The sequence below is a fragment of the Gadus morhua genome, chromosome 4, assembly GCF_902167405.1.
Source record: "Gadus morhua chromosome 4, gadMor3.0, whole genome shotgun sequence".
Lineage (NCBI taxonomy): Eukaryota > Metazoa > Chordata > Actinopteri > Gadiformes > Gadidae > Gadus > Gadus morhua.
The window spans coordinates 2,724,118-2,826,617 of record NC_044051.1 but is presented as its reverse complement, the minus strand read 5'-3'; the positions used below and the strand labels follow the sequence as shown (position 1 = coordinate 2,826,617).

The window sequence follows — 102,500 nt, the reverse complement described above, 5'->3', positions numbered from 1 at the left end:
ATAATTTTTTTCATTGACTTCTTTCGTCATTTTTTCATGCCCTTTAATCTGTATCCAATAGCTTTTACGTTTGTTTCTAACCAATCCATCAACCTCATTAAATAGCATACAAAGGAATGCACAAATCTGGGAAATCTAAAACGTTTCTTTGCAGCCCAATTTAAGATGAATTGCTCAATGTTAACAAAGGAAAAGGGAAATGAGCCAAAAGGGTGTTTTGTGCACATTTAAAAAAGGGAAGATATAAATTCACTCCCTCCCAAAGCACCAACCAGAGACATTGTAGCTGTTTTGTGTATGCTTCTGGGATCTAGGAGATATGGCCATGAAAAGGTAAAAGTACTTTTTTAACTATGATGAAATTTGGTGGTGCAAATATTAATCCAAAGTTAATTTGTTAAGTATTCTGCTACAATAATGATTAACAGTTCACCGACTTCTTTTTATGTCTACAGTGTGCGAGTAGCATTGCTATTATGGACAACAGCTCTCTTGTCTTGGAGGACCCTCTGCCTGGCCGAGCTGATGGAGGACCAAGGGCATGCATCGTGTGTCACTTCCAGTCGACGAGATAAGAACCTCTCCGGTCAGAATCTTACCAATGTTCCTTTGGATCTGAATAATGAGACGCAGTCCCTTGACATTTCTCACAACCCCCTTGTGAAACTGCAGGCAGCCCCCTTCCAAAGACTCTCACAACTCTGCTTCCTTAAGGCTACCAGCTGTGGTCTGAGGGTAATAAATCCTGGCTTATTCGTTCATACCCCGAAACTGAAATTCCTGAACATATCTAACAATTTGTTAGATTTTATCCCTGATCTATCACTGCCACTGCTTAAGATCCTGGACTTGGCCGGCAACCAATATGGCAGCTATCAATTACCGGCCACTTTTGAGACGTTGGCAAATCTGTCCGCCCTTTATTTGGGAAGTGAAAATGCTTTACAAGTGGACTTCAATGATTTTGATTCCCTCTCGGATAGCTCGTTGAAACATCTCATCCTTGGAGGAGGTTTTGAGTGGCAACGGTACGATCGTGGTTCTCTTGCAAAGATGAAATCCCTCCAGAAGATAACCCTCAAAGTGCCTTTTTGTGAGAACTTTGATTTACTTGAAAACCTGCTCGAAGATGTGAATGAAACGCAAACAACCGATTTAGAGTTGGTCAACGTACTTCCTGACCTCTGCAATGTGACCGGGGACCCTTTTAGGAGCCTGAGAGCGATGCCACTCATAAAGGATTTCACCATTGTAAACACTTGGATTAACAGCAGTTTCTTTGTGCTATTTTTGAAGAATGTTCTACTTTCCAATGTTCGAACACTTACATTTGTAAACGTAACCTACAATGAAGATACAGCTGAAGGATTTAGGTTCCCCACTCTGAATCACACCATCGTCCTACGGTCCCTTATATTTGATGGAGTAAATCATTACCAATACAGATACCCCTCTATTGAAATTAGTGTGGACATGTTTTCCAAGATGGACTATTTAAAGTTCTCAGGCACAGGAATGAACATTGTACCTTGCAAGGTTATGTCCTCCCTGCCGTCCCTGGAAACCCTGGACCTCTCAAACAACCTACTGTCTGACACAGGGTTCTGGTGGTCTGGGTGCTCCTATACCTCAGTGTTTCCCAAACTACGGAACCTCTCTTTGAGCAAGAACCGCTTTGTTGACCTTTCCTTCATCGCTCAGCACACCCACCAGATGAAGTACCTGGAATCTTTTGACTTGAGTTTCAACTCCATTTTTTTGGATAAACCGTGCTTCTGGCCCATCCACATCACATCACTGAGCCTGAGCAACAACAACCTGGGCAACAAAGTATTTTCCTTCCTGTCCCAGTATTTACAGCGAATTGACCTGTCAAAGACAGGCATCACCGCCCTAACACAAGAAGACCTTTTGCAATTTCCCATGTTGAAACACCTTTTCCTGAGCTTCAACAGCATTAAGGTCATCCCTACGGATCTATCCCACACCTTGGTCAGTCTGTACATAGATCAGAATTCCATTACATCCATCTCCCGGGAGTCTCTGGCGGGTCTTCCAAGTCTCAGGACTCTGAAAGCTGGAGACAACCCCTTTGTCTGCTCCTGTGACTCCTATTGGTTCATGACTGCTCTGAACAAATCCTTGCTGCCCGACTGGCCCTTGGATTATACCTGCAGCACTCCCCCATCTGTGGCTGACCTGCCGATGTCCGAGTACAGAACCAGCAGGATGTCCTGTGAGGCCTGGCTTCAGGCTGTCGTGGCGTTGCCCGTGACGATGCTCATCGTGCTGGCCCTTTGCTCTGCGTTCTACGCCTGTGACGGAGTGTGGTACACCAAGATGCTGTGGATGTGGATCCGCGTGAAGAGGAGAGGCCAGAAGCAGGCCAACCTGCTGAACAACACAACGTTTCGGTACCACTCGTTCATCTCCTACAGCCACCAAGACTCCGCCTGGGTGGAGAGCAAGCTGGTGCCGTCCCTGGAAGGGGCCGGAATCTCCCTGTGCATCCACGAGCGAGACTTTGTGCCCGGCCAGTGGATCGTGGATAACATCATCAACTGTGTGGAGGAGAGCTACAAGACACTGTTTGTGCTGTCCAACCACTTTGTGCAGAGTGAATGGTGTAACTACGAACTCTTCTTTGCCCAGCATAGAGCTATTGACGCCCAGCAAGACTCCCTGGTCTTCATCCTGTTGGAGCCTATTCCGACCAACTCTCTGCCCAAGAAGTTTTTGAAACTGAGGAAATTGCTGATGCAGCAGACGTACCTGGAGTGGCCCAAGGATGAGCGAAAGCAGCAGGTGTTCTGGGTCAACCTCAGGTCTATGCTACAGGTGGCGGACCACCGGATCCTGAAGGATATGGCCCTAGAGTTAACCCAAAGCGCTTCTCTGATCCCAGACGATTTGGTTCCTTTGTTAAAATGATGACTGCAGTCCAAAATGAAAATTGTGTGTGGCCCATTCAAAGATAAATGTTTTTCATTTTAACTATTATTGCCTGAATGAAACTCGACAAAACTGATCAATTAAAGTATTTTTTCCGTACATATTTCTGGTAAAACTTACTTTCTTTTTAGTTTAAGTACTGCATTACTTTTGATTTCTGTTTATTGTATTTATCGATATTTTTCTTTCCTATGTTTGTTACTAAAGTAAATGTCTCCACTCAGTGTCAATATAGAGAAATGCACGCCATTGCATCGCGTGGTGCAATAGGATATTTTTTAAAAATATACAGACGACGTAGCCTACATATGAAATTTACGAAAACATCTATCTATGTAAATGTGTTTATAAAGACGCAGCCTTTGCGATTTCCGAAGCTGTTAATTCTCATTTCGCATTTCAATAAAGAACTATTAAATCAGTGTCTTCGGCTCTCTACTGCCTGCATAGTTTACACAACACCAAAAAAGGACGTGTTGTCAAACGTTGTCAACGCTCCTTGCTTTAAACTTGACAAGTGTGTCAACTGTGTTATAGTGTAGGAGGATGAACCGAGATGGTGGGACACAGAACGCTTCGGGTGGGTACCGAATAACGTTGTTTGATTTTTTTAGCTTGCTTGTCAGTGTCAACCATTACCAGTCCGCCCGCACCAGCGGGGTACTATAACTCTTATCAACCCTCCGGGAGACACACACAGCACTTTCCCTTCTGCCCGACGCTTCACAACAAAACAACACAGCAACACACACCACAGCACTGCTGGGCCCCGTTTTCCGATAACGATGGATCCAAGCTCGAACCATCGTTCTCACAAAGGATCTTACGAACCTTCGTAAATTTCTTTGGAGCGTTTCGCGAAACTCCTCTTAACATGAACAAACGTGCACTGCTCTAACGACATTCGTAGCCTTGTAAATGTCCACTGACACCGTGCTGAGATGGGCTCTGTAGGAGGTGAAGACGCAGGAATGTCACAGGAAAATAGGGTTAAAAAGGGTTAAAATATCTCCCCATCAAGGCCAACACCAGAGTATCCCACGAAAAGAATAGACAGCAATAATATGAATGCTACAAGTATTAAAACACAATTGATCCCACTAGAGCCCATGTTGTGAGTGAGGGGGTAAAATCCCCCGTTATTCACGGTGCAGGCTTTCTTGGTTCACTGGAAAAGGCAGGGCTGCGCACAGACTCTACACCTCTTTAGAATAATTTGCATACTCCCGAACGATTCTTTTTTTTTTTATGAATGAAGACGCACGCAATGATGAGTTCACGTCTGAGCGTAGGCTACAAACGCGATTATCTATGGTCAGGGATGTTCGTAACTGTCTAGACACGGTCCAATAAATAGTGAACTTCTCACAGCCTCACCGAAGCGCCTACAGTGCTTAATGGAAATTATCGCAACAAAAAACGCGTGCAGAAATTCTCCGACACCTGCTGGTCTCAGAATGATTCATGTACAGTATGTCTTCTGTCATTGATCAATATGTGGACATTTTAACCACGATGGTTGAATTAAAAACAGATGGAAACAGCAAGTGCAGCACGAAAGCGACCTCCCACACAAGAGCAATGGAATCATTTGATTTTATTATATGCCTTGTGACGTGGCGTTTACCGGCGGTAACCACTGTTTTTGGGGTACTGCGGAATTGCTCCAGCTGGACATTCCGTGGTATTGGATGTGTTTTAATAAAACACATCCAATACCACGGAATGTCCAGCTGGCGACTCCACTGAGGCTAAAGTAACAACAATGTTGTTAGCACCCTACGAGTGCCCCTGGAGCTCTCTTTAGCGACGAACTTTTTCACGACGTTCGTTACCAACGATGCTTTCGGGAAACGGTGTGAAACCTGTACGATGCTCGTACGACGAACTTCACGAACCACTAAAGGCAAGCCCACACCGGACCGAAAATCGGCGTCCGTGAGAAAATCGGCGTCGATGACATGAGTCTATTTGGTGTGGTCGCTCAAATCGGCCACGTCTGCGTTCATTTCAGCCGATGTGTAATCGGCCGAATCGGGCAGTTGGTCCGGTAAAGGCAACCACACACCGGACCAACTGCCCGATTCGCGTCGGTAAATGAAGTCGGGCTATTTCATCTGGCCGAATCGAACACCGACATGGGCGGTACACACCTACGGGTCAGTGGACAGTTACAAGCCTATGAACGTTGTGCAGTGCACGCGCGTTCATGTTAAGAGGAGTTTCGGGGAACGCTCCAAAGAAATTTACGACGGTTCGCAAGATCCATTGTGAGAATGATCGAATGACCCGCCAGACATAATATCTTGCAGTTTATTCAGAAGTTATATGATTATTATTAGATTTCTTTGATTTTTTTTTTTACATTTTGAATATCGAATATTGATGTAAGTTACCCTAAATGTAATGGGCCCGATACAAACAACTTTATTTTGTTTTTTATTTAAATGTATCAAATCCTGCTACTACTCCCGCGAGGTTAGAGACCCACTCGTCACGGTCACGCGTAAGCTGCGAGGGGCTGAGCGGGAGTTATTGGAAACTATGCAATATTAAATTAAACTGAACACCCCTCTATGGCCTATACAACAACCATTGCGATCAGACATTACTATTTTTGTGTGATACTGCGAGTAGAGAAAGGTAGGAGCTGTTGGCAAAAATAGGCCTACACAAAAGATTTAAGACGCCAAGCTCGGAGACTTGGATGTTTAACAGAAGCATAGTCTCTGATGAGGCTACTTCGCCTACAGCTCCCGCCGTGGTGTGTGTGTGTGTGTGTGTGTGTGTGGTTGTGTGTTTTGTTTCAAGAGCGGATGCTGCTTTTTTAGGTGCACAACTGCCCTCCCTCCAGCATAGACAGGAAAGGAGGAGCGGCTTTACGCGTGGCCTTGGCATACAATGAGACCCTTTCTACGGACACTTTTACCTGCAGACTCCGCTGCAAAACCAGGTTGAAAACTGCCTCATAACATGATCAGGCATGACATTTACGTGATTTGGGCATACCCTTGTTTATATGTACATCTTTATAGAGTAATCTAGTGTGTGGCATATGACTAAGCCAACTGACGGGCCTGCGTCGCAGTTCCAGATGCATTTTCATTAATCAATTCCTTGAACTAGCCTTTGATAACCTTCTGGCCCGCCAAATATTGGCTGGAATTTGTTTGGCCCGGGGCCAAACTTACTTGCCGACCCCGACCTACACTATGCATAGTTGACACACTGTCAAGTTTAAAACAAGGAGCGTTGACAAAGTTTGACAACACGTCCTCTTTTGTTGTTGTATAAACTATGCGGGTGGTTTGTAGACAGGCACGATGTGACGACGCTGAAGTTGGCATCCAATTCGCAGCACCGATTCAGCAGCTGGTCCACTTTAAATCGGTCCTGATTGAAAACCACTACACCTAGACTCTTCAAATCTGGACTAAATTATCACAGTGAGGCTATACATTATAATAAACATAGTTACAGATTTGTGAAACCTTTTTTCTATTTGTGAAAATGCAATACAGGCTAATTGTAATGCTTTTTAGGGGTCCAGACTGCATTAGAACGGGTCCTGATTGAAAACCACTACACATAGACTCTTCAAATCTGGACTAAATTATCACAGTGAGGCTACACATTATGTAAAACATAGTTTCAGATTTGTGAAACCTTTACCCTATTTGTGAAAATGCAATAAAGGCACATTTTAATGCTTTTTAGGGGTCCAGACCGCATTAGAACAGATCCTGATTAAAAACCACTACACCTAGACTCTTCAAATCTGGACTAAATTATCACAGTGAGGCTATACATTATGTAAAACATAGTTTCAGATTTGTGAAACCTTTAAAGGCCCACTATGCAACTTCGGGAATATCTTCGCTGTTTTCTTGGTTTTGGCACGCACATTTCTCTACACAGCGCCCCCTACAGCTTCGTAGTAGATATTTCACAACACTGTCGTAACAACTCGTTGACGTCCCTTCCCCATGCACTTCTACGCGAGCCATGTGCATTTGTTTTCAAAGAAGCCGGCGAATGCGTGGAGCCATGTCCGAAGTAGATGTTCATAAAGTGTAGGCAAGGTTATACATTTTTAAAAGGGTGTATTTGCATTGCAATAAACATAAATCCATCCTATTTTATAGTTCACCGGGAGAACTTATACCCTAGGTTATAATTGTTTTATCTTAGGTTGAACAGAACAATCAGTGTAAGAGGTTTGGCCAACATAATAATCGAAATAAACAAGAACCTGGATTCGGGGATTCAGTCTGTATCTGGGGGACAGACGAACAGCAAAACACCCATGGAAACAAAGGTGTTTATATGGTTGCAAGCAAGCTAGAAACATATAGGGCTCACAACAAAACGGTCGAGAAAACAATTTTTACAGGGCTCACAACTAAATGGTTGAGCAAACACATTTGTACAGAGACTATCAGAATCAAGAATACCACGAAGACAAAGTTCACCCAAGGGTACTTTCAATTTCAAAAGCAACACGGCCAAGTCGGCGTCTGATTTGCAGTCTTCTTTTTCTTTCAGTTCACGCTATTCCTGAAAAGCTTGCCCAACGTTTACTCGTGTCTGGCCTCTCTGTCGGTCAGTCTCCCTTTTCTCTTCTTCTGTTCCTCCGACATTGGGTTTCTCTGTCTCTTTTTAGTCGGCTGATCTATGATGAATATAACAATCCCTTAGTTACTTGTGTTTATATCGAGCCGGTTCCGTGTTTGGGGGTCTGTGCCGTAAAGCAATTCGTTACTGTAGTGACCCTTGCACAGAAGCATACGGCCGACATCTTTCTTTATTCTGGGTGGAAATAGTAACATAGTTACGCCATTAAATGCGTTTATGGAAACATTTTTAGCGAGAAAGGTGCATTTTACTTTCATAATGTTCGCTCGGTGAATGTGAAGGATGTTCGGTTTGATAGTTATGACGAAGAGTGAACGCTCCGTTCACTTGCATGGACAGAGTCACTGGTTGCTAAGCAACCTCAACGTCTTGGCGGACTATATATCTGCTGATCAACACTACGAATGCTGGAAACACACCAGACACACCATGTGAAGTTATTTAACCCGATTATCGTTATTTATGAGTCCTTAGCCCAAGTGAAGGAGTTCAAGTACCTCGGGGTCTTGTTCGCGAGTGAGGGTACTATGGAGCGTGAGATTGGCCGGAGAATCAGAGCAGCGGGGGCGGTATTGCGTTCGCTTTACCGCACCGTTGTTACGAAAAGAGAGCTGAGCCGGAAGGCAAAGCTCTCGATCTACCGGTCGATCTTCGATCCTATCCTCACCTATGGTCATGAGGGTTGGGTGATGACCGAAAGGACGAGATCGCGGGTAAAAGCGGCCGAGATGAGTTTTCTCAGAAGGGTGGCTGGCGTCGCGGGATAGGGTGAGAAGCTCAGTCATCCGTGAGGAACTCGGATTAGAGCCGCTGCTCCTTTACTTAGAAAGGAGTCAGCTGAGGTGGTTCGGGCATCTGGCAAGGATGCCCACTGGGCGCCTCCCTTTGGAGGTGTTTCAGGCACGTCCATTGGGGAGGAGACCTCGGGGAAGACCCAGGACTAGGTGGAGAGATTATATCTCAACACTGGCCTGGGAACGCCCCGGGATCCCCCCGTCAGAGCTGGTCAATGTGGCCCGGGAAAGGGAAGTCTGGAGCCCCCTGCTTGAGCTGCTCCCCCCGCGACCCGACCCCGGATAAACGGATGACGATGAGATGAGATGAGATCGTTATTTATATCCGAGATTATTTAATCTAACCCGATCTAAACTCTATCATGCACCCAAACACGGCGGCGTTTGGGTTTCCTACCTCGGACTCTAGCGCAGCCACAGGCGCGTTGAACCATTTTTGTGACACACAATGATCAAGCGTCAGGTTAGGCGCGTTACTCGCGTTATCCAACGCGAGTAACGCGGTTGGTGTGGCCGTACCATTAGTCGATTGATCCATGATGAATGCAACAATTGCCTCGCAACTGGCTGTTTATATCTAGCCGGTGCCATGTTTGGGTGTGTGTCTGTGCCGTAAAGCATTTTCGAAACTACAATCTGACTACATTTTCGAGGATACTTCCGCTGCGTCACATCCGGATTGTGTCGGTCCGAACAGATCAAGTTGCATATGCGCTTTTTCACTGGAGAGGCGACATGGGTAAATGACACACCCACCAATCGACCCAGAAATGGATGCAGAACCATCAGCATAACTCTCAACCTGCATACTTAATGTAATTTTGGCTAAAAAAGTTGCATAGTGGGCCTTTAACCTATTTGTGAAAATGCAATGCGGTCTGGACCCCTAAAAAGCATTCAAATAAGCCTGTATTGCATTTTCACAAATAGGGTAAAGGTTTCACAAAACTGAAACTATGTTTTACATAATGTATAGCCTCACTGTGATAATGTAGTCCAAATTTGAAGAGTCTAGGTGTAGTGGTTTTCAATCAGGACCGATTTGAAGATTCTAAGTGGTTTTCAAGCCGAATCGGATGCTGCGAATCGGATGCCAACTTCAGCGTCGTCACGATGTGGGTATTGTAGTCCAAACTGTCAGGGGTGTTTGATTTAAAAGTTCTTTATTGAAATACGAAATGAGAATTAACAGCTTTGGATATCACAAGGGCCTTGTCTTTATACATTTACATAGATAAATGTTCTCATGAATATGAAATATCATATGTAGGCTACATCATCTGTATATTTTTTAACAATGTCCTATTGAGAAACGCCATGCAATGGCGTGCGTTTCTCTATATGGACACTGGGTGGAGACATTTACTTTGATAAAAAACAGAAGGAAAAATATTAATCGATTACAATCAACAGAAATCAAAAGTAATGCAGTACTTAAACGAAAACTAAAGAAAGTTTTACCAGAAATATATCCAGAAAAAATACTGCAATTGATCAGTTTTGTCGAGTTTCATTTAGGCAATGATAGTTCAAATTAAATTCTTCTATTTTATTTTACAGACAATAATTGTGTGTGTCCCTTTGAATGGGCCACACACATTTTCCATTTTAGACTGCAGTCATCATTTTAACAAAGGATCCAAATCGTCTGGGATCAGAGAAGCGCTTTGGGTTAACTCTAGGGCCATATCCTTCAGGATCCGGTGGTCCGCCACCTGTAGCATAGTCCTGAGGTTGACCCAGAACACCTGCTGCTTTCGCTCATCCTTGGGCCACTCCAGGTACGTCTGCTGCATCAGCAATCTCCTCAGTTTCAAGAACTTCTTGGGCAGAGAGTTGGTCGGAATAGGCTCCAACAGGATGAAGACCAGGGAGTCTTGCTGGGCGTCCAGAGCTCTATGCTGGGCAAAGAAGAGTTCGTAGTTACACCATTCACTCTGCACAAAGTGGTTGGACAGCACAAACAGCGTCTTGTAGCTCGCCTCCACGCAGTTGATGATGTTGTCCACGATCCACTGGCCGGGCACAAAGTCTCGCTCGTGGATGCACAGGGAGAGTCCGGCCCCTTCCAGGGACGGCACCAGCTTGCTCTCCACCCAGGCGGAGTCTTGGTGGCTGTAGGAGATGAACGAGTGGTACCGAAACGTCGTGTTGTTCAGCAGGTTGGCCTGCTTCTGGCCTCTCCTCTTCACGCGGATCCACACCCACAGCATCTTGGTGTACCACACTCCGTCACAGGCGTAGAACGCAGAGCAAAGGGCCAGCACGATGAGCATCGTCACGGGCAACGCCACGGCAGCCTGAAGCCAGGCCTCACAGGACATCCTGCTGGTTCTGTACTCGGACATCGGCAGGTCAGCCACAGATGGGGGAGTGCTGCAGGTATAATCCATGGGCCAGTCGGGCAGCAAGGATTTGTTCAGAGCAGTCATGAACCAATAGGAGTCACAGGAGCAGACAAAGGGGTTGTCTCCAGCTTTGAGAGTCCTGAGACTTGGAAGACCCGCCAGAGACTCTCGGGAGACGGATGTAATATAATTCTGGTCTATGTATAGACTGACCAAGGTGGGGGATAGATCCGTAGGGATGACCTTAATGCTGTTGGAGCTCAGGAAAAGGTGTGTCAACATGGGAAATTGCAAAAGGTCTTCTTTTGTTAGGGCGGTGATGACTGTCTTTGACAGGTCAATTCGCTGTAAATACTGGGACAGGAAGGAAAATACTTTGTTGCCCAGGTTGTTGTTGCTCAGGCTCAGTGATGTGATGTGGATGGGCCAAAAGCACGGTTTATCCAAAAAAATGGAGTTGAAACTCAAGTCAAGAGATTCCAGGTACTTCATCTGGTGGGTCTGCTGAGCGATGAAGGAAAGGTCAACAAAGCGGTTTTTGCTCAGAGACAGGTGCCTTAGTTTGGGGAACACCGAAGTATGGGAGCATATAGACGGCCAGAAACCTGTTTCAGTCAGTACGTTGTTTGAAAGGTCCAGCGTTGCCAGGGACGGAAAGGAGGAGATAAGGTTGCATGGTACAGTGTTTATTTTTGAGCCTGATACCTTCAAATAGTCCATCTTGGAAAACATGTCCACACTAATTTCTATAATGGGGTATTTGTATTGGTAATGTTTAATGCTATCTAATATAAACGAACTTAAGACCATTGTGTGATTCAGAGTGGGGAACTTAAATCCATCAGGCGTATCTTCGCTGTAGGTTATGTTTGCAAATGTAATCATTCTAACATTCGAAAGAAAAACATTCTTTAAAAACATTACCATGAAACTGCTGTTAATCCAAGTGTTTACAATGGTTACATTTTTTACCAGTGGCATGGTTCTCAGGGTCCTGAAAGGGTCCCCGGTCACATTGCAGAGGTCAGGAAGTACGTTGACCAACTCTAAATCGGTTGTTTGCGTTTCGTTCACATCTTCCAGCAGGTTTTCAAATAAATCAAGGTTCTCACAAAAAGGCACTTTGAGGGTTATCTTCTGGAGGGATTTCATCTTTGCGAGAGAACCTCGATCGTACCGTTGCCACTCAACACCTCCTCCAATGATGAGATAATGCAATGAGCTATCCGAGAGGGAATCAAAATCATCTAAGTCCACTTGTAAAGCATTTACACTTCCCAAGTAAAGGACAGACAGATTTGCCAACGTCGCAAATGTGGCCGGTAATTGATAGCTGTCATATTGGTTGCCGGCCAAGTCCAGGATCTTCAGCAGTGGCAGCGATAGATCAGGGATGTTTTCTAACAAATTGTTAGATATGTTCAGGAATTCCAGTTTTGGGGTATGAACGAATACGCCAGGATTTATCAGCCTCAGACCACAGCTGGTAGCCTTCAGGAAGCAGAGTTGTGAGAGTCTTTGGAAGGGAGCTACTTGCAGTTCCACTAGGGGGTTGTAAGAAATGTCCAAGAACTGCGTCTCATTATTCAGATCCAAAGGAACATTGGTAAGATTTTGACCGGAGAGGTTCTGAACTCGTCGTCTGGAAGTGACGCACGATGCATACCCTTGGTCCTCCATCAGCTCAGCCAGGCAGAAGGTCCTCCAAGACAAGAGAGCTGTTGTCCATAATAGCAATAATACTTGCACACTGTAAATTATAAAAAGAAGTCGGTGAACAGTTAATAATTATTGTATCAGAATACTTAACAAATGAACTTTGTATTAATATTTGCACCCCCAAATAGCATTGGAAACCCGTGTAAATAATTTCCTCATTTCCTCCATCATTTCCTCAGCTTACCTTTTTATGGCCATATCTCATAGATCAGAAAACCATACAAGAAACAGCTACAAAGTCTTTCGTTGGTGCTATGGGAAGGAACGGATTCATATCTACCGTTTTATAACGAGGTGTGACAATTAATTGCCATCAGCTTATTTCCTTTTTTCTTTTGTGAACATTGATCAATTCCTCTTTAGCTGAAAATTAATTTCTGCTTTCCTTTGTATTTGGATTTAGTATGCATGTGTTGAAGCCTATTTAGAAATGTTTTATCTGATAGACCTTAATGCATCAGCTGGTTTGCTTAAGACGTTTAAATCGTTGAAAGTCAAACTACAGTTGAGTGGCAGTCTGTTATTTCTTTCCAGGAGAATCCCAGGACCTGTCCTCCTTTACTTTTGAGCATTTCATGTTACCCACGCAATGTGGGTATTGTAGACCAAACCGTCAGGCCCGAAGACACTGTCTGATTTAATAGTTCTTTATTGAAATGCAAAATGATAATTAACAGCTTCAGATATCGCAAAGGCTTTCTTTATACACACATTTACATAGATACATGTTTTAATAAACTTCATATGTAGGCTACATCGTCGGTAAATGTTTTAACAATATCCTATTGAACCACACAATGCAATGGCGTGCATTTCTCTATTTGGACCCTGGCTCGAGACGTTTACATTAATAACAAACATACAAATGAAAAATATTAATCGAATACAATCAAAAGCAATCAAAAGTAAATCAGTACTTAACTAAACAGGAAGTAACGTTTACCAGAAATATATACTGTAAAAAATAGTGTAATTAATCAGTTTTGTCGAGTTTCATTTAGGCAATCTGGCAATCAATAAATAAAATATTTATCTTTGAAAGGGACACAGAAAATTTTCATTTTAGACTGCAGTCATCATTTTAACAAAGGAACCAAATGGTCTGGGATCAGAGAAGTGCTTTGGGTTAACTCTAGGGCCATATCCTTCAGGATCCGGTGGTCCGCCACCTGTAGCATAGACCTGAGGTTGACCCAGAACACCTGCTGCTTTCGCTCATCCATGGGCCACTCCAGGTACGTCTGCTGCATCAGCAATCTCCTCAGTTTCAAAAACTTCTTGGGCAGAGAGTTGGTCGGAATAGGCTCCAACAGGATGAAGACCAGGGAGTCTTGCTGGGCGTCAATAGCTCTATGCTGGGCAAAGAAGAGTTCGTAGTTACACCATTCACTCTGCACAAAGTGGTTGGACAGCACAAACAGTGTCTTGTAGCTCGCCTCCACGCAGTTGACTGCAATTCAAGACTAAATTATGCGTAACATTGAATAATAACCTAAAAACACACTATAAATCTTTGGTGTGTGTGTATATACATATATAATCTATTGTATTGGCTCATGTGTATATAGGGCATGTTTAATTCAGAATGTAACAGCTTCATTATGAATACATTTGAACTGGGTAAATCATAGGGTGTGTGTTTGGGTGTGTTTGTGTTTGTTGTGGTAACGGACCTCCCGAAACAGGACACAACTTTGCTGGGCGAAAGCCAAAAAGGCATGTTTAATCCAAAATCAAACAAACTCTCATACTTTAAATAATATAACAACGAAAAAACCTGGGAGGAATCGACGGTCCTGCCCCCCGTGGGCGGAGTCCCGTCCCCCACGAGGACCGGTCTCCCCGTACAGGAGCTCCAGGGCTGGGAGAGCCCCGAACGAGTGGAGAGGCAGGCTATTGCAGCCCTTCTTCTCCACCTGTTCCTCAGGTGCTCTGCATGTCCTTAATTGGCCAAAGAGAGAGAGAGAGAGAGAGAGAGAGAGAGAGAGAGAGAGAGAGAGAGAGAGAGAGAGAGAGAGAGAGAGAGAGAGAGAGAGAGAGAGAGAGAGAGAGAGAGAGAGAGAGAGAGAGAGAGAGAGAGAGAGAGAGAGAGATTTTTATGCGGTATGTGAGCTTGTTTATTAATCTCTTTATGGTTGTTTTTTTTCTGGTTGTGTTTTTTTTGTGTGTGTGTGTTTGTCTGGATTCCAACGTTGTCAGCTTTTTCAGACAAACACTACAGCCCACTTCCCCCAATTTCATTGCGGAACAGTCATAGATTTGGAATAACCATGACCACTTGCATGATGAAATGGTTTCAATTGGGAACGCTGTAAAAAATTGTGTGGCTCATTTATCACAGTCTCGTGATTCCATGTCACAATAACGGGCATGCTCCAATCCGGATGTGTTTCACATACGGCTACCCGCCGTGAGGGAACTGAACGGTTGCTACGCGATGGAGTGTCATCTGATTGGTCCTTGAAGCTGGACAATAAGAGGAACTGTAGTTGGTCTGCCCGGAATGAAGCAGGACTGTTTCTCACTATGAGATACATAGAAGACTGTTAAGGGCCCCCAAGCCAATAGGGGTCCCAACTTTAATAATAAACAAATATGTATGTTAATCAGAATCAGAATCAGAAAACTTTATTGATCCCCGGGGGGAAATTGTTACGTTCCAGGTGCTAGGTGCAAATAGAAATTACAAGCATCATTATTCTTTGCGTATATTGTTTAGGAATTTTGGTTCTGGGATTAATCTCAAAATGTGGCAAATCTGCATAAAGTCCCCCCTGGAAAAATGGAGACTAATCTAATAAAATGTAGCCTTTTTGCTCTTATGTGCTCCTAATACATGATATGCATATTAGGCAGCCATGCAGACAAAGAGGAACATAATTACCCCTTTAAAGGTGTACAGTGGAAGGTGTACAAACAAGGAAAAATACAAGGAACCTTTTGGCAGGGAGTCAACGCTCCAATAGGCACCATTACTTGATTTGAAAAGGGACAACTTCCTCAATGATTTTACTTTATGAAGGGTAGATTTGATATTGGTCTGTAGTTGTTAATAATAGAGGCATCTAGGCTCCGCTTTTTTAAAAGGGGTTTAATAACTGCAGTTTTCAAAGTTTTTGGGAAATTGCCTGACTGCAGAGAGTTGTTAACTATCTGCAATATGTCTACTGCTAGGCAGTCGAAAACATTCTTAAAGAGGTTGGTAGGTAAAGTATCAAGGCATCAGGTGGATGGCTTTAGTTGTGTCACAGTTTCCACAAGAGTTTGAGAGTCTATAGCATTAAAGCATGCCATCCTTGCCACATTACTTTTGCCTGAACAGGATGGTAGTCCAACATTTTTGTGGAGATATTGTTGGCGTGTCTGATGCCTTCAATTTTATCAGTATAAAAAGCTGCAAACTCATTGCATTTCTGCGTAGAATGGAGATCAGGTGGAATTTGTGTTGGGGGTTTGGTCAGTCTGTCAAGAGTTGCAAATAGGGTTTTTGCATTATTAGTGTTGGGTTTATTGATATTGGAGAAAAATGTTTCTCTAGCACTTTTTAAGTCTAAATTGTAGGCACGGAGGAGGCTCTCTTTATAGATATCATGGTGAATATAAAGGTTTTTTTTACGCCAGATGCGTTCAACCCTCCTGCATTATTTTTTCTGTACTGTTACAGAAGCAGCTTTTCTGCAGGGTGCCTTTTGCTTTCCAGAAATCGTTTTAACCTTATAAGGTGCAATGACATCTATGACTTCCAAATTTTCAAATTAAAGTTTTCTACAAGATCATCAGCAGAACATGGGTTGAGAGGTGGTAGCAAGGAGAGGGCCTTTTTAAAAAGTACATTAGAATCTTCATTGAAATACCTTTTTTTGACAGTATTTGATTTTGTCTGTATGTCGGGAATAAAAGATATGTTAAAGAAAACACGAAAGTGGTCTGACAAGGAAGGATCAGTCAAAGAGAGATCAGAAACATTGTGGCCCTTTGTGATAACCAGGTCTAGAGTGTGCCCCTTACAATGAGTAGCCTCTTTCACATGTTGAGACGGTTCAAATGTGTCAAAAATGGTAAAAAGTTTTTTTGCACACTTTTCATTCAAATCATCAGTATGAAAATTGAAGTCACCAGTTATAACTAGACAGTCAAATTCTGTTGAGATGCTAGACAACAATTACGTGAAGTCATCGAAAAAATTTGCAGAGTATGTGGGTGGCCAGTAAATAATTAATAGGAGATCTCTGGGGGAGCATTTCAATACAGCACTAAGGTATTCGAATGTTGGAAAATCACCAAATCACATCTGTTTCCCCTGAAATACATTTTTAAATACGAAACAATAATAAATAAAGAAGACAAAGATTGTTGCTGAATTTGCCAAAATTTGGCTTGAACCATTGCCATCCACACTGATGGTCACACTCTGAGGAGGTTCCATCGAGTCCTACAACACAGGTCAATAATTATTAGCTTTGAATATAGCTGTTTCATTTCTTAAGATACTCGACAAAGAAGCACTGTGAGCAATGATAAATGAATCAGAATCAGGAGTTCTATAGACGCAGACACTTAAAAGCGTTATTATTATTATTATTCACTTTTTTATTGATATGTCTTATTTGTTTATTTGGACTAATCTAGACTCATCTGATCCAATCTTATGTAATCTGATGAGTCAAATAAATATATATTTGAATCTTATCTTATTCTATCTTATCCAATTTAATGTAATCTAGTCTAAATTCCAGGGAATTCTAAGGAAGTTCTAGCACAAACAATCTCATGTCTAAGGAAAGGTCTTTTAACATTTGAAAGAAATAGATTAAGTTTATTCATGATGTAAATACATGAAGTTCAAATGAGAAATACATTATAATATTCGACATTATACAATACATTTACTGTATATTGATATTGCTTTACTATGTATAATGTTGTTGAATCACTGAGTCATCATCTTTCGCAATTTTTTCATGTCCTTTAATCCTTAACCAATAGCTTTTGCGATTGTTTCTTATCCATCAACCTCATTAAATAGCATTAAAAGGAATGCACAAATCTGGGAATTTCTAAAAAGTTTCTTTGCAGCCCAACTTAAGATGAATTGCTCAATGTTAACAAAGGAAAAGGGAAATGAGCCAAAAGGTTGTTTTTGGCACATTTAAAAAAGGGAAGATATAAATTCACTCCCTCCCAAAGCACCAACCTGAGACATTGGAGCTGTTTTGTGTATGCTTCTGGGATCTAGGAGATATGGCCATAAAAAGGTAAAAGTACTTTTTTAACCATGATGAAATATGGTGGTGCAAATATTAATCCAAAGTTAATTTGTTAAGTATTCTGCTACAATGATGATTGACAGTTCACTCATTTCTTTTTTATATTTACAGTGTGCAAGTAGCACTGCTATTATGGACAACAGCTCTCTTGTCTTGGAGGACCTTCTGCCTGGCCGAGCTGATGGAGGACCAAGGGTATGCACTATGCGTCACTTCCAAGCGACAAGTTCAGAACCTCTCCGGTCAGAATCGTACCAATGTTCCTTTGGATCTGAATAATGAGACGCAGTACCTGGACATTTCTCACAACCCCCTGGTGAAACTGCAAGCAGCCCCCTTCCAAAGACTCTCACAACTCTGCTTCCTGAAGGCTACCAGCTGTGGTCTGAGGCTGATATATCCTGGTTTATTCGTTCATACCCCAAAACTGAAATTCCTGAACATATCTAACAATTTGTTAGATTACATCCCTGATCTGTCACTGCCACTGCTTAAGATCCTGGACTTGGCCGGCAACCAATATGGCAGCTATCAATTACCGGCCACTTTTGAGGGTTTGGCAAATCTGTCTGCCCTTTACTTGGGAAGTGAAAATGCTTTACAAGTGGACTTCAATGATTTAGATTCCCTCTCGGATAGCTCATTGCAGCATCTCATCCTTGGAGGAGGTGTTGAGTGGCAACGGTATGATCGTGGTTCTCTTGCGAAGATGAAATCCCTCCAGAAGATAACCCTCAAAGTGCCTTTTTGTGAGAACCTTGATTTATTTGAAAACCTGCTGGAAGATGTGAACGAAACGCAAACAACCGATTTGGAGTTGGTCAACGTATTTCCTGACCTCTGCAATGTGACCGGGGACCCTTTCAGGAACCTGAGAACCATGCCACTCGTAAAAAATTTGACCATTTTAAACACTTGGATTAACAGCAGTTTCATGATGATATTTTTAAAGAATGTTTTTCTTTCCAATGTTGTGACGATTACATTTGCAAACATAACCTACAACGAAGATACACCTGAAGGATTTAAGTTCCCTACTCTGAATCACACAATGGTCATAAGTTCGATTATATTTGATAGCGTTAACCATTACCAATACAGATACCCCACGTTCGAAATGAGTGTGGACATATATTCCAAGTTGGAGTTTGTGAAGTTCTCAGGCACAGGAATGAACATTGTACCTTGCAACGTTATGTCCTCCTTGCCGTCCCTGGAAACCCTGGACCTCTCAAACAACCTACTCTCTGACACAGGGTTCTGGTGGCCTGGGTGCTCCTATACCTCGGTGTTCCCCAAACTAAGGCATCTCTCTTTGAGCAAAAACCGCTTTGTTGACCTTTCCTTCATCTCTCAGCAGACCCACCAGATGAAGTACCTGGAATCTCTTGACTTGAGTTTCAACTCCATTTTTTTGGATAAGCCGTGCTTTTGGCCCATCCACATCACATCACTGAGCCTGAGCAACAACAACCTGGGCAACAAAGTATTTTCCTTCCTGTCCCAGTATTTACAGCAAATTGACCTGTCAAAGACAGGCATCACAGCCCTAACACAAGAAGACCTTTTGCAATTTCCCATGTTGACACATCTTTTCCTGAGCTCCAACAGCATTAAGGTCATCCCTACGGATCTATCCCCCACCTTGGTCAGTCTGTACATAGATCAGAATTCTATTACATCCGTCTCCCGGGAGTCTCTGGCGGGTCTTCCAAGTCTCAGGACTCTCAAAGCTGGAGACAACCCATTTGTCTGCTCCTGTGACTCCTATTGGTTCATGACTGCTCTGAACAAATCCTTGCTGCCCGACTGGCCCATGGATTATACCTGCAGCACTCCCCCATCTGTGGCTGACCTGCCGATGTCCGAGTACAGAACCAGCAGGATGTCCTGTGAGGCCTGGCTTCAGGCTGCCGTGGCGTTGCCCGTGACGATGCTCATCGTGCTGGCCCTTTGCTCTGCGTTCTACGCCTGTGACGGAGTGTGGTACACCAAGATGCTGTGGATGTGGATCCGCGTGAAGAGGAGAGGCCAGAAGCAGGCCAACCTGCTGAACAACACGACGTTTCGGTACCACTCGTTCATCTCCTACAGCCACCAAGACTCCGCCTGGGTGGAGAGCAAGCTGGTGCCGTCCCTGGAAGAGGCCGGACTCTCCCTGTGCATCCACGAGCGAGACTTTGTGCCCGGCCAGTGGATCGTGGATAACATCATCAACTGCGTTGAGGCGAGCTACAAGACACTGTTTGTGCTGTCCAACCACTTTGTGCAGAGTGAATGGTGTAACTACGAACTCTTCTTTGCCCAGCATAGAGCTATTGACGCCCAGCAAGACTCCCTGGTCTTCATCCTGTTGGAGCCTATTCCGACCAACTCTCTGCCCAAGAAGTTCTTGAAACTGAGGAGATTGCTGATGCAGCAGACGTACCTGGAGTGGCCCATGGATGAGCGAAAGCAGCAGGTGTTCTGGGTCAACCTCAGGTCTATGCTACAGGTGGCGGACCACCGGATCCTGAAGGATATGGCCCTAGAGTTAGCCCAAAGCGCTTCTCTGATCCCACACGATTTGGTTCCTTTGTTAAAATGATGACTGCAGTCTAAAATGAAAAATGTGTGTGTTGCATTCAAAGATAAATATTTTTTTCATTTTAACTTTGATTGCCTAAATGAAAGTCAACAAAACTGATCAATTAAAGTGTTTTTTCTGTATATATTTCTGGTAAAACGTACTTTCGTTTAGTTTAAGTACTGCTTTACTTTTTGATTTCTTTGATTGTATTCTCAACCCAGTGTCCAGATAGAGAAATGCACGCCATCGCATTGCGTGGTCAAAAGGATATTGTTAAAAAATATAAAGATGATGTAGCCTACATATGAAGTTTATCAAAACATGTATCTATGTAAATGTGTGTATAAAGACACGGCTTTTGTGATATCCGAAGCTGTTAATTCTCATTTCACATTTCAATAAAGAACTATTGAATCAAACAGTGTCTTCGGCCCTGACCGTTTGGACTACACTACCCACATCGCGTGGGTAACAGCAAAGTCTCAGAGCTTGGTGTCTTAAATCTTTTGTGGACTTTTGTCAACAGCACCTGCCTTTCTCTACGTGCTGTATCACAGAAAGAAAATTAATGTCGGGTCGCCATGGTTGTTGTATAGGCCATAGAGGGGGGTTTGGTTTAATTTAATATTGCATAGTTTCCAATAACACCCCCGCTCAGCCCCTAGTGGCTTACGCGTGACTTTGACGAGTTTGTCTCTAACCTCGTAGGAGTAGTAGCAGGATTTGATACATTTCAATAAAATAAAATACATAAAGTTGATTGTATCCGGCCCTTTACATTCAAGCTAACATATATTAAGTTTCGATATTCAAAATGTAAAAAATTATATGTTAAAAAAAAGAAATCATATACATTCAGAATAATCTGGCGGGCCAGATATTATGTCTGGCGGGCCAGTCATGGTCCGCGGGCCGCCAGTTGCCGACCCCTGGGCCCCGTTTCCCGATAACGATGGATCCACGCTCGTACGATTATTCTCACGATGGATCTTGCGAAACATCGTCAATTTCTTTGGAGCGTTCCCCGAAACTCCTCTTAACATGAACGAGCGTGCACTGCACAACGTTCGTAGGATTGTAACTGTCCACTGGCACGTTGCTGAAATGGGCTCTGTAGGAGGAGGAGGAAAAATAGCTTGTTTAACAACTAGCCTACATTTATCTTAATGTGCCGACTTTATCCGATTCCGCATAAGGTTTAATTGATTGGTGCGCACTCTCTAGTCTAGAATATTTGTAGACATTAAAAATGCAACGTTCCCTTCATTCATTATCATTCGAACGCAGAGGCTGGGCATTGACACACGGCTATTGCTGACCCGATTATTAGATTTCTAGCTTGGTCTAGAGATCCTGCCCATATTGTCTGGCAGGATGATGTATAGGCCTTTTTACACTGCCAAGCTGGTTCAGTCGCAGCTTGGCATGCCCGGCGAGTTCATCTTCTTATCTCAAGTTTCCAGTGTCAAGCGGAGGAGTTAAAGTCCACCGTTCGTCATGGCGCAGACTTTCTTGGTTCACTGGAGAAGGCGGGGCTGCGCACGGAGTCTAGACCTCTGCAGAATAATTTGAATACTCCCGAATGTTTTTTTTTTTTATGAATGAAGACACCCGCATGCAATAATGAGTTCACGTCTGCAATGTTGGGAAAGTTCACTTTCTACGTGCACTAGTTCAATATTCAGTTCACAAATTTTAAAGTGAACTAGTTCAGTTAAACGTTCATAATTGAAAATATTGACCTAAGTTCACAGTTCCAAAAAATGAACTAGTTCATAGTTCTTTTTTTCAATATGTTGCTGTGAGCTATTATTTTTTTCCGGTACTTTGAACATTGAGCCCCCTTTGTGGTTTGTCTAGAATGAAATAGAGTGGTTGAATCAAGTATCGTAGCGAAATACAGTTTCAATCTTGTTTTATTGCACATTTTGTGAATCCCATTGATTTCTGTTGGAAGACTCATTGCTCGTTGACCGGAAACGGAAAGGGGGGGTGTTTACGTTTAGTTGTAGTCTTTTCGCTCGGTTCTAGCCCTACTGTTGAGATGGAGAACCAAGTGAAAAGACTACAACCAAACGTAAACAGCCCCCCTTTCCGTGTCCGGCCAACAAGCAATGATTCTAGGAGGTATTCTAGTCTGCTGGGCTATGAGCTAGAGAGCTAACGTTATGGATTGTACATATATTTATATTTCGAAATTCGTCTCAGCCTTTATCCAACAGATACTCTAGGGTCTATAGCATATAACAGCATTGTCTGATTACAGTTTAATTCATTTTTCACAATTTAACAGCTCTCGTTTTGAAGAATAATAACTGCACCATTCTTTTCAATAGGAATCGCGACGCTCTATAAATTCAACATAAAGTGTGCATATTTATAATTTGAAATTCGTCCCAGCCTTTATGCCACAGATACTATAGGGTCTATAGCATATAACCACGTTTTCTGATGGCTGACAACACCGTTACTGCAAATTAACCACACGGAGATAACCATGGCAACCGGTCAAAGAACACAGCATTCTGCGGGCGCATCCGCTGTGTTGATAAACAAATAACCCCCATATTGAACGAAGTTTAACCGAGTGAGCGTGGCATTCACAGACACCAGAATGAAAGAGTTCACAGTAACGTTCATCAGGCAGTAATACAGTACGTTCAGTTCACGTTCGCCCAAAATATGAACGAGTTCATGAACTATCGTTCAATGAACGCGTTCAGGCACAACACTGCACGTCTAGGTGTAGACTACAAACGCGATTAACTACGGTCAGGGATGCTCGTTACTGTCTAGACATGGTCCAATAAATAGTAACCTTCATCACAGCCTCACCGAAGCGCCTACATTTCTTAATGCAAACAATAGCAAAAAAATAAACGCCTGCAGAAATTCTCAGACAATTCTCTCATTCTCTTCTGTCATTGATCAGTATGAGGACATTTAACCACGATGGTTGAGTTTAAATCAGAGGGAGACAGCAAGCGCAGCTCGAAAGTGACCTCCCACACAAGAGCAATGGAATCATTTGATTTTATTATGCCTTGTGATGTGGCGTTTGATCGGTACATTTTGGCTGCGCATGTATTTTTGGAATTTTTAATTGCTGCAATAAATTATGTTGTTGTTGACTTCTCACATGTCTCTGTCTTTGCTGTTTAAATCCAACAGTAGTCTATGATTAATATATAGGCGGTAACCACTGTTTTTGGGGTATTGCGAAATTGCGCCAGCTGGACATTCAGTGGTATTGGATGTGTTTGAAAGGAGGCATGTTATGGTGTTTTCCCAACAAGTAAACAGGCCTATATGAGTTCCAGAAAACATATTTTTGTAGCTGTTTGCTTGAAATAGCTTTTAGGGAAAAGAATCTCGCCTACTGCTATTCCCCTATTTCAATCCCTTCAGAATGCGCTGTTTCTGGTGTCTGTAGCTTTAATGCAAATTAGCTGCTGCCCATTGACCAATGAGCTGTCAGAGTGAACCACAGCATGGAGGAGAAGTGATTGTTGCCATTTGCGGACTCCTGGAGCTCAATATAATATAATATAATATAATATAATATAATAATAATGATAATAATAATATTAATAATATTAGATAATATATAGGTATTTGTATAATATTATATCTAATATCACGGCCAGAAGCTGTGTGCACCTCGGATGATATTATGAATCATAAAGACTGCGTCTGACGTCTCTAGTGCTTCCACAACAAGGCACGGCTGTCACGATTCACTGCTGCTTTGGATATTACATTGGTGTTGTATATTCAATCCTACATATGTCAACAACAAACAACAAAAAAGCCCGAAACCTCTAATTAACTGCAATTCAAGAATAAATCATACGTAACATTGAATAATAATAAACTAAAAACACCATAAATCTCTATATAGTGTGTGTGTGTGTGTATATATATATATATAATCTATTGTATTGGCTCATATGTGGCATTTTTTTTTGATTTCCAGCCTACATTCAGAATGTAACAGCCTTATGATGAATACATTTGAACTGGGTAAATCATAGGGTGTGTGTTTGGGTGTGTTTGTGTGTGTGTGTGTGTGTGTGTGTGTGTGTGTGTGTGTGTGTGTGTGTGTGTGTGTGTGTGTGTGTGTGTGTGTGTGTGTGTGTGTGAGCATGTTTATACATCTCTTTGTGGTTGTTTTTTTTGTGTTTGTGTTTTTTGTGTGTGTTTGATTGTGTGTTTGTTTGTCTGAATTCCATCTTTACACACTAAACACTACAGCCCACTTCCCCCAATTTCATTGCGGAACAGTCACAGATTTGGAATTACCATGACCACTTTTCATCACTTTCACTATGATGAAATGTTTTCAATTGTTTCAATGGGGAACGCGGTTAAAAAGTTTGTGGCTCATTTATCACAGTGTCTCGTGATTCCATGTCACAATAATGGGCATGCTCCAATCCTGATGCGTTTCACATAGCAACTGAACGGTTGCTAGGCGATGGAGTGTCATCTGATTGGTCCTTGAGGCTGGGCAATAAGAGGAACCAAAGTTGGTCTGCCCGGAATGAAGCAGGACTGTTTCTCACTATGAGATACATAGAAGACTGTTAAGGGCCCCCAAGCCAACAGGGGTCCCAACTTTAATAATAAACAAATATGTATGTTAATCAGAATCAGAATCAGAATTAGAAAACTTTATTGATCCCCGGGGGGAAAATGATTTGTTCCAGGTGCTTTGTGCAAAGAGAAATTACAAGCATCATTATTCTTTGCGTATATTGTTTAGGAATTGTCCCCCCTGGATCTATACCATTTGGAATCAGAGGTGTTTTTTTAACCTCTTTTTAGTTCTCATAATTGCTGCAGAAGTCCTAAACTTTCACAATTGTCGCTCACAGATTCACTTCCTGTTAAATCTCTAATCATCAGGTGAGACTAATCTAATAAAATAAAGCCTTTCTGCTTTTATGTGTTCCCAATACATGATATGCATATTAGGCAGCCATGCAGACAAAGGGGAACATATTACCCCTTTAAAGGTGTACAGTGGAAGTTGTACAAACAAGGAAGAAAGCAAGGAACCATTTTGGCAGGGAGTCAACGCTCCAATAGGCACCATTACTTTATTTGAATGACAAGCGAGAGACAGACATCTGATGTTTGCGTCATAGTGTTTCTAGCCAAATGCTAATTTAAGACCCATGTCCCTAGTGGGGCTTTTGGTTAAAAATAATAATACAGATGAACGTAATTAAAAAGTAAGAAAATGGAAATTAAATAAAATGGAAAATCAAAGAAGACAATGTATGCAAGCATGATTGTTGTTGAATTTGACAAAATTTAGCCTGAACCATTGCCATCCACACTGAAGGTCACACTGTGAGGAGGTTCCATCGAGTCCTACAACACAGGTCAATAATTATTAGCTTTGAATGTAGCCGATTCATTTCTTAAGATACTCGACAAAGAAGCACTGTGAGCAATGATAAATGAATCTATAGCCGCAGACACTTAAAAGTGTTATTATTATTTCACTTTTTTATTGATGCGTCTTATTTGTTTATTTGGACTCATCTAGACTCATCTTATCCAATCTTATGTCATCTGATGATTCAAATAAAAATGTATTTGAATCTTATCTTACTCTATCTTATCCAATTTAATGTTATCTATTCTAAATTCTCGTGAATTCTAAGGAAGTTCTAGCATACTCTCCAAAAAATCTCATGTCTAAGGAAAGGTCTGTTAACATTTGACAGAAATAGATTAAAGGTCCCATGGCATGCTACGTTATGGATGCTTTAATATAGATATTAGCGGGGCCCTAACACAGTAATTGAAGACGTTCCCGAAATTCAGCCGTGGTGTAGAATAACAGCCACTACGAGCCAGTCGCACATTGAGCTTTCCCCAAACGAGCCGTTTCGGTGTCTGTAGCTTTAATGCAAATGAGGAGGAGAGAGGTAGGTCAAGGAGGATGGTGGGGGTGTGGCCCTGAGCAGCTTGCTGCCACAGTACAATGCGCCCTGTTTACAGTGGATGTATCGCATACCGAGGCGCACACAGCCTTTGGCCCTGTTCTGTAAATATTCTAGAACACGCAGGAGTCCTGGAGCTCTATATCTAAATATTATCATATTATAAATAGATATCTATATCATATCCTACATACTATCACGGCCAAAAGCTGTAACGGCCTCCAGACGATATTATGAATCTCAAACGACTGCGTCGGGTTCTGCGACGTCTCCGGTTCTTCCACGTCAACATCAATCTGAAGTAGACTGACCCACGACATGGAGGAGAAAGGGATTGTTGCCCGAGATTGTTGACTGCGATTGTCTCCCGCCGAAGCCTAGCTGCCGAGGGACCACCGCCTCGGCAGCAGGCAGCGCTTAGGCACCACCTCGGCGCTGCCCGCTGCCTGCTGCAGGAGGCGGTGGGCAGCGGGAAGCGGGGATCAAGAGGGAGACAATCACGGACAACAATCCCTTTCTCCTCCATGTCGTGGTTCATGTACCTCAGGGAGTCAAAGCCAAAGTTCCTTTCCCCCAATTCCTTCTCAACCATGGCTGAGATAACCCGAACTACAGTCTTGTTGTGGAAATACCAGAGACGTCAAAGAACCGACGTGGTATGCGCCATGACACCAACAGCAGAACGGTTATCCAAATAACAAAGTGTGCAACATTTGCCTTACAGTGTGTGTAATCACAAACACACACACACACACATGTGGCGCTCGCACGGTCGTAGCTCATTGTCTCATTGGCGGGCCAAATTCTCAGGGCAGGCCAGGCAGAGAAAGGGGAGGAGATTGTCTCCTTATGACGACATATGGGGCCACATTCCAAATCAGCAAGCCTGAGCTTCCATTTTTTCTAAGGCGGGCAGGATACCTTGTGCTCGTTTTACACCAAATGCAAGTTTTAGCCACTGGGGGACCATAGGCAGGCTAGGGGAACTCATATTAATGTTAGAAAACCTCATAAAGCGAGATTTTCATGCCATGGGACCTTGGGGACATATATTCCAAGTTGGAGTTTTTGAAGTTCTCAGGCACAGGAATGAACATTGTACCTTGCAACGTTATGTCCTCCTTGCCGTCCCTGGAAACCCTGGACCTCTCAAACAACCTACTCTCTGACACAGGGTTCTGGTGGCCTGGGTGCTCCTATACCTCGGTGTTCCCAAACCTAAGGCACCTGTCTTTGAGCGAAAATCGCTTTGTTGACCTTTCCTTCATCGCTCAGCAGACCCACCAGATGAAGTACCTGGAATCTCGTGACTTGAGTTTCAACTCCATTGTTTTGGATAAGCCGTGCTTTTGGCCCATCCACATCACATCACTGAGCCTGAGCAACAACAACCTAGGCAACAAAGTATTTTCCTTCCTGTCCCAGTACTTACAGCGAATTGACCTGTCAAAGACAAGCATCACCGCCCTAACAAAAGAAGAACTCTTGCGATTTCCAATGTTGACCCACCTTTTCTTGAGCTCAAACAGCATTAAGGTCATCCCTACAGATCTATCCCCACCTTGGTCAGTCTGTACATAGACCAGAATTCCATTACATCCGTCTCCCGGGAGTCTCTGGCGGGTCTTCCAAGTCTCAGGACTCTCAAAGCTGGAAACAACACATATGTCCGCTCCTGTGACTCCTATTGGTTCATGACTACTCTGAACAAATCCTTGCTGCCCGACTGGCCCTTGGATTATACCTGCAGCACTCCCCCATCTGTGGCTGACCTGCCGATGTCCGAGTACAGAACCAGCAGGATGTCCTGTGAGGCCTGGCTTCAGGCTGCCGTGGCGTTGCCCGTGACGATGCTCATCGTGCTGGCCCTTTGCTCTGCGTTCTACGCCTGTGACGGAGTGTGGTACACCAAGATGCTGTGGGTGTGGATCCGCGTGAAGAGGAGAGGCCAGAAGCAGGCCAACCTGCTGAACAACACAACGTTTCGGTACCACTCGTTCATCTCCTACAGCCACCAAGACTCCGCCTGGGTGGAGAGCAAGCTGGTGCCGTCCCTGGAAGGGGCTGGACTCTCCCTGTGCATCCACGAGCGAGACTTTGTGCCCAGCCAGTGGATCATGGACAACATCATCAACTGCGTGGAGGCGAGCTACAAGACGCTGTTTGTGCTGTCCAACCAATTTGTGCAGAGTGAATGGTGTAACTACGAACTCTTCTTTGCCCAGCATAGAGCTCTGGACGCCCAGCAAGACTCCCTGGTCTTCATCCTGTTGGAGCCTATTCCGACCAACTCTCTGCCCAAGAAGTTCTTGAAACGGAGGAGATTGCTGATGCAGCAGACGTACCTGGAGTGGCCCAAGGATGAGCGAAAGCAGCAGGTGTTCTGGGTCAACCTCAGGTCTATGCTACAGGTGGCGGACCACCGGATCCTGAAGGATATGGCCCTAGAGTTAACCCAAAGCGCTTCTCTGATCCCACACGATTTGGTTCCTTTGTTAAAATGATGACTGCAGTCCAAAATGAAAATTGTGTGTGGCCCATTCAAAGATAAATGTTTTTCATTTTAACTATGATTGCCTGAATGAAACTCGACAAAACTGATCAATTAAAGTGTTTTTTCTGCATATATTTCTGGTAAAACGTACTTTCGTTTAGTTTAAGTACTGCTTTACTTTTGATTTCTGTTGATTGTATTCGATTCATATTTTTCTTTTGTATGTTTGTTATTAAAGTAAATGTCTCACATTTACTTTGTTATCAAAGTAAATGTGCATTTACGCGATGGCGTAAATGCACGCCATCGCATTGCGTGGTCAAAAAGATATTGTTAAAAAATATACAGACGATGTAGCCTACATATGAAATTTATCAAAACATGTATCTATGTAAATGTGTGTATAAAGACACAGCCTTTGTTATATCCGAAGCTGTTAATTCTCATTTTACATTTAAATAAAGAACTATTAAATTAAACAGTGTCTTCGTCCCTGACAGTTTGGACTACAATACCCACATCGCGTGGGTAACGCCGATGGCTCAGAAGGAAAGGAGGACAGGTCCTGGGATTCTCCTTGAAAGAACTTACAGACAAACAATTAACTGTAGTTTGCCTTTCAATTATTTAATCATCTTAAGCAAGCAAGCTGATGCATTAAGGTCTATCAGATAAAACATTTTTAAATAGGCTTCAACGCATTCATACTAAAATCCATCACTTACTAAAGAGAAGACAAATCGGTATTACGAGAACAAACGGTTCGTATCAGCCATGTAACATGATATTTCTAAATACGTCTGATGTGCGCATTTCTCATGAAGCCACTATATTGGCTGACTAATTAACAACACTAGCCTAAACACGCCACTCTTCATACTTCCATTGCCCCAGGAGACACTTCTTGTATTCCAGATCTGTCTCCATGAAAATAACACTTTTTTCCGTTCTCTTTGCTCAGAGGCGACACAGAATCAACAAACTGGCTTGACCGAAATGGATTGGGTTGCAGTAATGATGTAAATACATGATGTTCAAATGATAAACATATAAGTTAAACTGAAATGATGCATATATTTACTGTATATTTATCTTGCTTTATTTTTTATAATTTCGGAGAATCACTGCTACTACATTATTTTCTTTGACTTTTTTGTTTTTTTTGATGTTCCCTTTAAACCTTATCCAATCTTTTTTGTATTTTATTCTAACCAAGCCTTCACCCTCAATAAATACAAAGCAATGCAGAAATGTACATGCTGCTGAAGAGGAATTGCTCAATGTTAACAAAAGAATAAGGAAATAAGCTGATAGCAATAAACTGTCATAGCTTGTTATAAAACGGTAGATGTGAATCCGTTCCTTCCCATAGCACCAACGAAAGACTTTGCAACTGTTTCTTGTATGGCTTTGGGATCTATGAGATATGGCCAGAAAAAGGTAAACGGTTTAATATTTGTTTTTCACTGTGATAAAAACGGCTATTTGGGGGTGCTAATATTAATACAAAGGTAATGTGTTAAATATTCCGATACAATAATGATTAACAGTTCACTGACTTTTTTTTAATGTTTGCAGTGTGCAAGTAGCACTGCTATTATGGACGACGACCGTCTTGTCTTGGGGGACCTTCTGCCTGGCCGAGCTAATAGACAACCAAGGGTATGCATCATGCGTCACTTCCAGACGACGAGTTCAGAACCTCTCCGGTCAGAATCTTACCAATGTTCCTTTGGATCTGAATAATGACATGCAGTACCTGGATCTTTCTCACAACCCCCTGGTGAAACTGCAGGCAGCTCCCTTCCAAAGACTCTCACAACTCTGCTTCCTGAAGGCTACCAGCTGTGGTCTGAGGCTGATATATCCTGGCTTATTCGTTCATACCCCGAAACTGAAATTCCTGAACATATCTCACAATTTGTTAGATTATATCCCTGATCTATCGCTGCCACTGCTAAAGATCCTTGACTTGGCCGGCAACCAATATGACAGCTATCAATTACCGGGCACATTTGAGGCGTTGGCAAATCTGTCTGCCCTTTACTTGGGAAGTGTAAATGCTTTACAAGTGGACTTCAATGATTTTGATTCCCTCTCGGATAGCTCATTGCATCATCTCATCCTTGGAGGAGGTGTTGAGTGGCAACGGTACGATCGTGGTTCTCTCGCAAAGATGAAATCCCTCCAGAGGATAACCCTCAAAGTGCCTTTTTGTGAGAACCTTGATTTATTTGAAAACCTGCTCGAAGATGTGAATGAAACGCAAACAACCGATTTAGAGTTGGTCAAGGTACTTCCTGACCTCTGCAATGTGACCGGGGACCCTTTTAGGAGCCTGAGAACCATGCCACTCATAAAAGATTTCACCATTGTAAACACTTGGATTAACAGCAGTTTCTTTGTGTTATTTTTGAAGAATGTTCTACTTTCCAATGTTCGAACACTTTCATTTTTAAACATAACCTACAATGAAGATACACCTGAAGGATTTAGGTTCCCCACTCTGAATCACACAATGGTCATAAGTTCGGTTATATTTGATGGAGTTAATCATTACCAATACAGATACCCCTCTATTGAAATTAGCGTGGACATATATTCCAGGATGGACTACTTGAAGTTCTCAGGAACAGGAATGAACATTGTACCTTGCAACATTATGTCCTCCTTGCCGTCCCTGGAAACCCTGGACCTCTCAAACAACCTACTCTCTGACAGAGGGTTCTGGTGGTCTGGGTGCTCCTATACCTCGGTGTTCCCCAAACTAAGGCACCTCTCTTTTAGCAATAACCGCTTTGTTGACCTTTCCTTCATCTCTCAGCAGACCCACCAGATGAAGTACCTGGAATCTCTAGACTTGAGTTACAACTCCATTGTTTTGGATAAGCCGTGCTTTTGGCCCATCCACATCACATCACTGAGCCTGAGCAACAACAACCTGGGCAACAAAGTATTTTCCTTCCTTTCCCAGTATTTACAGCGAATTGTCCTGTCAAAGACAGGCATCACCGCCCTAACACAAGAAGACCTTTTGCAATTTCCCATGTTGACCCACCTTTTCCTGAGCTCCAACAGCATTAAGGTCATCCCTGCGGATCTATCCCCCACCTTGGTCAGTCTGTACATAGATCAGAATTCTATTACATCCGTCTCCCGGGAGTCTCTGGCGGGTCTTCCAAGTCTCAGGACTCTCAAAGCTGGAGACAACCCCTTTGTCTGCTCCTGTGACTCCTATTGGTTCATGACTGCTCTGAACAAATCCTTGCTGCCCGACTGGCCCTTGGATTATACCTGCAGCACTCCCCCATCTGTGGCTGACCTGCCGATGTCCGAGTACAGAACCAGCAGGATGTCCTGTGAGGCCTGGCTTCAGGCTGCCGTGGCGTTGCCCGTGACGATGCTCATCGTGCTGGCCCTTTGCTCTGCTTTCTACGCCTGTGACGGAGTGTGGTACACCAAGATGCTGTGGGTGTGGATCCACGTGAAGAGGAGAGGCAAGAAGCAGGCCAACCTGCTGAACAACACAACGTTTCGGTACCACTCGTTCATCTCCTACAGCCACCAAGACTCCGCCTGGGTGGAGAGCAAGCTGGTGCCATCCCTGGAAGGGGCCGGACTCTCCCTGTGCATCCACGAGCGAGACTTTGTGCCCGGCCAGTGGATCGTGGACAACATCATCAACTGCGTGGAGGCGAGCTACAAAACGCTGTTTGTGCTGTCCAACCACTTTGTGCAGAGTGAATGGTGTAACTACGAACTCTTCTTTGCCCAGCATAGAGCTATTGACGCCCAGCAAGACTCCCTGGTCTTCATCCTGTTGGAGCCTATTCCGACCAACTCTCTGCCCAAGAAGTTCTTGAAACTTAGGAAATTGCTGATGCAGCAGACGTACCTGGAGTGGCCCAAGGATGAGCGAAAGCAGCAGGTGTTCTGGGTCAACCTCAGGACTATGCTACAGGGGGCGGACCACCGGATCCTGAAGGACATTGCCCTAGAGTTAACCCAAAGCGCTTCTCTGATCCCAGACGATTTGGTTCCTTTGTTAAAATGATGACTGCAGTCCAAAATGAAAATTGTGTGTGGCCCATTCAAAGATAAATGTTTTTCATTTTAACTATGATTGCCTGAATGAAACTCGACAAAACTGATCAATTAAAGTATTTTTTCCGTACATATTTCTGGTAAAACTTACTTTCTTTTTAGTTTAAGTACTGCATTACTTTTGATTTCTGTTGATTGTATTCATCAATATTTTTCTTTCCTATGTTTGTTACTAAAGTAAATGTCTCCACTCAGTGTCAATATAGAGAAATGCACGCCATTGCATCGCGCGGTGCAATAGGATATATTTAAAAAATATACAGACGACGTAGCCTACATATGAAATTTACGAAAACATCTATCTATGTAAATGTGTTTATAAAGACGCAGCCTTTGCGATTTCTGAAGCTGTTAATTCTCATTTCGCATTTCAATAAAGAACTATTAAATCAGTGTCTTCGGCTCTCTACTGCCTGCATAGTTTACACAACACCAAAAAAGGACGTGTTGTCAAACGTTGTCAACGCTCCTTGCTTTAAACTTGACAAGTGTTTCAACTGTGTTATAGTGTAGGAGGATGAACCGAGATGGTGGGACACAGAACGGTGGGTACCAAATAACGTTGTTTGATTTTTTTTGCTTTCTTGTCAGTGTCAACCATTACCAGTCCGCCCGCACCAGCGGGGTACTATAACTCTTATCAACCCTCCGGGAGACACACACAGCACTTTCCCTTCTGCCCGACGCTTCACAACAAAACAACACAGCAACACACACCACAGCACAGCTGGGCCCCGTTTCCCGATAATGAAAAACAACACATTATCGTGATTGGCCTTACAAGCCGTTTCGAAAATCTGCCTAATATGACATCACTAGTGGGTGTGTCCACCTAGATCTGTGCTGGATAGATGAGCAATGTTTACTTCAGTCCACTGGGTAGGCTGGTAGATAGATCTATCCAGCAAAGATCTAGGTGGACACACCCACTAGTGATGTCATATTAGGCAGATTTTCGAAACGGCTTGCAAGGCTAATCACACTCACACCTGGTGGTATAATAAGTCCCCTTTAATATTTGTAGCATTCATATTATTGTAGTCAATTTTTTTCGTAGGATACACTGCTGTTGGCCTTGATGGGGAGATATTTTAACCCTTTTTAACCCCATTTTCCTGTGACATTCCTGTGTCTCCCCCTCCTACAGAGTCCATTTCGGCACCGTGTCAGTGGACAGTTACAATCCTATGAACGTTGTGCAGTGCACGCGCGTTCATGTTAAGAGGAGTTTCGGGGAACGCTCCAAAGAAATGTACGATGGTTCGCAAGATCAGGGCCATCGTAAAGGGATGAAAGGTGAAGACGATTCTAGGGGCCCACAGCCCAGGGGGGGCCCACAAAAAACCCCCATGGCAAAAAAAATAAAATAAAATAAAAATTCATTCACCAGCCCATAGCGTTAGGAGTCGCACACAGACTCGTCTCCCCCCCCCCCCGTCAACAATTCAGCACAGGGGGGCCCATCAGTACCTCTTGTATAGGGGCCCAGCAGGATTTGGTGCAGCGGCCCTGCGCAAGTTCCATCGTGAGAATGATCGTACAAGCGTGGATCCATCGTTATCGGGAAAAGAGGCCCAGGGGTCGGCAATTGGCGGCCCGCGGACCATGACTGGCCCGCCTGACATCATATCTTGCCCGCCAGATTATTCAGAAGTTATATGATTATTATTAGATTTCTTTGATTTTTTTTTTTACATTTTGAATATCGAATATTGATGTAAGTTAGCCTAAATGTAAAGGGCCCGATACAACCAACTTTATTTTGTTTTTTATTTAAATGTATCAAATCCAGCTACTACTCCCGCGAGGTTAGAGACGCACTCGTCACGGTCACGCGTAAGCTGCGAGGGGCTGAGCGGGAGTTATTGGAAACTATGCAATATTAAATTAAACTGAACACCCCTCTATGGCCTATACAACAACCATTGCAATCAGACATTACTATTTTTGTGTGATACTGCGAGTAGAGAAAGGTAGGAGCTGTTGGCAAAAGTAGGCCTACACAAAAGATTTAAGACGCCAAGCTCGGAGACTTTGATGTTTAACACGAGCAGAGTCTCTGATGAGGCTACTTTGCCTACAGCTGTTCTAACGATGAGTAGGCTGGGAACGGAGGTTTGTGTGAGTCAGTCAGCACCCGCCATAGACAGGAAAGGAGGAGCGGCTTTACGCGTGGCCTTGGCATACAATGAGACCCTTTCTACGGACACTTTTACATTTACTGCATAGTTGACACACTGTCAAGTTTAAAACAAGGAGCGTTGACAACGTTTGACAACACGTCCTCTTTTGTTGTTGTATAAACTATGCAGGTGTTTTATAGAGAGGCACGATGTGGGTATTGTAGTCCAAACTGTCAGGGGTGTTTGATTTAAAAGTTCTTTATTGAAATACGAAATGAGAATTAACAGCTTTGGATATCACAAGGGCCTCTTCTTTATACACACATTTACATAGATACATGTTCTCATGAATATGAAATATCATATCTATGTAGGCTACATCATCTGTAGATTTTTTAACAATGTCCTATTGAAAAACGCCATGCAATTGTGTGCGTTTCTCTATATGGACACTGGGTGGAGACATTTACTTTCATAAAAAACATAGAAGGAAAAATATTATCGATTACAATCAACAGAAATCAAAAGTAATGCAGTACTTAAACGAAAACTAAAGAAAGTTTTACCAGAAATATATACAGAAAAAATATTGCAATTGATCAGTTTTGTCGAGTTTCATTTAGGCAATCATAGTTTAAAAAAAAGATTTTTTGTGTGTCCCTTTGAAAGGGACACACACATTTTTCATTTGGGACTGCAGTCATCATTTTAACAAAGGAACCAAATCGTCTGGGATCATAGAAGCGCTTTGGGCTAACTCTAGGGCCATATCCTTCAGGATCCGGTGGTCCGCCACCTGTAGCATAGTCCTGAGGTTGACCCAGAACACCTGCTGCTTTCGCTCATCCATGGGCCACTCCAGGTACGTCTGCTGCATCAGCAATCTCCTCAGTTTCAAGAACTTCTTGGGCAGAGAGTTGGTCGGAATAGGCTCCAACAGGATGAAGACCAGGGAGTCTTGCTGGGCGTCCAGAGCTCTATGCTGGGCAAAGAAGAGTTCGTAGTTACACCATTCACTCTGAACAAAGTGGTTGGACAGCACAAACAGCGTCTTGTAGCTCGCCTCAACGCAGTTGATGATGTTGTCCAAGATCCACTGGCCGGGCACAAAGTCTCGCTCGTGGATACACAGGGAGAGTCCGGCCCCTTCCAGGGACGGCACCAGCCTGCTCTCCACCCAGGCGGAGTCTTGGTGGCTGTAGGAGATGAACGAGTGGTACCGAAACGTCGTGTTGTTCAGCAGGTTGGCCTGCTTCTGGCCTCTCCTCTTCACGCGGATCCACACCCACAGCATCTTGGTGTACCACACTCCGTCACAGGCGTAGAACGCAGAGCAAAGGGCCAGCACGATGAGCATCGTCACGGGCAACGCCACGGCAGCCTGAAGCCAGGCCTCACAGGACATCCTGCTGGTTCTGTACTCGGACATCGGCAGGTCGGCCACAGATGGGGGAGTGCTGCAGGTATAATCCAAGGGCCAGTCGGGCAGCAAGGATTTGTTCAGAGTAGTCATGAACCAATAGGAGTCACAGGAGCAGACAAAGGGGTTGTCTCCAGCTTTGAGAGTCCTGAGACTTGGAAGACCCGCCAGAGACTCCCGGGAGATGGATGTAATATAATTCTGATCTATGTACAGACTGACCAAGGTGGGGGATAGATCCGTAGGGATGACCTTAATGCTGTTGGAGCTCAGGAAAAGGTGTGTCAACATGGGAAATTGATAAAGGTCTTCTTGTGTTAGGGCGGTGATGCCTGTCTTTGACAGGTCAATTCGCTGTAAATACTGGGACAGGAAGGAAAATACTTTGTTCCCCAGGTTGTTGTTGCTCAGGCTCAGTGATGTGATGTGGATGGGCCAAAAGCACGGCTTATCCAAAAAAATGGAGTTGAAACTCAAGTCTAGAGATTCCAGGTACTTCATCTGGTGGGTGTGCTGAGCGATGAAGGAAAGGTCAGCAAAGTGGTTTTTGCTCAAAGAGAGGTGCCTTAGTTTGGGGAACACCGAGGTATAGGAGCACCCAGGCCACCAAAACCCTGTGTCAGAGAGTAGGTTGTTTGAGAGGTCCAGGGTTTCCAGAGACGGCAAGGAGGACATAATGTTGCAAGGTACAATGTTCATTCCTGTGCCTGAGAACTTTAAATAGTCCATCTTGGAAAACATGTCAGCACTAATTTCAATAGAGGGGTATCTGTATTGGTAATGATTTACTCCATCAAATATAAGGTACCGTAGGACGATGGTGTGATTCAGAGGAGGGAACCTAAATCCTTCAGGTGTATCTTCATTGTAGGTTATGTTTAAAAATGTAAGCGTTCGAACATTGGAAAGTAGAACATTCTTCAAAAATAACACAAAGAAACTGCTGTTAATCCAAGTGTTTACAATGGTTACATTTTTTACCAGTGGCATGGTTCTCAGGGTCCAGAAAGGGTCCCCGGTCACATTGCAGAGGTCAGGAAGTACGTTGACCAACTCTAAATCGGTTGTTTGCGTTTTGTTCACATCTTCCAGCAGGTTTTCAAATAAATCAAGGTTCTCACAAAAAGGCACTTTTAGGGTTATCTTCTGGAGGGATTTCATCTTTGCGAGAGAACCACGATCGTACCGTTGCCACTCAACACCTCCTCCAAGGATGAGATAATGCAATGAGCTATCCGAGAGGGAATCAAAATCATTGAAGTCCACTTGTAAAGCATTTACACTTCCCAAGTAAAGGACAGACAGATTTGCCAACGTCTCAAATGTGGCCGGTAATTGATAGCTGTCATATTGGTTGCCGCCCAAGTCAAGGATCTTCAGCAGTGGCAGTGACAGATCAGGGATGTAATTCAACAAATTGTGAGATATGTTCAGGAACTCCAGTTTTGGGGTATGAACGAATACGCCAGGATTTATTACCCTCAGACCACAGCTGGTAGCCTTCAGGAAGCAGAGTTGTGAGAGTCTTTGGAAGGGAGCTGCTTGCAGTTTCACCAGGGGGTTGTAAGAAATGTCCAAGTACTGTGTCTCATTATTCAGATCCAAAGGAACATTGGTAAGATTCTGACCGGAGAGGTTCTGAACTCGTCGTCTGGAAGTGACGCACGATGCATACCCTTGGTCCTCTATCAGCTCGGCCAGGCAGAAGGTCCTCCAAGACAAGAGAACTGTTGTCCCTAATAGCAATAATACTTGCACACTGTAAATTATAAAAAGAAGTCGGTGAACTGTTAATAATTATTGCATCAGAATACTTAAAGGTTGTATAGGTGATTTGCTTTTTTGGCCATTTTTGCAAAATTACTTGAAATCCTTATCATAACCCGCTTACAGCCACTGAGTTAGAAGTACTGACATGAAAATTAAACAAGTCAATCATCTGTGGAACGGGCAGGGCTCGAAAGACTCCAGCCAATCATTTCCATTGCCACCGAGTTGCATTGGACAGTAAGTACGTCAATTAAACGGTCGTACTGCACTCCCCCTCCCCCGCGCCCCGCGCGCGACCCCTTCGTGCAGTACTCGTGACCCAGAGCTCGTGACCCAGAGCAAGCTCCTGTTTGTTGTTATCCTGCGGTAGCTACTGGAACTAGTTAATCCACATTTGGACCTAGCAGTAGAAGACAATTTCCATGGCAGACAAGACGCCACCATCCCCACCACCACCACCACCACCAGCAAAGAGAAGGAAAACACTTTTTCAGAGAGTAATTGATAATAAAAACGCTGAAAGAGAAAAACTGAAATCAAGAATAATCCTAGGCGCTGCTTTCGAACGTTGGCGGCAACTGAAGGACGAGAAGGGTCTAAAAATCGATGCTTGTGTGGCGGTTGACCTAGTTTCAAAGTTTATACCGTTTATACTCGGTAATACCGGTGTGGAGACGAGTGTATTACTCGGTGTGAAAATGTCCACACCGCGGCAACCCTAGTGAAAACCAGGACTTCCAATACAATTATATGAAACAAACATACATTTTCTAAAAAATAGTAATGATTTATGTGACCGTTTAATGTTTATAACATCTGGTCCAACCATTGCAGCGAGAACGTATTCTCAGCAGGGGGTGCTGGGGAAAAAAAAACTCAGCCTGCACTAGACTCGCAACTCGTTACATTGATAAAAAAAGATGTATAGCAGCGCAGCTCAATTACACCAGTGCATGCGCGGACAGTTGAAAATCGATCGTTCACATCCAGCTGCTCACAGAACAAGTTTAGCGCACCACCGCTACCCTCACACTTTTTCATGTAACCTTTTTTCAGCACTAGGTCATATGAGCATTAAATAAATGCTGCGTCTCAAAATGCCTTGGACAGCAGCGAGGATGACTCGCTTTGCCACGGGCCGAAACAGTTCGGAGCGACCACAGCCAGAGCGAACACAGCGGGGCAGAGGAGTGTCAGGAATAGTCTTTGGTGTACACATCAGTACGGCCTATTTGCACTACTGTTTAGTGGCAATGCAGTGTTTTACTCGATGCCTTTTTATTTTCGTATATTATTTCAATGAATACAATTTATTTATTCATAAAAAACGGATCTGGTCTTCAAATCTTTTTTCCAAATATAGGTCGTCTTACAATGGGGTTTGTGTTTATATTCGGACCAATAGGTACAGCGGGCGCTCACATGACGTTAAGCATTTCCTGGTGCATAATGTGACGCTTCAGAACCTAAAATCCCGTTTCTCCCCGTTGACACGACAACACATAACCGGCGTTTTCAGAAATCTCCACTTTGGCCGGAGTTTTTAGAAATGATCGTTTTCTGTGATAAGACAGGTCCTCGGACAGGGGGTGTTGCAGCACCCCCAGCACTCCTACTTCCCGCGGTACTGGGTGCAACTTACAGCTGAATGTAGTGCCATGTTGTTAAACGAAAACCTACGCTAGCCTGGCTCGCTCTCGCGCATCTCTGTTCGCGCTCGTGCATGATTGCGCGTCCAGGTACTTGGAATGGGTGGAGTCAGAGTCAGCGTTGAAGGAGAGGGGGTAGGACCATTTGAGTTGTGTATTTTCAAAATCTGCTGGCGTTTCGCAAATCACCTACCCAACCTTTAACAAATGAACTTTATATTAATTTTTGCACCCCCAAATAGGATTGGAAACCCGTGTAAATAATTTCCTCATTTCCTCCTTCATTTCCTCAGCTTACCTTTTTATGGCCATATCTCATAGATCAGAAAACCATACAAGAAACAGCTACAAAGTCTTTCGTTGGGGCTATGGGAAGGAACGGATTCATATCTACCGTTTTATAACGAGGTGTGACAATTAATTGCCATCAGCTTATTTCCTTTTTTCTTTTGTGAACATTGAGCAATTCCTCTTTAGCTGAAAATTAATTTCTGCTTTCCTTTGTATTTGGATTTAGTATGTATGTGTTGAAGCCTATTTAAAAATGTTTTATTTGATAGACCTTAATACATCAGCTGGTTTGCTTAAGACGTTTAAATCGTTGAAAGTCAAACTACAGTTAAGTAGTAGTCTGTTATTTCTTTCCAGGAGAATCCCAGGACCTGTCCTCCTTTACTTTTGAGCATTTCATGTTACCCACGCAATGTGGGTATTGTAGACCAAACCGTCAGGCCCGAAGACACTGTCTGATTTAATAGTTCTTTATTGAAATGCCAAATGATAATTAACAGTTTCAGATATCGCAAAGGCCGTGTCTTTATACACACATTTACATAGATACATGTTTTAATAAACTTCATATGTAGGCTACATCGTCGGTAAATGTTTTAACAATATCCTATTGAACCACACAATGCAATGGCGTGCATTTCTCTATTTGGACCCTGGCTCGAGACGTTTACTTTGATAACAAACATACAAATGAAAAATATCAATCTAATACAATCAAAAGCAATCAAAAGTAAATCAGTACTTTAACTAAAAAGGAAGTAACGTTTACCAGAAATATATACCGTAAAAAATACTGTAATTAATCAGTCGTTTGATGGGTGAATAAACTGAACGATGGATGAATAATCTGATGAATGGATGGGGGAATATAATGGATGGATAAACTAAGGAATATTATGGAGGGATGGCTAAACTTAGCAATTCATCTGCTTGATGAAATTCATCAAGCAGATGAATTGCTTGAGTCGAGTTTCATTTAGGCAATCATAGTTAATTTTTTTTTTTTGTGTCCCTTTGAAAGGGACACACATATTTTTCATTTGGGACTGCAGTCATCATTTTAACAAAGGAACCAAATGGTCTGGGATCAGAGAAGCGCTTTGGGTTAACTCTAGGGCCATATCCTTCAGGATCCGGTGGTCCGCCACCTGTAGCATAGACCTGAGGTTGACCCAGAACACCTGCTGCTTTCGCTCATCCTTGGGCCACTCCAGGTACGTCTGCTGAATCAGCAATCTCCTCAGTTTCAAAAACTTCTTGGGCAGAGAGTTAGTCGGAATAGGCTCCAACAGGATGAAGACCAGGGAGTCTTGCTGGGCGTCAATAGCTCTATGCTGGGCAAAGAAGAGTTCGTAGTTACACCATTCACTCTGCACAAAGTGGTTGGACAGCACAAACAGCGCCTGTGTAGCGCCTCTCGCCTCCACACAGTTGACTGCAATTCAAGACTAAATTATGCGTAACATTGAATAATAAACTAAAAACACACTATAAATCTTTGGTGTGTGTGTATATACATATATAATCGATTGTATTGGCTCATGTGTATAAAGGGCATGTTTCATTCAGAATGTAACAGCTTCATTATGAATACATTTGAACTGGGTAAATCATAGGGTGTGTGTTTGGGTGTGTTTGTGTGTTGTGGTAACCCGGCACGGTGAGCGGACCACCACCTCCTGAAACAGGACACAACTTTGCCGGGCAAAAGCCAAAAAGGCATGTTTAATCCAAAATCAAACAAAGTCTCATACTTTAAATAATATAACAACGGAAAAACCTGGGGGGAATCGACGGTCCTATCCCCCGTGGGTGGAATCCCGTCACCCACGTGGACCGGTCTCTCCGTACAGGAGCTCCAGGGCTGGGAGAGCCCCAAAGGAGTGGAGAAGCAGGCTGTTGAAGCCCTGCTTCTCCACCTGTTCCTCAGGTGCTCTGCATGTCCTTAATTGGCCCGGGCCGGGTTGCGCGCGCGTGTGTGTGTGTGTGTGTGTGTGTGTGTGTGTGTGTGTGTGTGTGTGTGTGTGTGTGTGTGTGTGTGTGTGTGTGTGTGTGTGTGTGTGTGTGTGTGTGTGTGTGTGTGTGTGTGTGTGTGTGTGTGTGTGTGTGTGTGTGTGTGTGTGTGTGTGTGTGTGTGTGTGTGTGTGTGTGTGTGTGTTTCTGAGAGAGAGAGAGAGAGAGAGAGAGAGAGAGAAATTGTTACATGCGGTATGTGAGCTTGTTTATAAATCTCTTTATGGCTGTTTTTTTTTTGTGGTTGTGTTTTTTGTGTGTGTGTGTGTGTGTGTGTGTTTGTCTGGATTCCAACTTTGTCAGCTTTTTCAGACAAACACTACAGCCCACTTCCCTCCACATCATTGCGGAACAGTCATAGATTTGGAATAACCATGACCACTTGTATGATGAAATGGTTTCAATTGTTTCAATTGGGAACGCGGTAAAAAATTGTGTGGCTCATTTATCACAGTGTCTCGTGATTCCATGTCACAATAATGGGCATGCTCCAATCCTGATGCGTATCCTGAAGCTGGACAATAAGAGGAACTGTAGTTGGTCTGCCCGGAATGAAGCAGGACTGTTTCTCACTATGAGATACATAGAAGACTGTTAAGGGCCCCCAAGCCAATGGGGGTCCCAACTTAAATAATAAACAAATATGTATGTTAATCAGAATCGGAATCAGAAAACTTTATTGATCCCCGGGGGGAAATGATTTGTTCCAGGTGCTTTGTGCAAAGAGAAATTACAAGCATCATTATTCTTTGCGTATATTGTTTAGGAATTGTCCCCCCTCGATCTATACCATTTGGAATCAGAGGTGTTTTTTTAGACTCTTTTCAGTTCTCATAATAGCTGCAGAAGTCCTAAACTTTCACAATTGTCGCTCACAGATTCACTTCCTGTTAAATCTCTAATCATCAGGTGAGACTAATCTAATAAAATGTAGCCTTTCTGCTCTTATGTGTTCCTAATACATGATATGCATATTAGGCAGCCATGCAGACAAAGGGGAACATATTACCCCTTTAAAGGTGTACAGTGGAAGTTGTACAAACAGGAAGAAAGCAAGGAACCATTTTGGCAGGGAGTCAACGCTCCAATAGGCACCATTACTTTATTTGAATTACAAGCGAGAGACAGACATCTGATGTTTGCGTCATAGTGTTTCTAGCCAAATGCTAATTTAAGACCCATGTCCCTAGTGGGGCTTTTGGTTAAAAATAATAATACAGATGAACGTAATTAAAAAGTAAGAAAATGGAAATGAAATAAAATTGACAAAATTTAGCCTGAACCATTGCCATCCACACTAATGGTCACACTGTGAGGAGGTTCCATCGAGTCCTACAACACAGGTCAATAATTATTAGCTTTGAATGTAGCCGATTAATTTCTTATGATACTTGACAAAGAAGCACTGTGAGCAATGATAAATGAATCTATAGCCGCAGACACTTAAAAGCGTTATTATTATTTCACTTTTTTATTGATGTGTCTTATTTGTTTATTTGGACTCATCTAGACTCATCTTATCCAATCTTATGTCATCTGATGAATCAAATAAAATTGTATTTGAATCTTATCTTACTCTATCTTATCCAATTTAATGTTATCTATTCTAAATTCTAGTGAATTCTAAGGAAGTTCTAGCATACTCTCCAAAAAATCTCAGGTCTAAGGAAATGTCTGTTAACATTTGACAGAAATCGATTAAAGGTCCCATGGCATGCTACTTTATGGATGCTTTAATATAGATATTAGTGGGGCCCTAACACAGTAATTGAAGACGTTCCCGAAATTCAGCCGTGGTGTAGAATAACAGCCACTACGAGCCAGTCGCACATTGAGCTTTCCCCAAACGAGCCGTTTCGGTGTCTGTAGCTATAATGCAAATGAGGAGGAGAGAGGTAGGTCAAGGAAGATGGTGGGGGTGTGGCCCTGAGCAGCTTGCGGACACAGTACAATGCGCCCTGTTTACAGTGGATGTATCGCATACCGAGGAGCACACAGCCTTTGGCCCTGTTCTGTAAATATTCTAGAACACGCAGGAGTCCTGGAGCTCTATATCTAAATATTATCATATTATAAATAGATATCTATATCATATCATACATACTATCACGGCCAAAAGCTGTAACGACCTCCAGACGATATTATGAATCTCAAACGACTGCGTCGGGTTCTGCGACGTCTCCGGTTCTTCCACGTCAACATCAATCTGATGTAGACTGACCCACGACATGGAGGAGAAAGGGATTGTTGCCCGAGATTGTTGACTGTGATTGTCTCCCGCCGAAGCCTAGCTGCCGAGGGACCACCGCCTCGACAGCAGGCAGCGCTTAGGCACCACCTCGGCGCTGCCCGCTGCCTGCTGCAGGAGGCGGTGGTCCCTCGGCAGTGGGCAGCGGGAAGCAGGGATCAAGAGGGAGACAATCGTGGACAAAAATCCCTTTCTCCTCCATGTCGTGGTTCGTGTACCTCAGGGAGTCAAAGCCAAAGTTCCTTTCCCCCAATTCCTTCTCAACCATGGCTGAGATAACCCGAACTACAGTCTTGTTGTGGAAATACAAGAGACGTCATAGAACCGACGTGTTATGCGCCATGACACCAACAGCAGAAGGGTTATCCAAATAACAAAGTGTGCAACATTTGCCTTACAGTGTGTGTAATCACAAACACACACACACACACACACACACACACACACACACACACACACACACATGTGGCGCTCGCACGGTCGTAGCTCATTGTCTCATTGGCGGGCCAAATTCTCAGGGCGGGCCAGGCAGAGAAAGGGGAGGAGATTGTCTCCTTATGACGACATATGGGGCCACATTCCAAATCAGCAAGCCTGAGCTTCCATTTTTTCTAAGGCGGGCAGGATACCTTGTGCTCGTTTTACACCAAACGCAAGTTTTAGCCACTGGGGGACCATTGGCAAGCTAGGGGAACTCATATTAATGTTAGAAAACCTCATAAAGCGAGATTTTCATGCCATGGGACCTTTACGTTTATTCATGATGTAAATACAGAAAGTTCAAATGAGAAACATCTAATAATAATTGACATTATACAATAAATTTACTGTACATTGATATTGCTTTATTTTGTATACTGTTGTTGAATCACTGCTAATACATTATTTTCTTTGACTTCTTTTGTCACTTTTTCATGTCCTTTAATCCTTATCCAACAGCTGTTGCGTTTGTTTCTAACCAATCCTTCACCCTCATTAAATAGCATACAAAGGAATGCAGAAATCGGTGAAATTCTAAAACGTTTGTTGGCAGCCCATCTTGAGATGAATTGCTCAATGTTAACAAAGGAAGTGGGAAATGAGCCAAAAATGTGTTTTTCAGCATATTTAAAAAAGGGAAGATATAAATTCATTCCTTCCCAAAGCACCAGCGAAGATGTTGTAGCTGTTTTGTGTATGGTTCTGGAATCTAGGAGATATGGCCATAAAAAGGTAAAAGTACTTTTTTAAATATGATGAAATTTGGTGGTGCACAGTTAAGGTATTCTGCTACAATAATGATTAATTACTAGAAAAAGATTTAATGATAAAGTTTGCAGACTTTTTTTTTTTATGTTTACAGTGTGCAAGTAGCACTGCTATTCTGGACAACAGCTCTCTTGTCTTGGAGGACCTTCTGCCTGGCCGAGCTGATAGAGGACCAAGGGTATGCATCGTGCGTCACTTCAAGACGACAAGTTCAGAACCTCTCTGGTCAGAATCTTACCAATGTTCCTTTGGATCTGAATAATGACATGCAGTACCTGGACCTTTCTCACAACCCACTGGTGGAACTGCAGGCAGCCCCGTTCCAAAGACTCTCACAACTCTGCTTCCTGAAGGCTACAAGCTGTGGTCTGAGGGTAATAAATCCTGGCGTATTCGTTCATACCCCGAAACTGAAATTCCTGAACATATCTAACAATTTGTTAGATTATATCCCTGATCTATCGCTGCCACTGCTGAAGATCCTGGACTTGGCCGGCAACCAATATGACAGCTATCAATTACCGGCCACTTTTGAGACGCTGACAAATCTGTCCGCCCTTTATTTGGGAAGTGAAAATACTTTACAAGTGGACTTCAATGATTTTGATTCCCTCTCGGATAGCTCATTGCATCATCTCATCCTTGGAGGAGGTGTTGAGTGGCAACGGTACGATCGTGGTTCTCTCACAAAGATGAAATCCCTCCAGAGGATAACCCTCAAAGTTCCTTTTTGTGAGAACCTTGATTTATTTGAAAACCTGCTCGAAGATGTGAACGAAACGCAAACAACTCATTTAGAGTTGGTCAATGTACTTCCTGACCTCTGCAATGTGACCGGGGACCCTTTCAGGAACCTGAGAACCATGCCACTAGTAACGCATTTAACCATTGTAAACACTTGGATTAATAGCAGTTTCATGATGATATTTTTAAAGAATGTTTTTCTTTCCAATGTTCGAACGATTATATTTACAAACATAACCTACAGCGAAGATACACCTGAAGGATTTAAGTTCCCCACTCTGAATCACACAATGGTCCTACGTTCCCTTACATTTGATGGATTAAAACATCACCAATACAAATACCCCTCTATAGAAATTAGTGTGGACATGTTTTCCAAGATGGACTATTTGAAGTTCTCAGGCACAGGAATGAACACTGTACCTTGCAACCTTATATCCACCTTGCCGTCCCTGGAAACACTGGACCTCTCAAACAATGTTCTGTCTGACACAGGGTTCTGGCCGTCTATATGCTCCTATACCTCGGTGTTCCCAAACCTAAGGCACCTGTCTTTGAGCGAAAATCGCTTTGTTGACCTTTCCTTCATCGCTCAGCAGACCCACCAGATGAAGTACCTGGAATCTCTTGACTTGAGTTTCAACTCCATTGTTTTGGATAAGCCGTGCTTTTGGCCCATCCACATCACATCGCTGAGCCTGAGCAACAACAACCTGGGGAATAAAGTATTTTCCTTCCTGTCCCAGTATTTACAGCAAATTGACCTGTCAAAGACAGGCATCACCACCCTAACAAAAGAAGACCTTTTGCAATTTCCAATGTTGACCCACCTTTTCCTGAGCTCCAACAGCATTAAGGTCATCCCTACGGATCTATCCCCCACCTTGGTCAGTCTGTACATAGACCAGAATTATATTACATCCATCTCTCGGGAGTCTCTGGTGGGTCTTCCAAGTCTCAGGACTCTGAAAGCTGGAGACAACCCCTTTGTCTGCTCCTGTGACTCCTATTGGTTCATAAATACTATGAACAAATCCTTGCTGCCCGACTGGCCCTTGGATTATACCTGCAGCACTCCGCCATCTGTGGCTGACCTGCCGATGTCCGAGTACAGAACCAGCAGGATGTCCTGTGAGGCCTGGCTTCAGGCTGCCGTGGCATTGCCTGTGACAATCCTCATTGTGCTGGCCCTTTGCTCTGCGTTCTACGCCTGTGACGGAGTGTGGTACACCAAGATGCTGTGGGTGTGGATCCGCGTGAAGAGGAGAGGCCAGAAGCAGGCCAACCTGCTGAACAACACTACGTTTCGGTACCACTCGTTCATCTCCTACAGCCACCAAGACTCCGCCTGGGTGGAGAGCAAACTGGTGCCGTCCCTGGAAGGGGCCGGACTCTCCCTGTGCATCCACGAGCGAGACTTTGTGCCCGGCCAGTGGATCGTGGACAACATCATCAACTGCGTGGAGGCGAGCTACAAGACGCTGTTTGTGCTGTCCAACCACTTTGTGCAGAGTGAATGGTGTAACTACGAACTCTTCTTTGCCCAGCATAGAGCTATTGACGCCCAGCAAGACTCCCTGGTCTTCATCCTGTTGGAGCCTATTCCGACCAACTCTCTGCCCAAGAAGTTCTTGAAACTGAGGAGATTGCTGATGCAGCAGACGTACCTGGAGTGGCCCAAGGATGAGCGAAAGCAGCAGGTGTTCTGGGTCAACCTCAGGTCTATGCTACAGGTGGCGGACCACCGGATCCTGAAGGATATGGCCCTAGAGTTAACCCAAAGCGCTTCTCTGATCCCAGACGATTTGGTTCCTTTGTTAAAATGATGACTGCAGTCTAAAATGAAAAATGTGTGTCCCATTCAAAGATAAATATTTTTTTCATTTTAACTTTGATTGCCTAACTGGAACTCGACAAAACTGATGAATTAAAGTGTTTTTTATGTATATATTTCTGGTAAAACGTACCTTCGTTTAGTTTAAGTACTGCTTTACTTTTGATTTCTTTGATTGTATTCGATTCATATTTTTCTTCTGTACATTTGTTTTTAAAGTAAATGTCTCAACCCAGTGTCCAGATAGAGAAATGCACGCCTTCGCATTGCGTGGTCAAAAGGATATTGTTAAAAAATATACAGACGATGTAGCCTACATATGAAATTTATCAAAACATGTGTCTATGTAAATGTTTGTATAAAGACACAGCTTTTGTTATATCCGAAGCTGTTAATTCTCATTTCACATTTGAATAAAGAACTATTAAATTAAACAGTGTCTTCGGCCTTGACAGTTTGGACTACAATACCCAAATCGCGTGGGTAACGCCAAAGGCTCAGAAGGAAAGGAGGACAGGTCCTGGGATTCTCCTTGAAAGAAATTACAGACAAACACATAACTGTAGTTTGCCTTTCAATTATTTATTCATCTTAAGCAAGCAAGCTGATGCATTAAGATCTATCAGATGAAACATTTTTAAATAGGCTTCAACGCATTCATACTAAAATCCATCATTTACTAAGGAGAAGACAAATCGGTATTACGAGAACAAACGGTTCGTATCAGCCATGTAACATGATATTCCAAAATACGTCTGATGTGCGCATTTCTCATGAAGCCACTATATCGGCTGACTATTTAACAACACTAGCCTAAACACGCCACTCTTCATACTTCCATTGCCCCAGGAGACACTTCCTGTATTCCAGATCTGTCTCCATGAAAATAACACACTTTTTTTCGTTCTCTTTGCTCAGAGGCGACACAGAATCAACAAACTAGGCTTGACCGAAATGGATTGGCTTGCAGTAATGATGTAAATACATGATGTTCAAATGATAAACATATAAGTTTAACTGAAATGATGCATATATTTACCGTATATTTATCTTGCTTTATTTTTTATAATTTCATAGAATCACTGCTACTACATTATTTTCTTTGACTTCTTAGTTTTTTTTATGTTCCCTTTAAACCTTATCCAATCTTTTTTTTGTTTCATTCTAACCAAGCCTTCACCTTCAATAAATACAAAGAAATGCAGAAATTAATATGCTTCTGAAGAGGAATTGCTCAATGTTAACAAAAGAAAAAGGAAATAAGCTGATAGCAATAAACTGTCATATCTCGTTATAAAACGGTAGATGTGAATCCGTTCCTTCCCATAGCACCAACGAAAGACTTTGCAACTGTTTCTTGTATGGCTTTGGGATCTATGAGATATGGCCAGAAAAAGGTAAACGGTTTAATATTTGTTTTACACTATGATGAAATGATTTACATGGATTAAAACGGCTATTTGGGGGTGCTAATATTAATGCAAAGGTAATGTGTTAAATATTCTGATACAATAATGATTAACAGTTCACTGACTTTTTTTTATTGTTTGCAGTGTGCAAGTAGCACTGCTGTTATGGACGACGACCGTCTGGTCTTGGGGGACCTTCGGCCTGGCCAAGCTGATAGACAACCAAGGGTATGCATCGTGCGTCACTTCCAGACGACGAGTTCAGAACCTCTCCGGTCAGAATCTTACCAATGTTCCTTTGGATCTGAATAATGACATGCAGTACCTGGACCTTTCTCACAACCCCCTGGTGAAACTGCAGGCAGCTCCCTTCCAAAGACTCTCACAACTCTGCTTCCTGAAGGCTACCAGCTGTGGTCTGAGGCTGATATATCCTGGCTTATTCGTTCATACCCCGAAACTGAAATTCCTGAACATATCTCACAATTTGTTAGATTATATCCCTGATCTATCGCTGCCACTGCTGAAGATCCTTGACTTGGCCGGCAACCAATATGACAGCTATCAATTACCGGCCACATTTGAGATGTTAGCAAATCTGTCTGCCCTTTACTTGGGAAGTGTAAATGCTTTACAAGTGGACTTCAATGATTTTGATTCCCTCTCGGATAGCTCATTGCATCATCTCATCCTTGGAGGAGGTGTTGAGTGGCAACGGTACGATCGTGGTTCTCTCGCGAAGATGAAATCCCTCCAGAAGATAACCCTCAAAGTCCCTTTTTGTGAGAACCTTGATTTGTTTGAAAACCTGCTCGAAGATGTGAATGAAACGCAAACAACTGATTTAGAGTTGGTCAACGTACTTCCTGACCTCTGCAATGTGACAGGGGACCCTTTTAGGAGCCTGAGAACCATGCCACTCATAAATGATTTCACCATTGTAAACACTTGGATTAACAGCAGTTTCTTTGTGTTATTTTTGAAGAATGTTCTACTTTCCAATGTTCGAACGCTTACATTTTTAAACATAACCTACAATGAAGATACACCTGAAGGATTTAGGTTCCCTCCTCTGAATCACACCATCGTCCTACGGTACCTTATATTTTATGGAGTAAATCATTACCAATACAGGTACCCCTCTATTGAAATTAGTGTTGACATGTTTTCCAAGATGGACTATTTAAAGTTCTCAGGCACAGGAATGAACATTGTACCTTGCAACATTATGTCCTCCTTGCCGTCCCTGGAAACCCTGGACCTTTCAAACAACCTACTCTCTGACACAGGGTTCTGGTGGCCTGGGTGCTCCTATACCTCTGTGTTCCCCAAACTAAAGCACCTCTCTTTGAGCAAAAACCACTTTGTTGACCTTTCCTTCATCGCTCAGCAGACCCACCAGATGAAGTACCTGGAATCTCTAGACTTGAGTTACAACTCCATTGTTTTGGATAAACCGTGCTTTTGGCCCGTCCACATCACATCACTGAGCCTGAGCAACAACAACCTGGGGAACAAAGTATTTTCCTTCCTGTCCCAGTATTTACAGCGAATTGTCCTGTCAAAGACAGGAATCACCTCCCTAACACAAGAAGACCTTTTGCAATTTCCCATGTTGACCCACCTTTTCCTGAGCTCCAACAGCATTAAGGTCATCCCTACGGATCTATCCCCCACCTTGGTCAGTCTGTACATAGATCAGAATTATATTACATCCGTCTCCCGGGAGTCTCTGGCGGGTCTTCCAAGTCTCAGGACTCTCAAAGCTGGAGACAACCCCTTTGTCTGCTCCTGTGACTCCTATTGGTTCATGACTACTCTGAACAAATCCTTGCTGCCCGACTGGCCCTTGGATTATACCTGCAGCACTCCCCCATCTGTGGCTGACCTGCCGATGTCCGAGTACAGAACCAGCAGGATGTCCTGTGAGGCCTGGCTTCAGGCTGCCGTGGCGTTGCCCGTGACGATGCTCATCGTGCTGGCCCTTTGCTCTGCGTTCTACGCCTGTGACGGAGTGTGGTACACCAAGATGCTGTGGGTGTGGATCCGCGTGAAGAGGAGAGGCCAGAAGCAGGCCAACCTGCTGAACAACACTACGTTTCGGTACCACTCGTTCATCTCCTACAGCCACCAAGACTCCGCCTGGGTGGAGAGCAAGCTGGTCCCGTCCCTGGAAGGGGCCGGACTCTCCCTGTGCATCCACGAGCGAGACTTTGTGCCCGGCCAGTGGATCGTGGACAACATCATCAACTGTGTGGAGGCGAGCTACAAGACGCTGTTTGTGCTGTCCAACCACTTTGTGCAGAGTGAATGGTGTAACTACGAACTCTTCTTTGCCCAGCATAGAGCTATTGACGCCCAGCAAGACTCCCTGGTCTTCATCCTGTTGGAGCCTATTCCGACCAACTCTCTGCCCAAGAAGTTCTTGAAACTGAGGAGATTGCTGATGCAGCAGACGTACCTGGAGTGGCCCATGGATGAGCGAAAGCAGCAGGTGTTCTGGGTCAACCTCAGGTCTATGCTACAGGTGGCGGACCACCGGATCCTGAAGGATATGGCCCTAGAGTTAACCCAAAGCGCTTCTCTGATCCCAGACAATTTGGATCCTTTGTTAAAATGATGACTGCAGTCCAAAATGAAAAATATGTGTGTCCCATTCAAAGATAAATATTTTTTTCATTTTAACTTTGATTGCCTAACTGGAACTCGACAAAACTGATGAATTAAAGTATTTTTTCTGTATATATTTCTGGTAAAACGTACTTTTGTTTAGTTTAAGTACTGCTTTACTTTTGATTTCTTTGATTGTATTCGATTCATATTTTTCTTCTGTGCATTTGTTTTTAAAGTAAATGTCTCAACCCAGTGTCCAGATAGAGAAATGCACGCCTTCGCATTGCGTGGTCAATAGGATATTGTTAAAAAATATACAGACGATGTAGCCTACATATGAAATTTATCAAAACATGTGTCTATGTAAATGTGTGTATAAAGACACAGCCTTTGTTATATCCGAAGCTGTTAATTCTCATTTTACATTTAAATAAAGAACTACTAAATTAAACAGTGTCTTCAGCCCTGACAGTTTGGACTACAATACCTAAATCGCGTTGGTAACGCCAAAGGCTCAGAAGGAAAGGAGGACAGGTCCTGGGATTCTCCTTGAAAGAAATTACAGACAAACACATAACTGTGGTTTGCCTTTCAATTATTTAATCATCTTAAGCAAGCAAGCTGATGCATTAAGGTCTATCAGATAAAACATTTTTAAATAGGCTTCAACGCATTCATACTAAAATCCATCACTTACTAAAGAGAAGACAAATCGGTATTACGAGAACAAATGGTTCGTATCAGCCATGTAACATGATATTTCAAAATACGTCTGATGTGCGCATTTCTCATGAAGCCGCTACATTGGCTGACTATTTAACAACACTAGCCTAATCACGCCACTCTTCATACTTCCATTGCCCCAGGAGACACTTCCTGTATTCCAGATCTGTCTCCATGAAAATAACACACTTTTTTTCGTTCTCTTTGCTCAGAGGCGACACAGAATCAACAAACTAGGCTTGACCGAAATGGATTGGGTTGCAGTAATGATGTAAATACATGATGTTCAAATGATAAACATATAAGTTTAACTGAAATGATGCATATATTTACCGTATATTTATCTTGCTTTATTTTTTATAATTCCATAGAATCACTGCTACTACATTATTTTCTTTGACTTCTTTGTTTTTTTTTTATGTTCCCTTTAAACCTTATCCAATCTTTTTTGTGTTTAATTCTAACCAATCCATCAGCCTCAATAAATACAAAGAAATGCAGAAATGAATATGCTGCTGAAGAGGAATTGCTCAATGTGAACAAAAGAAAAAGGAAATAAGCTGATGGCAATTAACTGTCACACCTCTTATAAAACGGTAGATATCGATCCGTTTCCCTCCCATAGCACCAACAAAAGGTTTTGTAGCTGTTTCTTGAATGGCTTTGGGATCTATAAGATATGGCCAGCAAAAGGTAAACGGTTTAATATTTGTTTTTCACTATGATGAAATGATTTACATGGATTAAAACGGCTATTTGGGGGTGCTAATATTAATACAAAGGTAATTTGTTAAGTATTCTGATACAATAATGATTAACAGTTCACTGACTTTTTTAATGTTTGCAGTGTGCAAGTGGTATTGCTATTATGGACGACAACCGTCTTGTCTTGGGGGACCTTCGGCCTGGCCGAGCTGATAGAGGACCAAGGGTATGCATCGTGCGTCACTTCCAGACGACGAGTTCAGAACCTCTCCGGTCAGAATCTTACCAATGTTCCTTTGGATCTGAATAATGACATGCAGTACCTGGACCTTTCTCACAACCCCCTGGTGAAACTGCAAGCCGCCCCCTTCCAAAGACTCTCACAACTCTGCTTCCTGAAGGCTACCAGCTGTGGTCTGAGGCTGATATATCCTGGCTTATTTTTTCATACCCAAAAACTGAAATTCCTCAACATATCTCACAATTTGTTAGATTACATCCCTGATCTGTCACTGCCACTGCTGAAGATCCTTGACTTGGCTGGCAACCAATATGACAGCTATCAATTACCGGGCACATTTCAGATGTTGGCAAATCTGTCTGCCCTTTACTTGGGAAGTGTAAATGCTTTACAAGTGGACTTCAATGATTTTGATTCCCTCTCGGATAGCTCATTGCATCATCTCATCCTTGGAGGAGGGGTTGAGTGGCAACGGTACGATCAAGGTTCTCTCGCGAAAATGAAATCCCTCAAGAAGATAACCCTCAAAGTGCCTTTTTGTGAGAACCTTGATTTATTTGAAAACCTGCTGGAAGATGTGAACAAAACGCAAACAACCAATTTAGAGTTGGTCAAAATATTTCCAGACCTCTGCAATGTGACCGGGGACCCTTTCAGGAACCTGAGAACCATGCCAATCGTAAAAAATGTAACCATTTTAAACACTTGGATTAACAGCAGTTTCATGATGATATTTATGAAGAATGTTTTTCTTTCCAATGTTGTAACGATTACATTTGAAAACATAACCTACAACGAAGATACACCTGAAGGATTAAAGTTCCCAACTCTGAATCACACAATGGTCATAAGTTCGGTTATATTTGATAGGGTTAAACATTACCAATACAAATACCCCACTTTCGAAATGAGTGTGGACATATATTCCAAGTTGGAGTTTGTGAAGTTCTCAGGCACAGGAATGAACATTGTACCTTGCAACACAATGGCCTCCTTGCCGTCCCTGGAAACCCTGGACCTCTCAAACAACCTACTGTCTGACTTAGGGTTTTGGTGGCCTGGGTGCTCCTATACCTCGGTGTTCCCCAAACTAAGGCACCTCTCTTTGAGCAAAAACCGCTTTGTTGACCTTTCCTTCATCGCTCAGCAGACCCACCAGATGAAGTACCTGGAATCTCTAGACTTGAGTTTCAACTCCATTGTTCTGGATAAGCCGTGCTTTTGGCCCATCCACATCACATCGCTGAGCCTGAGCAACAACAACCTGGGGAATAAAGTATTTTCCTTCCTGTCCCAGTACTTACAGCGAATTGACCTGTCAAAGACAGGCATCATCGCCCTAACACGAGAAGACCTTTTGCAATTTCCCATGTTGACCCACCTTTTCCTGAGCTCCAACAGCATTAAGGTCATCCCTACGATTCTATCTCCCACCTTGGTCAGTCTGTACATAGACCAGAATTCCATTACATCCATCTCCCGGGAGTCTCTTGCGGGTCTTCCAAGTCTCAGGACTCTCAAAGCTGGAAACAACACATATGTCTGCTCCTGTGACTCCTATTGGTTCATAAATACTATGAACAAATCCTTTCTGCCCGACTGGCCCTTGGATTATACCTGCAATACTCCCCCATCCGTGGCTGACCTGCCGATGTCCGAGTACAGAACCAGCAGGATGTCCTGTGAGGCCTGGCTTCAGGCTGCCGTGGCATTACCTGTGACGATGCTCATCGGGCTGGCCTTTTGCTCTGCGTTCTACGCCTGTGATGGAGTGTGGTACACCAAGATGCTGTGGATGTGGATCCACGTGAAGAGGAGAGGCCAGAAGCAGGCCAACCTGCTGAACAACACGACGTTTCGGTACCACTCGTTCATCTCCTACAGCCACCAAGACTCCGCCTGGGTGGAGAGCAAGCTGGTGCCGTCCCTGGAAGGGGCCGGACTCTCCCTGTGCATCCACGAGCGAGACTTTGTGCCCGGCCAGTGGATCGTGGACAACATCATTAACTGCGTGGAGGCGAGCTACAAGACGCTGTTTGTGCTGTCCAACCACTTTGTGCAGAGTGAATGGTGTAACTACGAACTCTTCTTTGCCCAGCATAGAGCTATTGACTCCCAGCAAGACTCCCTGGTCTTCATCCTGTTGGAGCCTATTCCGACCAACTCTCTGCCCAAGAAGTTCTTGAAACTGAGGAGATTGCTGATGCAGCAGACGTACCTGGAGTGGCCCATGGATGAGCGAAAGCAGCAGGTGTTCTGGGTCAACCTCAGGTCTATGCTACAGGTGGCGGACCACCGGATCCTGAAGGATATGGACCTAGAGTTAACGCAAAGCGCTTCTCTGATCCCAGACGATTTGGTTCCTTTGTTAAAATGATGACGGCAGTCTAAAATGAAAAATGTGTGTCCCATTCAAAGATAAATATTTTTTTCATTTTAACTTTGATTGCCTAACTGGAACTCGACAAAACTGATGAATTAAAGTGTTTTTTATGTATATATTTCTGGTAAAACGTACCTTCGTTTAGTTTAAGTACTGCTTTACTTTTGATTTCTTTGATTGTATTCGATTCATATTTTTCTTCTGTACATTTGTTTTTAAAGTAAATGTCTCAACCCAGTGTCCAGATAGAGAAATGCACGCCTTCGCATTGCGTGGTCAAAAGGATATTGTTAAAAAATATACAGACGATGTAGCCTACATATGAAATTTATCAAAACATGTGTCTATGTAAATGTTTGTATAAAGACACAGCTTTTGTTATATCCGAAGCTGTTAATTCTCATTTCACATTTGAATAAAGAACTATTAAATTAAACAGTGTCTTCGGCCTTGACAGTTTGGACTACAATACCCAAATCGCGTGGGTAACGCCAAAGGCTCAGAAGGAAAGGAGGACAGGTCCTGGGATTCTCCTTGAAAGAAATTACAGACAAACACATAACTGTAGTTTGCCTTTCAATTATTTATTCATCTTAAGCAAGCAAGCTGATGCATTAAGATCTATCAGATAAAACATTTTTAAATAGGCTTCAACGCATTCATACTAAAATCCATCATTTACTAAGGAGAAGACAAATCGGTATTACGAGAACAAACGGTTCGTATCAGCCATGTAACATGATATTCCAAAATACGTCTGATGTGCGCATTTCTCATGAAGCCACTATATCGGCTGACTATTTAACAACACTAGCCTAAACACGCCACTCTTCATACTTCCATTGCCCCAGGAGACACTTCCTGTATTCCAGATCTGTCTCCATGAAAATAACACACTTTTTTTCGTTCTCTTTGCTCAGAGGCGACACAGAATCAACAAACTAGGCTTGACCGAAATGGATTGGCTTGCAGTAATGATGTAAATACATGATGTTCAAATGATAAACATATAAGTTTAACTGAAATGATGCATATATTTACCGTATTTTTATCTTGCTTTATTTTTTATAATTTCATAGAATCACTGCTACTACATTATTTTCTTTGACTTCTTAGTTTTTTTTATGTTCCCTTTAAACCTTATCCAATCTTTTTTTTGTTTCATTCTAACCAAGCCTTCACCTTCAATAAATACAAAGAAATGCAGAAATTAATATGCTTCTGAAGAGGAATTGCTCAATGTTAACAAAAGAAAAAGGAAATAAGCAGTGGCGATTCTGGGGGGTGGCCTGGGGTGGCCAGGGCCACCCCTGAAAGCTCATTGGCCACCCCTGTGGCCACCCCAGATCTGATAGGTAGTTGGTCAAGTTCGTCAACACAAGAAATAAGAGAAATGCTGTCAATCAATGATGTCCGCTGATCAACTGATTTAGGGTCAGTTTTACATTTTTAACTAACACGGTAATGGTCGTGCTGAGGCTGTGAGAGCTGATTTCTGCTCGGCGGACATTTAGCTATGCAGGTCAGGTGACCCATGAGATGAGCGCGCTGCACATGCTGCTGGTCCGTGAAACAGGAGGACGACGACGGTCACAGTGACAACGTGAACAATATAAAAACGATAAAGACGCTGAAATCTGTCGTTGAGAGGTATGGTAATTTAATGTTTAGTTATATCGTAGTTCCCTCTGAATGTGTAGGAAAACTTTATCCAGCACTAAGTAGCAGCTAAAAGACGAACTACACTGCACTAGCTAGCTTAGCAGCCTGCAAACCAAGTTAAGCATGTAACGTTAGTGTTTTGGATACCGCCATGAAATATATAAAGATGTTTTCTGGACTGAAGACTGATGGTGTTTTTTGCAGATGTGTGTGTTCAATAGAGCTAATGTTATATTTCTTGCCAACCAGTGTGTGAAACATAGTGACAGTCTAGATTTAAGTAGCTATAACACAAGAACAAGCTGTGACTTGTTTGTTGCATTCAAATGCCACAAATGCTTGAGATGCAATATGTGTTAATTGTGTTATTAAAAGTGAGTTGTAAGAGTGGTAGTTATGTAAAAATAAACCTTTGTAGATCCTATAAATAGACATAATTAGGCACATTGTTCACACCTCCTTTCTTTTTGACATTTTAATGGAGTCAAAGGTGCTATTTAAGGGGTTACAAGTTATATTTGGTCTGGTGGCATTGCATTGGACTTAAGTCTTGTCTTGTGGTCTTATGGCCTATGTGAAAGCATTTTGTAGCAGGAGAATGGGCAAAAGCAAGAACTAGCTACCTCTATTGCACTTTGTTACTATTATTAGAATCCTCTATTGTTCATGAGAGTTTGAAGGTTTACATAACATTACTTTATAGTATATACTTTGGAGTTAAGATTTGTTTGGTTTATGTTACAATTGTTTATGTATATTTATCAAGTTAATTTGTGATTCTTAGGCTTAACTGTTTGATTTAAATAAACGTCATAATTTATGCTGAATCAAAGCCAACATTTATACCTTCATCAGGGCCCTGGACATGAATACTGTCTGGGTTGAAAACCCACTTTTTGCACATTTTCATACATCACAAGGCATCCTAGAATAACATTATTCAGTCATCAGGCCATCATCTGTGTCACCTGTATTGTTACCTATGTTTGCTTTACTAATTTAGGTGCCATCTTGTGGTTAAATAAAAACACACCAAAGCAAAGAACAAACCAAAAAAATCTAATTCCAGTATCTCCAACAAATTATATCTAAGCTAAATAATAACATAAACTAAGCATTTAAAGAACAACAAATATTTCTGTTTTTTTCCTTACAAGCTTAATTTATCCTTTGCTTACAGATACACTTTTTAATAAGGTCTATCTTAAAGCATTTTGGTTTGTTCTGTTGCCTGGATTTCTGTGTTTTATGTAACCACAAGATGGCGCCACAATTAGTAAAGCAAACACAGGTAACACAGATGATGAGCTGATTAATGTTATTATATAGGATGAGTTAAGAGCAGTTGAATTTTGCTACTCTAATTTAACTTGTGAAGAGATGAGGACTTTAATCCACTATAAGGAAATGGCTCTTAGAAAATGTGTACCTTATTCTGAACATAATTACTGATTAAAAATAGACATATTAAAATAACCAGATATACTTGAGGACTGTGATAGGTGGTAATGGAATTTAAAAAATGACTTTAAAAAGAAAAAGTCATTTTACCAGCATAGACACCTTTATTTGACAGTTATGAGACAGGAAATCATGGGAGAGAGAGGGGATGTGACATGGTGCAAAAGGACCGGGATTCGAACCGCAGTTGGCTGCGTACGTGTATGTATTAAACTTCGCTATGCCATGGCCACCCCACACTAGCTTTGTGTCCCATCTTGGCCACCCCAGTAAAAATGTCCTGGATACGCCACTGGAAATAAGCTGATAGCAATAAACTGTCATATCTCGTTATAAAACGGTAGATGTGAATCCGTTCCTTCCCATAGCACCAACGAAAGACTTTGCAACTGTTTCTTGTATGGCTTTGGGATCTATGAGATATGGCCAGAAAAAGGTAAACGGTTTAATATTTGTTTTACACTATGATGAAATGATTTACATGGATTAAAACGGCTATTTGGGGGTGCTAATATTAATGCAAAGGTAATGTGTTAAATATTCTGATACAATAATGATTAACAGTTCACTGACTTTTTTTTATTGTTTGCAGTGTGCAAGTAGCACTGCTGTTATGGACGACGACCGTCTGGTCTTGGGGGACCTTCGGCCTGGCCAAGCTGATAGACAACCAAGGGTATGCATCGTGCGTCACTTCCAGACGACGAGTTCAGAACCTCTCCGGTCAGAATCTTACCAATGTTCCTTTGGATCTGAATAATGACATGCAGTACCTGGACCTTTCTCACAACCCCCTGGTGAAACTGCAGGCAGCTCCCTTCCAAAGACTCTCACAACTCTGCTTCCTGAAGGCTACCAGCTGTGGTCTGAGGCTGATATATCCTGGCTTATTCGTTCATACCCCGAAACTGAAATTCCTGAACATATCTCACAATTTGTTAGATTACATCCCTGATCTGTCACTGCCACTGCTGAAGATCCTTGACTTGGCTGGCAACCAATATGACAGCTATCAATTACCGGGCACATTTGAGATGTTAGCAAATCTGTCTGCCCTTTACTTGGGAAGTGTAAATGCTTTACAAGTGGACTTCAATGATTTTGATTCCCTCTCGGATAGCTCATTGCATCATCTCATCCTTGGAGGAGGGGTTGAGTGGCAACGGTACGATCAAGGTTCTCTCGCGAAAATGAAATCCCTCAAGAAGATAACCCTCAAAGTGCCTTTTTGTGAGAACCTTGATTTATTTGAAAACCTGCTGGAAGATGTGAACAAAACGCAAACAACCAATTTAGAGTTCAAAATATTTCCAGACCTCTGCAATGTGACCGGGGACCCTTTCAGGAACCTGAGAACCATGCCAATCGTAAAAAATGTAACCATTTTAAACACTTGGATTAACAGCAGTTTCATGATGATATTTATGAAGAATGTTTTTCTTTCCAATGTTGTAACGATTACATTTGAAAACATAACCTACAACGAAGATACACCTGAAGGATTAAAGTTCCCAACTCTGAATCACACAATGGTCATAAGTTCGGTTATATTTGATAGGGTTAAACATTACCAATACAAATACCCCACTTTCGAAATGAGTGTGGACATATATTCCAAGTTGGAGTTTGTGAAGTTCTCAGGCACAGGAATGAACATTGTACCTTGCAACACAATGGCCTCCTTGCCGTCCCTGAAAACCCTGGACCTCTCAAACAACCTACTGTCTGACTTAGGGTTTTGGTGGCCTGGGTGCTCCTATACCTCGGTGTTCCCCAAACTAAGGCACCTCTCTTTGAGCAAAAACCGCTTTGTTGACCTTTCCTTCATCGCTCAGCAGACCCACCAGATGAAGTACCTGGAATCTCTAGACTTGAGTTTCAACTCCATTGTTCTGGATAAGCCGTGCTTTTGGCCCATCCACATCACATCGCTGAGCCTGAGCAACAACAACCTGGGGAATAAAGTATTTTCCTTCCTGTCCCAGTACTTACAGCGAATTGACCTGGCAAAGACAGGCATCACCGCCCTAACACGAGAAGACCTTTTGCAATTTCCCATGTTGACCCACCTTTTCCTGAGCTCCAACAGCATTAAGGTCATCCCTACGATTCTATCTCCCACCTTGGTCAGTCTGTACATAGACCAGAATTCCATTACATCCATCTCCCGGGAGTCTCTTGCGGGTCTTCCAAGTCTCAGGACTCTCAAAGCTGGAAACAACACATATGTCTGCTCCTGTGACTCCTATTGGTTCATAAATACTATGAACAAATCCTTGCTGCCCGACTGGCCCTTGGATTATACCTGCAATACTCCCCCATCCGTGGCTGACCTGCCGATGTCCGAGTACAGAACCAGCAGGATGTCCTGTGAGGCCTGGCTTCAGGCTGCCGTGGCATTACCTGTGACGATGCTCATCGGGCTGGCCTTTTGCTCTGCGTTCTACGCCTGTGATGGAGTGTGGTACACCAAGATGCTGTGGATGTGGATCCGCGTGAAGAGGAGAGGCCAGAAGCAGGCCAACCTGCTGAACAACACGACGTTTCGGTACCACTCGTTCATCTCCTACAGCCACCAAGACTCCGCCTGGGTGGAGAGCAAGCTGGTGCCGTCCCTGGAAGGGGCCGGACTCTCCCTGTGCATCCACGAGCGAGACTTTGTGCCCGGCCAGTGGATCGTGGACAACATCATTAACTGCGTGGAGGCGAGCTACAAGACGCTGTTTGTGCTGTCCAACCACTTTGTGCAGAGTGAATGGTGTAACTACGAACTCTTCTTTGCCCAGCATAGAGCTATTGACGCCCAGCAAGACTCCCTGGTCTTCATCCTGTTGGAGCCTATTCCGACCAACTCTCTGCCCAAGAAGTTCTTGAAACTGAGGAGATTGCTGATGCAGCAGACGTACCTGGAGTGGCCCATGGATGAGCGAAAGCAGCAGGTGTTCTGGGTCAACCTCAGGTCTATGCTACAGGTGGCGGACCACCGGATCCTGAAGGATATGGACCTAGAGTTAACGCAAAGCGCTTCTCTGATCCCAGACGATTTGGTTCCTTTGTTAAAATGATGACTATGATTGCCTAAATGAAACTCAACCAAACTGATAATTTTTTGTATTTACAGTGTGTAAATAGCACTGCTATTATGGACGACAACCGTCTTGTTCAGTACTGTTGATTACTTTTGATTTCTGTTGATTGTATTCGATTAATATTTTTCGTTTGTATGTTAAAGTAAATGTCTCCACCCAACGTATGAATAGAGAAATTCACGCCATTGCATCGCGTGGTTCATTAGGATATTGTTTAAAAAATATACAGACGATGTATCCTACATATGAAATTTATAAAACTTTGTATCTATGTAAATGTGTATATGAAGACACGGCTTTTGCGATTGCCTAAGCTGTTAATTCTCCTTTTGCATTTCAATAAAGAACTATTAAATCAAACGGTGTCTTCGGCCCTGACAGTTTGGACTACAATACCCACATCGCGTGGGTAACGCGAAAGGCTCAAAAGTAAAGGAGGACAGGTCTTGGAAAGAAATTACAGACTAACACTTAACTGTATTGACTTTCAACAATTTAAACGTCTTAAGCAAACCAGCTGATGTATTGTGGTCTGTCAGATAAAAAAAATTTCAATAGGCTTCAACATACATACTAAATCCATCACTTACTAAAGAGAAGACAAATCTGGAGAACAAATGGTCACATCAGCCAAGTAACATGACATTTCAAAATCCGTCTGATGTGCATGTTTCTCATGAAGCAACTATATTTGCTGACTATTTAATAACACCAGCCAATCTTCATACTTCCATTACCCCAGGAGACAGACCCCCTGTATTCCAGATCTATCCCCAGGGAAATAACACACTTTTTTCTTTTTCTTTGCTATGGTACAGAGGCGACGCAGAATAATCAACATACTAGGTTTGACAGAAATGGATTTGGTTGCATTCATGATGTACATGACGATGTTCAACTGAGAAACATATAAGTTTAACTGAAATGATGCATACATTTACTGCAGGCCTATATTTGTCTAGCCTTATTTTGTGTAATGTCAATGAATCCGCCAATATATTATTTTCTTTGACTTCTTTCGTTATTTTTATATTCCCTTTCAACCTTTTCCAATATCTTTTGTGTTTGATTCTAACCAAGCCTTCACCCTCAATAAATACAAAGGAATGCAGACATGGGTTTACAGCTGAAGAGGAACTGCTCAATGTTAACAAAAGAAAAAGGAAATAAGCTGATGGCAATTAACTGTCACACCTCGTTATAAAACGGTAGGCTTATGCATATATATATATAAATATATATATCTCCGTTCCTTCCCATTGCACCAACGAAAGACTTTGAAGCGGTTTCGCGTATGGTTTTGTGATCTATGAGATATGGCCATAAAAAAAGTAAACGGTTTAATATTTATTTTGCACGATGATGAAATGATTTACACGGGTTGCCACTGCTAGATGGGGGTGCAAACATAAATACAAAGTTCATTTGTTAAGTATTCTGATACAATAATGATTAACAGTTCACTGATTTTTTTTTATGTTTACAGTGTGCAAGTAGCACTGATATTATGGACAACAGCTCTCTTGTCTTATGGCACCTTCTACCTGGCCGAGCTGATAGAGGACCAAGGGTTAGCACTATGCGTCACTTCCAGACGAAGAGCTCAGAACCTCTCCGGTCAGAATCTTACCAATGTTCCTTTGGATCTGAATAATGAGACATAGTACCTGGACATTTCTCACAACCCCCTTGTGAAACTGCAGGCAACTGCAGGCGTCTGATCCAAGAAGATTTGGTTCCTTTGTTAAAATGATGACTGCTGTCCAAAATGAAAAATGTGTGTGTCCCTTTCAAATATTGATATTTTTTTGACTTGCAGTAATTATTTTGCATGCATATATTTCTGTTTGTTGAAAACGTAGTCTTTTATTTAAGTTCTGCATTTGTTTTGATTTCTGTTTAACGTATTTTGATTTTCTTTCCCTATGTTTTTTATCAAAGTATATTTCTCCACCTAGTGTTCATATTGAGATATGCGTGCCATTGCATTGCTTGGTTCAATAGGATATTTTAAATATATATATACAGACGATGTACAAATTAAAGCATCCATCGATGTAAATGCGTGTGGAAATAAAGTGCCTTTGTGAAATATGAAGCTGTTCTCATTTCATATTTAAATAAAGAACATTTAAATCCAACCGTGTCCTCGGCCCTGACAGTTTGGACTACAATACCCACCTCGCGTCAGACGCACTTGCGCCGACTCGGTTGCTTCAGTAGTTGCCTCCACTCCACCTTTCAATGTAAGATGGTGGTTTCTGTTATAACTAGGTAGCTAGCATCATTATTTGAAAGAATGGGCAAAGTGTTATCACTAAACAAATTATATTGAATTAAATCCATCACAAGAGGTATCCGGCCTATCAAATTGTACATAGAAAAGGCGACATAACCCCCACCCCGCCCATTCGGTGCGATCATCCCGGAGAGGAATTCCCAGCAAGAAACAAGACAGGGTGAGTATCCCACTAAACTACCGTAGTAAATCATATAATCTGCTTAACGATCCGGCCCCGGTGCGAGAGCCAAGTGTGACACGAAGGTGCATCCACCCAAAACCCATCGAGTTGTTGTCCGCCTCGGCGGGCTCCGGTTTCTTTAAAGACGAAAACCAGAAGCGATCTCCCCCAGTTTGTGTCGCTCCTCGGGGAGCTGGAGAGCGGCGGGCTCGGCCCGGGCAGCGCAGGCCGCAGCGGGATCAAACCCGCTGTCACCCCCCTGTATGGACCCCCACTCCATAACAACACCGTGTGTGTTTAAAGACGAAGGCCACGTCATCGTACGGTGACTTGGGTCGTATTGTGGCGACGCAGTGGGTGTTTTATTTCACTGGCCAGGACCGACTAGCCCGCTGTTTAGCGTTAGCCGACAGAGCCTCAGAGTCCTCCCCGCTACTTAGCTTCGGGAGCTAGCGAGGTTATTAAAGCATCCTCCGTCACCAGCTAGTTAGCTTAGCTGGGGCTTGTATGAGGTGGTAAACCCTGGCTAGTTAGCCTACTTGTGGTCAGCAAGTGGGCTAGTGCCGGGGCTAGCTAGTTAGCTAAGTTGTCCCCCCCCCCCCCCAGGTTGCAGGGGCTAGCCGCCGTAGCTCTGTCTACTAATAGGCGGTAGAAGCTAGTTAGCTAGCTAGTTAGCCTAGCGGCTAGTTGCAGGTTGAGAAGGCTAGCTATTTAGGTGATGTTGCTGACTACTTCCACCTCGTCAGCTAAGGCGTCATATGCCGGCTCCTGGGCAGCATAATGTCTGACAATGTGCAATCCGAAAAGTTGCTGTTCATTACACATTTTTTGATTCCAGCTTAATAAGTACAATCGCTTCCTTCAAGTTTTAATGACGTACAATTCAGATTTATATCAGAGCCACTTGTTTCATACCTTTTTAATTCGTGACCAGCTCATCATTCATACAGTTTGATTATTGATTGTAAACATTAAGACGGGCCTTTCAAAGGATTGGGATGTCACCATTCCCTTTAGTGTTCGCATCCGTGTCTTGTGATGACTTGACAAGTGCGTTGCAAAAAATAAATAAATATATTCTTCCTCATCCTCACTTTGCATTTTAATAGCGACGCATTGTCGATACCGTCTTTCGACTTTTTTGGGAGGACATTCAAAATGATACCCTTAAGATGACATTTTATCTCTTGATCATGTCTTAACAAAGTCAAACGGAGATTTCCAGATTATTTCAGCAGAGTGGGTGGGATGAAACACATGCCTGATTATTTTTCTTCTGGTGTCAATAGTCCCACTTCGAACAAGGGACATTTCAGGCCTTAGTCTGTTTCCTTGTCAGATGACCTCAGAACAGAAGGCACTGGGGCAGTAGGCTGTGTGGCTGATTTTCCCTGAGCATTACACTAGGAGGCAATCAACGGCTAATGTAAACATGCAGAGTCATGTGAATCCTGCATCTCGGATTTGTGCATCGTCACACGATGGCGTAGTGTAAGAATGTGGTGTGTGTGTGTGTGTGTGTGTGTGTGTGTGTGTGTGTGTGTGTGTGTGTGTGTGTGTGTGTGTGTGTGTGTGTGTGTGTGTGTGTGTGTGTGTGTGTGTGTGTGTGTGTGTGTGTGTGTGTATACGATTACCATGAAACTGAATCATGACTTGGATACATCTGTCAAAAGATAACGCGACGCGGCAATAAATTGAGAGACACTAAAGATCAATTCCTAATAGTACATTTAATTTCTTCACAGTGGATTACCACTCAATGACCAGTCAGTTGGACAAGGCCCCGTATTGTTTTTTGTTACTAATGCATGCATTGTGCGAAATTGTACAAAAGTGCTGCCTAGACTCAATATACATAGCCTACAATGGAGGCAGGTGGCTGATGCCCATTCATGTCAAGCAGTCGTGGGAGGGGGTGTGGTCTGCACTACTACATCCTGTCTGTACTTCCCTTTAATAGAGAACTCTCAGCAGGCTCCGCCTCTTCCGTGTTCTGGCCAGTGGCCGTGGTATTTTTAGCTGTCCTCTCTTGGCTCTGTCTCTAACCTACTCTTTACTCCGGTGTGTCAGTCTACCTCCCACTCCCGGTCTCTCTCACTCTCCCAGGCACTCTTTTTGCTAATTGCTGGTCTCTGTCATTCTCTCACGGTGTCACGTAGTCACATAGTTTGGTCATTGCCGCCCGTCGCCGTCAAAGGGACAGCAATAGAGAAGAGGTCTTCATGTTTTGGGTGGGGACACATCTGAATGCAGGTGGTTTCCTGGCAGATATGTCCTCAATGACAGGAAGGAGCCAACACTAAACCCTATCTTAACATCTTTTTGGTGTAGAATTTCTAGAAATGCGTAAGGCTGCGTCATTCTTTTTCTCGTTTCTTTGATTGGCTGACGAATCAAAATTTCATTGCTGAGGCTAGACATCTCGAGGTGCTTTGAGACTATATTAAATCGTTTTTTTGAAGCTGCAGGATAATTTGTCTATTCTTTTCTTTACTGCCAACTTTGCGTTGTGTCAGACTCGGTGGAAACAGATAATGCATTGTGTTCCATGTGTGTGTGACTGGAAATGTATCGAGTAGGCATTCACTGGGAAGTGGGAGTTTTCAAGCCTTGCTTTTACATCTGTCAGACAGTGTGAATGTGCGCATTAGTATAAGCGTTTGCACTTTGGTTTAACACTGTTAAGCCGTGTTATTGTAGCAATATTCGACTTATGGTGGCTGTTAGAATCAGGTGAACCTGTGTGGACCAATATTACAAAGTGCTGTTGAATTCTGTTCAACACATCATAACATACTTGGCCCAAGTTTGAGGACCAAGAAATGTTACACCCTAACAAGGAGTACACCTACCTTTTTAGTGGCCGAGAATTGGTCACTTCACAGATCTTAGTCTGTTTCTTGCCCATTGGCTAAATGGTTGGCCATGACAAGTGTTGTGGGATATGACATCTCTTATGTTGGCCTATATATTTCCCCCAATAAGATAAGCAGGTGTACCCCTTGAGGGAGTGATACATCTGTACAAGTGGCCGCTTAGTCACTGGTTTGCTTGATGGCTGTCTTTACTGCTATTGCTAACCTAGGATCACAGTCATTGGTCTCCTGCATTGAATTTGACTAAATTGCCGCGCTATTGTGATGAAGGCTAGCCCAACATACTTGCTTAATACAGGTGGGTGTTGTTGTCTTGTTTATTGTGTACGAAGAGACACTCTGGACTTCAACTCAATGGTGGGAACTGGTTAAACTGGGTGCCACGATTAACTTTAATAATGGGTAAATCCAATAATGATCATTTAAGAGTAAAGTTGCAGGCTTGTCGAAGAAAATGAGTCATATCTCACCCTGGTTTCAACCGCACAAATCTTTGTTTACCCAATCCAACACAAATGCTCATGGTCTTGTTCAACAGGGAATGATATGACTAATGACGTTTTTAAGCAATGCCTGAAGAATCGAATGGCAGACTTTATCACACACTCGCACAAACACGTAAGCAGCCCACTATCGTATCATGTATAAAATGTTATTAAGTTTTTTTAAAACAAAGAGTGGGCATTTGAAGCGTTCCCTTGCCACTTGCGGTATACAAAAGTAAAAGGTGAATAAAAAGGCATTCCCAGCTTCTAATGTTGACCCAAAATGCTCCTTTAACCCACATTTCCTTGTGATCTGCAGACTTCTTCCTTATGTTGGTGACACACTGCCTAGGCATATAGGCACAACACACATTTCCCCATGCAACCCAACTATCGCATTACCAATAATTCATGAGTCGTTATGAATGCAGGCCCATTACAGAGCATCAAACCGGACAACATGACAAAAGAATGTACTGAATAACTTTCCAAAGTAAACTCATCAATCATTGCGAAATGTAAATGCAATCGATTTGATTTGATCCTCTATAGCCATCAGGAGGTAAAGTCGGCTTTAAATCAAGAAGGGACCAAAAGATCTATTCAAATGATTGGTTATGCTGTCATTTGCTAGTGCATGTTGTCCCTCATCCAACCTTCCAGAGAATACAAAAAAATGGCATACTCATCCAAGGGATGACCTACAAAATCGAGACACCTTCCACTGTCCCAAAACCGTAAATTCTCTCCTTTTCCCCCGTTATTTATCGGCCTTGAGTTAAGTTTTTATATCTGTTTTTTTTTTTTATTACTACTTGTAATTGGCAGATGGTTTACATTATATAACCCCTTGTGCGTCTCTCTCTCTCTCTCTCTTTCATTTTCTCTCTTCATCTCTCTCGCTCTTTTTTTTCTTTTTCCTTTCCTTCCTTCAATACTCCTTTCAGCTGAGATCCGAACCTCAAACCCCAGCCACCCATCACCCCTCCACCTTGAGCGACTCCCACCTCGGCCCTCACACCCCGACCGGCAGACCCGTCCTCTCCCAGCCACCCACCCGTCCCGCCCCCCAGCAGGTGCCCCCCGCCCCCCTGCCACAGGATGTCCAGCAGCCCTGAGATGAAGGAGGAGTGCCACGACATGGAGTGTCCGCTGTGCATGGAGGCTCTGGAGATCGACGACGTCAACTTCTTCCCCTGCACCTGCGGCTACCAGATCTGCCGCTTCTGCTGGCACCGCATCCGCACCGACGAGAACGGCCTCTGCCCCGCCTGCAGGAAGGTAGGAGGGGCTCGTAGGAGGGGGCTCGTAGGAGGGCCTCGTAGGAGGGGCGTCGTGGTCGGGTCCGGAACCGTAGAGGAGGAGATGAGGGGGAGCGCTAGCCTCAAGCGATGGCTAGCCCTTAGGGAAGGCTAGCTTTTAGCGAAGGCTAGCTTTTAGCGATGGCTAGCTTTTAGCGCTGGCTTGCCTTTAGCGATGGCTAGCTTTGAGCAAAGGCTTGCTTTAAGCGATGGCTAGCTTTTAGCGATGGCTTGCTCTGAGCGATGGCTTGCTTTAAGCGACGGCTTGCTTTTAACGATGGCTAGCTTTTAGCGATGGCTAGCTTTTGGCGATGGCTAGCTTTTAGCGATGGCTAGCCTTTGGCGATGGCTAGCTCTTTGCGATGGCTAGCCTTAAGCGATGGCTAGCTTTTTAGCTATCGCTAGCTTTAGCTAGGGGTGTGAAAGCAGCTACTCTCAGAGGGTAGATGATAGGACAACTGACAGACCTCATTCGGTCAATTGGCTGAGAGATCTCCTTCTAGGTTTCCGCGATGGCTGCGGCTGGGTGAGTGAGTGGGTGTGTTCCCAACGTGGGCAGGGTATGTGATGTAGTTGGCTAATGACTCATTTGGAGAATTGTCAAAGATTGATTTCCCCCTTGCGTCCGCCTCTTTTCATGTGCTACTCTATCACATTTATCCAGCTGACGCTTTTATCGAAAGCGACCTGGAGTGCGTGGGAGAATATACATCCCAGAAATTGCCACGATCCCGCGAGTCCATTCGATTAATTACATCAGCAACTCCTAGTTCCTAATTGAGTTAGCTGTGGCTCAAAGCCAGGTGTGTTGTGAGGCTATGCACATGCACAGTGATTCAGATTCAGGGATCAGTTTGTTCTGAATGTCAGTTTCTATTTACACGCATCCCTCCTATCAAATATGTTTTGTCCTTGCTTTATAAAAGAAACGATTATCGAAATAAGTCTTATACATTATCAGACACCCGTCGTTCCAGCTAGCTTATATTTGTTGTTCCTTCTTTATCAATCAACCAATCATCTGAATTAGACTATAAGACATATTCTAATAGACACCAATCGCCTTATTGCTCCATAACCACACAGGAACGCACACACCGACCAGACATATCACACACCGACCGGCCGTAACGCACACCGACCGGCCGTAACGCACACCGACCGGCCGTAACGCACACCGACCGGCCGTAACGCACAGCGACCGGCCGTAACGCACAGCGACCGGCCGTAACGCACAGCGACCGGCCGTAACGCACAGCGACCGGCCGTAACGCACAGCGACCGGCCGTAACGCACGCACACACACACACACACACACACACACACACACACACACACACACACACACACACACACACACACACACACACACACACACACACACACACACACACACACACAGTGAGAGGGAGAGAGTAGAAGCCTTACAGATGTCAATCTGTAAGGCTGACATCTTGCACAGACATGGTCACAGACTCATCCCACTAACCAAACCCATAACCCCCTCCTTCGCCCCCCTCCAGCCCTACCCGGAGGACCCCGCGGTCTACAAGCCCCTCTCCCCCGAGGAGCTGCAGAAGATCAAGAGCGAGAAGAAGCAGAGGCAGAGCGAGAAGCGGCAGAAGCTCACGGAGAACCGGAAGCACCTGGCCAGCGTGCGCGTAGTCCAGCGCAACCTGGTGTTCGTGGTCGGCCTGTCCCAGAGGCTGGCCGAGCCCGAGGTGAGGGGGGCCGGGCCCAACCAGAGTCAAGAGAGGGGGGGAGGGGGTAGGATATTCAGGAGTGATCGGCCGATATATCGGCCGGGCGATATCATCGGCTGATATTTGTTTTTTTTTACGTGTATCGCGTCGGCCATTTTTTTGCACCTATATTTTCCCCGGGATGATTTATAGACAGTTCAATAAATGTTCATTTATTTTTACTTTTGACTTGTAACATTTGTCATCATCATTGTGTTATTTTTATTATGTCATTTGAGGGAGCAAAAGCATTATCGGCTCAAGAAAATCGGTATCGGCATACCGGTCATTGGCTAAGGCTGATGAAAAGAAATCGGTATAGGCCCTAAAAAAATCCATATCGGTCAATCCCTAATATTCAGTGGTGGTTGGGCTGGCTCCATGCCGAAAGGGGCTAGGTTTGACCCCCCCCTAACATCCACAGTATCGCTGTTGACCATCCATAACATGGATGTCTTTCCATGTTATGGAAAGACATAACATCCCTTATGGGATGTTCCCCTTATGGGGTTGATTCACATTTGATTCACATTTTTTGGGATACAGAGTTCGCTCAATAATTAAAGAGTCTTTTTTGTTAGTTTTTTGTTGGAATTTTATTATCAATATTCTTCTCGTTTTTTTTGCAGTGTACTGAATGAGGACTATGCAATGTCTGTTGGCTACCGCTAGTGTTCCGTGAGATTCCTAACCCATTCTCCCGCGGTGTTCCCACGTAGGTTCTCAAGAGGCCAGAGTATTTTGGCAAGTTCGGGAAAATCCACAAGGTGGTGATAAACAACAGCACGTCCTACGCTGGCTCACAGGTACCCCCGCCCCCCCCCCCCCTGCTGAACTCATGACCATCCACCCACCTAGGGCTGCTTGATTATGAAAAAAAAAAAAAATCATAATCATGATTATTTCGGTCAATATTGATTACACGATTATTTAAACGATTATTTGGGAGTTTGAAAACATGATGAATTTATTCAGCATTTCTCCCCAAAAAATTCCCAAATTCTATAAAACATTCAATGCATAAATAAATACGCTTAAAAAAAGATGTAATAACAAGAATAATCGTTTCCACATGATTACCCTAGTTTGGAAATCATTAGACGGAGAAATAGAAATCACGATCAAAGTGTGGTTAATTGCACAGCCCTACACCAACCACCGTCCACCGGCCCGGTCTAACCCCTTCCCCGTCCCCCGCCCCCCTCTCTCCTCTCTCCAGGGTCCCAGCGCCAGCGCGTACGTGACGTACATCCGCTCGGACGACGCCCTCAGAGCCATACAGTCTGTGAACAACGTGGTCGTGGACGGCAGGACACTCAAGGTAACGGTGTGCTCGCGGTGCCTCGTACACCAGCCCGCACGAGTTGCATTGTGGGAAATCGCCCGGCTTTCTTGTGACATTTCACCGAGCCCCCTTTTGGTCGTATCCAATCGAGCTCTTGGGAGTCCACTGAGTTCAGCGAGGTTTATCGTACGACTCGACAAACAAAGATGGCTGCGCCCGTAGAGAAATATATTTTCATTGTATCAGTGGTCGTTTGTATGTAAACACGATTTTACTTGATTACATTGCTGCTTTAATCCGGTCACGAACTTATACATTGCACGGCCTTGCTGTGCTTGAAATTCAATCAAAGGTTTTTGTTGTTTGTTTTCGAGCTGGTTTGCTAATGTAGCTAGCTAACAATTACAATGACTAGCCAAGGACTGTTCTCCCTCGACACGTCGTGTAGCGATGCCCACAAAGACAAACGGGAACGCTAGAAGTGCTACATGCCAGGAAATAAGCTGGTGTATGATGCATCTCAAACACACCATAAGCCCCGGAGCGACGACAACAACGCTACATGCTAATACGCTATGCTAAGCGGTAACGAGGCGGTCCGCTCGACCGGTTAGGAGAACGTAAAAGTAAAATAGTCGGAGCGCGTGCTCAGTTTGTCAATAAGGATAGGATGGAAGTAGCTCTACCCTAACGGATATATAGGAGTCTTCTAAACTGATCCTTTTTTAATTGGTTGTTGGCAATTTAATTGACATCCTGTCAACAGGGCTTAGTGTGAGACGGGAAGTCTCCACAATCTCGTCTTTCTTTGTAGAGCCCGACTGATTTATTTTTATTTTTATTTTTTTCCACACAGAACATGATGTTAAACTGTTGTTGTTTACGTAGATGCGCTCGCTTAAAGCATTAAGAGGTTCAACATGCGCAGTTCAGGATTTATAAAGATCTAATTACGTTTGTAAATTGCCAGCATTTCTTACATTTTCATGTATGCAGATTCCGATAAGCTTAAATCGATAAAATTGGCCAAACGATTTATTGGTTGCGCTCTAAGTCTTCCTTTTCCCCCTCTTGGCAGGCTTCTTTAGGGACGACTAAGTACTGCAGCTACTTCTTAAAGAGCATGCAGTGTCCCAAACCGGACTGCATGTACCTCCACGAGCTAGGCGATGAGGCGGCCAGCTTCACCAAGGAGGAGATGCAGGTACACTGGACGCCCTTCTGGGGTGGAGGTGGTATGGTTGTCATCGGTGCCCCCTCAAATACGACTCTCCAAATTAGGATGGTGTACTGGTCAACCCAGAATCTTATAAATCCCAGCTGAAAGCTTCTGGGTTTTGATTGCCCCCATGTCTACAGGGCAAGATGCATAACCCCAACCTGCTCTTTGATGTCTTGTATCTGAGTTCACGGCATGCCCCCATTTTGGTTAAGGTTTGCTAAATAAGAAAATGGTAATGGATCATTTGAGGCGAACTGTGCAAATACAATTTGAAGACCGTTTTTCAAATATGCTTTTCAAAGCAAAGTCAACACGGCTAGTTTCAACTGACTGTTGACTGATAATGTCAAATTAGTTTTCTTCGAAAATTAGTTCTATTAGTGACGGATATGTTTGTGTTATTTTCTTTATATATTGATCCATATGACGGTGGTTATAAGATAACATACTGTATCTACAGTGTCCTTCTAAAGGGCTGATTACGGTCCCATGTTCACACAACGCAAGAGAGTTACGGACCCCTTTACGTCCTTGCGGACCCTCCTTGCGCTCACCGCAAGGACACAACGTGCGCCTCCCAAATATTGTAACCCTAGACCATAAAGGTTCCCGACTGCGTGGAAGCGTCTGCGAGGTCCTTGCGCCGCGTGAACGTGGAACCATAATCGGCCCTTTAGACTCGCTGCCGTCAGAAGGCCTTCGTTCTGCGTCCGTCTCCATACAAGCCTCCGTGCCGTGTGTTTTTGTCCCGTCCGTCCGTCCCCAGGCGGGGAAGCACCAGGAGTACGAACAGAAGCTGCTCCACGACCTCTTCAAGAACACCGCCACGTTGCCACAGAGCGCCGTCGCCGGCGGGGAGAAGACCAAGAGCAAATCCGTCTCCTTACAGAGGTAGCCACCGCCACCCCCCCCCCCCCCTGTTCAGTTGTCCTCTGCCTGCTCTAATATTTGTGTTAATTAAATTAAGTCAAATGATTTTATGAGGATGAATCAAATCGAGAAGGCCGTCCTTCTGTCCTCAAGATCTTATTTTACACTAATTAAAATTGTAGCTCCTTTTTTATTATATTCTTACAGTCCTTTACTTTCTGCACGGACCCCCCGAATTTACCTGTGTTGGATTAATGAAGTGAATGTTATCTTACCGTCTCTCAACCTCCCAACCCCCCCCATGTCTCTTTCTCTCTCTCTCTCCCCGTCTCTTTCTCTCCCACCTCTCCCCATCCTTCTCTCTCCCCCGTATCTCTTTCGCTCTCTCTTTCTCCCCCCCCCCCCCCCGTCTCTCTCTTCCCCTCCCAATATTTCTTTCTCTCTCCCCCGTCTCCTTCTGTCTCTCTCTCCCCCCCCCCCCCCCCCCCCCCCCCAAAACCCTGTTTATCTTTCGCTCTGTTTTCTCTCTCCCCCGTCTCTCTTTCTCTCCCAACTCTCCCCCCCCCCCCCCCTCTAGGTCCAACAGCACCAACAACACAGAGATGTGGCCCTCCCTGCAGCCCCCGGACCAGCTGGCCGGGGGGCTGCTGTCCTCCGAGCCGGGGAAGAGCCCGTCGCCGGACAGCAGCTCGGACTCGGACCACCTCACCCCCGAGGAGGGGCTGGACTCGGACCCGGGGCTCCCCGGCTCCTTCGCCGGCCTCTCCTCCCACTTCTCCTCCAGCTGCGACCGTGCCAGGTACCCCCCCGCACCCCCCACCTGTAAAGGGTTCATCGATAACCACAGCGAAGGTTGTTTGGGCTGAGGCTTTTACCCAACGTTGGCATGTAGGGCTTTGACTCCGAACTTCGTGATTCGAATATAATTCGAATATGGGACCCCTATGGGACCCCCCACGTTTAAAGGGGCGGTGTTTAGGGCTGAACGATTAATCGAGTTCAAACCAACATCGCAATGTGATAGAACGCGATTTGCAAAATCGCAAAGGCTGTGTTTTGGTATAATATCAATTCATCTCAACACACAGGCCTGGCCTAAAGGAATGAGCAGTGCATATGTTGACTGCTTCCAATGTCGTGTTGGTCATACTATAGAATGATTTATTGCTTATTTAGAGAGTGATACGGAACAAAAGGAACTTTAAAAAGAAAAATCACACTCACACAGGGTGGCGTAATGTCTCCCCTATAAAAGAGGTAGGGTTTGCCACCCCTAACAACCACAGTATCGCTGTTGACCCTCCTTAACATCGATGCCTTTAACCTTGACCTTATGGTGTTGATATACATTTTTGGGGACACAGAGTTTGCACAATTATTAAGTAAGTGTTTTGTTGATACTCAAATGTCATCATCTCTTTTTAATCGCTTTTTTATTACTTTTTCGGCAACGGCAGAGAGTAACTCGAATCTCTCGGTTGTCGGCTCGAAGACGTGCAGTAATGTCTTTGATGAAATAACACCCCACCATATGTTTTTGTTCCCGTGCAGTCCCAGTGACAAACTGCCAGATATCATCAGTATCAGCAACAGTGATACCTCACAACTGGTAAGACTTTATTTTTACACCAAAAGGAACTGACCTCTTTTCACAGATCGTCAATAGCAGCTCAAACGCCCTGTCATTTTTATTATTAGGTCGTATTTATCACTGTTTAAAGTTATGGATGTTTAATGTTGTGAGCTGCTGCGCTTTCCTATTGTGGTAAGGCCCAATGTTCCAGTTGTCTTCTTCCTCTCCTATATTCACCCCCTGCCTCCTCCAGCTCCCTTGCAGTGACTCTCCGTCGCCCCCTCCTGGCCTGAGCAAACACAACCTGGTGATGCCCATCAGCGTGAGTGGGCTCATGGTGCGCTCCCCCTTCGAGGGCTCCTCCGCCGAGTCCCAGTCCCTGTTCTCGGACAACAGCAACTTCAGGCACCCCAACCCGGTGCCCAGCAGTGGCATGCCCGGCCTGGGGGGCTCCCCGCAGAACAGCTCCACCGAGTGGCCCACCGCCCCCGAACCACAGAGCCTCTTTGCCTCAGGTGTGTGTGTGTGTGTGGGGGTGTGGGTGTGGGGGGGGGTCTGTCTGTGTTTGTGTCTGTGTGTCTGTCTGTGGGTGTCTGTCTGTCTGTCTGAGTGTCTGTGTGTGTGCGTGTCTGTCTGTCTGTCTGTCTCTGTCTGTCTGTCTTTAAGTGCCTGTCTCTGTCTCTGTCTGTCTTTGAGTGCCTGTCTCTGTCTGTCCTTGGGTGTCTGTCTGTCTGTCTTTGTGCGTCTGTCTGTCTCTGTCTGTCTCTCTGTCTGTCTGTCTTTGCGCGTCTGTCTGTGTGTCTGTCTGTCTGTCTGTCTGTCTTTGGGTGTCTGTCTCTGTCCGTCTGTCTGTCTTTGGGTGTCTGTCTCTGTCCGTCTGTCTGTCCGTCTGTCTGTCTGTCCGTCTGTCTGTCTTGGGGTGTCCGTCTGTCTGTCTGTCTGTCTGTCTGTCTGTCTGTCTGTCTGTCTGTCTGTCGTAACGCATTGTAAACGACAGATATGGGGTTCTGAAGCTCGATTTGAATCATGACCAAGAGAACAATGAATTTGGGTCAACCTCGTCTTTCTGACTCCATTAGCTTTTCTAGAAATATGTTCGTTGTGCATTCACGTCTTCCTCCTTTTTGTATTTCAAGCATTTATCGTACGTTTGATTATCCCCAGCCTCCCTCATAAGTAGCTTTCCAATAAAACGGTTAAATGTAGCGTTACATTTAGCGTCAAGTCAACTGCTTAATGCTAATCTGAAATGTAATTAAGAAGAGGAAAGAAAATTAGAAAGATTATGAGCTAAAAGCAAAAGCAGGGCATCACGTTAAAAAACGTCTATAAACGTCGACCCCCCCCCCCCCTCATGTAAACACTGTGCCCCCCCCCCCCCCCCCCAGACACCATGCCGGTGTCGTCGTCCACGGACTGGCAGGCGGCCTTCGGCTTCGGCTCGTCCACGCAGCCGGCGCAGCAGACGCCCGCCGCCCAGAGCACGCAGGACGACGAGCTGGGCTTCGACCCCTTCGACGTGACGCGCCAGGCGCTGGCCGACCTCATCGAGAAGGAGCTCTCCCTGCAGGACAGCCCGCCGCCGGCCCCCCTGTCCCCGGGGCCCTTCTCCCGCAGCAGCCCCGCCCACGGCCCCGCCCCCGGCCTCCCCACGTCGCTCCCCGCCGCCAGGGGGGGCTTCGGAGGCGGCGCCGGCCCCCCGGGCATGCTGCCCCCGCCCAACAACCCCTTCCCCCTGGGGCTGCAGCACCGGTACTCCCAGATGCACCACCACCTCCAGAACCACCACCACCACCACCACCACCAGCAGCAGCACCAGCAGCAGCAGCAGCACCAGCCCCAGCAGCCCCACCCGCGACCCGGCTACACCTCCTTCAGCTTCCCGGTGGGGGGGGGCCACCACCACCACCACCTCCCCTCGCCCACGTCGTCCTCGTCCCCCTCCTCCTCCTCGTCTTCGTCCTGCTCCTCGTCCTCCTCCTGCTCCAACAACGTGGGCCACTCCCCCGGGACGGCCTCCCGCCAGCCCTGGTTGGCCGGGGGCGGCGGCGGCGGTGGCGGGGGCGGGACTATGCCGCCCGGCGTCGCGCGCAATCACTTTGCACACATGAACCACGCGGTCGGCATGACGATAGCGTCCTCGGCCCTGGAGAGCAGCTTCTTGGACTTAACGATGCCCCGACTGCACAGCACAGGCCTCGGAGGGATCGCCATCTCGGGTAAGACCCCTTCTGTACTTAAAGACGGAGAGCGCGGTTTGAGGGAACATGTTTATTGAGGTCCGTGTTTATTAGGGCTGGGTTTTGCCAGGTACCTCACAATTGAATTTGGCTCTTTAGGTCTCGATTCGATATTGATCCAATTGCTTCGATATCGATTCAATAATACGTGCAAATGACAAAAGTACCTAAATATTATATAGAATTAACCATTTCAAAATGAATTAACCATTTCATTGTGCTATGCCATTGTGCTTGAACTAGCAATAAGGGAATACAACATTGTATAGTATTGTTCCTGAGCTAAAGTTGCAGCATAAAGCAATAATCATAATATGGACTAATGTCAAAGGAGATGTACATTTAGGCATACTCACTTCTAGATTACAATGTATGCTTATTTTTTTTTTTTATCTATTTAAAAAAATTGTGCATCGAAATTGAATCGAGAACAAGTAAATTGCAGCGCATTGATGAATCGATATTTTTACCCAGCCCTAGTGTTTATGGATTTTTCGTTTAAAGAGGGTCATGACATGCCACCAGGTGTGGCTGTGATTAGCTGTTACAAGCCGTCTGGCACAGGGAAGGAATGATTCTCTAGTGACATCACAAGTGGGCGAGTCCCCCCAGATGGATGAAGGATCCTTGAGCAACGTTTGCTGCAGTCCACTGGGTAGACAGATCTGTCCAGCGCACATCTAGGTGAACACGCCCATATGTGATGAAAATCATTCCTTCCCTGTGCCAAAGGGCTCATACCAGCTTATCACACCCACACACCTGAAGGCATGACATGAGCCCTTTAAAAGATTGCATTCCATGTCATAAATTATTGCACCTTGACTCCCTCTGGGGATGTTATTAAAGGTGACACATTATACCACCAGGTGTGAGTGTGATTAGCCGTTACAAGCCCTTTTGAAAATCTGCCTCTTAGGTGGACACGCCCACTTGTGATGTCAGAAGAGGGTGATTTTCTTTTTTTTAAAAGGCTTGTAATGGCTAATCCCACTCAAATATGGGACCTTTAATTCCCTTTAGGGATGACTTCTTTAAACCCAGGAAAGTCTGTCTTCTATTCTACGTAGACATGAATAGCCAAATGTTAGGGGAGAAGCCTGATGCACTTTGGCGAAACGTATAGCTTTTGTCCAGCAGGGGGCAGCATATGATATGCTATCGTTGTCATCATCACACATCCATACATACACACCGAACACGCACACACACACCCCCATCAGTCTGAACAAGTTGATCTCTGGTCTTAATGTCTGCCTCATCACAAGCCCAATGACATGTTGTCCAGGATTCATTACCATTTAAAGAAATATCTTGCTCTGCAAAGCACGATAACTACCAGTCGGTTTTCCTAACCTACTGCCTTGACCTTCCTAATGACTGAGCCCTGAAGGAAGGCACTTTGTAATGACTTTACCGTTCGATGCAACATGGAAATGCAATCGTTTTCTACAAGAGGGCATTTTCTTAGTCTGGAACTGTTGGGATATTTTCAAAATTATGAATGATGAGGCTCTAATAATTTTTACCTTATTTATCTGGGATGATTTAGCAAGTTCTCTCAGGAGATGGTTTCTGCTAATGCTTTGTTGAAACCTTCTGGCGTCTCACTGCCAACCAGGAAGACATCAGCTGTCTGCTAACTGCACCAACTGAATGACGTCAGACCGCCATCTTGGCAGGGATGGTTTTGATATAAACGATTAGGATTGCGCAATATGACTCCAAGTTAGATTGTAGTCCATTACTGAATTTAAGTAGGCGCTCATGTTTCAGAATTCATTTTCTGCGACCCATGACGGGATTCCTTCGGGGTTTAATTTAGCCCACCCAGTGCGAGTTGGTGTTCAGGAATGAATAATTGATGGTACATGTTCACACAAATGGGTCATTTAAGTGTTGACGCAATGATGCGTGTGTACCACATGATTGTGTTCCAGATCGTCGCCCCCTCCCTCCCAGAGGGGTCCCCCCCCCCCCCCCCCCGACATTGCTCATGCAAAACCATCCCGGGTTCCTCAACAGTGATTGGTCACTGTGTGTGTGTTGTTCTGTGTGTGTTGCACTGACAATGGCCAGTCTTGCATGGGCGACCATTAGGCAGATGACGCTTTAATGTAGCAACCCCTTCAGCCCACTTAGCTGCTCCTTGACAACAATTAACAGTAAACTAATTAAGACCCCTTCCAACCACCTCCCTCTCTTTTGCGTCTCCAAACGTCTCCTACATCTGGATGGATTTGGTTGCCAGGAAACCCCAGTTTACACGACAGTGATAAAATGGCAATGATGAAATGGGGCATAAATGTTGGTCCTTTTTTAAGTACTTTCCACCCAACAAATGTAAAAAACTAAATGCCTTATTGTAGGTGCATCACACCTGTTTATTTAATGTCCTTTAGGTCTTATCGGTATCAAAATGATGGTCTATCGGCATTAGTTGGGATGGCTAAAATTTGAAAGAAAAATCTTCTTTACATGAAATTGGTTTGACTCGACAGTCTTTGACGCCCATCCTTTACGAATGCCTAGAGAGTATTATGAGAGTCTGATGTTTTATTAAACGCAAGACTTAAAAGCCGATGTTCTAAAGGCCGGTATTTTTTTTTCCGTTTGGCCCAGCTCATCATCCATATTTGAACAGATGCCCGCTACCTGCCCGTCTGGTATCATCTGTTAAGCAATCCCCCGTCACTGCTACTCTGTAGTCGGGAATCCCCCAAAACGTAATCCCCTCTGTTGCTTCCAAGTTCTACCCGGTTGGAACCCAAACAAAAGGATCACGGCTTGCTACTGTATCTCCATCTCCACTGGGCTCTCACGGTGCCCTCGAGCGGTGACGCTGTCATGGTACAGCAGAGCAGACCAGAGTCCATCGTTTAGGCTGGTCTGCTTCTCGTGGTCCTCGATGGACCAAAGATAGCCAGAGGAGAAGGTTTTGGGGTGGGTGTCATTTGGGGGGGTCCCTCAGTCAGTGTGCCTCTTCAGGGATCGCAGGAAAGATGGGTTTTTTTTGTAGTTTATGTCCAAATATTTTTTTGGCCAAACTTTTTTCTAACATGTCGGAACAAGTTTTTTTCTCTCACCCAAACACCAACCGTCTTCCTTTCTGGTTTAAATATGAGACGGCAGCTCTTGAACTGTGAGATATCTCAGATGAAACGCGCCCATTTCTATTTGATTAGGCGCTCTTCCCCCTCGCTTAATGTTATCACAAAAAAGCAGTGTAGACATTTGCTTATTAAATAATTAACCAGCATACTTTGGACATGTGTGGAATGAAATGACTCTGCCCACGTTCCTCTTTTATTTTTAAACCCGGGCTCCCGTCCAGAGCACATGAATTAAACATTGGTCTGTATGTGTGTTGGTGATGCAGTCACCGGTGAGAACCACAGGTGATTTGTTAACGCTGTCCACACGTCTATCACGATGTGGTACGAAATCGCAGGGTAGTGGCCTCGGAAGTCTTTCTGGACGAGGAAGGTTATTTTTTGTCTGTACCGCCTAACAAACCACCATCGTACCCATTTGTGGAACGCAATAACCATCAACATAATCACACGACAATCACAATTTCACACGGTTCTTGAGCTTCAAGCTGGCCAGTCCTGTATCCTTTTTTTAGAACAGGCTTGGAGACTTCATTTTTATGATTTTTATCCTGATATCGCCACCTGTTTCAATGACACTGTTCATTGACTGTGCTGCCAACTGCGCTGCATTACTCACCCCGCAATAATAACCGTTAAAGGCTCAGCAGAGCGTTATGGCCATCCTGTCTGTAGTATCTCATTTGCAGCCCTCATGCTTGTGGAAATTGATGCCCACGTCCAATTCCGGGCTACGGAGCCGTCTTGGTTGTTATAATGAACCATGAGTGCATATTGAACAGGCTCTCATCTCCAGATGATCACATATTTGCCTAATGGGACATCGTTTAGACCTCCTCAAATGAGCCACAATTGCCTTTTTGGATTGTCTTCCATGGTCGGGCGCTCGTTACATGAAACCGTGTCGTTATGCAGACATAATCGTTATGTTATGTGTGAGCGGATCACGCATTTGGGTCAGCCGGCGTCCATTCATTAGACGGGGCTCACCCCCGCAGGCAGAAGAAGACATTTTACCTGCAACACCTGTGATTAACGACATGGGGGAGACGCATTGAGCTGTCAATCTCGATCCACTAATTATAGTATAGTGAGGAGAACATGGCCAGAATGCACATTTCCCTATCCGTCTAGGCACACTTTTAAACCTATTTGAAATCCAATTGAAATGCTGCTGTATTATAGAACATTCCCTCTTAACGATGCATTTGACCTGAGATTGGTCTGCAGGGGGCGCCAAAACGTATTTTAAAATCCTGGCCTCCTCAAGCATAAGGAAACATCTTGGCCTAAATCTCTTCAACAATCCATCCAACCACTTCCACCATTAGATATTGGTGTCCGGTTTCATCCGTTGGCTATCGGTGACATTGAACGTGAGAAGGTTGTGACCCGTGTTTACATTGTGAATCCTGATTGGTTAGAAACGCACCAGTACAGTGCTGTGCTGACGGTACTCTAGTTAATGATGTCCCTCACCCATGTTCCATCGTGGCCTCTCTGACGTCTACCACCATGCAGAAACGCTCCCGTGTTTCACTCCATACTAGGTGATGAACTAGGGCGGCTAGATTATGCGAAAAATTATAACAACGATTATTTTGGTCAATAATGAAATCACGATTATTCAAACTATTTGTACAAATTCAGAAGAAAAAAAATAAATAAAAAAGAAGAGTTTGAAAACATGGTGCACTTATTCAGCATTTCTCTCCGAAAGAAAGCTAACTGAGAACTTTAAAATTCCCCTTAAAATACACAAAATGGTCAAACAGAAAATATTTCTCTAAAACATTTAATGAATAAAGCAAATATTCAAAAAAAAAGTTGATACTCAATTATATTAGTTTGGAGATCGTTTGACCCACAAATCACTATCAAAATGAGTTTAATTACACGGAGCTATGTTGAACCCTTATTTACAGTCGCTATGCCGCGTCCGAGAACGACAGTATGACGTCCTTCTTCGTTCAGGTTCACCGTTCATGCGCGACGACGTTGAACGAGGTTTAAGGGACCCTCCCCGGCATGTTCAGAGCCATCCCCCACGCGCTCGGTTCCGGCAGCACTCGTCGTGTCTCGGCGTGACGGAACGGCGAAGGCTCCTGTTGACTCTGGCGCTGCTCAGCCCAACGGATGGCCGTTTTGATGTTTAGAGACGGGCCCACTCTCTGCTGCCGGTGGACAGAGTTTGATTACTGGGGTCCCGTCGTCCTGCAATTACCCCGAGCGAACGGGGACGACAAACATTCATTTAGTCAGCTATATCAAGCCTATTCAGATGGCTTCGATTCCTTTTTGAGCATTTTTTTTCGACACACAATGATTTTATTTCATCAAGGGTCGCGTTTAGCTAATTATGTGCCGACTCCATCAAGTAAAGCAGTGGTTCCTATTTACGGAAATGCACGGATTGCCACCATTCTCCGTTCTCCAAACAACGGTGCGCTCTACACTGACCCCGTACTGGGGCTTAGCGATGGCAAAGGCGGCTAGTTTCCGAGTGCGGTCGCAAATAAAACGAGCACACACCAGGAATGGCCTTTCCTGTGTTGCCATGGCGAGCCCCCCACCCCCAACCCTCCCTACCGGGCTCCTGTTTGGGAACAGAGATCAAACAGCCCCTCGGACCACCCTGCCTGAGCGGTCGACGGCCCCCGTGTGCTCGGTCAGCAGGATAATGACTTTCCATTTGTTTTCATCCCGCAAACAAGACGGGATGTATCACAGCCGAAACCACAAGAGCGGAAAAAACCGCACTACCCCCGCAGAACAAACACAGACAAAAAACACCTGAAAATAATTGTGCTGATAAAAATAGTTCTGTTAAAGATGTTACACCCACTAGGCGGCCGGAGATTGCTCCAAAGCAAAATCCCCCAAACCTGATTTTCAGGTGTCATGCTCCTGATAAGATGCTGTTTTTCTATCCTGGTCTCTAGCAGTTCCGGGCTGCGCATGTAATCGTGGACAGGTAGCGGCACATCCACCTCATGGCGTGTTCCCACCGTACGGTTCGCGTTTCCGCCGCCAAAAGTGGGCGGGGTCCAAAAATAAGTGCGCTTAGCCGTACCTATTTTTTGGTACTCCTCCGCTCGGGTACCAAGCGGTCTGAAAGGGTGCCAAAAAGTTGGTCTTGTGTGTGCAACATTGTGGCTCTTTGTTTAAAGCGTCACGTTTTTCTTTTCATTGAGTTTATTAGCAGTCTACACTGATGGGTTGCTATGAGGTCACGATGCTTACGTAGCTGCCGCGGCTATCGCCACCCGGTTTAAACCCCCGCCCTTCCATAAGGGTACTGTCGGCGGTGGAAATGCGAGCCGTAACTGAGCTGGGCCAAACCGTACCTTCACTACTAGGCCGAGGCGTGCTGGGCTTTAAGCGCACCCGCCGCTGGAAACGCGCCAAAAAGGCACAGTCCTGCTGGCAGCGACCCGGGTTCGATTCCTGCCCTTGTTCCTGCGCTGCATGTCCTCCCCACTATCTCTCGTACCTTCCTGTCCATTTCGCTCTATCCCTAAAGCATAAAAATGCAAAAAACAAATCTTTAAAAGCCCTTCTTCTTGTGTCGTCCCCCCCCCCCCCCCACAGAACACAACGGGTCTGACGACGGGCTCAACGTGAAGGAGTGGCAGGACGGCCTGCGCGCCCTCCTGCCCAACATCAACATCAACTTCGGCGGCCTGCCCAACTCCTCGCCCTCCTCCTCCTCTTCCTCCTCCTCCTCTTCCTCCTCCTCCCTGAACGGCGTCAGCCACAACGCGGGCCCCCCCACCGCGCTGGGCTTCGGGGTCGGGACCACCAGCTGCTGGGAGAACACAGCCAGCTGGATGGACCCCGCCATCATCACCGGTAGGAACCCTGGAACCACGATCCCCCCCGCCCACCCCCGTCTCCCTGGTGCTCCCCCCCCCCCCCGTCTCCCTCTGTCTCCCTGGTGCTCCCCCCCCCCCCCCCCGTCTCCCTCTGTCTCCCTGGTGCTCCCCCCCCCCCCGTCTCCCTCTGTCTCCCTGGTCCCCCCCCCTCCATCTCCCTGGTGCCCTCCCTGTTGCCCCCCCTGTATCCCCCCTCCCTGTTGCCCCCCCCCCCCCCCGTCTCCCTGGTCCCCCCCCCCCCCCCTGTTGCCCCCCCTGTCTCCTCCCCCCCCCCTCCGTCTCCCTCCGTCTTCCTCCTCCCCCCCCTCCATCTCTCTGGTGCATCCCCCCCCCCCAAGTCCGTCCACCACGCTTTCTTCGTGCCGCGAGCGCGATGCCAGTCCGCCCCAGCCCCTTAACGACGTGTGTCTGATTCGCTGAGTCACTTCGGATAAGACCATCTGCTGAGATGATTAAACCACCCCCCCACCCCCACCCCACCCCCACCCCACCCCCACTCTACCCAGCTCCCTTCCCTACCTCCGTTCCCAGGGATTTATCACCCCCCCCCCCCCCCCCCCCTCTAACCTTCTCCGCCGCTGGAACTTCAGTCGCGCGGCGAGTTTTAATGCGTCTGCTTATTATGGGGAGTGTGGGTTTACAGTGTGGCAGCAGCACGGGCGTCGCGGCGTTTAATCCACTTAAGCATTCCCCCCCCACCCCCCCCCACCCCCCCCCCCCCAACACCGCCGTTACCTGGATCTATCTTTACCCGCCGCATGCATAATGCAGCTCCCCTTTCCCGACGCCCAGGGGTCACACGCGGTGGTTCGGGAGACCGTTTCCTCGGATACATAACGCTAGTCGCTAACAGTCGTAGCCGCAACTCGCTAACCCTCTTGATGGGTGGTCGAGATGTCTCGTTCACCGACCGCACGAGTTGCAAAGAGGGGAAATAGCCCAGCTTTCTTGAAGCATTTCACCGAGGCACGCCCCCCTTTTAGTCGTTCCCAGCTCGGGATTCTGAGAGTCCACGGAGTGCATTGAGGTTGACCGTACTACTCGTACAAACAAAGATGGCTGCCCCCGTAACACATTGCTGCTTTAGTCCGGACAACAATTTATGCATTGCACGGTCTTGCTGTTTGTGCAATTCAATGTTAAAGTTCAGGGCTAAAACTTCAGGGCTCAATACATTGTACACATTCCCTCCTGGACAACTTTTCGACAGACACAAATCTTTCTTCCTTTGAGCAAGAAAGATTTGTGAGCTCGAAAAGTGAGGTAGGGAAAACAAAGTGAGGGAAAAAAAACAACACAACTTTCAGGGCTTAAAGTTTAAGCCCTGAAAGCTGTGTTTTTTTTTTTTTTTCGAGCTGGTTTGCCAAAGAGGCTAATGTAGCTAACAGTAACCCAGATGCCCACAAAGACAAACGGGAACGCTATAAGTGCCACAAGCCAGGAAATTACTTCACAAGAGCATCTCGTGCAGGGTGGTGTATGATGCATCTGGAACAGTCCATAATGCAGGGCCGGACCCAGCCTTAACACAGCAAGGGGGCCGGAACCCCCACCAGGAGACGCATACATAATAGCCCATTCATGCTCCGCTTCGGCGTTTGCGATCGATGCAAAGTAACCTGGTTGAATCATCGGCAACGGTCGTCACGGCAGCACAATGGGCCCGCCTCGTCACCGGGGGAGGTGTGGGGGGGGGGGGGGGGGGGGAAACAACGCCCGACTGAGTCAGGTCTGCCTGCGTGGGGGATCCTGAAAAGATGGCCTTGGGGAGCGTTTGCGTGGTTTTATTTCAACACAAACAAGCTTGTGTCATCGTTTCGCCACCAACCAATCCTTTCATGGCAGCCTCTGTGTATTTAAATGCTATTTTGTGTCGCACAATCCAAGAACGTTTTCCGTTGTCGCATGGCGGGAAATCCTCCTTCGACCCGAAACGGAAGGCTTTTGTCTTAGGTCCCAAAACAAAACCAGAGGAAGGTTGCCAAAATTCATTCATTTTTATCAATGATTGAAATAATATTGAGTTTGTCATTCATTGACGACCCACAGAAACTGAGTTGTGTTGTCCAGAGAAAGATCTGCATCCATGAGTGATGATTAAGCAGCGTTTGGGAGCAGGGTCTTAGCCCTGGCCTCGGCCATAAGCCAGCACAGATAGTCTGTTATTTTGTGTTGCGCAATCCAAAAGCATTTTCTGTTGACGCATGGGGACTCCTTCGGCCCCGAAACATACGACTTTTGTGTTGCACAAAACAATAACAGAGGAAGGATGAGAAATTCTTTCGTTTTGATCAATGAATGAATGATCTTTTTCATTTATTGACGACCCACAGACACCGAGTTGTGTTGCAGTGAAAGACCTGCACCCATGAGTGATGATTTAGCAGTCGTTTGGGACCATGGTCTTTGTGGAAGGTGAAGGAGAAAACCCTAGGGGGGGGGGGTGGTGTAGGTGTCCTTGGTGAAGCCTCAGGAACAAGGCCTTGGCTCCAGACCCTGATTGAACAGAACTTGGACAGCATTCATCACAGAGAATGAACCTCACACACTTGATGCAGCCAGCACAGTCATTTTTTTATCACTCCGCACTTACATTCTCAAACACATTCATTCAATCACATTCACTAAATCACCTGCATTCTCTCACTCGACCAACCCGTTCACTCGCACATTAACTCACTCAGGTTTATAAATTCATGCTCTCACTCAGGTTTGCACATTCACTCGCTCACTCAGGTTCTCACAATCACTCACTCTCTCCCTCAGATGCACACATTCACTCACTCATGTACACACACACACACACACACACACACACACACACACACACACACACACACACACACACACACACACACACACACACACACACACACACACACACACACACAGTGTGATGTCAGCAGTTCCAGGTGGACTGCTCAGCTCCCCGGCAGCTGTCAGGGGGTCAGGTGACTCCCTCCCGGTCACTGTAGTTACTTTACCCCCCCCCCCCCTCCCTCCCCATGCATCCTTCTCTCCCTGGGGTCTGAGAGACGATTCACAGCCTCTCTGTCCGTGCCTTCAGTACCAGCCGGCCCACATTAATCTTGCTGTGTGGTGTCCAGGCGGGGAGGTCAATGGACTGGGGGCGGTCGATGGCTGATCCCTGGAGGGCTCGCGTTTCAGCCCGTTTACTTATTCATACTTTTTTTTTTTGCAGACAGTGGAATTGTCCCGACGATGGTAGTACCGTAAACAAACACGGACGCTACTGTACGCCAATTTCTGCTTGTTTTTCTTCCCGGTTTGTGCCGGTGCCAAGGGACGTCCCGTGGGGGTTGGGGGCAAGGGGGGGTCGGGGTAGGGGGGCTTGTTGTGCCTGACGGCAGCCATGTTGGGAGAGGACATGTTGATCAGAGTGCGACACCAACGGCGCGACCTCACGTTCCCCTTTAGTCATTCACACCGCTTATTCAAATTATTTAGTCCCACAGACACAACAGTTTGAATTAGTTACGTTTGTTACGTCCTTACCTGGAGACCGGTGACGGTAGGGGCGTGGTACCTCTCTGGGGGACGCCTACAGGTGCACATCGGGACTCAAACCCACGACTTCATCCTCTCGGACGACGTGACGGATGAGAGCCGCTCTGCGTTCGCACGCTGCATGTGTGGATTTGCTAACAGCTAAAATGCTAACGTTGTTCCTCTCTCTGCCCCCCCTCCCCCCCCCCCCCCCCCCCCAGGTGTTCCGTCAGGCAACACGGCCAACGGCCTGGACTCCCTCCACGACGACAACCCCCCCCACTGGCTCAAGTCCCTGCAGGCGCTCACCGAGATGGACACGCCCTCCGGCCCCGCCCCCAGCCCCGCCCTCAGCTCCGCCTCCCTCGCCCCCCCGCCCGGCACCACCCCCGCCGCCGCCTCCAGCGGCCCCGCCCACCACACCCAGCAGCAGCACCCACACAGCACCCACTTCGGGAGCCACATCCCCCTCCACAGATTAGGCTGGGGCTCCTACCCGCCGCTGCCCCCCGGGATCCCCTCCGGTCAGTTCCTCTCCGGCCCCCCGCCGGGCTTCCAGACCCCCCCCTTCAGAGCCGCGGTACAGAGCCAGACTGAGCTGCTACAGAACGCCGCCATGGACCGGCACTAGGACCCAGAGACTCGCTCCGACACCCCCCCCCCCCCCCTGACATAGGACCTCCCAGTCATAACCCATAATAACCCCCCCGGCGAAACACTCCCACCAGACCCTCTCGCAACGCGCAAACTGGATAAAACTATTAATGAAAAATGATTTACATGCCATACTTTTTCTTTTGGTTTCTCCTTCTTCTCCTCCTCCCTCCTCATCCTCCTCCTCCTCCTCCTCTGTGACTCCTTGTGTTTCTGTCCACTCTCTCCCAGGTTGGTTTCAGTTGGACCCGTGACGTGCCACAATCAGTGATGCTTTAGGCGTGAACGGATCACGGCCAAAACAAACGTCTAAAGGCTTGCTTTTAGCTCGCTAGGACCAGCTTTCACGCTAGAATTGAACGTGCCCGACCTTTGACCCTAAAAGATTAGCGATTTGACCCCCAGGAAGACGATCCCCTCCGTGGAGAAACACTCTGATCTGCTCATCGCTGAGCGGGGATAATTATCTTCTGTGTGTGTAAGGATTCTGCACAGATAGATCAGACGGCAACACATCGACAGGATCAAACGAAAAATACAAATGTAGACGTTTAAAAACGGCAACAGCGCGACTCGGCTAGAAGAGTAGAAGCGGTGTTTCTAATGCATTGTGGGTCTGTGTGTATGAGACGATAAGGAGTAGCAAGGAGATCTGGCTTTGTGACCGAACCACTCCTCCCCATCCCCACTTATACTTCCATCTCACGGCCAAACCTCTGCATCAGAGCATAGTGCCTTTTCTAGTCCCTTCCTGCCGGTGCGGCGGTCGTCGGGTGCGGCGACCGTAGAGGGATTGCCTTTTTCGCGAGTAGACTGGGTGAGACTTGTTCTGACCGGGGGCGGCGGCGCTAAGACGCCGCCCCCGGTCCAGCGTGAGGTTAGAATCCGTGCCACTGTGTGGCGCTCGTTTTGTTGCGCTCGACTATCACTTAAAACGTAAAAAGAAATACCTCGCCCTCTGCCGCCGCCCGTTCCCGACGACGACGCCACCGATCCGACGTCGGAAATCTAGAAGCGATTCCGAAGTCGTGGGTTTCCCGATATCCGGAGGCGAGGAGAGAGCGAGACCGACCATCGGTTAAGAGTTGTGATTGACTTCGGAGCACGATGCAGTCTGGATGACCCCCGTCAGCCAATCAGATGACGTTCTGACGAGGCAGGGAATGGCCTGCGTTGCGACGTTTTTAATTTCGGGAGAGTATGTATCGGCTTCGTTGGATCGGGTTCAGCGTAGTTTAAACGGCCAACTGAAGCAACCGCTCATGAGAGAAGACGGTCACCAAGTTTTCATCTCATCACTCGAAACATTTTTGATTTGGTTTCTATGGGTCTTGCGTTTTATTTCCTACAGAAGGACCGGTCCACCTGCAGTATTGGATTTGAGAAATAATAAAAATGGGTTTAATAAATTGGCAGTCTTAACGATGGGGAATTACGTGATGCTAACAAAACAAGCTTAATAAAGGAGAGCCGAGTTCATCCGCGATTCTGGGAGCCAACAAAATACGACAAACTAAATCTTAAAATAAAAAAATGAAAACATTGCAGCCGTGTTGTTTGTTTCATATTCATCTCAAATGTGTTTATTTTTTTTTTGTGCAATTGATTTTTAAGTTTTATTCTTACACTCGACAGGTAGTGCTTCAAAGTTGAGTCCTCAAATTCATAATTTAGCAAGGATTCGTGGTAACTACCCGTGATTAATCTGTAAGCCGTGAAGATGGTCGTTAATTATCGACTAGGTGTGGGCAAATTAATTATTTATCTTGCATTTGAAGCAAACATTAAGAGATAATTATCAGTCTTGTACACATTAAACGTTGCATACTTGATAGTTTATTTTCGTTTTCAGTATTTTTCTTCAAGGGAACTATATATATTTGTATTCATTAGTCAAAAATAAGGTTGGATCACACAAATGTAAGATGTCATGTCTTTTTTAATTGTATGCGTAGGTAGAATTCTATACATAACTCAACATTAGTTTAATCCAAAGATGTATTATGAAACCAAGGTTTTCCTTGATGACTGAAAATGATCAGGTGGGTGATTGCGGGGGAGAATTGATTCCTGTAGAATACCTGACCTAAAGAAAACTAATGCTCAAATTAACTAATGGAAAAGGCTTACCTCTATAATCACCTAAAGGTGGAACTGACCTAAGTAGGCTGATGTGTTTGGGTGGACTTAATGCTGCCTATACTGAAACACTTTATTTTCCAGTGTGTAGTGATGACAAACTACATTCACTGTGGAAACACATAATTGGTAAGTGGTAAAAACAGGATTTAATATCATCAGCAAACCTCTTACTTACACAACTAATGAACCCTGAACATGTTTTGGCAACATGTCGGTGAAACATTTCTAGGTTGGGGGGGGGGGGGGGGGAAGCACTTATAATATTGTTTAACTCATTTTCTGCTCCAATGCAGTGTTTGTCCAGCCTTGAATCCTTAATATCTTCCACCAGTTCAGCAGCTCTTGACTCGTATGCAACGGTTCCACAGCCGCTCGCGATATTTCCTCTTACTCTCGCGTCAGGATCCACTGAATCCACTTTATTTACCTACCCGATGTCTGCGGTCCAAGTCGTGGGTCCTCATTATGTGGCTTCAAAGGTTTCATTCAACCACACTTCTACACACTAGAGAAAAACACCAGCCGTATATCATGTACGACAATGGACAGCGTTAGTAAACACACCGATGGATTTATTTTGTGATTTTACATTCCACAGTTGAACATTTCCTTTTTTTTTCTTTAATTTCCTATAATGTATTTTTTTTTTACTCAACACACATTACTGATGTTAAAGGTTGATAGATCCTTTTTTTAACTTTTTCCAACCGTCCGTTTCCCATAGTTAAAGCTGCAGTATGTCCGTCGTCAGAAACCCACTGGAACTTCACAGAATCATGCTGAGTCCTCGTCGTCGATGTCGGGTTAAAAAAATCCACACGGTTTCGCTGACGGGAGCGGCTGCTAACAGTCCGAGATGAGCTGGAAACCGAATTCCAAGATGGCGGCCGGTCCTGTATCTCGGTTGTATCGAGTTGATTGCGGAAAGCCCCGCCCCTCCATGGTGTACTCTGAAGACAACATACCTCTCCTTTAATCTCCTGTACCTTTTTACACAATACCCACCCCCCGATGATTAAGAACAGATAGACAATGTGAGATAGGGGTGACTCGTTGTAAATGTTTACCCTGGACGGGGTTCATGTCCTGCTCAGTCACGCCCGCACACCCAGGCACCGCTGCTTGTACATGTAGTGTGTGCTTATTGGTTGTGGGTGTTTGATTGTGTGTGATGTTGTGGTTGCTTTAGTGTTAAGCAAAGCTTACCCACCTGGATTCTCCATTCAGGGAGAGCTGAATATATTCAGATGCTAGCCCAACGACGGAGTGTGTGTGTGTGTGTGTGTGTGTTTGTGTGCTCTCAGCATAATCTTGTGTACAAACAAGCACTGACAGATCCATGGCTTTAAAGTCGTGTCAGGATAACTGTGCTTCAGATGTTGGGCCCGGTTGGTTCGCCCCCACTCTACCGCGTTCGCCAAAGATTTTCAATTTAACAGAACGTCGAGAAGCGCTTCCCCAAAGAAACGTTTTCCGTGAGGAAGAGGACCGCAGCAGGGGTTATTTTTAAACCTTTCGCAGCCAGCTCTTGGAGTGTGTCCGTTCGAGTTTTAAGTAATTTCATGGTCAATTGCATTATCATCTTGTGTCGAAGAGAACATTTATTGAGAGGGAGACAAAAAATAAAACGGCGCCCTAACTTCAACAGGACCATGACCACCAGCCCGCCCTTCTCCTTGAATAACGGTAGTTATTAACGGCGGCCATCTTCCAAGGTTGTCAATTACTTTTGGGGGGCTTTCAGTGGGACCCCCGCCCTCAGTAGGTGAGAGGAAGAGGAAACCCTCTCTCTGTGACTGATTTCGGAATATTTAATCGGTTTCTTAGGTTATCTCGGTCCGAAACCTAGACTTAATCTTAACGGAATAAATCAAAGTAGTGTGGAAATTCGGAAGAAGGGAGGGGGGGTTGCTAATCTCATCAATGTTGAGGAATGGTTTTGCATATTAGCTCTTTGATGTGTTCAGGTTTCCAGGTTGGTTCAGTTTTCAGTTGGGTTTTTTGCGAGTGCAAAGAACCCCGGTCTGCTCTAGAGGGGTTGATTTTACCGTCCACACGGACACGCACACACACACACACACACACACGCACACCTTCCAAATGTCTATTCCAATACGTGACAGCATTCCACGATGAAAATTCATCATCAATTTCAAGTAGAAACCAGACACTGAAATCAAACAACAGTGATGTCATCAATCCCCGACGCACTCACGCACCCACGCAGTCACACCCGCCGGCACGAATCCGAACCAATCAGGAACGACGATTGCAGCAACAACAAGCCGTCCCCTGACGTTTGGAATTTTTGTTCCTTATTATACAGACCGCCTTAAGTTATCGCTGCCTGACGTTTTTATATTCCTGCATTCCGGATGAGTTTACCCAAGGACGAGGCTCCGCCGCCGCGCGTTAAAGCTGCCTCCGTTTAAGAGGCGGCGGGCCGCGTTCTCCGGCGTTCGCACGGCGCCAAAAATCCTCACATCTCGACGCGCCTCTGAATTACTAATCGCAGCCTGAGGAGGTACTCCTTCTCCGGGGAGCGACACCAAACGATACAACGCTCTCCCTGGAAGAAGTGTGTGGGGGGAGGGGGGGGGGGGGGGGGGGGGGGGGGGGGAACGTGTGCGTGTGTTTTCACCGTCTGATGCCACAGACACACAGGCACGCACATGCAGACGATCTTGTATCAGCTGGAGAAGGTTCAAGACAAATCGGTCGACTGGCTTGCCTCTATTGGACAGGATACTGAATCTCTCCCTCCCTGTCTCTCTATTTCTCCTGTCTCTCTCCCTCTATCTCCCCCTCTCTCTCTGTCTGCCTTTGACTGTGTTCATCTCTGTCCCCAAAGCAGGAGTTGACTTTGTTATTATAAATGTTTCAACATACTTTGTATCTCGTTTTTCTTATTCGATAGAGACTGTGTAAAACACACAGACAAACACCCACTCGTGTAGCTGTAAGATTAACGCAACGCATAACTCAAACAAACATGGCGCACTCCCCCGAAAAACCAACCGTTACAGGTCAGACGAAAGTTCGTTAACAAAATGCATTGTGGGTAAATGGGGGCGGGGGCGGAATCAACGTCACTTTTTAGTAAGAAGATAAAAAACGAGGAGAGAGGAATGTGGTAATGTATAAAACACGACGTGGGACACAGAGTCCCATGGAATGGAGTGAAATGCACGGCAGGAGAATGAGAATGTCTTAGAAGCGTGGGTTCGATCCTGTAATTTTTTTTGTTTTGTCGCCCCTCTGGAATATTCTGTACAGTAATGTGTTAACCCCCCCCCTCTACGCCCACTAGTCAGTAGTTGCTTTTTTGTTTAGCTGGGGGGGGAAGGGGCTCCTCAGACGAATACAGCACAGCCCACCAAAAACAAAGGAAATATCGGTTGTCCATTTTGGCAAAGTCCAGCTCTCTCCGCACTCAGCGTAAGGAATGTTCCGGATCCCGTGTGAGAATACCGTCAAACAGTCTCACGGGGCGTCCAATGGATCTCTAGGATCTCTGGGAGAGTCCAGTGGATCCATTGGATCTCTAGTGAAAGAAGTCCAGGTTTCCTTCCCGTCGCTCCCAGCACTGTGACCGTTCAGCCTCAACACTGTCGATACCGCTCCATCATTTGTCCCGTGTCAAAAGTGTATTTTTTAAGTCTAAACTCCTTTCCGCTTTGACGCTTTCTCGTTCAAAGATGTCACCACTCCGTCATTACCTCGTCGTTATGTTTTTGTTTTTCGTGTTTATTTTGAATAATTTTTCCCTCCTTCGCGAATCCTCTTCGGTTTCGGTATCAACTCCACAAAAACGAAAAACAAATCCTTGTTTCAATAATTTTCTCCGACATTAATGTTTCAGTTGTACTCTTTAGATACAGATCATGAATTCACCCATGGGTTTTACACGCACACACATCCACAGAATAAAAAATAAATGTACCCTCGGAAAGAAAATACACATTTCGCCAACCGGGAGGGACTTCCGATGAATCGACGAATAAACGCACGGAACAGTCCTGTCTGTCGGTTGGTAAGTTTCCGATGTCCTTTTTTCCCTGTTTTTTTTTTTTACTGAAAAGTTCAAAGTCGGTCGCGGCATATCTTTCCCGAGCCCGGTAAGGTAACTGTATGTGTTTGTGTGTGTTTGTTTTGGGGATGGTATTGTGTGGGTGTCAGGAAGGACAAAGAGGAGGAGGAGGAGGAGGAGGTGGGGTGGAGTTTGTATTTCTGGGGGGGGGGGGGGGGGGGGGGGGGTTCCATTTTGTCGTTTTGGCGAGTTGGCTTAGTTAGCGTAGTTAGCTTGGTTAGCTTGGCTAGCTTGGCGCTCCCTTTGCCCCGGCCCTTCTAGCAGACGGTGCCGTTCTCCTGTCGGGTCTTGGGGCAGGTGGAGCGCGGGATGGGCTGCACGGACGGCGCCAGGGTGCAGAAGAAGCCGGCGATGAGCGTGAGCCCCAGGCCACCCCAGGCGCAGAACATGGACCAGCCGTAGCCGTGGCCGATGTCGTCGGGCAGCCCGTACAGGTAGCGCGGGTAGCGGGACAGCTCGAAGTTGATGCCCGCCACGCAGGTGCACAGCGAGATGATGCAGAAGGTCCCTGGGGAGACGAGGAGAGGGGGGAGGGGGAGAGGGGGAAGGGGGGAGAGGGGGAGAGAAGGGTCACATGACGCACGCAAGACTCATACACTTGTGATCTCGTGTGAACTTGTGTAAATAAACTTCTGTGTGTGTGTGTTTTTGTATGTATGTGTGTACGTGTGTGTTCTTGTATGTGTGTGTGTGTACTTGTATGTGCGTGCGTGTGTGTGTTCTTGTATGTCTGTGGTTTTGGTATGAGAGAGAGAGAGAAGTAAATTCTAAAAAGGATGGCCAAAAAAGGGACGAAAACTCGAAAGGCGAAAAGGTAAATAACACAAATAGTCGCTAAAAACAAACTCATAAATAATTGTAAGGGGCTGTGGGTACGATTTAAGCTTTGCTGTATTCTCTTGTTGTGCTAGATACGGCCTCGCCATCCGTCAGCTGCTCGGGAGTGAGATGCTCTGTGAGAATATCTATTTCGGGCTTGGCTGCGCCTGCCTCCGTGTGAGCCTGTTTAGAGTTGAGACTGCTCCCGGGTTGGTTTCTGACCATTAGGGCATCTCCTCCTCCCTGATTGGTTCGGAGGATTCAGCTCGCCTGTCAATCACATGCTCGTGAAACGCAACAACTCAGTGATGCAAAAACCTAGGGAGGGAGGGAGGGAGGGAGGGGAGGAGCAGAGATGGGAGCGATGGTTCTGTTGTGGCTCACTTTCAAAAATCTTGCTCTCTCCTGCTCTCTCTTGTCTCTTTAGTCTAACATCAGACCGGCTTCAACAGAAGTGACATTCACAACTACACTCGACAGACTACAGGTGACACCCTGACTGAGGTGCAGTGTGATATGAGTCAGGGGAGCGCTAGACTGAGACGCCTAATGAGACACAGGTGTTACAAATCAGTCTGATTGGGGAACAGCTTCCTCTGAAGGACCGCGGTAGGTCTGTGTCTCGTTACGGAGCCACCCACTGGCTTCACTCTTTGGCTGGCGTTCCTTTGGTGCTGTTTATAATTTTGGTTTTCTTATTTTCCGCCAAACAATTTTAATCTTTCATGTCGGCTGCAGCTTGTCCTGTCTCCAGGAAGCAGCTCAACCGCGGCTAATGCCTGTATATCTTAAGGGCCGATGAGTTTTACACTGATTTCCTTAAGGTTACGTGGCTCAAGCCGACTACGTCTAAATTTAGCCTTCTGCTTCTGCATCATGTGACCCGGGGACACAGTCACGTGATCACGCGCGGTCGCGGTGTCCGATCACGATTCCTGGCCCCACTTCCATTACCAAACACCAGGGGCTTTTATTTTGTAATTGCTTGCTCATTATACAACCGAAGGGCATGGCTGTAATCCGGAGCCAGACTTAATTGAGGCCCAGCATGCCTCCTCTAGCGATGAACGGGGCTGCACAGAACGAAGAGGACTAACCCGAAGGGTGAAGTCCGTCTAGGTACGTGTGTGTGTATGTGTGTGTGCGCGCCTGTCGTGCGTGTGTGTTTGTGTGTGTGTGTGTGTGTGTGTGTGTGTGTGTGAGCGATTTAACCACATTATTTAGTTTTTTCTATCTAATGAGCTTCTACTCAAATCAAGCAGCCAATAAGTTGAACTGCCCACGACACAGAAACTCTTCTCTTTCTGAAACAGAGGAGGCCTGTGGTACAAACCACCGAAAACCATTCAGAAAAAATAAAAAACAAGGTAACATTTTTAATTCACCATAAAATGATAAATGTAGATAGGGCGCATCTATTTATTTTTGACTGAGAATTAACTAAATGTAATGTTCTGTAAAATTAAATGGTATGGGATTACTTATTATGAATAACACCTTGTGATTAATCATCTCATTTTCCAGGGATTACTCATCGACGATAACACATTAAAAGCACAATTAGACTAAACGTTTAAACACCAAAAAAACAATTATATTAGCTTTTCTCTAAACTCCCTAAACAGTCGCTTGACAAAGTCCTCCCTCTACATCCCCATTGACTCCCTTTACTCCCCCATTGACTCCCTTTACTCCCCCATTGAAGAGTCCCATTGACTCCCTTTACTCCCCCATTGACTCCCTTTACTCCCCCATTGAAGAGTCCCATTGACTCCCTTTACTCCCCCATTGACTCCCTTTACTCCCCCATTGAAGAGTCCCATTGACTCCCTTTACTCCCCCATTGACTCCCTTTACTCCCCCATTGAAGAGTCCCATTGACTCCCTTTACTCCCCCAATGAAGAGTCCCATTGACTCCCTTTACTCCCCCATTGAAGAGTCCCATTGACTCCCTTTACTCCCCCATTGACTCCCCAATTGAATCCCTTTACTCCCTCATTGACTCCCTTTACTCCCCCATTGACTCCCTTCACTCCCCCATTGACTCCCTTCACTCCCCCATTGACTCCCTTTGCTCCCCCATTTGAAGAGTTCCATTGACTCCCTTAACTCCTTCATTGACTCCCTTCACTCCCCCATTGACTCCCTTTACTCCCCCATTGAAGAGTACCATTGACTCCCTTCACTCCCCCATTGACTCCCTTCGCTCCCCCATTGACTCCCTTTACTCCCCCATTGACTCCCTTCACTCCCCCATTGACTCCCTTAACTCCTTCATTGACTCCCTTCACTCCCCCATTGACTCCCTTTACTCCCCCATTGAAGAGTCCCATTGACTCCCTTCGCTCCCCCATTGACTCCCTTCACTCCCCCATTGACTCCCTTCACTCCCCCATTGACTCCCTTCACTCCCCCATTGACTCCCTTCGCTCCCCCATTGACTCCCTTCACTCCCCCATTGACTCCCTTTACCCTCCCATTGGGGAGTCCCATTGACTCCCTTCACTCCCCCATTGACTCCCTTCACTCCCCCATTGACTCCCTTCACTCCCCCATTGACTCCCTTCACTCCCCCATTGACTCCCTTCACTCCCCCATTGACTCCCTTTACCCCCCCATTGGGGAGTCCCATTGACTCCCTTCGCTCCCCCATTGACTCCCTTCACTCCCCCATTGACTCCCTTCACTCCCCCATTGACCGGCTGTGCGTCTCACCTCCCATCAGGAAGAGCAGCCCGGCCACGTACTGCATGAGGCCGCGGTCCCAGCAGCAGCCCAGCACGCCGATGCCCCAGCCGAACAGGATGATGGCCACCGCCATGCCCATGAAGCCCGCCGTCATCCTCCGCAGGTCTGCAGGGAGAGGGCACGCACACACGTTAAAGGTCTGCAGGGAGAGGGCACGCACACACGTTAAAGGTCTGCATCTACAGGGGACGCACACACGGTAAAGGTCTGCATCTAGAGGGGACGCACACACGTTAAAGGTCTGCATCTAGAGGGGACGCACACACGTTAAAGGTCTGCAGGTAGAGGGCACGCACACACGTTAAAGGTCTGCAGGGAGAGGGCACGCACACACGTTAAAGGTCTGCATCGAGAGGGCACGCACACACGTTAAAGGTCTGCAGGTAGAGGGCACGCACACACGTTAAAGGTCTGACGGGAGAGGGCACGCACACACGTTAAAGGTCTGCATCTAGAGGGCACGCACACACGTTAAAGGTCTGCATCAAGAGGGGACGCACACACGTTAAAGGTCTGCAGGGAGAGGGCATGCACACACGTTAAAGGTCTGCATCTAGAGGGGACGCACACACGTTAAAGGTCTGCAGGGAGAGGGCACGCACACACGTTAAAGGTCTGCAGGTAGAGGGCACGCACACACGTTAAAGGTGTGCATCTAGAGGGGACGAACACACGTTAAAGGTCTGCAGGGAGAGGGCACGCACACACGTTAAAGGTCTGCATCTAGAGGGGACGCACACACGTTAAAGGTCTGCATCTAGAGGGCACGCACACACGTTAAAGGTCGTTTCAGCGATGTTAGCCCGACGCATGAATGATCTCATTCATATGATCTTTCCTCACGATCCGTTAGCTGCCCGTCCAAAAAAACGCGTCACTGTAGGCAGCCTGTGGCCCGAGATCGAACACAAAAACAAATGGTACTACCGACCACTGAAAACCAAAAATAAATGGTATTCCGACCAATCAAAGACGTGTGGGTGGGGGTTTTGCGCTGCGTTGATGATCGTTTTTACTGGATGCACGAAACACGGAGGGTAGGGGCGAGCGTGCGGGCGCGCGCACACGCACACGCACGCGCGCACACACACACACACACACACACACACACACACACACACACACACACACACACACACACACACACACACACACACACACACACACACACACACACACACACACACACACACGCGCACACACACATTAACATTGAAATTTAAATTCAGGGTGTTTAGCAGAAACTTTTATCCGAAGCGACTTACAATAAGTACATTGTCAGAAGAAAGAGAAACGACAATATCTATCGCTGTCAGTGAGAATGTTCATAGAACCAAGTGGCGCGCGTGCACACACACACACACACACACACACACACACACACACACACACACACACACACACACACACACACACACACACACACACACACACACAGTATATGTATACACACATCTCAAGAGCTACCGTTTTTATTTTGTCAGGATCAGAGGTCAGGACTCAGGACCCGAGCGACAATCACTGAAAACACAAACCTCTCCTCTTCCAGTGACTGGCTGACAAAACGAGGTTGGAAGTAGATTGTATTATGGAAATGGAATTATATATTGTACAAAATATTGTATAAGTGTCTCTGGGATACGATGGAACGTTTATTTTATTGGACAAGAGTCACAGAAGTGCCAAATGTAAAGGGTTGCCAACCCCTGGGCTAGATTATAATTGTATTTTCTTCCCGGTAGTAACTATATTAATCTTGATTGGCAGGCGATCTCTAGGGGCCTGAAACAAGACAGAAGGTCAGAGTTCATCGGTCACTCTCTAGTATCCATTGCTACTCTCTTCAATGGGTTTGAACCACGACTAAACTAATCCTACGCCATTTCCTCTTAACGTACCATGACTGTCTGTAGTAGCACATCAAAGCCCATTCCATCCACTTTCTGTCCAAAGCTCTTATCACAGATATATGAAGTTGCTACCGGCTGATGTATAGCCAGTATTTACAGTCAACGTTACATTAATGATGCTTGAAATTTGGAGCTTCGTTTTGATTTAGAAAGCCGAAATGCGAAATATTTCTTTCCCTCGCCCTCCAGTTTAGCAGAGAAGTGTAGGAATTATGAGTTATAAAGATTGGGTCTTTACGACCCTCAGGGATGTAGAAATGACGAGCCATAAAGATCATATCTTTACAACCCCTCGAGAATGCAGAAATGATGAGAAATGATGAGTTATGATGATTGTATCTCGCCGACTCATGACACCTCGAATCCTCTTGCGAGAATAACCTATCACACTCGACGGCGTGTGAAACACAGTCTCAACGACTCCGCCAACTTTGCAACGTAAACGCCGGAATGCTTGGAAATCAATAAAAGCGCATCCGTGTTCTTCCACGTCCGCGTTGGTGTTCCGCGTTGGTGTGTGCGGGGAGTGTGTTGAAATTAGGGTTTTCGTCAAGCAAATCAGTTGCCTACGACGACAATTCACACCGCAACCGCCATGGGCGGTTGCGGTGTGAATTGTCGTCGTAGGCAACTGATTTGCTTGACGAAAACCCTAATTTCAACACACTGCCCCCCCCCCCCCCCCAACCCCCCCACCCCCAGCCTACTGCTAGCTGGCATCGTTGGTACGATCGGATTAGCACAGACAATCCATGCAAACCACATTACACCATTCTCGTCAAGACCGCGACGGCGCCGGATGTGTTTTTCCAATCGCAGATTAGCAGTTAAAAATGGACGAGGGAAGGTTTCTGTTCTCCCCCTTAAACCATTTCCCTCCCCCGGCAAATAGGGGGGAGAGAGAGAGAGAGAGAGAGAGAGAGAGAGAGAGAGAGAGAGAGAGAGAGAGAGAGAGAGAGAGGGAGAGAGGGAGGGAGGGAGGGAGGGAGGGAGGGAGGGAGGGAGGGAGAGAGAGACCCCTCCACATTCCCTTGGCTGCGTTGCACATCTGTCCTCCGCGCGGCCGCTAACCGTCTGTCGCGCTGGGGAGGCGACGGAGGCTGGGATGAGACGAGGGGGG

The 102,500-nt window shown here is 45.2% G+C and overlaps 12 protein-coding genes across 12 annotated transcripts; 9 read left to right on the top strand and 3 right to left on the bottom strand.

Annotated features, from left to right (window-relative positions):
- The first annotated feature begins 201 nt into the window (after positions 1-201).
- LOC115541426 (toll-like receptor 2) lies at positions 202-3,376 on the top strand. The gene is made up of 2 exons (XM_030353155.1): positions 202-333; positions 456-3,376. The coding sequence occupies exons 1-2, from the start codon at positions 320-322 to the stop codon at positions 2,929-2,931; spliced, it is 2,490 nt and encodes an 829-aa protein (XP_030209015.1). The 5' UTR covers positions 202-319; the 3' UTR covers positions 2,932-3,376.
- A 6,609-nt stretch (positions 3,377-9,985) lies between these two features.
- LOC115541432 (toll-like receptor 2) lies at positions 9,986-12,493 on the bottom strand. The gene has a single exon (XM_030353162.1). It carries the CDS (start codon positions 12,407-12,409, stop codon positions 10,004-10,006), a length of 2,406 nt encoding a protein of 801 aa, XP_030209022.1. The 5' UTR covers positions 12,410-12,493; the 3' UTR covers positions 9,986-10,003.
- Positions 12,494-17,580: 5,087 nt separating this feature from the next.
- LOC115541425 (toll-like receptor 2) lies at positions 17,581-20,381 on the top strand. Its single transcript, XM_030353154.1, has 2 exons — positions 17,581-17,703; positions 17,827-20,381. The coding sequence occupies exons 1-2, from the start codon at positions 17,690-17,692 to the stop codon at positions 20,300-20,302; spliced, it is 2,490 nt and encodes an 829-aa protein (XP_030209014.1). The 5' UTR covers positions 17,581-17,689; the 3' UTR covers positions 20,303-20,381.
- Positions 20,382-27,785: 7,404 nt separating this feature from the next.
- Positions 27,786-28,899, top strand: LOC115541493 (toll-like receptor 6). The gene has a single exon (XM_030353240.1). It carries the CDS (start codon positions 27,936-27,938, stop codon positions 28,743-28,745), a length of 810 nt encoding a protein of 269 aa, XP_030209100.1. The 5' UTR covers positions 27,786-27,935; the 3' UTR covers positions 28,746-28,899.
- A 1,400-nt stretch (positions 28,900-30,299) lies between these two features.
- On the top strand, positions 30,300-33,160 carry LOC115542948 (toll-like receptor 2; the record flags this gene model as incomplete). Its single annotated transcript, XM_030355461.1, has 1 exon — positions 30,300-33,160. A coding segment is annotated over one exon (2,490 nt), but the record flags the coding sequence as incomplete, so codon positions are not given.
- A 2,476-nt stretch (positions 33,161-35,636) lies between these two features.
- LOC115542946 (toll-like receptor 2) lies at positions 35,637-42,447 on the bottom strand. The gene is made up of 3 exons (XM_030355459.1): positions 42,436-42,447; positions 41,203-41,426; positions 35,637-38,141 (listed from the first exon to the last, which is right to left on the bottom strand). Exons 1-3 carry the CDS (start codon positions 42,445-42,447, stop codon positions 35,666-35,668), a joined length of 2,712 nt encoding a protein of 903 aa, XP_030211319.1. The 3' UTR covers positions 35,637-35,665.
- A 3,003-nt stretch (positions 42,448-45,450) lies between these two features.
- Positions 45,451-48,613, top strand: LOC115541427 (toll-like receptor 2). The gene is made up of 2 exons (XM_030353156.1): positions 45,451-45,565; positions 45,696-48,613. Exons 1-2 carry the CDS (start codon positions 45,552-45,554, stop codon positions 48,169-48,171), a joined length of 2,490 nt encoding a protein of 829 aa, XP_030209016.1. The 5' UTR covers positions 45,451-45,551; the 3' UTR covers positions 48,172-48,613.
- A 1,099-nt stretch (positions 48,614-49,712) lies between these two features.
- LOC115541444 (toll-like receptor 2) lies at positions 49,713-52,580 on the top strand (the record flags this gene model as incomplete). The annotated part of the gene is made up of 1 exon (XM_030353185.1): positions 49,713-52,580. A coding segment is annotated over one exon (2,496 nt), but the record flags the coding sequence as incomplete, so codon positions are not given.
- A 1,023-nt stretch (positions 52,581-53,603) lies between these two features.
- Positions 53,604-56,247, top strand: LOC115542944 (toll-like receptor 2). The gene is made up of 2 exons (XM_030355458.1): positions 53,604-53,617; positions 53,772-56,247. The coding sequence occupies exons 1-2, from the start codon at positions 53,604-53,606 to the stop codon at positions 56,245-56,247; spliced, it is 2,490 nt and encodes an 829-aa protein (XP_030211318.1).
- A 3,701-nt stretch (positions 56,248-59,948) lies between these two features.
- LOC115542941 (toll-like receptor 2) lies at positions 59,949-62,441 on the top strand (the record flags this gene model as incomplete). The annotated part of the gene is made up of 1 exon (XM_030355454.1): positions 59,949-62,441. A coding segment is annotated over one exon (2,493 nt), but the record flags the coding sequence as incomplete, so codon positions are not given.
- A 2,230-nt stretch (positions 62,442-64,671) lies between these two features.
- cnot4b (CCR4-NOT transcription complex, subunit 4b) lies at positions 64,672-91,215 on the top strand. The gene is made up of 13 exons (XM_030353147.1): positions 64,672-64,924; positions 69,236-69,569; positions 71,113-71,310; positions 72,051-72,137; positions 72,551-72,652; positions 73,695-73,820; positions 74,605-74,729; positions 75,286-75,507; positions 76,260-76,317; positions 76,535-76,796; positions 77,670-78,500; positions 85,226-85,486; positions 89,238-91,215. The coding sequence occupies exons 2-13, from the start codon at positions 69,390-69,392 to the stop codon at positions 89,645-89,647; spliced, it is 2,862 nt and encodes a 953-aa protein (XP_030209007.1). The 5' UTR covers positions 64,672-64,924; positions 69,236-69,389; the 3' UTR covers positions 89,648-91,215.
- A 4,843-nt stretch (positions 91,216-96,058) lies between these two features.
- On the bottom strand, positions 96,059-99,596 carry tmem178bb (transmembrane protein 178Bb). The gene is made up of 2 exons (XM_030353239.1): positions 99,438-99,596; positions 96,059-96,410 (listed from the first exon to the last, which is right to left on the bottom strand). Exons 1-2 carry the CDS (start codon positions 99,562-99,564, stop codon positions 96,160-96,162), a joined length of 378 nt encoding a protein of 125 aa, XP_030209099.1. The 5' UTR covers positions 99,565-99,596; the 3' UTR covers positions 96,059-96,159.
- Between the last annotated feature and the right edge of the window lie 2,904 nt (positions 99,597-102,500).

Excerpts from the sequence above, each read along its gene's own strand:
- cnot4b (XM_030353147.1), top strand. The coding sequence starts at position 69,390 with ATGTCCAGCAGCCCTGAGATGAAGGAGGAGTGCCACGACATGGAGTGT. Across the intron at positions 72,138-72,550 it reads CGTCCTACGCTGGCTCACAG|GGTCCCAGCGCCAGCGCGTA; the intron begins GTACCCCCGCCC and ends TCCTCTCTCCAG. Across the intron at positions 76,318-76,534 it reads ACAGTGATACCTCACAACTG|CTCCCTTGCAGTGACTCTCC; the intron begins GTAAGACTTTAT and ends TGCCTCCTCCAG.
- LOC115541493 (XM_030353240.1), top strand. The coding sequence starts at position 27,936 with ATGACTACTCTGAACAAATCCTTGCTGCCCGACTGGCCCTTGGATTAT.
- tmem178bb (XM_030353239.1), bottom strand. The coding sequence starts at position 99,564 with ATGACGGCGGGCTTCATGGGCATGGCGGTGGCCATCATCCTGTTCGGC. Across the intron at positions 96,411-99,437 it reads GCTGCTCTTCCTGATGGGAG|GGACCTTCTGCATCATCTCG; the intron begins GTGAGACGCACA and ends TCGTCTCCCCAG.
- LOC115542946 (XM_030355459.1), bottom strand. Across the intron at positions 38,142-41,202 it reads CTGAAGGATATGGCCCTAGA|TGTGCAAGTATTATTGCTAT; the intron begins GTTAACCCAAAG and ends TATAATTTACAG.
- LOC115541432 (XM_030353162.1), bottom strand. The coding sequence starts at position 12,409 with ATGGAGGACCAAGGGTATGCATCGTGCGTCACTTCCAGACGACGAGTT.